This window comes from the organism of the source record quoted next, unplaced genomic scaffold (assembly GCF_019419815.1).
Source record: "Pyrus x bretschneideri cultivar Hongxiangsu unplaced genomic scaffold, Pyrus_bretschneideri_v1 Contig1, whole genome shotgun sequence".
NCBI lineage: Eukaryota > Viridiplantae > Streptophyta > Magnoliopsida > Rosales > Rosaceae > Pyrus > Pyrus x bretschneideri.
This window is the reverse complement of record NW_025999390.1, coordinates 7,225,112-7,347,007: the sequence shown is the minus strand read 5'-3', so window position 1 is coordinate 7,347,007 and position 121,896 is coordinate 7,225,112. Positions and strand designations below refer to the sequence as shown.

The 121,896-nt window shown below is 36.4% G+C and overlaps 7 protein-coding genes, 4 long non-coding RNA genes and 4 pseudogenes across 19 annotated transcripts; 10 read left to right on the top strand and 5 right to left on the bottom strand.

Moving 5' to 3' along the window:
- Positions 1–473: 473 nt before the first annotated feature.
- Positions 474–2,674, bottom strand: LOC108867204 (protein OVEREXPRESSOR OF CATIONIC PEROXIDASE 3). Its single transcript, XM_018647354.2, has 4 exons — positions 2,296–2,674; positions 1,789–2,205; positions 1,016–1,345; positions 474–895 (listed from the first exon to the last, which is right to left on the bottom strand). Exons 1-4 carry the CDS (start codon positions 2,488–2,490, stop codon positions 755–757), a joined length of 1,083 nt encoding a protein of 360 aa, XP_018502870.2. The 5' UTR covers positions 2,491–2,674; the 3' UTR covers positions 474–754.
- Positions 2,675–6,809: 4,135 nt separating this feature from the next.
- Positions 6,810–9,452, top strand: LOC103946679. The gene is made up of 3 exons (XM_009357442.3): positions 6,810–7,082; positions 8,208–8,439; positions 8,957–9,452. Exons 1-3 carry the CDS (start codon positions 6,955–6,957, stop codon positions 9,257–9,259), a joined length of 663 nt encoding a protein of 220 aa, XP_009355717.2. The 5' UTR covers positions 6,810–6,954; the 3' UTR covers positions 9,260–9,452.
- An 11,705-nt stretch (positions 9,453–21,157) lies between these two features.
- On the top strand, positions 21,158–23,241 carry LOC103946801 (UPF0481 protein At3g47200-like; the record flags this gene model as incomplete). Its single annotated transcript, XM_048590776.1, has 1 exon — positions 21,158–23,241. A coding segment is annotated over one exon (939 nt), but the record flags the coding sequence as incomplete, so codon positions are not given.
- Positions 23,242–23,464: 223 nt separating this feature from the next.
- On the top strand, positions 23,465–28,557 carry LOC103944656 (UPF0481 protein At3g47200-like). 3 transcript variants are annotated; one of them, XM_048582809.1, is made up of 3 exons: positions 23,465–24,831; positions 25,340–25,458; positions 26,997–28,557. In XM_048582809.1, exon 3 carries the CDS (start codon positions 27,055–27,057, stop codon positions 28,336–28,338), a length of 1,284 nt encoding a protein of 427 aa, XP_048438766.1. In that variant the 5' UTR covers positions 23,465–24,831; positions 25,340–25,458; positions 26,997–27,054; the 3' UTR covers positions 28,339–28,557. The 3 variants fall into 3 exon arrangements, with proteins under 3 accessions (XP_048438766.1, XP_048438758.1, XP_048438755.1); XM_048582801.1 differs by lacking the exon at positions 25,340–25,458 and having other exon boundaries at positions 23,466–24,831; positions 27,018–28,557; XM_048582798.1 differs by lacking the exon at positions 25,340–25,458 and having other exon boundaries at positions 23,467–24,831.
- Positions 27,144–31,822, bottom strand: LOC108866674. Of its 2 annotated transcripts, XR_007257871.1 has the most exons (6): positions 31,572–31,822; positions 30,558–30,804; positions 29,500–29,544; positions 28,565–29,053; positions 27,533–27,644; positions 27,144–27,285 (listed from the first exon to the last, which is right to left on the bottom strand). It is a non-coding gene; the product is annotated as an uncharacterized LOC108866674 (long non-coding RNA). The 2 variants fall into 2 exon arrangements; XR_007257872.1 differs by lacking the exon at positions 28,565–29,053 and having other exon boundaries at positions 31,572–31,820.
- Positions 31,823–36,555: 4,733 nt separating this feature from the next.
- On the top strand, positions 36,556–38,021 carry LOC103940238 (annotated as a pseudogene).
- Positions 38,022–40,194: 2,173 nt separating this feature from the next.
- On the bottom strand, positions 40,195–41,757 carry LOC103944646. Its single transcript, XR_666856.3, has 2 exons — positions 41,489–41,757; positions 40,195–40,693 (listed from the first exon to the last, which is right to left on the bottom strand). It is a non-coding gene; the product is annotated as an uncharacterized LOC103944646 (long non-coding RNA).
- A 929-nt stretch (positions 41,758–42,686) lies between these two features.
- On the top strand, positions 42,687–48,606 carry LOC108867203 (annotated as a pseudogene).
- A 2,853-nt stretch (positions 48,607–51,459) lies between these two features.
- On the bottom strand, positions 51,460–53,225 carry LOC125476540. Its single transcript, XR_007257860.1, has 3 exons — positions 52,858–53,225; positions 52,609–52,749; positions 51,460–51,708 (listed from the first exon to the last, which is right to left on the bottom strand). It is a non-coding gene; the product is annotated as an uncharacterized LOC125476540 (long non-coding RNA).
- Positions 53,226–66,695: 13,470 nt separating this feature from the next.
- LOC103946677 (UPF0481 protein At3g47200-like) lies at positions 66,696–69,132 on the top strand. Its single transcript, XM_048582746.1, has one exon. It carries the CDS (start codon positions 67,314–67,316, stop codon positions 68,979–68,981), a length of 1,668 nt encoding a protein of 555 aa, XP_048438703.1. The 5' UTR covers positions 66,696–67,313; the 3' UTR covers positions 68,982–69,132.
- Positions 69,133–69,219: 87 nt separating this feature from the next.
- On the bottom strand, positions 69,220–71,227 carry LOC108867055. The gene is made up of 3 exons (XR_007257869.1): positions 70,822–71,227; positions 70,519–70,744; positions 69,220–69,975 (listed from the first exon to the last, which is right to left on the bottom strand). It is a non-coding gene; the product is annotated as an uncharacterized LOC108867055 (long non-coding RNA).
- Positions 71,228–75,105: 3,878 nt separating this feature from the next.
- LOC103946676 (putative UPF0481 protein At3g02645) lies at positions 75,106–80,800 on the top strand. 6 transcript variants are annotated; one of them, XM_048582784.1, is made up of 4 exons: positions 75,106–75,271; positions 77,752–77,841; positions 78,169–78,231; positions 79,245–80,800. In XM_048582784.1, the coding sequence occupies exon 4, from the start codon at positions 79,303–79,305 to the stop codon at positions 80,632–80,634; it is 1,332 nt and encodes a 443-aa protein (XP_048438741.1). In that variant the 5' UTR covers positions 75,106–75,271; positions 77,752–77,841; positions 78,169–78,231; positions 79,245–79,302; the 3' UTR covers positions 80,635–80,800. The 6 variants fall into 6 exon arrangements, with proteins under 6 accessions (XP_048438741.1, XP_048438730.1, XP_048438721.1 ...); XM_048582773.1 differs by having other exon boundaries at positions 78,159–78,231; XM_048582764.1 differs by having other exon boundaries at positions 77,661–77,841; positions 78,159–78,231.
- A 4,329-nt stretch (positions 80,801–85,129) lies between these two features.
- On the top strand, positions 85,130–87,729 carry LOC108867202 (annotated as a pseudogene).
- An 18,913-nt stretch (positions 87,730–106,642) lies between these two features.
- On the top strand, positions 106,643–108,105 carry LOC103927590 (putative UPF0481 protein At3g02645). Its single transcript, XM_009336529.2, has one exon. The coding sequence runs from the start codon at positions 106,658–106,660 to the stop codon at positions 107,990–107,992; it is 1,335 nt and encodes a 444-aa protein (XP_009334804.2). The 5' UTR covers positions 106,643–106,657; the 3' UTR covers positions 107,993–108,105.
- A 4,929-nt stretch (positions 108,106–113,034) lies between these two features.
- LOC103937121 overlaps positions 113,035–121,896 on the top strand; it is a 13,422-nt pseudogene continuing 4,560 nt past the window's right edge.

Genomic DNA, 121,896 nt, shown 5'->3' with positions numbered 1-121,896 from the left:
GCAGCGAGTGCTGCATTTGAATGGCTATAGGCCTCGAGTCCACCGGGTTTGGCACTTGGGCAGGGCCTCAGCTCTCTTGAGTCGGCCCTGCCTTCGTCTCTTTGCAACACTAACTTATCGTCCCAGATCAACCCCGACGATCCTTGTCTCCTAAATGTCGATGCAGACCTTGCTAACGTTGCCATGGCCTTCTCTCGGACAGTCGTGAACTTGTGATGGTATTTGGTTTGTGCAGGAATTGTGGTAATACCAATCTAGATGATTAGGCTATTATATATAAGAGAGGAAGAGAGAAGATTCCAAAGGGAGAAGAAACCGAAAGAGGTCAGGGGATGGCATCTAAACGAATAACACGCTTTGAATCGGTCTAATCTTATGCTTGAAGTTGTTGCTTCTATTAAACTAATGTTGTAAACATATTCTGTTTGTCTTTTAGTGTAAGATCAAAGCTCTCTCTAGGCAAACGAAGAAGATAGAGGTCAAATATTTTTCATTACCAACGTTTTCTGATACCAAATATTATTTCGAACTAAGGGAAGACTTCATTCAGCTAATCTTTTTCTTTTGGGTACATTGGATGTGAATGAAACCATAATCCGAGCTAACATACCCTAATCCAAATTTTGTCCCCACCCGTCATCATCAAGCTAGCCCGAGGCCAACACAGATGTCACAAAAACAAAAATAAGGTGAGACTTAAACCCTATCAGATGTCATTATAACCATTTAAGTACCTGATTTACACATTGGTTCACTAGACAGTATTAGGGGCAGGCCGTTGATAGGGAACCCGAGAATCTGGAACGCCTTCCTCAGAACGTTTGTCTTCAAACCATTTCACAACTCTTTTGCGGGGAAGGTTTGTCACATGCACTATGCTGCTGACCATTGCATTCTGTATCACATATCAAACATACAGAGCATGAGGAAACCGCGAACAAGTTCTTTTAGCTCAAATATCAAATGAAAGTGCATTATATCGTTCAAAATCAATCAGCATAAAACATTCACTTACAGTGGGCCGCTTTGTTTTTCTATAAACGCTTTCAAGGGTTTCAACTTGCGCTTTCTTCAGTCTCTTTTGAGCAAAAAACTTTTGTTGCCTGACATGAACGGGCACCTTCACTGCAGGTTCAAGCTTTACAGAATCTGTAGCCGTTTCCACCACGGTTTCTCGAGTTGCTTCCACAACAGCTTCTACAGACTTTGTTTGGGACACAGATATCACTGTAGCAGGCTCATCAGGTAAAGCAGCACACATCATCAAAAGACTAGGAGGGGGTTCACGAAGCAATTCGAGAACAACAGCCCTGTCAAGACAAAGCTCAGCTGCAAGAGTTTTTATCTGCAACAAAAAGGAAAAGCGAAAATTGAAATTGATTACAGTATCACACTTGCCAGCATAACGAAAAACCCCCAAATAACGGGAAGCAAATTTCCACGAATACTAAACCAGAGTTTACATAACGTGGTTATCTATTTTTGACTACCAAGTAATAGAAAAATATGTTTTTCCTATCTATTTCTCGTTCATCCACACTTCGATTACGAACTTGGGTTTATAATTTTGAGCACTCACGCCTATAATCACCACATTTCCTCGGCCTCCTTAGAACTAGAAAACTTATTTTTGAATCAAAGAATCACTATCTAGCAGGATATGAAGCATCCTTTATCTTCAATGTCGTCTTCAGTACAGTAAATGTTTGAAAATTATCAACAATTACACAACTTTTCACATATTCATCAAACAAAATCTCATATTCAAAGACAAACGGAAACACTTACGCTGGTTTTGCGCCGACCAACTTTCAAAGCCGCCGCCAATCTCCGCAGCTGCCAAGTCTTCAACTTCACCGGACTTTCCTCTTCCTCCTCCTCCTCATCTTCATCATCATCATCTCCTTCTTCTTCTTCTTCTTCTTCGGCATAGCTCTCAACAACAAAGTCGTCGTCGTCATCATCCTCCTCTTCATCATCGTCATCGTCGTCATCAACATCATCGTCACCGTCAATTCCCAGTGCCTCTGCAACTTCCTGTTCGAGCTTCGACAGCTCTTCTTCCGTTAAATCCTCCTCGTCAAACGATGCGTCGTCGTTTTTGAGATCCTCCTCCAGCAGCCTAAACAGCGCATCTATCGCATCCTCATCCACATCCTCCTCCTCCACCTCCGCCTCCTTTACCTCCTTCTTCCCCAAACTTTTCTACATTTAACCACAATTCAAAAGCAGAATTTCAGCTTTTTTCAAAACAGAGAAAGCACTTTACAAAAAAGCTCATTTCTTAGTTCTTACCTTCTTCATCTTCGTTTTGGAGGGCGCGACTTCAGCGCGGTGGTTCCGGCGGCGAGCCAAGGCGAGCGTGGACGAAAACCGAGTCGGAAAGTGACGTGGCAGTACCAGATTGGTGGGTGGCCGTTCTCTGAGGGAAGACGGCAACGGTAGAAAGTGAAGCCCCTTGGGTGTGTTGAGCGCCGAAGCGAAAGCCATTTTGCTGTCAGTGCAAAGAATACGGGATGGGTATGTTTTCGCCGCCAAACGGTACCGTCTTAAAGGTCGTAGAACCGCACCGCTTCCTGCCCGAACGCCGATGAATAAAACCAGCGCCGCCTTTCTGCCTCCGGGTTCAGGATTTATCTACTTCTTTCCCAGTGTCCGTGTAAACTGTCTAAAGCGTATTCAAAACGACCGTACTTTCGCGCGTTTCGTAAGCTTCAGTATGCTATAGGCTTTAGCCCTTAGCTCTAATTACCTTTTACTCCTCTTGGGGAAAATAACGCAATTCTCACACTGCATTTTTACAAAATCGCATCATTTTATGTTTTTCGTCAATAGTCTTTCTATTCTTGGGTTAAATTAGTAAACTAACAGGATATGGAGATCTGGAGATCTGTAAATCGTGTTCATTCATCGTACATCGTACGGTTAGTTTTTGTCAAGTACTGTTTGTATGATTTTTGACCATATGATTCACGAATTTCAAAAATCTTCACAAAGAGGATCCGGATTCATTGATAAATACTAGATTTCTAACTTTTTATGGTCACCACATTATTTATGTCAAATTATGCGATTAGTTGTTATTTCAAGACTCGTTACGAATTAAGAAAGCAGTAAAAATTTATGTTGACTATTTATATAAAAAAACAATCTAACACCTACCCCATTGTACTTAGAACAACTCGATCCCGTGTGGGTAGGCCGGCTCAAAGCCCCCAAAACATACCAACACCCCTCTTTTCTCCTCCAGCCCAGCCTAATAGGCTGGCACTCAGCCCAAGCCAGGCCATAGACCGGCCCAAAATGTGCTGAGCAATCAGTTGCCTTCTGTGACATCACGTTGGCATCAACATGACGTCACAAGCCATCTTCTACAGTAGTTTCTGGTTTCCCGGCGCCACCAGAAGACCCCCTTCGTCGTCTTCTCTGTTGGACTCCGCAACCACAATCCCAACAACACCACCCTTGTTCAAGGCTCATCAAGCTCTTGATGTACATCGACACGCCGTGAAGAATGGAGTTTCCTTTTTCGTCTTCATCACCGCGCTAGATCCGAGCCATATAGTTGATTTCTCACTGTTGAAGAAGTCGATTTCTCATTGCTAAAGAAATCACTGGCTTGTGGTTTTGGTGGTGAAGGGAGAGGGAAGGACAAAGGGGGAAAAGAGGGTGAGGATGAACGGTGGAGAGCTTGGGGACGCAAATGAAGTTCTCTGCTTTTCCATTTTTTTTTCCTTTTTTCTTAAGTTTTAAAATAAAGTCTGAAATTAAAAATAAAATTATTATTATTTTATTATGGCTTTTTCTATTAACACCCCACAAAATGTTGAATGCACCCCACATAAAAATTTAATGTTAAATGACTTATATACCCTATTATGCAATGAAAATTTCGACCTTATTAGGTTTTTTTTTAAAAAAAAAATCTAAACACACCCCAAATCACTTTTAACATATTATTTATCTTCTTCAACTATCAAAACCTCTCACTCTTCATTGTTAAACAAAACTCTAACCAAGCTATCTGCGTTATTTTATTCTCTGATTTTGATTTCAAAGGAGATTAGTACTACATATCTGCTTGTGATTTCCTAGGAAACTATACTACCCAAGCCTATTATTGATTGATTTAAGCTTAATATTTATTTACAATTCCCAGAAAACCCGATTATTTGAAAGCTTCTCTCTTAGGAAATTTTCACCATTTTCAATGGTGAATTACTGCAACATAACTTATTCTATTCAATGCTTAATTACTGCAATATAACTCATTCCGTTCAATTGATGCCTCTCAAGTGAAGGAAAATTTGTGAAAAACATGTTCATTTAAGCAACATCAATAGCATGCAATTAACAATTAAAGGCGGAATCATGCTTGTATGCACTTAAAACAAAACATTTACCCATGAAATTCAAAGCCTAGTAGATAGGTGAACCAAGACTCAACTCAAAACAAAGTGAGTTGAGAAATCAATACCTTTGTAGATTCCTCTTTGCATAAGCAAAGGCTAATCACCCAAAGAGAGGGCCTTCATTCCTTGCATCTTGGATCCATGGATTTGGATGGATGAAAAGGTTTCTCCAAGTTCCCAAAATTGAGAACCTCTAAGTCTCCACACCAAGGTATATTGTAGAAGAAATGAGTGACCTAGAGGAAGTAAGATTGCTAGCTATTCCCTTCTAGATTGGCCGGCCTCTTTGAGAGCAAAGGGAGGTTTTTGTGTTCTCATCTTTACTCCCTAGAAAACCCTAAGGATGAAATGGCTATAAAGATGTCTTTATACCACCTCACAATGGAGTGGCAAACTTGCAATTAAGCCAAGTTCACTACCCTCCTCTAAATGGCCGGCCTAAGGGGATTTTATTGGGCTATTTGGGCCTTTGTGAATCATTATTCATTAAGTTGTCATACAACTTAAGTCAATGGACTTGACGTTCGAAGCCCATTGGGCCTTAAGGTCCAAAACTATCCCGAGGTCTTTTAACGAACTTATTCGTTTGATTAATAATCATATTAATTAATCCTTGCCATAAATAATTAAACCATTTAATTATTCTTACTCATCTCCGTTGAATCTTCAATCTCTACCTTATACGGTGTACGATCCATTAGGTTCCTTTTAGCGAGGCAGTGGGTGATTCAAACTCTTTCAAATCGATTGTGAATTGAAACTTACTTTCAATTCTCCCGTTAGTGATAATACACTTTTAGGGCTTCCACAAACCATGAGTGACACCTAGCAGCATATCATGGTTACCCAAGCTAATCAGAAGAGGTGGAGAACCTATTCAGTTTAGGATTACAAATGCAATACGGTCTTTCTCTAATACAATACTCTTGACCACATTGTTTGGTTTGATAGTTTATTCATGTCTACTATCCAATGTGAATCTTGTACTTACATGATTACCTTGAATGTGATCTGGAACGCATTCCAACATCTCATTCATACTCTGGCCAGAGATTCTAAATCATATCATAGAGTATTCTCCCTCAAACAGTTTGAAGGTTAGAGATCCCTTGTTGCGCATTCACTTGCCTCCATGGCTAAGTGGCTTAACCCCAACGATGCCGTGGACACCTTGATAGAGTGACGTTGACATAATCAAAGATTAAGGACCTAACCACAAGACAACTGTGATGTCTCAGGTCAAAAGACTAATTTGCATTATCCCAACCATGAGTTCTCATGTGACATGAACATGAGAACTCTTCGTTGATCGTGTTCAGTGAACTCATTCTCTATTGAGCACCTACGTACTTGTCTTGATGTCACACACACCAATGACTCGAGACTAGTCACTCTCCCTGAGAGAAGACATAGCACGTACTGATCTTAACGGACTGTCAATGCCCAATTGACAATCCTATGATCAGGAACGTTTAGGATGTGTCAACGAAAGAATGGTCTCATGAATCTAACTTCTTTAGATCGCATTCTTCCAATCACATATTCCTTGGACTTATCGTTTAAGCATATAACATTTATATTAGACGGCTCAAACAATAATCTTTGCCCTTTACATTTAAACTACATTAGTTTGAAATGAACTACATTAGTTTGAAATGTCTGTAAAGTATCATCATATGATTGGTTTTAGGGCACATTTCCAACATCAAGTGACTATTTTCTTCTTTCCACATCAATCACACAGAATGTTAGAGTTTTACTCCAAATTCAATTTAATTTATAAAAATTAAAAATGAGTATTATAAGATTTGAAGAATGTGGGGGTGTGAGGGTAGTTTGAGAAAGTATGTGAGGGTGTCGTAAGATAATTTTTAATTGAAAAAACAAATGTGAGGTGTATTAAGTACGTGAGGTGTTAATATAATAAGTCTTATTATTTTATAATAAAAATCAGTATTTTAATAAAATTGACTAGGTTATTTTTTGTTAGGGGTGGAGATGCATTTGGCCTATTACTGTTCATTGAGATCTATTATTGTTCACTGAATGAATTAAGCAGGCTGGATGTTGGCGCATTTTTTTAGGGGTGGACTTTCTCTTAGTGAAAGATGAGACGATCAAGTTGTCAAAAATACAGGTATGATTACAAATGTTGTATCTCCCTTAGTAATTCAGTTACATACAACATTCAACTATCAATTTTTCAAATCATTTTGTAATAAATGCTGTAAAATAAAAATTTACGAAAACACAAAAATTTGTACTATTTAAAATTTTAACTTAAAAGTGTAACATGAGAAAATAGAAATCCGCCGGTATAGTTTTAAAAATCAACACAGGCTTGAGTTGGTAAAATGTTAGTTTATACTTTAGCCGGCCCCGAAACCGCTTTTTCAAAGACAAACGACGCTGCGTTGGAGCAGAACTCCGTCGTTTTGGTTTTGCCGTCCACAGAAACGCGTACCAATAGTAATTCTACCATACCAAAGTGAGTCTCATAACTCGTTTCTGTCATAGTTTTTGTCTGAACTAAACCGAAAGTATGGCAACGGTTCCATCTCCACCGTCATCCGCATCGTCAAAATCGTCAAAGGGATGGATAAACAGCATCTCAGCAATCGCCTCTCGCGTCTACTTCTTCCTCATCATTCTTCAGATCCCGCTTTTCAGGTACTCCAGTTCTCACTCCATTAATCCCCACACTCTCTGTATCCAAATCTGTGTAATTTTCTTCTAATTTTGATATAATCCCTAGTTGTTCAACTTGCTTGGCTATCTGGGTTTGCTTTATTTTGCTAATTTCCATGTTTTTGCATCCGGGTATTTGGTAGTTTTTCGGTTTATCGAATCTTGGTCGGTAAAAGTTTGAAACCCTCTGTGGGTTTGTCTGGAATTTGGATGCACATTTTGAAGCTATTGGGACCGTATTGTTGATTTGGAGTTAGATTTTACTGAAGGATTAAGTATATTATTTGTTTTAGATTGGTCGATCGAAATTTGTGATACCCGGAGTTTGGCTTTTGGATCTGCAAAAAGGGATTTAGTTTAGCAGTTGAATTGATACACCTCTCACTCAAAACCATTCGGAATCTGGATCAGACAATTTACAGCAGTGGATGAACTGAGATAGGCGTAGTGAGAGTTGACTTGTGCTTAGAGGAAGTGTATATTTACTGAAAGTACTTCTTTAGGGAACTTATTTCTGAGAAGCGGGTAGGATTGCTTTGATTTTCAAGTATCCATATTTATAGGTTCGTGTGGAACCTGTATTGATCTGGAAATGGAGGTTGATTCCCGTGGTAGAAAACTTATTCGGGAATTTTAGGTGTTCCGCAGTGCGTTTATTTGAACTGATATATTGTATTGGTATTGAGCTGTTAAGTTTTAGTATTCATGTAGTACGATATCTATTTTGTTCTTTGAACCTCCATTATTTACTGCAGGATTATAAATCCTTTTTGGCTTTCTTGTTTATTACATACTTCATACACATGCTCATAACTTGTTTTGACTCCGTACTGAATTTATCACCTCCACGCATCTATTCTCTCATTGCATCTGCATGCGTGGTGACTGTTAAGTACCTTTTCGTATCATAATTGAGCACCGTTTTCATCTTAGTTCAAAAGACACTTTGTTCCTCTGGATAGTCTTGATCAGAAGAAGAGCATCAAAATCATTTAAAATCTTTGTTCGTTTAATTTCTGTGCGGATGCATTTAGAAGAAAAAGAAAAATTATAACTCTCTGTGTTCGTCTTGATAATTTTCTGTCTCTTCCTTTTCTATTGTTACAGAGTTCCATGCAGATCTGGCATGTGTACCACACCGTTGCATGTCACATCTTCCCAGCTGATTGCAAGTGAAATCTTTCCTGTTACTGCAGTCAAGGCCCTCCTCTACCCCGGAGCTGTTGCAAATGGACTTGCAAAAAACATGACTGTCCCAAGTTGGAATAACCTATTGGACGTCTATAACTTGACTAGTGCAAAGGAAGCCTCTCCAGTTACTGATCTCCAGCGCTTAGAGGTTCTATTTCTCAACTGACACTTTCCCCTTTCCGTTGTTTAAATGGATATTCAAATTCTATATTGAGGAAGCCTCCAATTTCTTGTTTATTCAGTGTTGCTGTCTTACGAATTATTACTTTTTGGTTCTATTTGTATTCTTTTCCACTCAATTTTCCAACTGTGACTGGGAGTCGTGTCTACTTTAGGAAGGTTAATTTTCTTATCCAGTTGGATTGATAATGATTAATGAGTATGATAGGAAGCTAATTTAGGAAAATCAGACGATCGAGTAATTGTTTTGTACTTTGTTCTATGCTGTCAAGGGATTCTTTTATGCAGATGATTTGCATCGAGGATCCATATTCATCCTAAAGTACCTGGCTGAAATTTCCTCTCCCATGATTTTCCTTGGACGGGCATTAGATATGCCCTGGAGTTCACATAGAGTTCAATATCAGCACTAGCAAACCAATAGGATTTCATGTTTGACAATCTGAAGTAGTAATCTAATATCTGTTTTTCGATAAATTCACCAGGTTCTAGCCGGAAGTTACTTCGCTGTGGCTGGAGCTCTTGTGGGAATTCTAAAACGAGGGAGGATGAGCATGTTCGGGATGCTTCTAGTTCTCTGGGGCCTCATCAAAGAAGGGATTCTCGGAAAGCCCGTGAACACAGACCCTACAAAAGCGGTGTTTGTCTACCCAACCATGCTCATTGCTGTAATCGCTGCTTTCTCGTCTGTAAAGTACAATATGAAGAAGGCTGCCGCAAGAAGTGCACCTGCAGCTAGGCCCATTGCAAAGCCTCTTCAAAGGTCTTCAAAATCTAAGCTGAAATGAGTTCAAGTATGTAATCCATCAAATTTTTGTTCAACCTTTCGGAGTTCGTGAGGAAATTGTATGTTTCAGAACTGCATGTTTTCGTTCCAATATTTTTCGTGTTTCTGAAAAAAAAAGAAAAAATCGTCAGTGTTAAAAATTGCAGTTGTTTCTCCAATCTCTCGTATAAAAATTACAGTTGATTCTCAGATAATGCTTCCTGTTAAAATACATCTACAAAGATTCAATTCCGTACCTATATTTTCGATTGCATGGAATTTGGTCCCGATAATTTGCCCAATGTTCCAATCCGAGCGCATCTGTCAACGTCTTGTTAATTTCTTGTACGAAATCGTCGTGCACATTCTCGTATTGGATATTACTTCTGAGTTATATCAATACTAGGAGAAAAATATGTACAAACCCAGACAACCAAGTCAGAGGTAGACTGTGGAAGGCTAAAAGAAAATACAAAGAAGTAGAAAAAGAAGGATTAGGGGAAGAGGTCTGCAAATAGCGAAGAAGGCAGGTTGCTTTAGAAAATTATAGGGTGTATAGTATCGTTAGCTGAGAGAATCAAACCAGTATTAGGATTGCTTTTTCCATTTAAAATTGCTCGTCTCTTCTTAAAACTCCCCAACCAAACTCATTGTTTCATTAAACAGTCAAAACAAATTCATAACCAGCCTAACGACGTCCTTTACTTCATCTTCTTCCATGAGATTCACACCTCTGCAAATAAAAACTTGGGGTCACTGGTTGGCTTCATCTTCTTCCATGAGATTAATTAATTAATGTGGTCAGAGAATATGATTGTGCTTCGTCGTTTGTTCTTTGAAATATTACATGATATGTATTGTGGTGTATTGTTGAGTATAACGATTTATATGAGGAATGTTCGAGTATAGTGATATGATGAATTATGAATGGCTTGATCCTTGTTTAAGGTACGTAGGCAGTTTAACGATCTTGTATTATACTTTGTACCTATCCTGGAGGCGGGGTCTGTTGGATATACGAATGCTTGGTGATGCCACGTATCAATTCTAGACGGGATCGGGAGCGTGACATATATAGTTGGAATTTTTCATTTTGTCAAGACTGGTAGATGACTACTATTGCATAATTGTAATATGATTGAAAAATGGGACACTTTATTGGTTTGGTTTGGAGTGAGGTGAGAGAGGGGTCCTTAAAGTTTTAGTCAAGTGCCATATCAATTACGGTGTTGAAGCAATTTCAGTGGTGTGGGTCCCAAATCTAGCATATATGATACATCAAGGAGGGAGAAAGGAGTGCATATTTGCTCACCATAATTCTCACCACTCAACTTATTATCATTAAATGAGTTTAAAATTTGAAATTTGTGTCTATCTATTGTACAGATTTTCAAATTTAAATTCATGCAATAATGATAGAGAGAGTAGTGAACATCACCATCACTTAGAACAAGTATAGCAGGGCCTTTAGCCCGATGGACCATGGACAGAACATGACCAAATCGCTAGGGCAATCAAGTATAGCCCATGTGTGCTTTAGCGCCGGAGGGGGCCCAAGCAACAGGCCCAACACGAATCGCTGGCTCGAGAGCCCAAGGCGGAGATGATGCAAGGTTGACGTTAGGGTGACGTCAGCCACGATTTAAAACATGGGTCATCAAACCCCTCGAGGGAGAACACCGGAATATTTGGTAGGGATTCATCCCGATTCCAATCTCGACTTAAAACTCCATTAAAAATTGTAATTTAAGCACAAAAATGATGCTAAAATGAAAAGGAACAAGATTTTACCACTATGAGTAACAACCGTGGTCAAGATTGGTTGGGTTTGGTCACGGAGCTCGCCTAATTTTCTCGCCAGATTCTGGAAAAACAAAACAGAAAGCATGCACAGTGAAAAGAACAAAATTTAACCATTAAGTCTTCACTTGAAATCACAACACCAACAAGAGAATCCCAAAATTCAAAGGAACAAGGAAATCTCACCTGAAACTACAAGCTAGAGCTTGAAGCTCATGGGTCTAGGATCACTACACTTCCCAGTGCACCGATGGTGCATGCAAGGACCCAATTATGTTCCTAAAGTTGCTAGGAGTCCAAATATACAAGTTACAAGTTCACGATGTGAAGAAATGGTAGGGAATTATTGTGATGCTCTCGGTGCTTTATTCGAAATTACAAATAAAATTATTTTGTATTATTTTATTGCATATTGCCAGGGACTATTCAGTTTTAGGGTTGGAGATACAAAAAGCAGTTAATGTTCATTAAGTGGTGAACAAAATATTCCCTGTATCCAAGTGGGAGCATGTATCTTTACTCCAAGTAGAAAGTCAAGATTCAACTTACATGAGTTTGATATACAATATGGCAGGTTTACATTAATATAAAATATCGTTTATATCAACAATAAAAAATGTTTTGATTAGAGACTCACAATTTTTTTTTTTTTTTTTCGGAAAGCATGTCATTACTGTAAGTAAGTACAGGTTACTTACCATCAGTAATCTTGCGGCCTTTGAACAGTTAAGACCCATCCCTAATTTTATTTTATTTAATTCTCCACATGAAATGACCAAATTATCCTTTATAGGTGGAAGTGTTGACCTGACCAATTACTGCAGAACTTGAATACACAAATGGATGACGAATTTGGTACAAAATTATTTTACATGCCTTGGTCCATTATTTTAATATGACACAAAACTAAAGGCAATGATATTTTAAGGTTTATATAGCCGACCATACTTTTCTGGTGAAGCTTGTTGCACATTTTATCAACTTCATGTATATACCAAAATCACCAATGCATTCCCTATGCAATTGTACTTGGATTATTACAAGTTTCACTTTTAGGGCACATTTTATGTAAGATTGGCTTGACTTGGACTATTTATTGGGACGGATTTGGATTGGAATTTGACTTGGGTCGAGTAATGGCCTAAAATAAGCCTACACAATGAAGGTATAGTCTCAATTTATTAAGTTGTTAATTAAACCCATGTTTTGGGCTTAAGTAGAAATTTTATAGGAAATTGGTTAGAATGATGAGAATCAATGCTCAACTGCAAGCTGATCAAAATTAAATATCGATTAAATATTGACAATATAACAATTACAACACTATAAAAACTTATCATTTTGGTAATAAGCCTTAAAAATGATTATTTTGGCCAATTTTCTAACTTTTAAGTCACTTTAACTCTGTGCTCAATAATGAGAGCTTGAAATCCAAAGTCGAGTCCGCTGCCTTTGGGATTTGAGCAATGACAGTTCAATCGTACTTGCGTCATTCGTTAATGATTATATGAACTTTATTTGTTTCTTCTGATCGGAAGAAGTGCACATTTCAAACTGCTTGAAACTCTCACCAAATTGAATACCTCGAGCTGAAGAAAGCTAGCACAAACATTGGCAGATTATGAATGGAAAGTATGTGCGGGTTTGGATCGATACATGGATTCCTTTCGTTCCATTGGGCTGACCATCGCCGATGGGGAACATACGAGTTAGCCGAAATACAAGGGTGAATTCTTTATTAAGTTCGGAGACAGATGGATGGAACATCAAATTTTCACAACTGGTCGTGTTGGCTGAGGATTATGATGCCCTGTTAGAAACTCCGATCGGCGATGCAGAGCTCAGTGACAAATTGGTGTGGCCTTTTGAAAAGAGGGGAATTTTTTCTGTCAAGTCAGGATACCATTGGACGGCCTCGAGGAGACCATCTCGTAGAAGCCAGGGTCCATCGTCCTCTACATCTATTCCCAGCTCTCTCTGGAAGGTTATATGGACCATACATACAACACCAAAGGTTCAATGCTTCATGTGGAAAACCCTTCACTTTGCCATTGCAACAATGACGAACTTATTCAAGAGGAGATCGGCATAATCCCCTATTTGCACATTGTGTTATTTACACGAGGAATCGGTGGAGCACTTATTCCTTCTATGCCCATGGGTTGAATTAATTTGGTTTGGGAGTGCTCTTAATTTAAAAATTAACCGTGCTCTGATCACCAACTGTGCAAAATGGCTAATTGACATTGCTATGATAAATGGGGGTTCTAAGTCAGAGGTTACAACAAGGCTCTCCTATATTGGCTTCCCATGTCGGCAAATCTGGAAGGCCCGTTGCAATGCGTTGTTTAATCATGTTCCGGTTAACCCAAGACAGGTAGTCATCTCAATCGCCAATATGGCTGGCACTTTCAATGAAGCTGATTGCCCAGTGCGCTGCACCTCTCGGCTCAGTTCCCCTGGTGCTGTTGAGGTCCATTGGTCTTCGCCTTGTCCTGAGTTTATCAAAATCAACGTTGATGCCAGTTGGAGGCCAAGTTTGCAGGCTGGCTTTGCAGGTGTGGTTGTGCAGGATATGGAAGGAAACTTTATGGCAGCTTGTTGATACTCCATCAAAGCTTCTAATGCAGCGGTGGCAGAAGCAAAGGCGCTTTTCCATGGATGCGAATTGGGTATCTCCCGGGGATGGAACTCGGTGATCATCAAATCTGATTCGATGGAATCCATTGCCAGCCTCAGGAATACTTCAACTCTTGGCAGTTGGGAAGCCTTCCCCATTCTTATGGAATGTAAAAGATTGGGGGATATTTTCCAAACTTGTCGCTAGTCTTGGGTTCCAAGATCGGCCAATCGTACGGTGGACTTCATTGCGTCGAGACAATGTAGGGAGATGTGTGATGTTATGTGGGTCGATCGACCTCCATTTTCCTTTGTTCATGTTCTTTGTAACGATGGTCTCCCATGCCCTCCCTATACACCCCGGTAGTGTGAGTGGTGACATTTTTAGCATTGAATGCGACGTCATTGCTCCTTGGACCACTCACACTACTTTCTGCTTTTGTTGGTTCTCAGCTATTTGCCTTGTTGTAGGCCCTTTGTATTTCTCTTTGGCCTCTTTGCCCTGGTTCTATGGATTCCAGTTTCCAAAAAAAAAAAAAAAAAAAAAAAAAACCATCGTCCAAAAAATGCTCCAACGCCATCCTTATCATGGAGGAGGAAAATAAAAGAGAGACTAGACCTAGTGACTTCTTCTGCAAATACTGGTTCATTGGTAAACAGGTACGTATATACTCGCCTCCTTAATTTGCTATCTGCAACTTCGCTTTTCATCTTTTATTCTTGCAGCCTACAGGAAAATAGCGCTTTTGTGGCAACATACATTCGTCACATAAATATAAAAATTCAGCACATTTGACGATATGTGACGAAATCCCAATGTCACAATTATTGTCACCTACCTAACGTCACTGATAATTTACATGACAAATATTAGATTCGCCACATATTTTCCTATTATGTCATGTTATTTTTGTCACATATTAGATTTATAAGTGACGAAATAAGTATTACAAAATAAAAAAGTCAATGACCTATGCTTTTCGTCACATATCAAACTTATAACTGATGATTTTATTGCCACCCAATATGATCCCAGAATGATATAATTTACACTAAGTGATGTTGAAATCGTCACATATTCTATTGATACATGGCGCAGCTTATGTCTCGCATATGTTGAAATCAAATACCTATTTAAGAATAATACGTGACAAATTAATTACTTGTTCCTACTTCGTAATCTAGAATTGTAATTCATAACATAAGGTAATACTCCACACTTTCGTTAATCAACAATTAAAACACACACTTAAGTCGAATACATAACCAAGCGTGCGCCCCCAAAATAACATAAACATCCCAAAATCAATCTAATTCATGGTGACCTATCTCAATAATAGCAAATTGTCATGAAGGGCACCAACGTCTATGCATAAACAGCTTGAGGTATTAACAAAAAAAAAAAAAAAAAAAAAAAAAAAGCTAAGACACATTGAGATGCTAACCAAAGAGGTCTACCATGTGCATGCTTCAAGCTCAGCCATGATTCCAAACTCATCATCCAATGACACTTGCATGAAATCTGATGGAGGTGCTTCTTGGAAGCTCCTCCCTAACTTCCTCTTTCTTTTTCTTCATGTTATCCTAATAAAATAGAAACATATCAGTTTTATGTGTTCAAACAGATCAGCTACAATATGATTAAGAAAACACAACTTAACCATTTGTATATGATCCTTAACGGATGTAAAAAGCAAACCACCAGGTATGTATAACCTGTCTTCACATATTATTTTGTAGTTTGTGTTTGAACGTGGGTTAAATTGAACTAGGCACTAAAAGTTTTTCTCAAAAAGTAACAAGAAGCGTCAATAGCATAAGCATTTACTGGTGGGACAAACAAAATGAAGAGAAACATAAACTAATTAAGAACACAATTGTAATTTATTTCATAAAGGCCGACTCCAAACCTTTCAGCTTCTAGCTAGTTATATCAAGTTTTTTTTTCTTCCAAAAGTTCTAGCTAGTCATTTCAAGGGAGTTGCAAGTTAATATCCAACTACAAAAATGATAAGCCGGTGAAGTGAATAACTTAAATATTGTCTCGAGCAACATCATTAATCCACTGGCCGTTCTTGTCTTTGTGGAGAGCCCCCAATTGTCAATCACAGGTAATGGAGCTCCTACTCAGTAATGCAGAAACATACATTAGAATACATAAACTGCATAATGAGTATTATAAGAAATTTAATTTCATTACCTTAAGAGCCTTCCTAGCATGTTGGATGAATAGCCTTGCCCTTCCCTTGTGGTGATACTTTTGTTTCTTCCAATTATCAGCATTTTGCTTTGAAAGCTCCTACCTTAACTGTGGTACACATGACATACAAAAGAAGATTTAGTTAACTAAAAATGTGTAAAATTTGGAAAGTTCCAAAATCCCATACTAGTAATATATAAAGATATATTTCAGTTCTACATATTCATTCAAATTTTCATAAACACTATATAAAATGCTTTCAGCTCTAGTACTGTTGTAGCCATTCTCAAATTTTACCAATTGGAAAAGCATAATTAAAAGCGATGAGAAGCATAACGAATGCAAACAATATATGCATATGGTTATGCCTAATGTTAACAAAATACTTGTAAAGCACCTTTATATTACTGTACGGCAACCTTATATAGATTATTAGAGCTTTATCACAAAATTCTCTCTTAATAAAAAATTGTTGTTCAACTATATAAGAGAATGTTGGTATCTAATTTGGACTTGTACTAGGAAATATTATATAGAATACATACCAAAAAGAGTGTAGTAGTGTAAACATTATCGCATAACTAGTCCCAATGATTCTTTGGTCTCCCATTCCACATTAGATCATTTGGAAGTTTAGCTCGTCCTCTTGCATGCGTTTCACATGACCAGTAGTGCCGATGTAACCGGTGCCTAAACTGATAGTACAACTTCACCATCTTCTTTTCAATGTATTCAATAATCTTTCGGATGGGATAGGTCCACCATAAATAATACCTATTACTGAACATAAATATATGCAAGTGAGTGTTTGAAATTACTATAAATAAATTGAATTAAATTCAGACTCACAAGCAACTTGAAAGGTAAATCTGCATCAGAGCTTGAGCACCTTCAATCCTGAAAATCATGAAAGTATAAGAATTTCATATATGTATATACAAAAGTAAATCTGCATCAAAGCATAATTAAATGGGAGCATAATATAGAAATTTTAAAGCTGACTTGTCAAATTATAGACGTAAAATCAATTTACTAGTTTCAGCTTCCTATCCCCCCAACAAAAGATTTTCCATGTATCAAATCACAGCTTCCTTATTCCCTAATTATTAACCTACTTATTAAAGTACTGGCATAACACATTTCTGCAACAACATTCATCATAACAAGTGCACCACCAAACTGGGAAGCCAAAAATGTTTACTTGTTATAATTCCAAGCCAAAAATATTTTAGTGTTCAACGAAAACCATTATGTGACGATTTCTTAAAAAAGCCTCACTTATTTTACCTAAATGTGATGAATTTTTAGCGCCACAAAAAATTTCATCACCTAATCTATGTTTTCTTGTATTTTCTAGTATATATGTGATGGGTAAACTTTTATTCGAGTGATACTGAGGGGATGGAATCCGAACACAAGACTCGAATACAAGGGTAAGCGCTCTTAACCAATATATGAACCCCTTGCATCGTTGGTTAACTTTATAATCAACGCATTTGAATTTATGTGGTTAATTTGAACTTTGGCCAATACATAAATTGCATTTGTTTCCACCATCACTTTCCTTTTGAACTTTTGGTTTATGATGAAAACAAGTGATTTTGTTTCGTTTTACGATGAGTTCAGTGTGTTTGTATAGTCTCAACCATCAGGAGGGGAGTCGAAGAAAGGAGCATTCATCAACCTCCATATAACAGAGAAAATCCGTAGATCCCATTAGTAACTTCGATGAGAATGCAATTGGATAGCCTGTCTCCCTTATCTTCGTATTGTTGTATGGCTTATTATATTAATACTCCATAAATTGTTGAATAAACCTCATATATTTAAAATACCCTACATTTGTTTTTTCAATTAAAAATTATATTAATACACCCCACATACTTCCCCATAATACCCTCACACCCTAAATTTTCAATATACATCTTACATTTTCTACATGCACCCTATATTTTCTATACACCTCACATTTCTCAAATCTTATAAGGGTTTTAATTTGGACAAAAAATACCGATTGGAATTTTGACAAAAGATGTCACTTGGGATTTAAAGTATATGTGGGTTGTTTTCAAATTCACCATTAAAACTCATGTTGTATGTTTTTAATATTTGGTGGTAATTTTAAGTGTTTAATTCTTCATGTAATTGTTGTGATCCCTAAAAGATGAATACGAACATAGAAGCTTGAATAACGTAGCAAAAGTAAGATTAAATAATTATTGATGTTGTCGAAATCACTAAAACAATAAAAAAAAAAATGAAGTCTTACTTCATGTGAAGCTTCCCAAACATCGATTTCGTGTTTTATTCGTTAAATATAATTTTTCTCAATCAACATGTTTGTAGTTTCATTGGTTAGGGTTTTGTTCAACAATGGAGGGTCGGAGGGGTTTTGATAGTTGAAGAAGATAAATAATACGTTAAAAGTGATTGAGGTGTATTTATAAATTTTTTTTTTAAATTGAATAAGGTCAAAATTGCCATTGCATATTAGGGTAAATAAGTCATTTAATATTAAATTTTAATGTGGGGTGCATTCAACATTTTGTGGGGTGTTAATATAAAAAGTCTTGTTGTATTTATAGAGTTCTCGAGTGACTTGGGCATGTAACTGAAAGGGCTTACACACCATAGGCAGTCTCCATAGGCCCATTTCACCACGGCAAGTGTTAGGACCCGTCCTTAATTTATAGTATTTTGATACTAAAAGTGTGAAATGACCAAAATGCCCTTAGAAGCGAGAATGTTGACTTTTGTTGACCTTTGTGTTGTGAGACGTATGAACCATTATTTTAGTGTCCTTATAGTACTCGACGTCACAAACGCATGGGTGCAAACGGAATTGAATTTGGAGCTACGATGGATATTTTACGGAACTACTAAGCTGAAGGGCAATTAAGTAAATTCACTATTCTAGATATTTTTGTGTATAGATTGAAGCCCTTTGTTCACCTTGTGAATAATTTAGTTTCTTTCTTTGAGGTTTATGTGTAACAAAATTTTTACTTTTTGTATATTGTGGAGGTTGAATTTTGTATGTTGTGAAAGTTGAATCTGTGCAAATCCATTTGTTCTTAATTTTTTGTGCATTTGGAGAATTTTGTTTCCTATTTTTTGTGTTTTTAGGTGGTGGTGCATAAGTTAATCTCTTTTGTTCTAAGTTGTAAATGATTTTCATTCCATGTTATATTGAGTTATGTTATTGCAGCTTTGAAAAGAGATGGAGGGTTTTTGTTTAGTCTGACAGAGGGGAAGATAAAGAGAGAAGTGGATTATGTGCATGAATATGGGGAATGTACTTATTTATTTCTGAGTGTTTGAATTTGAATTTTTATTTTTGTGGTTCACATGTATTCAAGTTGGATTGGTTTTTTGTGGTTTACCTCCACACCCAAAAAGTAAGTTAGCAACTATTCGATGCTCCCGGCCCCTCTACGAATTGAAATATGGTTTAAGATAATTAACCTTCTCGTCATTATATAAGAGTGCCTGACACTATATGATAATATCATACATATATTTCCTTTTACCATAATATAACTGGCAAGCCTCAAATTCTGCCGACATAGGAAGTCTTGCATTTATGGTAAGCTTTTCTTGCACATATTGGTTTATTATTAAGAGAAATGTTGATCAGGGAGTAGCCAACTCTCTACATGAAAAGTCCTTTAACTTTCCAAAGATGTGCTATTATTTAGAGAAAGTTGATCTACTTTTCATTGCACTTAAGTTTGAATAGAAGCTCAATACTTTACATATCTGCTATGAAGTGATTTCTACGTAAGCTTTTTCTTTCCTTACACACTCGTGTAATGTGTTTATTATTTGCAGTCTTTGAACGAATCAAAGGAGAAGAAACAAAACTAAATAGAGGTATGTATTTTTTGTTTATGGAAGATTTTAGTTTTATGTTTGAACGGTATACACATGCCTCTGTTCTACAATTATTGGCCTTATGCCCCAAATTATATTGGCCATTAAATGAAAGTTCGTCTCCCTTCACGTGCCTGATGACATAACCTTGTTGATGTCACTCTGCTATTGTTGTTGTCATCAGCCAAAGTTAAGAAGGATTCATGTTTGAGAAAAGAACGAAATGGTTTCTTGTATGAAATTATGAATATCACATTTCATTAATTCGTGCACAACTTGAGCTAGTGATTTATGCAAACTATTTGACTATTATAGCATGATTAAATTATTCTTTTACATCTTCCGTTAATTTATGTTATTTGGTCTTTTCAATTTATTTGATCATCTTCAATGACGCAACTTTCATTTGAATATCTTTGAGTTGAATAGTTTGGTTGTGTATATATGTTTCAATTTTATAAGTGTCCACTATATATTAAGTACAACCTGCACTAATATTGTCTTTAATTAACCACTTAGGCCTAATATATAGATGGTATCCAGCCCAATGAACCTCAACTATGAAGTCTTATCATCAAAAGACTCTGTGTAATTAGGAATTAACTACTTATATTTAATTTTTAAATTATTAGTGTACATCCCCAATGTGAAATGCCTCTCCACATCTGCTTATCTTGTATGGAGAGCCAACTTTGCACACCACAGTCTATACGGCTCCACTTGAGCAGTCGGTAATGAATTAAAGGGTTAATTCACAATTCCAAGGGGACGGCGCGTCAGCTTGGTTTGTTAAATCAGTTGGTTTTGTTTTTCAGACACTTGCCTGTAGAGACATAAAATATAAAAAATTTGTCTATAGAGACATGTTTCCGAATAATTGTATAGATGGACAATCCATGATTTGTTAGTTTTTTTTTTTAATGTCGAATATTTGTTAGTTTTATTGGGTTGTCTTATTATTAATTTTTTCTTTTTGTTATTGCCAAAATATCAAAATACCCAAAAAAAAAAAAATCCCTCTTTCAGTTGCGTAATGGGAAATGACAACTCTATAAAAATACTACAAGAATACAAGTTTATGACTTATTATTTGCAGATACTATTATTTTGCTCTATATTTTTCTCTCATCCCATGTTGATTAAAACAAAATATAAGAGGGTAGATAGAAGAAATTAATTTAATTTGACTGAACACACTCTTCATAAATATATAAAACAAAATTTAATTTTTTCGGGTGTATATATATATTTGCAATTCTTGGATTAATAATTTTCTCTATTATCTAGAATAGGTTTTATTGTTGTCATGTTTTCTCAATGCTTGGATTAATTTTCTCTACCATCGAAATTTTTTTTTATTGATGTGTCACTGATCATCATTTCGTTGTTAGCAATTACGATTTGGAGTAACAAACACATCAGCATTAAGTGGAAGGAAGCAACGAAGCTCCACAAAACCCTGGCATTCAGTTAGCAACTTCAATGAGTGAAGAGTTGGGTGATTTGACTCCCTTGTCCGCTTCGTGTTGCATCTACAAAGTTCCTGAACGACTACGGTGTGTAAATGAAAAGGCCTACACACCTCAAGTAGTCTCTATAGGTCCGATTCACCATGGCAAGAAAGGCTTAGAAGACATGGAAGAACACAAGAAGAGGTACCTGCAGTATTTTTTAAATCGGACTAAGGTCAGCTTGGAAGTTTATGTAACGAAAATACAGGTCAAGGAACCGGAACTGCGCAGTTGCCATGCGCACAACATTGGGTTGTGCAGTGATGAATTTGTAAGAATCATTCTTGTGGATGCCGCGTTCATCATTGAGCTCTTATTGAGGTACGAGGGGGATAACGAGCCCGATAGCGATGACCGCATCTTTGGCAAACCACGGTTGATAAATATTATAAGACCTGACATGCTTTTGCTTGAAAATCAACTGCCATTTTTCATTCTTGAGGATCTCTTTGCCACTGCGGAGGTGCCCGCTACGATGCCTTCAGTATTTGACCTCTCTTACAAGTTCTGCATGGCATCAAAAAGAGACGATTCGGGATCTTTTTCTAGTTTTAAAGTAGAGCATTTTGTTGATTTGATTAGAACTTTACATCTACCAACGGAGGAAGAGAAGTCAAAAAATCAAAGGGCACTCAAAACTCTACCTGTACCCAGCATGACGAAACTACACCAGGCTGGAGTCAAGTTTAAGGCAAGATCAAGCAATAATCTATTTGATATATGTTTCAAAGGCAGAAGTTTGGAAATTCCAAATCTAATAATACAGGATAACACGGAGCTTGTATGTACTCATGGAAATTCCAAATCTGATAATTTCAAAGGCAGAGTGTGTACTCCGAAACCTTGTTGCCTTTGAGCAATGCCATTGCGATTGCAACTACTTCAGTGATTATATCATCTTCATGGATTATTTGGTGAACACCCCAAATGACGTGGACTCTTAACATAGAGTATGGCTCTAAGTTCTTAAGAAGCACATCCTAAAAATATTGAAAACAAGTATGGACTCCATTGGAGCCGACCTCTGAGTTTCAATTGCCGATTTATGGATCTTCATGTGTGAACCACTAAATAGGGAACATTATCAAGTTGGGAACATTATCAGTGTCGTTATCAAGTTGGGAACATTATGGATCTTCATGTAGATTTCAATTGCCGATTGGACATGTGGTAATTATCAAGTTGGGAACATTATCAGTGTCGTTAGAGTGAGGTCCCGGACTTGTTGATCTAAAATTTCAATAGTCTCGTTTGTTTAGTGAGGGGCCGCATTTACATGCTTTCTTTCCATGCTCCTAACATTTACCTGTCCGAATATGAATCTGCGTTATGGTTTGTTTGCCTAATGAAATCTACATGCTTAAATCCATGTGTCATATGCCATATGAACTTATATCCATTTGTCTGAATTCGAAATTTGCATGCCTACCTGTCCGCTTGTCGGAGCCTACCTAATATTCGTAGTTTCATACCTTTTTTTGTTAGCTAGTTTGGTACCTTGATTTTCAATTGACTTCAAGCTAAAAGAAAAGGAAAAAAAAAAAAAATAGATTTCTGTGTACACTTTTTCTTTCCTTGCATACTCATATTTATTATTTATAGTCTTTGGACGAATAAAAGGAAAATAAACATCATTAAATAGGAGTGTGCATAAGCCAAAAAGAGGTGTTCGAAATTCATTTCTTAGAAAAGAAAAAAAAAAAAAAAGTATTTGCGTATTGGAGTTATGCGCAAAAATTGTTTTCCACGTTCCGATATTGCATTCAACTCATGCATTACTTTTCTGCACCAAATGGTTTATAGACATGGAAAAAATATAAGGGTAGATAGAACAAATTAATTCAATCCGACTAATGCCTGATTTGGTACTGAGATAATTCTGAAAAAAACTAGTATAAAAAAAAGCTGGGAGCTGTTTTTGTGTTTGGTAAACATTCAACTTCAGCTTTTTTTCATAGTTTTGGGTGAAAAAAAGCTAAAAACAAGAAGTTGCAAAACCCAGCTTTGAAAAACTGGTTTTTTTTTCACATCTGTTTTACATAAAAGTTTACCAAACACTATAATACTGCTTTTTTTTTTTCAAAAGCACTTTTACAAAAAAGTTTACCAAATATTCTGCTGCTTTATTTCACAGCTGCTTATTCTCACAGTACAGCAGAAGCAGCTTTTTTTCAAAGCACAAGCAATACCAAACCAGCCCTAAACCCACCCCTCATAAATATATAAAACAAAATCTACTTGTTAATTTTTTTGTTCTTATCTACAAAACCTAAATTTTCTTCCTTGTTTTTGACTTTGGAAACACTTCTTATTTTAACCTTGGGTAGAATTTTGTTCTGTCTTGCATGTTTTGACTGGAAGCTTGAGATCTATGAAGGAACACACTTTCTAGAAAAACATTGTTGAAAAACGAATTAAATTTGAATTTCATTGTATGTAAAAAACTTATTTACATATCCCTATTGCGTACTAAATGTGGAGACAAATGAAGTCTAAAAGAAAAGGTTTCGACGCACGGTGAAGCATTCTTATTTCTTCCTCTTAAAACATTTCAAACTTTCGTACCAGAGCCTTGACCCACAGCTTGAATATGAATCAACTTGATACTGGTGCAATATGCCTCTTTTCTACAATTATGGGCCTCATGGCCCCCAATTATTTATGTCTGTGAAATGAAAGTTCCTTAATTTCCACATGTAGAGATCATTATTGCCAGATGACGTAATATTGGTGATGTCACTCTGTTATTGATCGTTGTCAGCAACTAAGGGTTAAGGAGGATTCATGCAAACTGGTTGATTGTTATAGTTTGATTAAAATAATCTAACAGTACTACGTTAAAAATTATTGGAAAATTTGCTATAATAAAATTAATTTATATAATTTTAATTCATTCAATTCGACGATTAAAAATTGATAAGAGTGTGTAACAGATAAAAAAATGTGTGTAAATAGTACCACTCTTTCATTATTTGGTTGTTGAAATAGAAATAAGGATATGAACGATTGAATGATAGAGACAGATGATTGAAATGCCTAAAGTACCCTAGTTGAATTATATAGTTGTCTTTGCAAGCTAAATTGAGGTTGCTCCTCCATTCCACCACAAACATTGTCCAGGGCAAATTCTTCTGACTGGATTTTCTCTCATCGCTTTCATTCCCAGAGGCCAGTAAGCCCATCTCGCAGCAATTATTATTGCGCTATTGAGAGAATATTCCACAACATTTCTCTCATTAACATCATAAGTTACGAAGGCTAGCACAATATCAAGGCTCTTCCAAAATTGCGTTGTCAGACTGTCAAGTCATTAATTGGAGAACTAGTATCAACCACATGTTTACAGGTGAGGAAAGATAAGGGTAGGTAGCTAACATAACTCACGTCATTAATTTAATTGGTGATTTAAACACGTTCAACAGAAACATATTGAAGAAGAAATGGTTATATATAGCCAGCCTATAATTGTGCTATTGTTAAAAGAAAATTTATATATCATCTACCAGAGGAGCTATGTATTGAGTTTTCTTAGTCATCTACAAGAGGCAAATTCAACGTGCAAACTTGCTTGTTTTCTTGTATACAAAGCAGGTGAGAACTCACTTCATTTTTTTTTTTTCATTTTCAATGTGAAGTACTGTTATTGACACTTCGAAACATTAGCACGCACTCATTCTCAAAACAATAAATTTCACTTCTAAATGTGTTAGATGACTTATTTTTAGTACCTATAGAAACTCACTTCTCAATTTATAATCTTTCATCTGGCTTGTTTCTTCTCCCTGCTATGTTTGCACATATCGATTTTTTTGAAGCTTTTAGTTTCATATTTACCTGTTAAGGGAATGCTGCAGCTTTCTTGTTAATATCTTTTAATTGAATAGTTTGGTTGTGTACATATGTTTCAATTTTGTTTGAGCTGTGGATATATGTTTCACTTTTATAAGTGTCCATTATTAAGTACAATTGTACACTGATATTATATTTAATTAACCACTTAGGTGTAATATATGAATAGTATTCGAGCTTAATGAATTTTAACTGTTGGGTTTTATTACAAAATACTCCTAATATTTAAGACCAAACTTCTTATACTTAGATCTTCTTGTCGATGTACTTCCCCGACGTGGAATTCCTCTTCACATCCTCTTGGCTTGTTTTGATCCAAATTTACACCACCACATGGCTCCACCTGAGCAGTCGAAGATGAATTAAAAGGTTATGTCACAATCCCAAGGGACGTCACGTTGTTAAATCAATTAATTTTTTTTTTTTTAATTTCTTTTTTTTTTTGGGGGGTACAAAAATCTACTTATATGTAAAACGTACATTTTGTTTTTTGTGTTAAATCAATTAATTTTATATTTTTACTTTCTTTTTTTTGGGGGGGAGGGGGTGGCGGGGGAACAAAAATCTACTTATGTGTAAAACCTACATTTTGTTTTTTGTTTTTGCCTTTTCAATTTATGTATTTTTTGTTTTTTGAAGATTTAGCTTTTTACGTTTGAATGGTAGTTGGAAATTGAAATTATATTGTCCGTTAAATGAAAGTTCGTCTATCTTCACGCCTTGTTGATGTCACTCTGCTATTGTTGTTGTCTTCAGCCAAAGTTAAGAAGGATTCATGTTTGAGATAAGAACGAATTGGTTTCTTGTATGAATATCACATTTCATCAATTTGTGCACAACTTGAGCTAGTGATTTATGCAAACTAGTTAACTATTATAGCATGATTAAAATATTCTTCTACATCCTTCGTTAATGTATGTTACTTGATCATTTCAATTTATTTGATCATCTTCAATGATGCAGCTTTCATTTTAATATCTTTGAGTTGAATAGTTTGGCTGTGTATATATGTTTTATTTTTATAAGTAACCACTATTAAGTACAACCTGCACTAATATTATCTTCAATTAACTATTTAAGTCTAATATATAGATGGTGTCTGACTCAATGAACCTCAAATATGGAGTTTTAACATCAAAAGACTCCGTATATTTAGGAGTGAACTACTTATATTTAATTTTTAAATTATTAGTGTACTTCCCCAATGTGAAATGCCTCTCCACATCCTCTGATGTTGTATGGAGCCAACTTTACATACCAACATCTATTTGGCTCCACTTGAGCAGCCGGTGATGAATTAAAGGGTTATGTCACAATCCCACGGGAATGTCACGTCAGCTTGGTTTGTTAAATCAATCAGATTTGTTTTTTAAACACTTGCCTGGGTAGACATAAAATATATATTTTTTTGCGTATAGAGACATGCTTATTGTATAGATAGACAATTCAATGATTTGTTAATTTTAGTTTATTTTTACTGTCGAATATTTGTTAGTTTTATTGGGTAGTCTTTTTTTCTTTGTTGCCTAAATATCAAAATACCAAAAATAAAAAAGAAACTCTTTCAGCTGCAGGTGAGACATGACAACTCTATGAAAATACTACAAGAATACAAGTTTATGACTTATTATTTGCAGATACTACTATTTTGCTCTATATTTTTCTCTCATCTCACATTGATTAAAACCAAATATAACAGGATAGATAGAAGAAATTAATCCAATTTGACTAAACGCGCTCCTCACAAATATATAAAACAAAATTTAATTTTTTTGGGGGTATATATTTGCAATTCTTGGAATAATAATTTTCTCTATTATTTAGATTGGTTTTGATTGTGGTCATGTTTTCTCAATGCTTGAATTAATTTTCTCTGTTAGTGAATAATTTGTTTATTGATGTGTCAGTGATCATTATCTCATTGTCAGCAATTACGATTTGGAACAACAAACACATCAACATTAAATGGAAAGAAGCAACGAAGCTCCACAAAACCCTGGCATTCAGTTAGCAACTTCAATGAGTGAAGAGTTGGGTGATTTGACTCGCTTGTCCGCTTCGTGTTGCATCTACAAAGTTCCTGAACGACTACGGTGTGTAAATGAAAAGGCCTACACACCTCAAGTAGTCTCTATAGGTCCGATTCACCATGGTAAGAAAGGCTTAGAAGACATGGAAGAACACAAGAAGAGGTACCTGCAGCATTTTTTAAATCGGACTAAGGTCAGCTTGGAAGTTTATGTAACGAAAATACAGGTCAAGGAACCGGAACTGCGCAGTTGCTATGCGCACAACATTGGGTTGAGCAGTGATGAATTTGTAAGAATCATTCTTGTGGATGCCGCCTTCATCATTGAGCTCTTATTGAGGTATTGTTCCCCTATCCAGCTGGAGAGCAATGACGGCATCCTTAACAAACCATGGTTGAAAAAGTTTATAATACCTGACATGCTTTTGCTCGAAAATCAGCTGCCATTTTTCATTCTTGAGGATCTCTTTGCCACTGCGGAGGTGCTGGCGATGATGCCTTCAGTATTTGTCCTCTCTTACATTTTCTGCATGGAATCAACGAGTTTACATGTAAAAAGAGACGATTCGGGATCTTTTTCTAGTTTTAAAGTAGAGCATTTTGTTGATTTGATTAGAACTTTACATCTACCAACGGAGGAAGAGAACTCAAAATATCAAAGGCCATTCGAAGCTTCACCTGTACCCAGCATGACGACACTACACCAGGCTGGAGTCAAGTTTAAGGCAAGATCAAGCAATAATCTATTTGATATACGTTTCAAAGACGGAAGTTTGGAAATTCCAAATCTAATGATAGCGTATTCCACGGAGCTTTTACTCCGAAACCTTATTGCCTTTGAGCAATGCCATTGCGATTGCAACTACTTCAGTGATTATATCTTCCTCATGGATAATTTGGTGAACACCCCAAATGATGTGGAATTGCTTGTCAAGAATGGAATTGTTGAAAATCTGCTTGGTGACAAGAATAAGGTATCTACTCTGATTAACAGCCTTGGCAAAGGTGTTGTGTTTGACAAAGCATCATTCTATTATGCTACTCTTACAGCGGACATCAACAAGTACTACAAAAAGCCGTGGAACGAATGGAAGGCAAATCTGAAACAAAAATATTTCAACACAACTTGGGATACTATTTCTGTCATTGGTGCTCCTATAGCGATCATACTCACTTTCGTACAAACGGTGTGTTCTGTTTACCAAAGCGGTCAACGCTAAGTTTCCCATTTAAGTTCTAGTGTGCACAATATCTACTTGTTAATTTGCAGTTGCTTGTCTATGCATGAAATTTAAATAATATGTCTCCTTTGTACTTAAAATAAAATAAAATAAATAAATAATATGTTGAGGAAAAGTGTCATTGTAGCCTTTCATCATGGGAAAGGTCATAGTGAGATTCATGAGTTTCATTTGACTGCTCATCAATTTTTAATGTAGTGCTCACCAATTTCAAATTCAGGCATCCCAAGTGCTGAGCCAGAAAGCGCCAAATCTTAAAGGAACACTCAGAAGCTAGACACTCCTTTGCTTCATGTTGATAAACCCAACCTAAATTATAGACACAAAAAGTAGGAAGGGTCACAAAATTTTGTTCTTTCCTTTAATTTCCCCATTCTTTCCTTTATCGCATTCTCCCCTCAAATATCTCCCTTTATCGCATTCTTTCCTTTAATTTCCCAACCTTAATTTTGGTTCTCAAAAGTTTGTACATTTTTCCCCTTCATATAGACTTCACTAGCAATTTAGCCCGCGCAATGCTGCGGATTTTAAAACTAATTAAATGTGTGAAATATATATCAAAATCTATTACATATGTTCAATAAGGGTAAAAAGATGTTTGTAGAATATATTACATAGAAAAGGTATTTTGGTTACTTTTGACTTTGTTCTCTATTGCCACTAAGTACTTCACTCTTCTTTCTTCTTCGTTTTCCTGTATATGGGGTGTACATTTTTTAATATTACACCTTTCAAGTTCATATTATAAACCAAACAATGAATCAAGCAAAAACCACAACTTGGTGCCATCAACTAACAAACAAAAGGAAACCCAGTTAAACCCATATTGCAATCCAACTAAGCTCCCACATCTTAGGTCAGGATTGTCAAATAATTTATACATCGTCAATTTCATGTAAGACTATGTGCAATCCAAATCAGATTGTGATTTGGAAAATATCTGGATTCTTAAAAAGTTAAAGCAAAATATTTGCATTTTAATTACCAACTAATCAACCATATGACAACAAATCAAAACAAATTACCAATTTTAATCAACTCAAATTTGAATTCCATTAAAAAGATAATCAAAAGTAAATTCAGCAAAAGAAGCTTATTAAAATCGTATGTGAAATAGTTAGAGCAGTAAGCATAACACACCGGTCTGAGTTCTACCAGTATCTTTTGAACCTCGACCACTCTAACCTGCAAGAAAACCAATTAACCAATAAAAATCACCAAAAAAAAAGAATCCAAATTCCACAATAAGCAAAAAGAGTGAGAAAAATAGTGGCTACATTGAAGCCGTGGATTACAAAGTGAGTAGTAAGGATAACTTAAGTCATAGGAAGCTGCAAACTTAAGCAGCAGACTAACTAAATGAAAAGACCAGAGACACCTCCAACATTTCCACTATTTTGCTAATTGAAAAAGGTAGCGAAGGATGGTATGCACTAAGTTATATGGATTAAAATTAGTGTTGAAGGTGACTGTTTGGCTGTACAAATGTTTCTCCCCCTCCAGATATATAATTCTGGCAAATGTTCAACAAAAATATATGAATGTATGATGTACACATAACCCAAACATATCTAGTATCATCATGTGATGAAAGAAAAGAAACAAAAATATATATTATTATTTCATAAGAATTTGGTGTCTTCTGTTCTGCATTACTGGATAATTGTGAAGAATTTCAAAGGTTTGTAACATTCCATAGTCGTAAGGGATTCGTATATGGACAGAAGATGGAAAAAAAAATCAAAATCTTTTATTTTTATATATGCTTGTGAATTGAATTGTACAGCAAAGTTAATAAGATGTAAAGTAAGTGGTTCTTGACATCATAAATTCACCATATATGCAAGGTTGTATTACTGCATATACAGTCAATTTTCTGTCAGTGTCATGGTACAATATTGTATAACTAATTAATACAATTTTTTGCCTCTTAGTTGATCAATTTTTGAATTTTTAGGTATTAAATTATGTTTGAAAGATATGAAAGAGACAAAACATGAGCTCACCCATGTTCCTCCCGGAGGTTAATTATGCAGGATGGTTGTAACAAATCCCAAAACATGGAATTAAAGCACCAAAATAAAAAAATAAAGAAACAAATTAAAGTAAAAGATAAAGATGGACCCTTTTTGTATTACTAACAAACAGTATGCCAAGCTAAGAATAATTAATTGTCGGATTAATATGATTACTCATACCGGCTTTCCTTCGAGCTTGTGTCCACAACCGGGACACTACTTGGATCCTCACATCTAATGCTCTTCAAGCTTTTGTATCAATGAGATCGAACTTTTGATGGACCCAAAATTACTCTTACTCATTGCTCTTTTCAAATGAGATGCTATCTTCTTCTTTTCCTCGAACTCATCAACATATACCGTCTTCTGCGAAATTTTCATCATCCTTGTAAAAACCCCTAGTGCTCATATCCCAGCCGCTTTCTCTCTATACAAAATCATATACAACTTTGATTGAGATCTGCTGATGAATTATATGCACAAAAGGGTACTCTTAATAAAGAGTAATGAAAAACATATTTATGTTGGATTGATTCTGGGAATTTGGTCGAAGATCAAAATACGAACTAAATATCAAGCAAGAAGAACAACTTTATCAACTGCTTTAATATGAGCCAAAAGCGCTTTCTGCTTTCAGCATGATCTGGAAGTTGCAATGCTATCTATGAAGCGTTTGATACTCGTATTCCAGGGTCCAAAATGAATTAACTATTAAAATACAGATCTTTTAGGGATAGTTTTCAGCCATGCTTCCATAGAAATGAAAACTCAGAGCTTCTATTTGAAGCTAGTTAAAGTTAAAGAGATTATCATAATTCATTCAAATCTTTTGGTCCACGATCAAAAGAGCAAACCCTTCATAGATTTTTAGGCAACAATCAATAATAAATAAAATTAAGAGGAAACCAAATAAAAAAAATGGATATTTTAAGAACCAAAAACTCTGCAATCAAACAAAATATAATCTTCACAAAGTGTAGAGAAGAGAAGAGGAGAGTGAGGGGGCTTACTATCCTTCAAGGCAACCATAACCTTCAGATAAAATTCAGACCAAAAAAAGCCACAAATTTAACGAAAATTCGTGCACAACCCAGAAATTTAAAGGAAAAAAATCCACGAAAAATTAACTAAAACCCAATTATATTAACAAAAAATTTGAAGCAGATCTTTGAGTGCAATAGATGCAGAAGGTACCTGAGGTTCTGAAGAATAGTTTGAGACCAACCTCGACGCCGATCATCGCCGGAATCGTCACAAAAACGTCGGAAAACTCTGAGGAGTTTTCGAAAATCCTCGTCGAAACCCTAACGAATCGAGGCATGCGACTGGTGTTTCTTGTTCCTAAGATGAAAGGGAGACGATTGGTGAAACGGTGAGGTCCGATTCGCTGACAGTCGAAAGAAGAAAAGGAAGGGAGAAGGGAGAACGAAGAAAAGAGGATATAAAAAAAAAAAAAAAAAGTATATATAGTATGTAAAAATGATGGCATACCTGTAATAACACAAACTTAACATGGGTAAAAAGAAAATGACGGCATCACGGAGTTACAGCAGGCAGTAGTCAAGTTTAAAGTGGGATCGTCCGAAAACTAGCTTGCTATCATCATATGGATCATTTCGTGAACACTGAAAAGGATGAACAGTTGCTTGTTGAGCATGGAATAAGGAATTGCTGCAAAATACGTCTATTTTGCTACTCTTTGTGAAGACATCGGAATAGAAGATAAAGTTGCATGAGCTTGTTGAATACAACAACAAGAACAAATCCATTTTCGAGTGTATTCCTTAAATTACTTATCACGAAAATGACACTATTCTAGTTCTGTAGTCGATTACAAATCAAAGCAAGTATTTAGGTCATATAAACTTGCGAATGGAATAAACGAATAAAGCTACATGAACTTGTTGAATACAACAACAAGAATAAATCCATTTTCGAGTGTACCCTGTAAATTACTTATCACAAAAAGGACATTATTATAGTTCTGCAATCAACTACATAGTATTTAGGTCATGTAAACTCGAGAACTTACTAACCATAGCTAGTTGGTACTCACATCCTTTACTTTCCTTAGCCAAAATTAGTGTAAAGAATTTGATGAAAACTAATATTACATTTTAAGATTCTGAAATTAAGTACTACAAAAAGAAAAGCCTTTATTTACATCAACACCTCCTGAAATTCAACATTCCTTTTACTTTATCCCATGAAATACAAGAATTCAATTAATCAATAACAATACAAATGGTTTCTATAATTTCTCATTAGTAAATCCAATAAGGTCGGCCTCATTCACATGGTCGTTACATAGACCTTATTAACAATTGATCAGAATCCAAACTATTTCACAAAGAAGACACAAACACTATAATTCAGACGATCTAATTCAACCACAAATTCAGATGCCATAATTATTCAAATTTCAGTTTTGAATCACATACATATATACTTGATATGTTTTACGTTTTGTTTCTATTAGTCTATCTTGTGATTTTATATTATCATTACATCAATAATCTATTTGTAGATGCAACCTTGTTGATCTGTTTCCAACAACCTCCTTCAACGATCCAACTAACGGAGACTGGATTCAATAGACAAACTGATGATGAGCATCTCGTCGCTTCCGTAATTTATTCACTCTCTATATACTTATGGAATCCCTCGTGAGCATTGTGAAAGCATTGAAAATATGCACTTACGGGCTTATTCTACTATGGTCAAACTGTCAAAATGTGAAGGTAAAAGAGATTTACATTGATGAAAGAAGAAACATTGCAAGGGTTTATAAGAAGTTGAGCTACTTTCCATATTGTCAATTGATTTATCGTGGAACCTTAACTTTCTTTATGGTATCAGAGTAGGTTGGCCCACATTTGTGTCCCAACGGCCACATGTCACCAAATTCGTGTTGTCCACGTGTTTGGCTTGAAAAATCATCACATGTGAGCAGACATGTGAGAATGTGAATGTAAAAGAGCCTTACATTGATGAAGGGAGAAAGAAGTTGAGATACTTCCCATATTGTCATTGGTTTTGTGGTAGAACATCGACTTTCTTTACAAACAACCTTATTGGAAGGCAAATCTTTCTTCTTCTTTGTTCGTTTTTATGTTTGGAAAAATAGATGCATCCACTTTTCTGCTTCAATGATACTCATTCAAATTTAAATGCTTTAAAACTGGTTTAAGAATATGCGGATATTGCTTGCTCATATTGCAGAGCACCTCCGCACCCAAAGGTAAGTAACTATTCGATGCCATTATGTACTTTCTTGCCATTATATAAGAGTGACTGCGTCACTATATGACAATATCTAAAATATGGTTTAAGTATATAATTATTAACCTTCTCGCCATTACATATAAGAGTGCCCGTGTCATTATATGATAATACCATATAATATTTATTTTTACAATAATTTATAACCTGCAAGCCTCAAATTCTGCCGACAGAGGAAGTCTTCAAATTCTGGTAAGCTTTTCTTGCACATATGAGTTTATTACGAAGATAAATGTTAAGGAGATTCTCTTAAAAGCGAAAGAAATTTTTTTTCTACACCCGTAATACAAGTAGTACATCACATGTAATTATTTAAGTGGTGAGAAATTTTATTTTTATGTTATTAATTTTGTAACACAAGAATCTAACCACTTGCATAGAGACACGTAATATACCATTCCTTGTACCAGACACATTGAAAAATCATTTCAAAAGTGGGACCCTTCATGGACTCTCTGTCACCTTATGTTTTTGGTTCAATGTTTTATAACGATGGCACAAGAATTGTGCCAAAAATATGAAGTCACAGAGAATCTACCAAAAATTCCATTTTGATAGAATCTCTTTATCATTTTTCTATTATTAAAGTCGATTTGTAGGCCTTTAGACGATGTTATAAGGTACAATTATTTGTTCAGACTATTAAATTCAAAACAAGGAAAGGAATACAATAATTGGATTTCAAATTATTAGTCATTTCAACTACACCTAGTTATCTCAATTCTCAAATACACGTGTCATAATTTGACAAGAAAATATACATGCACTATAACATTTTCTATTTATTGTACTGAATTTGGCTTGGTTGCCAAAGCCACATATTTTCTTTTAAGTTTCTCCCTCCATATTTTCTTTTAAGTTTCTTCAAGGTATCCATGAATAGTTGGAATTTTTCTTAATCAAAATAAACTTTAATCATCCATGATTAATGATTGTAATTAAATAGCAAATAATGCTTGTTCCTCCGGAGAAGCTATTTATCTTCCACTTATAATTAATGTATCTTCAACTTATGAACTTCACAATTAAAACCGTTCACGATCTTTGTCATTATTTAAAAATCATATTTGCAACCAAAAAAAAAAAAAACATTCAATTTAGATATCGTTTTTTTGTCCATACGTGTCAAATCAATTAACGATTTTGAACATTGAATTATATCAACCATATATCTTTGTCATTATTTTATAGATATCGTCTTTTAATTTTACAAGTGTCTACTATTAAGTACAATCTGCATTAATATTATCTTCAATTAACCACTTAAGCCTAATATATAGATAGTATCCAGCTTTATGAACCTCAACTACAAAGTTTTTTATCAGAAGACTCGTGTAATTAAGAATGAACTACTTATATTTAACTTTTAAATTATTAGCGTACTTCTGCAATGTGCAATGGCTGTTCACATCCTCTTATCTTGTATAGAGCCAACTTTACGAGTCCAAATCTTTTGCACCCAAGAATCCATATGACCTCTCTGTGCCTTTTCTAATTTAGTTACATCTGGTTTTAACTTATCTTCAACTATAAACTAAATAATAAATAAAAAAACCTAGCATTGCATTAATCCCCACCCACCCCGACCCTACCTCGCCGGTGGACTTCCTCTCCTCCTCTCCTATCAGTGCCGGCGAGCACCGGTTCGTTGTCTTCTCTCTTTCTCTTTTTCTTCTTTTTTTTAATTTTTTTTTATTTTTAAATTTAGGTATTAATGTAAAAGGACAGCTGTCAACAAAAAAATGGCACAGAGAGGCCGAGGGGTTTTAGGGGCAGAAAATTTGGCGAAGAGATCCTCCCTATCAAAGTCCACTTGGATCAAGTGATTCGGATCTTTGAAATTTGATTAAACGGTTAAAAATAATTTTTTTAAAAAAGTTATAATAATTTTAGCCGTTTGATTAAATTTTAAGAATTCAAATCACTTAATCGTAGGTTTTGATGGAAGAAATCAGAAAATGATCTCTTTTCGAAAATTTGGACTCCAACTTTACACACTAACATTTATTTGCAACGGAAAAAGATCATCTCCGGATCTCTTCCACCTAATCATTCTTATCAAACAATCTGGACATTAAAATTTGATCCAACAACTAAAATTATTAAAATTTTTAAAATGAACCCTTATTTGTATCCGTTAGATCAAATTTCAAGGATCCAAATTATTTGTTGAGTAGGATTATGTGAAAGGGATTAAGAAATAACCCCTTTCCATTTGGCGCCACTTGAGCATTGGGGGATGAATTCAAGGTTTAAGTCACAATCCTAATGGGACGTCACGTCAGCTTGGTTTATTAAATCAATTAGTTTTGCTTTTGTAGACACGTAGGGACATAAAATAAAATAAAAATTGCCTGTGGGTTTCCGAATAATTGTATGGACAATTCAATGATTTGTTAGTGTTTTCATTGTCGAATATTTGTTAGTTTTGGGTTGTCTTTTTATTTTTTTTGGCGAAAATATCAAAATACCAAAAAAAAAAATAAAAAATAATAATTCTCTCTTTCAATTGCGTGGTGGGACATGATAGCTCTAGGAAAATACTACAAGAATACAAGTTTATTACTTTTATTTGCGGATACTAGTATTTTGCTCTATATTTTTCTCTCATTCCAAGTGGATTAAAACAAAATATAAAAGGGTAGATAGAAGAAATTAATTCAATCTGACTAAACGCTCTCCTAATAAATATATAAAACAAAATTTAATTCTTTATATTTGCAATTCCTTGATTAATAATTTTCTTTATTATCTAGATTAATTTTTGTTGTTGTCATGTTTCTCAATGCCTGGATTAATTTTCTCTATAACCGAAGAATTTGTTTATTAATGTGTCAGTAATCATCATCTCGTTGTTAGCAATTACGATTTGGAACAACAAACACATCGGCATTAAATGGAAGGAAACAGCCAAGCTCATGACATCGAAAACCCTTACATTTCCGTTTGCAACTTCAATGAGTCAGGAGTTAGATGGCTTGCCTACCTTGTCCAATTCGTGTTGTATCTACAGAGTTCCTGAACAACTACGGTGTGTAAATGAAAAGGCCTACACACCTCAACTAGTCTCTATAGGTCCGCTTCACCATGGCAAGGAAGGCTTAAAAGACATGGAAGAACAGAAGAAGAGGTATCTGCGGTATTTTTTACGTCGGACTAAGGTCAGCTTGGAAGATTATGTTAAGAAAATCAAGGGCAAGGAAGCGGAATTGCGCAATTGCTATGCGCACACCATTGAGTTGTGCAGTAACAAATTTGTAAGAATCATTCTTGTGGATGCCGCGTTCATCATTGAGTTCTTATTGAGGGTCCAGAAGCATATCGTGCCGGATAGCAATGACCGCATCTTTCACAAACCACGGTTGATAAATTATTTAGTACCTGACATGCTTTTGCTTGAAAATCAGCTGCCATTTTTCATTCTTGAGGATCTCTTTGCCACTGCGGAGGTGCCGAGGACGACAATATTTGACCTCTCTTACACTTTCTGCAAGGTATCAACGAGTTCATATGTGAAAAGAGACGGTTCGGGATCTTCTTCTAGTTCTAAAGTAGAGCATTTTGTTGATTTGATTAGAACCTTAAATCTACCAACGGATCAGGAAGAGAAAGAAAATCGAGGGTCAGTCGAAACTCTAGCTGTACCCTGCATGACGGAACTACACCAAGCTGGCATCAAGTTTAAGGTGAGATCAAGCAAGAATCTATTTGATATGTGTTTTCAAGACGGGATTTTGGAAATTCCAAATCTAAATATATCCGATAGCACGGAGCTTGTACTCCGAAACCTTATTGCCTTTGAGCAATGCCATTGCGTTCCGAATTGCAACTACTTCAGTGATTATATCGTGCTCATGGATAATTTTGTGAACACCCCAAATGATGTGGAATTGCTTGTCAAGAATGGAATTGTTGAAAATCTGCTTGGTAACAACAATGAGGTGTCTACTCTGTTTAACAGCCTTGGCAAAGGTAATTTGGTTAGCAGAAACGGATTCTATTATGCTACTCTTACAAAGGGCCTCAACAAGTACTACAAAAAGCCGTGGAACAAACGGAAGGCAGATCTGAAACAAAAATATTTCAACTCACCTTGGAGAACTGTTTCTGTAATTGCTGCTACTTTGATCATCATACTCACTTTCATACAAACGGTGTGTTCTTTTTTCCAATGCGCTCAACGCTAAGTTTCCCATTTAATTTCTCCCTCTTCTTTCGCATTTAATTTCGAGTGTGCACTATATGTACTTGTTAATTTGCAGTTGCTTATCTATGCATGAAATGTAAATAATATGTCTCCTTTGTACTTAAAATAAAATAAATAAATAATATGTTGAGGAAAAGTCTCATTGTAGCTTTTCACCATGAGAAAGGTCATAGTGAGATTCATGAGTTTCATTTGACTGCTCATCAATTTTTAATGTAGTGCTCAACAATTTCAAATTCAGGCATCCCAAGTTTTGAGCCAGAAAGCACCAAATCTTAAGCGAACACTAAGAAGCTAGACACTCCTTTGCTTCATGTTGAACAACCCAACCTAAATTATATATTAACACAAAAAGTAGGAAAGGACACAAAATTTGTTCTTTCCCTTAATTTCCCCATTATTTCCTTTATCGCAATCTCCCTTCAAATATCTCCCAACCTTAATTTTGGTTCTCAAAAGTTTGTACATTTTTCCCCTTCATATAGACTTAACTAGCAATTTAGCCCATGCAATGCTGCGGGTTTTAAAACTGATTAAATGTGTGAAATATAGTAAATATATCAAAATATATTACATATGTTCAATAAGAAAAAAAAGAGAGTAAATTATAGTAATAGTCCATCAACTTTAATCAAATTGGCGCAATAGTCCATCGACTAAAAATCTATTATCATTAGTCCCTCAACTTATCAAAATGTGTAGCTATAGTCATTTTCATCAATTTGGTCAAAATTTTGTTAAAATAAGTTATCTTGGAATAACCATTTATATAATTAGGGTCCCTCAACTCATCAAAGTGACTAATTATGGTCATTTTCGTTAACAACATCAAAATTTTTGTCAAAACGAGTTATGTTGGAATGACCATTGCTACAATTGGGTTAAAGTAAATGGACCATTTCTCCAGTTGAATTAAAGTTGAAAGACCAATGATAATGAATTTTTAATTGAAGGACCATTACTCTAATTGAATTAAAATTAAGAGTCCATAGCTACAATTTACTAAAAAAAATAGATGTTTGTAGAATATATTACATAGAAAATGTATCTTGGTTACTTTTGACGTTGTTCTCCATTGCCACCAAGTACTTCACTCTTCTTTCTTCTTCGTTTTCCTGTAGATGGGGTGTGCATTTTTTAATATTACAGCTTTCAAGTTCATATTATAAACCACAACTTGGTGCCATCAACAAACGAACAAAAGGAAACCCAATTAAAACCATATTGCAATCCAACTAAGCTCCCACATCTTAGGTCAGGGTTGTCAAATAACTTATAAACTGTCAATTTCATCACCAACATTACTTGTTTGAAATTTCATTTATTACATGTAAGACTATATGCAAGCCAAATCAGATTGTGATTTGGAAAATATCCGGATTCTTAAAAAGTTAATGCAAAATATTTGCATTTAATTACCAACTAATCAACTATATGACAATAAATTACCAATTTTAATCAACTCAAATTTTGAATCCCATAAAAAAGATAATCAAAAGTAAATTCAGCAAACGAAGCTTATTAAAATTGTAAGTGAAACAGTTAGAGCAGTAAGCATAACACACTGGTCTGAGTTCTACCAGTATCTTTTATTGGTTAATTGGTTAAGCGAAAGATAATCAACCAAGCAGGAAGGGGTTCGAACCCCCTTGGCTGTAATGTTTTTTTTTGTTTTTTTTTTTAATAATATTTTGGTTCGGTTTTCGAACCTCAAAAACCGAAAGCGAACCAGCCAGATTTGGTTCGATTCGATTTAACAGTTTTCGGTTTGGTTTTTTTTGGCTTCAGTCTGGTTTTCAGTTCCTTTTTTTTTCGATTTTCGATTTTTTGAACCCCTAAAGGAAGGGTGGTATGCACCAAGTTATATAGATTAAGATTAACTCCCCCTCCAGATATATAATTCTAGCAAATGTTCAACAAAAATATATGAATTTATTGTACTCATAACCCAAACATATCTAATATCATCATGTGATGAAAGAAAAGAAAAAAAAATTATCTTCATAAGAATTTGGTGGCTTCTGTTCTACATTACTGGATAATTGTGAAGAATTTCAAAGGTTTGTAACATTCCATAGTCGTGAGGGATTCGTATATGGACAGAAGATGAAAAAAAAAAAAGCAAAATCTTTTATTTTTTTTATATATGCTTGTGAATTGAATTGTACATCATAAATTCACCATGTATGCAAGGTTGTATTACAGCATATACAGTCATTTTTCTATCAGTGTCATGGTACAATATTGTAAACTAATTAATACAATTTTTTGCCTCTTAGTTGATCAATTTTTGAAATTTTAGGTATTGAATTATGTTTAAAAAATATGAAAGAGACAAACTAAAACATGAGCTCACCCATGTTCCTCCCGGAGTTTAATTATGCAGGATGGTTGTAACAAATCCCATTTAATTACATTTCAACTACAAACATGGAATTAAAGCACCAAAATAAAAAAGTAAACAAACAAATTACAGTAAAAGATAAAGATGGACCCTGTTTATATTAGCATAAAATTCTACTTCATATTCAAAATATTACTACCAAACAGTATGTCAAGCTAAGAATATTATTACTCGTACGGCCTTCCTTCAAGCTTGTGTCCACAACCGGGACACTCCTTGGATCCTCACATCTAATGCTCTTCAAGCTTTTGCATCAATGAGATCGAACTTTTGATGGACCCAAAATTACTCTCACTCATTGCTCTTTTCAAATGAGGTGCTATCTTCTTCTTTTTCTCGAACTCATCAACATATACCGTCTTCGGAGAAATTTTCATCATCGTTGTAAAAACGCCTACTGCTCATATCCCAGCCGCTTTCTTTCTATACAAAATCATATACAACTTTGATTGAGATCTGCTGATGAATTATATGCACAAAAGGGTACTCTTAATAAAGAGTAATGAAAAACATATATATGTTGGATTGATTCTAGGAATTTGGTCGAAGATCAAAATACGAACTAAATATCAAGCAAGAAGAACAACTTTATCAACTGCTTTAATATGAGCCAAAAGCACTTTCTGCTTTCAGCATGATCTGGAAGTTGCAATGCTATCTATGAAGCGTTTGATACTCGTATTCCAGGGTCCAAAATGAATTAACTATTAAAATACAGATCTTTTAGGGATAGTTTTCAGCCATGCTTCCATAGAAATGAAAACTCAGAGCTTCTATTTGAAGCTAGTTAAAGTTAAAAAGATTATCATAATTCATTCAAATCTTTTAGTCCACGATCAAAAGTGCAAACCCTTCATAGATTTTTAGGCAACAATCAATAATAAATAAAATTAAGACGAAACGAAATAAAAAAAAAATGGAGATTTTTAAGAACCAAAAACTCTGCAATCAAACAAAATATAATCTACACAAGTGCAGAGAGAGAGAGAGAGAGAGAGAGAGAGAGAGAGAGAGAGAAGAGTGAGGGGGCTTACCATCCTTCAAGGCAACCATAACCTTCAGATAAAATCACACCAAAAAAAGCCACAAATTTAACGAAAATTTGTGCACAACCCAGAAACTTGAAAGGAAAAAATCCACGAAAAAGTAACTAAAACCCAATTATATTAAATCAAAAATTTGAAGCGGATCATTGAGTGCAAAAGATGCAGAAGGTACCTGAGGTTCTGAGGAATAGCTTGAGACCAACCTCGACGCCGATCTTCGCCGGAATCGTCACAAAAACGTCGGAAAACTCTTGAGGAGTTTTCGAATATCCTCTTCGAAACCCTAACGAATCGATGCATGCGACTGGTGTTTCTTGTTCCTAAGATGAAAGGGAGACGATTGGTGAAACGGTGAGGTCCGACTCGCCGGCTTTCGAACGGAAATAGCTCGCCGTCGTCATTAGCCGAGTGACAGAGATAAGAGCAGTTCCACCCTTAAAGACTTTGCGCCAGCAGCAGCGTATTTATCCAGTCAAGTAAACAGTAAAAGACCAAAGTATCTCCATTTATAAAAAAAATAACCTAGTCTATTTTATTAAAATATTATTATTTTTTATTATAAAATAATAATTTAATTTTAAATTTCTGACTTCTTCTTCTTCTTCTTCCCACTTTTCCCACTTTCTTCCTTGATTTTCCAACTGTGCGGTCAAGCACAGTTTTTCGGCAGATGAGGGCTTAAAGTTGGTGATGGCGTTGCGATCACGGAAGCGCTATGCAACAACGTCGTAGGCCCTGGCGGCCTCGTCCTCTTTGTTGAAGGTACCCAGCCAGACGCGCTGGTGCTTCTCGTAAATCTAGGCACCCCAGCGTCTGTTGGGTTGCAGGACCACGCCTTTACACTTGGAGGAAGGGAGCTTCCGGGACTCGGCCTCGACACCGCTAGTGCCGCCGCTGCTGCTGAGCTCGGGGTCGAGAATCACGCTGCTGGCGCCGCTGCCCTTCTTCTTCTTCTCTCTGGACTCCTTGCTTCTTCTTCTTCTCTTTGGACTCTCTGCTTCTTCTTCTTATCTCTGGACTCTCTGCTTCTTCTTCTTCTCTCTGGACTCCTTGCTTCTTCATCATCTCCTCCCCGGAGCTTGCCAGCCTATCTGCTCGGCTAGAGTGGATTGGCTGGGTGCCTGGCCAATAATTTCGCTGGGTGCCGGCCTAAAGGTTCCCCGGTGGAACTGCTCTAAGAGCGAGAAGGGAGAACGAAGAAAAAAAAAATATCAAAAAAATTAGGAATATATACTTTGTAAAAATGATGGCATACCTGTAATAACTCAAACTTAACATGGGTAAAAAGAAAATGATGGCATCACAGAGTTACACCAGGCGGTAGTCAAGTTTAAAGTGGGATCAGCCAAAAACTAGCTTGTCATCATCATATGGATCATTTCGTGAACACTGAAAAGGATGAACAGTTGCTAGCATGGACTAAGGAATTGCTGCAAAGTACTTCTATTTTGCTACTCTTTCTGAGGCCATCGGAATAGAAGAATAAAGTTGCATGAACTTGTTGAATACAACAACAAGAACAAATCCATTTTCTGAGTGTACTCTTTAAATTACTTATCACGAAAATAACAGTATTCTAGTTCTGCAGTCGACTACATATCAATGTGAGTATTTAGGTCATATAAACTTGAGAAGCTTACTAACCAATAGCTAGTTGGTACTCACGTCCTTTACTTTCTTTAGCCAATCTTTAGTGTAAAGAATTTGATGAAAACTGACATTACTTTTTAAGGTTCTGAAATTAAGTACTACAAAAAGAAAAGCCTTTATTTACATCAACGTCTTCTGAAATTCAACATTCATCTCACTTTACCCCATGAAATACAAGAATTCAATGAATCAATAACAATACAAATAGTTTCTATAATTTTCATTAGGAAATCCAATGAGGCCGGCCGTGTTCACATGGTCGTCACATAAGCCTTATTGACAACTGATCAGAATCCAGACTATTTCACAAAAAAGACACAAACACTATAGTTCAGACGATCTAATTCAACCACAAATTCAGAAGCCATAATTATTCAAATTTCAGTTTTGAATCATGTACATATATACCTGCTATGTTTTACGTTTTGTATCTATTAGTCTATATTGTGATTTTATATTATCATTAGATCAATAATCAATTTATAGATGCAACCTTGTTGATCTGTTTCCAACAACCTCCTTCAACGATCCAACTAATGGAGACTGGATTCACTAGACAAACTGATGATGTGCATCTCGTCGCTCCCATAATTTATTCACTCTGTATATATCTTATGGAGTCCCCCGTGAGTATTGTGAAATCGTTGAAAATATGCACTTACGGGCCTATTCTACTATGGTCAAACTATCAGAATGTGAAGGTAGAAAAGTTTCAGATTGGTGAAAGAAGAAACATTGCAATTGCTTATAAAAAGTTGAGCTACTCCCCGCATTGTCAATTGGTTTTATCGTGAAACCTCAACTTTCTTTATGGTATCAGAGGAGGTTGGCCCACGTGTGTGGCCCGACGGCCACACGTCACCAAATTCATATTGTCTATGTGTTTTTTTTGAAAATTCGTTACATGTGAGCAGACATGTGAGAATGTGAATGTAAAAGAGCCTCATATTGATGAAAGGAGAAAGATATTGTGCTACTCCCCATATAGTCATCGATTTTGTAGTGGAACCTCAACTTTCTTTACAAATAACCTTATTGGAAGGCAAATATTTCTTCTTCTTTGTTCGTTTTTATGTTTGGAAAAATAGATGCATCCACTTTTCTGTTTCAATGATACTCATTCAAATTTAAATGCTTTACAAATGGTTTAAGAATATGCGGAGATTTCTTGCTCGTATTGCAGAGCACCTCCACACCTAAAGGTAAGTAACTATTCGATGCCTTCTCGCCATTATATTAGTGTCTGTGTCACTATATGATAATATCTAAAATATGGTTTAAGAATATTATTAACTTGCTCGCCATTACATAAGAGTGTCTGTATCAGTATATGATAATTTATACTATTATTAAGAAAATTTTATTTGTCAACTTTTTTCCCCTTTCTCGCCATTACATAAGAGTGCTTGTATCACTATATGATAATCTATACTATTATTAAGAAAATCTTCCTTGTCAACTTTTTTCCCCTTTAGTAATTTTGTACATTTCGACAAAATAACAATCATATCCCTATTTTACCTTTTTTTATACTTATTTTTTCAATTTTACCCTCACTTTTGTTACACAATATTTACATAAGGAGGACAAAACAGTAATTATGTAACATTAAAAAAATATGTACTTATTACGAGAAATTGTTCACACACACAACGTATGCGCTCTTTGCTAGTACCATATAATGTTTCCTTTTACAATAATTTATAACCTGCAAGCCTCAAATTCTTTCGACAGAGGAAGTCTTGATTTCTGGTAAGCTTTTCTAGAACATATGGGTTTATTATTAAGAGAAATGTTAAGGAGCCTCTCTTAAAAGTGGAAGAAATTTTTTTTTTCTGTGCTCGTAACATAAGTGGTATATCACGTGTAATTATATAAATGGTGGGAAATTTTATTTTTTATATTATTAATTTTTTAACATATTGAAAAGTCTTTCCAAAAGTGGAACTCTAGTCTCTATGGACTCCTTGTCACCTTACGTTTTTTTATACAATATTTTATAACGATGACACGAGAATTGTATCAAAAATATAAGATGACAGAGAATCCACTGAGAATTCCACTTTGATAAAGTCTTCTTATCATTTCTCTATAATTAAAGTCGATTTTGTAGGACTTTAGACGATATTATAAGGTACAATTATTTGTTTAGACTATTAAATTCATGGGTGTTATAATTTGAACAAGGAAAGGAATACAATCATTAAATTTCGAATTATTAGTCATTTCAACTACATCTAGTTATCTCAATTCTCAAATACATGCGTTATAATTTGACAAAAAAAATATACATGCACTATAACATTTTCTATTTATTGTACTGAATTTGGCTTGGTTGCCAAAGCCACATATTTTCTTTTAAGTTTCTTCAAGTTATCCATGAATAGTAGAAATTTTTCTTAATCAAAATAAACTTTAATCATCCATGATTAATGATCGTAATTAAATAGCAGATAATGCTTGTGTTCCTCCGGAGAACCTATTTTTTTTTCCCACTTATGATTAATGTATCTTCGACTTATGAACTTCACAATTAAAACCGTTCACTATCTTTGTCATTATTCAAAGATCATATTTGCCAAAAAAAAAAATCATTCAATTTAGATATTGTTTTTCTATCCATACGTGTCAAATCAATTAACGATTTTGAATATTGAATTAAATCAACCATATATGTTTATAGTGGAAGAAAAATAAGGGTAGGTAGCTCGAAGAAATTGATTGATCAACCTGTCTACCTTTTGTAATGAAGAAATTATTAAGGTTTTACCCTGATAAAATCAATTTGTAAATCGGGGAGTAGCCAACTCTCTATAAGCACATGAAAAGTCCTCTAATTTTCTGAAGATGTGCTATTATTTGGAAAAAGTTGATATGCTTTTCATTGCACTTAAGTTTGAATAGAAGCTCAATACTTTTCATATCTGCTATGAAGTGATTTCGCGTACATCTTTTCTTTCTTTACACACTCGTGTTTATTATTTCTAGTCTTTGAACAATCAAAGGATAAAAACAAAATAACACAGGGATATGCATTTTTTGTTTCTTGAAGATTTTAGTTTTTATATTTGAATGGTTGTATGCATGCCTCTGTTCTACAATTATTGGCCTCATGCCCCCAATTATATAGTTTGTTAAATGAAAGTCTATCTATCTTCATGTGCCAAATGACGTAACCTTGTTGATGTCACTTTGCTATTGATTGTTGTCATCAGCCGAAGTTAAGAAGGTTAATGTTTGAGATAAGAACGGATTGGTTTCTCATATGAATGTCACATTTCATCAATTTGTGCACAACTTGAGCTAGTGGTTTATGCAAATTGGTTAACTATTATATTTTGATTTGATTATTTTTCTACATTCTAGGTTAATTTATGTTATTTGATATTTTCAATTTGTTTGATCATCTTCAATAATGCAGCTTTCTTTTTAATATCTTTGAGTTGAATAGTTTGGTTGTGTATGTGTGTTTCAACTTTATAAGTGTCCACTATTTAGTACAACATGTACTACTATATATTGTCTTCAGTTAACCACTTAGGCCTGATATATAGATGCCATCCGGCTCAATAAACCTCAACTGCGAAGTGTTATCATCAAAAGACTCCATATAATTAGGAATGAACTACTTATATTTAATTTTTGAATTATTAGTATACTTCCCCAATGTGAAATGCCTCCCCACATCCTCTTATCTTGTATGGAGCCAACTTTACACACCAACATCTATATGGCTCCACTTGAGCTGTCGGTGACGAATTAAAGGGTTACGTCAATGATTTGTTAGTTTTTTTTTTATTGTCGAATTAGTTTTGTTTGTTAACTCAAATATTTTTGTTTTTTAGACATCCGTAGAGAGAAAATATTATTTTTTTGCCTATGGAGACATGTTTTCGAATAATTGTATAAATGGACAATTCAATGATTTGTTAATTTTAGTTTTTTTTTATTGTCGAATATTTGTTAGTTTTTTTTTTTTTTTGGTTGCGAAAAGATCCAAAAAAATTTTTTTTTTGGTGGAACATGGCAACTCTATAAAAATACTACAAGAATACAAGTTTATGACTTATTATTTGCAGATACTACTATTTTGCTCTATATTTTTCTCTCATTCCACGTTGATTTAAAAAAAATATAAGAGGGTTGATAGAAGAAAGTAATTAAATTTGACTAAGCAAGCTCCTCATAAATATATAAAATAAAATTTACTTTTTTCGGGTGTGTATATTTTACAATTCTTGGATTAATTTTCTCTATTATCGAAAAATTTGTTTATTGTTGTGTCAGTTATCATCATCTCGTTGTCAGCAATTACGATTTGAAACAACAAAGATATCAGCATTAAACGGAAGGAATCAACGAAGCTACAAACGACATTGAAAACCCCCACATTCCGTTAGTAACTTCAACGAGTAAGGAGTTGGATGGTTTGCTTCCGTTGTCCGCTTCGTGTTGTATCTATAGAGTTCCTGAAGAACTACGGTGTGCAAATGAAAATGCCTACACACCTCGAGTAGTCTCTATAGGTCCAATTCACCATGGCAAGAAAGGCTTAGAAGACATGGAGGAACACAAGAAGAGGTACCTGCAGTATTTTTTAGATCGGACAAAGGTCCGCTTGGCAGATTATGTAACGAAAATAAAGGGCAAGGAAGCAGAATTGCGCAGTTGCTATGCGCAGACCATTGAGTTGAGCAGTGATAAACTCGTTGGTACCAATAGCAATGACCGCATCTTTTACAAACCATGGTTGAAAAAAATTATAAGACCTGATATGCTTTTGCTTGAAAATCAGCTGCCATTTTTCATTCTTGAGGATCTCTTTGCCACTGCGGAGGTGCCGGTGACGATGCCTTCAGTATTTGACCTCTCTTACACTTTCTGCAAGGTATCAACGAGTTTATATGTGAAAAGAGATGATTCGGGATCTTCTTCTAGTTTTAAAGTAGATCATGTTGTTGATTTGATTAGAACTTTAAATTTACCAACGGATGAGGAAGGGAATGAAAATCAAGATTCAGTCGAAACTCTGTACCCAGCATGAAGAAACTACACCAGGCAGGAGTCAAGTTTGAGGCAAGATCAAACGATAATCTATTTGATATATGTTTCAAAGATGGAATTTTGAAAATTCCAAATCTAAAAATACAGGATCACACAGAGTGTGTACTCCGAAACCTTGTTGCCTTTGAGCAATGCCATTGCGATTGCAACTACTTCAATGATTATATCATCCTCATGGATAATTTGGTGAACACCCCAAATGATGTGGAATTTCTTGTCAAGAATGGAATTGTTGAAAATCTGCTTGGTGACAACAATGAGGTGTCTACTCGGATTAACAGCCTTGGCAAAGGTGTTTTGGTGTTCAGAGATGAATTCTATTATGCTATCGTTGCGAAGGACCTCAACGACTACTACGAAAAGCCGTGGAACAAATGGAAGGCAGATCTGAAACAAAAATATTTCAACACACCTTAGAAAATTATTTCTGTCATTGCTGCTACTTTTCTCATCATACTCACTTTCATACAAACGGTGTGGTCTATTGCTCGCTAAGCATCAACACTAAGTTAGGCACTCCGTAGTTTTCCAATTAACTTCTCCCTGTTATTTCCCATTTAATTTCTAGTGTGCTCTATATATACATACTTGTTAATTTGCAGTAGCTTGTCTATGCGTGAAATTAAATAATATCTCTTTTGTACCTAAAATAAAATAAATAAATAATATGTTGAGAAAAAGTCTCATTGTAGCTTTTCACCATGAGAAAGAAGGTCATAGTGAGATTCATAAGTTTCATTTAATTGGTCTTTTCATTGCGTTCAATTTTTAATGTGATGCTCACCAATTTCGAATCCAGGCATCCCCACTATTGAGCCATAAAAGCACCAAATCTTAAGGAACACTCCTCAAAAGTTAATCCACATAAATTACTCAAAAGCTAGACACTCCTTTGCTTAATGTTGAAAAACCCAACCTAAATTATATATTGACACAACAAGTAGAAAAGGTCACAAAATTTTGTTCTTTCCTTTAATTTCCCCGTTCTTTCCTTTATCTCATTCTCCCTTCAAATATCTCCCCTCCCCCCCCCACCCCCCCTTTATATAGACTTAATTTAGTGACATTGTTATGTTTAAGCCAAAATCAAAAAGACACATGTAATCCTCTCTATTTAGGGATTAATTTTCTATTTAGGATGCATGTTGAATTAGGGATTTACGATTTAGAGTTTTGATTGTTTCTGGATTTGGATTTGGGTATATATACGTTCTATTTTCTGGGAAACTATACAGGTTTTACAGAGAGGGGTTAGAACTTTTGAGAAATAAAATGATTTTGAAAAGCTTTGTTTTTGCCCACTCACACTTTCTGTTTTGCACCCCTCCAAGTTCTAGTTTGGAGCGCTCTTTTGGTGGCTTACGAGGAATTCACGGCATCCCTGACAAATTATCACCAATGTAGGATCACCTTTGGGTGTTGTATAATTAGTATTCGTTCTTCTGGACTTCACTTAGGCTATTTGTGCTCTGATTATGTTTGTCACACTTAGTCTCATACTAGCGTATTACCTTAACTAGTTTATCTAGTGGTTTGGTTTTTATTTATTTGTAATTTTATTATTATTATTGTTTTCGCACTGTGCACACGGCTACGTCACCCTCACGTGACGGCCAGCACGTCTTGATTTTGGTTGGGATGTGTCATCATTCATGTCATCTTTTAATAAATAAATAAAACCTATTTATATATTTTTATATAGATGAATTTTATTATATAAATTTAATTAATTAGTGTGAAAATAATTTATTTATGTAAGGGCAATATAGTAATCAACCGAGTTTTCATTCCGATTGAAGTGAATTAGTAAATAACTTATATAGACTCAACATTATTCCTACTCCGATTCCGGATAGTTTTAGTAAACAACTTCACTTGGAATTCGATTCTGATTCCGCCTCACTTCAATTCCTCATCAATCCAATTTCTTTTCAATTCAATTCCTCTCAATTTAATTACGAATTAGTAAATACGTCCTTAGGCCGAAGAAAAACAGAAAAGTGATTTCTAGCTTGCATACGTATAAGAAGCTCCCTACTGCATTCAACTCATGCATTACTTTTCTGCACCAAACAGAAACAGGTTTGTAGCCATGGAAAATTATAAGGGCTTTAATTCAGTATGACTAAAAGCGCTCCTCGTGTCACTTTTAACTTGGAAAATGCTGGGTGGCTGCCTTCAAATCTTCAATAATAGAGCTCGCTTACAAGTTCTTACAGGAGACTGGCTGAATCCGTATGAGATCCCGAAACCCAAACCGATCTTTTTTTAGATGAATAAATTTTGAATGGTACAATGAGCTTGTTTAGGAGGATTCTCACCCTTAGCTCAGGAGAGGATCCTGATTCATGTTTATTGTTTCTAATCTTTGGACCAATTCAAAATAGAAGAAACAGAATTAAAAGAGGGATGCATATTTTGTTTCTTGAAGATTGTAGTTTTTTACGTTTGAATGGTAGTTTGCACGCCTCATAGGTGAAGGGACCATAGGTCATGGCCTTGGATGTCCTTTCTATCTCCTCATCTTTTGTGTAATCATGGTTAAACTACGTCAATATTTTATATTGATTTTTTTTATAAAAATAATAAGATAAAAATTAACAAAAATATAAAATGTTAACGTGATTTAATAGTGACGATACAAATAAAAAAAAATGAGAATAGCACCAAATCAGGAGGACAGACAACCTACCTTCCAATTATATTCGTCCATTAAATGAAAGGTCCTCCATCTCCACGTGAAGGGACCATTATTGTCAGATGACAATTAAATGAAAGGTCCTTCATCTCCACGCACTAGTAAAAAAAACACTTTGCACGACGTACGTACATTCGTCGCGCAAAGTCAAAAACCGTTGCCTAAGGGTTTGCGCGACGCAACCTTCGTCGCGCGCTAACCGTCGCGCCAAGGTAGTGACGGTAGGGTTTGCGCGACGAAGAAATAACATGCGTCACGCAAAGTGGCTTTGCGCGACGCATGGCCTACGTCGTGCAAAGCCACTTTGCGCGACGCACAGCCTACGTCGTGCAAAGCCATTTTGCTTTGCGCGACGCATGGCCTACGTCGTGCAAGCCACTTTGCGCGACGCACAGCCTACGTCGTGCAAAGCCACTTTGCTTTGCGCGACGCATGGCCTACGTCGTGCAAAGCCACTTTGCGCGACGCACAACCTACGTCGTGCAAAGCCACTTTGCGCGACGTGCGTCCTACGTCGTGCAAAGCCTCTTTGCGCGACGTGCGTGCGTCGCACAAAGTAGCTTAGTGGCTTTGCCCCGCTTTGGGTGACGTAGGGACATGCGTCGCACAAAGCCACTTTGTGCGACGTAGCTTACTTCTTCGTCGCACAAACCCTTTTTTTTTTTTTTGGCAAAAATATTTTTTATTTACTTTTTAATAAATATTGTAATTAAATTCTAAATAATAATTAATAAACCAAGAAAAAGTATTTAATTATAAAATATATGAAAATGTACATACAAGATGTCCGAACAAAAATAGAAAAAACTACAATAACTATCTTCTAGGTTTGATACATCAAGTTACTGGGTATCGGCTGGGCAAAAAGTGGCTAGGAGGTCAAAGATGGAGCAAGATCAAGTGATGGCATCGGGATTTGAAGACTGGACATCGAGATTTTGCTTCATAGTTAGCCTGCTCAGCTCCAAGGCATCAAGTAACTGCAAGAAATTGTGAAGATCAAATATCCTACACAACAATGCTTATTATATGAAAAGAAAGATAACTACTTTTTCCATCAACTCCATGCCTGCATATATTTAGTTTTTCAATGGGACCTCAATATCTATTAAAAAAAAATCTATTAAAAATCTATGCATATATAACACATTTTGGTATCAAATACCAGCAGCACAATTGGGTTTCTTTTTATTTTCTCTTTGTTGGCAGAAGTCTAAAAGCGATATTGACTAGAGCATATAGCAAACACAATTATTATTTTCAAAACTGATTCCTGATGGGGGTGGACCTCCTTAGTGAAATGGAAGCCCCACTCTAATTATACGAAGGCGACCCATTTGCACTAATGATAAGACTAAAGCAAGTTGTAATTAATTTGAAACCCATCCTAAACTCAAACCCTAAGATTATCTAGCAACTGAAATTAAGTGAGATTCAAAGACAGAATCAAATACAGAATTTTTGTAATGTTATTTACAACTTGAACTACAATCCTTTTGTATTTCACGATTTATCCTAATGTGTGCTAGGAAATGCTAACAATCTTAAGATTCCTCTTCCTGTCACATTCAAAAAGGTCATTTCTCCTAACTTTTGTATGTACAAGTATTTCATTGTTACATGTTATACCAAGTCAAATAATTAATTAAACTTAACCAGATGAAAGAAATATCTCTTTTAATCAACAGAGGTGAGAACTCGAATTGAAAAGTTGTTTTCAATTGTAATAGAGATTATTACTAAACCAATACCTAATTAGTTATAATATGAAAAACAAAACATCGGAGCGGGAGAAGAATTAAGAGAAGAATAGAAAGCATGTCGATGTGCAAAAAGCGATTAAAAAATTAGAAAAAGTAAAGAAAGGTGGATGGTTTTACTTTGGTTAGTGCCTTTAGAAAAGCCTATTCTCATTGCTCTGAACCCACATGTTACTGGTGCTTTAGCTCTCAATTTTTTCATGTACCAAATTCCAGCTCCAACTCCAAAGGCTCTTGCAACTGTCACTCCACTAATCGTCCCTGCAACATTAACAAAATACAAATCCAACTTATAGTTAAGCACACAACATCCAAGCTATACTTGAATTTATGAAATTTTATTAGTGCAAAATCTCAGAAGTGAATCACCTGCAAGTACTCCATTCCTCCTATGCTGAGAAAAGCTATGATCTGCATCCTTTAGATGTGTCCTGACACTGAAGGCAACGGGTGGTCACCGGAATATCAAAATCGACGCGAATTCCATATTCGGGGACTTGATCATCCGGTTGGTTTTCACCAGCGTTTCTCCAATACACACTAGTATAAGTAGCACAATACTTCAACATTAACCTCAGAGACTCAGTGGCTTTGGGATAGTAAGAGCAGCAAGAACTTGTCCTCAACGCCGAGGCACACTCAGGCAAGTGCCTGCAATGAAGGGATCGGTGAGAAGAATGTGAGGGTCGAGTTTAGAGGATTCGGAGCATAAGAGGATCTACTGATTATTGGTGTTCACTTTAATGTCTTTTTCTCTTTTTCCCTTTTACTTTATCTGCTTTTATTTATGCTTTGTGACTGGTTTTGCTTGCTTGGTGCTTTTGCTTTATGGGAGTTTATTAAGAGAGAATGTACATTTTGACCAAGCAATTATGATAGAATTAGAATATAATCCTATTTAGGTTTTCTTTTTCTATGGGTATTGTAATAGAGATTATTACTAAACCAATACCTAATTAGTTATAATATGAAAAACAAAACATCGGAGCGGGAGAAATTACAAACGTATCTAACAAAGAAAGAGAAAGATGGAGCCTTCACAAGGGTTGTGTACGTGAGGCTCCACTACGTGGCAACACTCTCGGAGCAAGAGGCATCGGAGCGGGAGGCACAGAAGGCATCGGAACGCTGGATGACCCAGGAAAAAGGTGCCTCTGGAAGAAAGCTGCAAGCCTTTGACGGTCATCAAGCTCATCAAGCTTCCTCTTCATGCCTGTCGAATAATTGTTGGCAAGCACGTGCAAACTTCGGTTCTCGTACTTTAGCTGTTTGATCTCCTGCTTAAGACACTCCACCTCCGCCATCAAGGATTCAACCTGACGGGAGCGAGCAAGAAGGCGTTGGCCCATGTTGGACACAGAGCCAGCGCACTGAACGCTAAGAGCCAAGGACTCTTGAACGGCCAACTCATCGGACCGTCCTGAAAGCAACTGACTATCTTTGGGAGTGAGGAGGTTCCGAGCTACTATCGTAGCCGTTGTTGCATCTGTCATCACAGAGTCCTCATTTGTAAGAGGGCCATGAGAAGATAAGAAAGACGGGCACCATACCTTATCCTGACGCGGCGCAACCGAATCATTGCTTAGACTCAAATTTAAGCAAATGTTCGATGGGTTAGATGAGCTAGCCATTTTTCAAGAAGTTAAAAGAGAAGGGTTGGATGGAGTGAAATCTCGACGGGCCGGAGACGATTTCTGGGCAATTTTCAAGTGTGCATGCTAGAGGTGATCGATCACCTTTATTAAAGGAGAGGCGTTCACCGATTCAGAAATTCAAAAAGCCGGAATTTCCTGCGCAAAGTTCGGCGACGATCTCTCGGCTTTTCAGAAAACGCGTTCACTTTGTCAAAAGATCTCTGACAAAGTGAAAACACGTGGAGGCCATCATCGCAACTACACATCTTTAGCCGACAAACGCAAAGTTCGACGACGCTTTCTCTACTTTTCAGAAAACGCATGCAGCTTTGTCAAAAGAGCCGCATCCGCACTACTACGTGTCGTTCAGAAAGCGAAGGGGCGTCGCTCAGAAATCGAAGGGGTGCCTGCTCAGAAATCGAAGAGGCGTCGTTCAGAAATCGAAGGGGCGCCTGCTCAGAAATCGAAGATGCGTCGTTCAGAAATCGAAGAGGCGTCACTATTGGGAAATCCATATATATGTCGACCTTCATCTTTTATGGCAAGGCAAACCTGAAGAAAATGCCCAACTCTTCCTCACTTTTGAGGGCGCACTCCCAGCAAAGCCTTTCGAAATACTCAATTTTTTCTTCTTCCCCAAAGATGATACCAGATGCCTGGAGTACATATGACCCAGGAGGAAACGGTAGATGGAAGCATGTGCTGATTCATTCACCGCTTCTTCAAAAGCAAAGGTATCTCATATCATCAAGGTCAAAAGCAAAAGTATCTCATATCATGCTCTTTCCCTGTCCTTTTCTTTGTCCTTGTTCTTACTCGCATGGCAAAGTGAAAGAAGCAATCAGCTGGCACTTGGAGTCAGTCTTCCGATCTGGAACCAACTGCCTGGAATCCCTTCCCTGATTGCTTACCTAGCGTTGCTCTCGAGTAGTCATCTTCAACGGTTGATACACTTCCAGAGAAGGGACCACTTCTGCAAAGGGGAGCAAGTAAGGCAAGTGAAAATGATACATTGAAGCATGTGGAGACAAGCTACAACTGCGTATGCTGAGCTATCCTCTAACCCTCTTCAATACGAATTGGAGAGATTGAACAAAGAAACAGAAAAAAGGGAGGAAGCTCAGACCTTCGGGGGAGACCAAAAGAATCCTGCTGCTCAGTTCAAGAGTAGCACAAAGGAAAATCAACGAGTGGAGGAGACCAAAAAGAATTCTCCAGCCCAGTTCAAGATTAAGCCTGTGGAATCACCAAAGATCAACAAAGGAAAATCAACGAGTGGAGGAGACCAAAAAGAATCCTCCAGCCCAGTTCAAGAGTAAGCCTGTGGAATCACCAAAGATCAACCCATCTTCAACGAGTGGAGGAGACCAAAAAGAATCCTCCAACCCAGTTCAAGAGTAAGCCTGTGGAATCACCAAATTCACCAAAGTGCTCAAAACTGCCCAGATTGTGTTTTTAAGGCAGTTTTGAGTGTTTTGGGGCTGTTTTGAGTCCTTTCGTTTGTTTTAGTGTTTTAAATGTTTTGTTTTGCATTCTTTGATAACCTATTTATGTATGTTTATTGAGAGTGCACGCTTAATTTTCAATGAACATGCTTTGTTTTATTTGTACCCGTTTTGCTTATAAGTACAAAATAAATAAATTAAAATCTACTCAGTAAATACATAAATAAATTAAAATCGTCAATTTAAAACATTTACACAAGTGGATACCACAAAAGAAAAAGGCAATGCAAAAACCCCAAAAGAAAAGAAAAAGGCCAAAACCAAAAAAAAAAAAAAAAAGGGACTTTGCGTGACGTAGGTACATTTACGTCGCGCAAACCTGTTTTGCGCGACGCAGTTGTACATACGTCGCGCAAAGTTGGGAAAAAAAGCGGTAAAGAATTCTTTGTTTGGCGCCAAAATCTTGCACGACGCATAAACCGTCGCGCAAACGGCCCTTGCGCGACTAAGCTATGCGTCGCGCAAAGCGGGTTTGCGCGCCAAATCTTGCACGACGTTTGGCACTTTGCGCGACGATCCAACCATCAAACTAATTTCAACGATCCAACCATCAAACTTGTTTGATGATTTTTTAGAGCTACACTCTTTAACCCTATATGAATACAATGAAGTAATTCGATCGTCAATTTAAAACATTTACACAAGTAGATACCACAAAAGAAAAAGCAATACAAGAACCCAAAAGAAAAGCCAAAAAAAAAAAACAAAAAAAATCACTTTGCGCGACGTGGGTACACGTGCGTCGCGCCAAACAAATTTGCGCGACGCAGGTGTACCCATGTCGCGCAAAGTGCTTTTTTTTTTTTTTTTTTTTTTGGCTTTTCTTTTGTCCTTTTGTTTATGAGTACAAGATAAATAAATTAAAATATACTTTCTAAATATATATACCATTGAACTTGATGGGAAACACATTCTATGAAACTAGTTTCAACGATCAAACCGTCAAATGTTTGTATATACTTCGAGATCGCGTACGCCAAAAAATCTCAAAAAACAAACATTCAGAGATCAAGTAACGGGATAAAACTTTTCGACGGTTATAAACAAAAAAGCACGATTCAACGATAGTTTTAACTCTGATTTTGATGATTTTTTAGAGCTAAAGTTGGGGAAAAAAATGGTAAAACATTCTTGGCTTGGCGTCAATATCTTGCGCGACGTAGCCGAAGTCGCGCAAAGTAGCTTTGCGCGACAACACTTTGCGCGACGAAGGAATGCGTCGCGCAAGGATGTTTTGCGCGACGTATGTGCACCTTCATCGCGCAAAATCGCGTTGCGCGACGCATTCCTTCGTCGCGCAAAGTGTTGTCGCGCAAAGATACTTTGCGCGACGTTTTGAATTTAACGTCGCGCAAATGTGCTTTGCGCGACAAAATTTGCTGCGTCGCGCAAACATGTTTTTGTACTAGTGACGTGAAGGGACCATTATTGCCGGATGATGTAATCTTGATGAATATCACGTTCCATCAATTTGTACACAACTTGAGAACTGGTTTGACTGTTTGTAGTTTTATTGAATGAATCTAATGCTAGCAGTACTACGTTAAATTATAGAAAAAATATCAATATACAAATTTATAAAAATATCGATATAACGATATCGGTTGATTTTAATAAAAATTTGCTAAAACTTGCTGTTTAGTACTACGATCTAATAATATTTATCTTTATTGTTAGCTTATTGTGAGGGTCTTAGCTCACTCCCACACTCCCTTAGTGTAGATAATATTGTTTATTAAAAAAAAAAATTTGAAATTTTAGGAAATATCATATGGCAATTATCAATATTTAACTAATATGTCGAAAATATTAACAAAAACTGTCAATTTTATCTTAAATTTAAGGGTTTCCCTAATATCTTTTGAAGTTTAGACTTCACTCCCCCATGTCTTTTTCTGATTTATTTTTTGATATTTTTACAGAAATGTTAACCGTATCAGGGAACTTTCAAACATTGTGAATAATGGAGATGGAGGATACGAAACGCCTCAAGTACCCTTCCTTATATAGCTGTCTTGGCAAGCCAAACTGAAGTTGCTCGTTCATTCCACCACAAATATTGTCCAGGGCAAATCCTGTTGGTTGGATTTGCTCTCATGTCTCTCATCCCGATAAACCACTAAGCCCATCTCGCGGCAATTATTATTGTGCTACAAGTGAAGGAATTTTTTTTTGAGAAATGTTATTGGTATTTTAAAATTTTTATTTTACATTCTTTATAAGTGTTTTTTTTTCTTCTTCTAAATATAAAAAATTATGAATGTAAATGAAAAATTTAGAGTACCAATATCAATTCCTTTTTTTTCCTTTTTTTTTTCTTCTTCTGTAAGTTACGAGGAAGCTAAATTAATGGATCACAACAAGTGAGATAAATCTGGCTCCCACAATATCGAGACTTTTCCAAATTTACGTTTTGTCAAACTGTCACCACATTAATTGGACAATTAGTCTCAAGCACTTTTGTTTTTAGTTAAGGAAAGACAAAGGTTAGGTAGCTATATGATGAATCACGGCGTTAATTTAATATGGCCCATTAAACACGTTCTGCAAAAACATATTGAAGAAGAAATGCTTATATATAGGTAGCATATCATCGTGCTATTTTTATAAGAAAATTTATTTTTTATCTACCAGATGAGCAAGTAATATGTATTGAGTTTTCTAATTCATCTACAAGAGGCAAATCAACCTGCAAACTTGCTTGTTTTCCTGCATACAAAACATGTGCGAATTCGCTTCATTTTTTTTTCTTTTCATTTTATAGGAGAAGTATTGTTACTGATACTTCAACAAATTATCATGCACATATTCTCAAAATAATAATTTCCCTTCAAAAAGAGTTAGACGACATATTTTCAGTATCAACAACAACTCATTTTTCAATTTATAATCTTTCGTCTAGCTTTAATTTCCCTTCAAAAAGAGTTAGACGACATATTTTTAGTATCAACAACAACTCACTTTTCAATTTATAATCTTTCGTCTAGCTTTTTTCTTCTCCATTGCTATGTTTGCACATATCCATCGGTTTGAAACTTTTAGTGTCATATTTACTCCTTAAGGGAATGTTGTAGCTTTCTTCTTAATATAGTTGAGTTGAATAGTTTTCTTGTGTATATATGTTTAAGTTTCGTAAGTATCCACTATGAAGTACAACTATTCACTGATATTATCTTCAATTAACCATTAGGCCTAATATATGGATAGTATCTTCTTATGTTTTTTGCTGAAAATTTTTTTTTTTTCTCTTTAAACCATCTCTAACCCTTGGAGTAAAACCTAAAATTTTTAGCAAAGAAAATTTTGGTTTTAACCCAAAAACAGTTTTTTTGCTAACCCTTCTAGCTTAAAATTTTAGTCATAGATTATTAAAGAATGGATTTAGGCTATTTTTAAAATAAAAAAAAATTATGTAGACTATCCTAAAATAATTTTATGAACATTTTAACCTAAAAATATTTAAATTCTGATACATATTGAAAAATCACTAAATCGACACATGAAACTCATGAAACATTATGGAAGAATATGAAACAAATGATAGAGATTTGTGTGGATGTTTTGGAAATGGGAAGAAGTGGTTTTGGAAGATGGTAGAAATAAAAATTGGAAGAATTGTAGGAGAAAAGTGAGTTTTGTGTTGATGTTTGAACAAATACATAGGTATTTATAGAGTTTTTGGGTGAATTTTGAGTTAAATAATTTTTTTTTAAAATTATTTTAGCCGTTGGATTTAAAGTTGGATTGTTAGATTTCATTATATTTAATCTCAGCCGTTGAATTCAATAAATATATAAATATAAAACTAAAAATTAAATAAATTAAAGTGGACCGTTCGATCTCTAAGATTCATTTGAATTCTGCCCCGTTGGATCACCAAAAATAGTCATTGGGCTCATGTCACAGGGCGACTAGGTGAGTGTGTGTGTGTTGGGCCATGGGTGCGTATGGGCTGAGCGAGTCCAATCCACTCCCTTTGTTCCACTCTCACACGTGAGCTCCACCACTAATTTTGGGCTAAATCTTGGGGGGAATTGAGTGTTCTTTTTTTCTTTTTTTTTTTTTTTTTTTTTTTTAGTTCTAACCCTTAATCCTATTTTAGCACAAGGGTTGGAATGAAATTGGGGGAATAGAAGGGAAAATTTGAGACTTACTCCAAGGGATGAAGTTTGTTTTAAAGTTTAAAATGACCCCACTTTGTTGGCATTTATAACCCCACATCTACCTTTCTGTTCACTTTTTGTCTTTTGAATGATTTTTTTTCTCATATACAAGATAGATGAGCATTTTTAGTTTTTGTTTTTTTAGTAAACTTGATATAAGTTCAATTTTGTGAGCCATAATTTGAAATAGTCCGCTTTAAGTTTTTGTTGAGATAGGTCCTATGGATTACATGTTAGTTTATTTTTATTTTCATAACCCTAATATTTATAAATTGTAGTAAATATGTAAATGCACATAATACCTTAATTATAGGATTAATTGTTTTATAAAATTTACTGTCATTGATTATTAATTTGTAGCTGAACTTTTCTCCTTCTTTTTTGTTCTAAAACTCTTTTTAGTGTTTTTCTCATCAATATCATTGTTTTCTTATGAAAATAATATTCATTCTATGAAATTCGTTGGTGTTTATTTACCTATATCACATTTTTTTTTATGTATCTCTCTATTATTTTTTATATTCTACCTATATCACAAATTAATTGTATTAATTTACCTATACCACAAGTTTATCTGCCTATTCCATAAGTTTTTGTTCATAATTTACCTATAATATAGATTGATTTAATATTTTTCTTAATCTACCTCTATCACATATTAAATGTATTATCTACCTGAATCACAAGTACCTATATCACAATATTTCTTTGTTGTTGATAAAAATGTACTATATATGTTTGCTTATGAGTTTAAATATATATATATATATATATATTAATTTAAACTTAACTCTATCCAATTGCATAGTGACATCAAAACTCCATAAAAATACTACACGACTACGAGTTTTTGACTTATTATTTGTAGATACTACTATTTTTGTCACATCCCGGCCCGGGAAGATCACTTCTCGGGCCCGCTCCACCACCGTAGCACGATATTGTCCGCTTTGGGCTTACCATTCCCTCACGGTTTTGTTTTTGGGAACTCACGAGCAACTTCCCAGAGGGTCACCCATCCTGGGAGTGCTCTAGCCCCCTTCTCGCTTAACTTTGGAGTTCCTACGGAAGCCGAAGCCAGTGAGCTCCCAAAAGGCCTCGTACTAGGTAAGGATGGGAATATACATTTAAGGATCACTTCCCTGGGCGATGTGGGATGTCACAATCCACCCCCCTTAGGGGCCCGACGTCCTCGTCGGCACACACGCAACCAGGGTTAGGCTCTGATACCAATGTCACATCCCGGCCCGGGGAAGATCACTTCCCGGGCCCGCTCCACCACCGTAGTACGATATTGTCCGCTTTGGGCTTACCATTCCCTCACGGTTTTGTTTTTGGGAACTCACGAGCAACTTCCCAGAGGGTCACCCATCCTGGGAGTGCTCTAGCCCCCTTCTCGCTTAACTTCGAAGTTCCTACGGAACCCGAAGCCAGTGAGCTCCCAAAAGGCCTCGTGCTAGGTAAGGATGAGAATATACATTTAAGGATCACTTCCCTGGGCGATGTGGGATGTCACAATTTTGTTCTATTTTTTTTCTTCTCAGCCGTACGTTGGTTAAAAAAAATATGAGAGGGTAGATAGAAAATTAGAATATTTTTGAAAATGATAAAAGAATGTAGAATAGAATATATACACACACACACACAGATATTTGAAGAACCAAAAAGTTAGAATCAAACATGTAGAATGATTTGTAGACAAAATGAGAATAAATGGATTAAAGTTAATGAATTATTTTGTTTTTATTGAAGAAAATAAAAGCAAAGCAGGTGATCATATAACTTGGCTGCAGACACGAAAGTGTTAAAAAAAGATACTCTACACTTAGTATCAGAAGAAAAAATGTTTGGCAAAATTGTTTACCAAAAAATATGAAAGAAAAGACAAATGTTATATATTTTGAGCATAAAATGTTTCAGCATTGCATACGAAAACCTCAAACATAGGGTGGGTCTAACATATTAACAGAGCAAGTATGAAAATTTATACACCATTTGACAAACCAAATCAAGCAGTGCCCAAAGATTAGAAAAATATATTAAAAAGTAGAAATTGTATTTGATATGGATTAAAATAATTGAGTAATTGTGAGCGCCTTACGACAAAATGAGGATGATTGAGGGTGGACATAGCCATGGAAAAATATAAGGGTAGATAGAACAAATTAATTCAATCTGACCGAACCCATTCCTCATAAATATATAAATCAAAATCTACTAGTTAATTTTTGGGAAAATAAAATCTACTTCTCATATATAAAACCTACCTTTTCTTCTTTGTTTTTGTCTTTGGAAACACTTCTTATTTTAACATTGAGTAGAATTTTGTTCTGTTTCTTTCATGTTTTGACTGGAAGCTTGGGATCTAAGAAGGAACAGACTTTCTGGAAAAACATTGTTGAATAACAAATTATATTTGAATTTCGTTCTACGTGGTAAAATTTTTATTTAAATCCAAACGATAAAGTAATTAAATTTTTTTTCTTTTTTATGTTTCATATTTTTTTTTATAGTATTTTACGAGTTTCATGTGTCTGTTAGTGATTTTTTAATATTTGTCAGAATCTATATATTTTTAGGTTAAAATGTTCATAAAATTAAATTATGATATTCTACATAATTTTTTCTTTTAAAAAAGTTACTTTAAGAAAAAAAAATCTAAATTCATTCTTTAATAATCTAGAGCTAAAATTTTAATCTAAAAGGGCCGGATAAAAAAAGTTATTTCTAACTTAAAATCTAAATTTTTTGAAGTAAATATTTTAAATTTTAACTTAAAGATTGGAAATGATCTAAATGCCAGAGACAAATAAAGTCTAAAAGAAGAGGTTTCGACGCACGGTGACGCATTCTTTCTTCCTCTTAAAACATGTCAAACTTTCGTACCGAAGCCTCAGCCCACATATTAATATCCAACAACTTGCTACTGGTGCAGTGTGCCTCTGTCTACAATTATAAGCCTCATGGCCCCAAATATTTATGTCTGTTAAATGAAAATTCTTCCATTTTCGTGTGAAGGGACCATTATTGCCAGATGACGTAATATTGGTGATGTCACTCTTATTGATTGTTGTCCCCAACCAAAGGTTAAGGAGAGACATGGATCATCTCTGGTTCTAATCCATCAAGTTCAATCATCCGGATCGTTGAAATTTGATCTAACGGTTATAAATAGGAGCTTATTTTAAAAGTTATAATAACTTTAAGCGTTAGATTAAATTTCAACGGCCTGAATGATTGGACTTGGTAGATTAGGACCACTAAATCCGGAGAGGATCCACAAGGATTCATGCAAACCGGTTGAATGTTATAGTTTGATTAAAATAATCTAACAGTACCACATTAAAAATTATTGGAAAATTAGCTATAATAAAATCAATTTCTATTTTTTTTAATTATTTTTAGTTCATTCAATCCAACGGTTAAAATTTGAAAAGAGTGTGTATAAGATAAAAACATGTGTGTAGATAGCACCACTCTTTCATTATTTTTTTTCTTTTTAAAAAGTTACTTTGAGAAAAAAAAAAACCTAAATTCATCCTTTAATAATCTGAAACTAAAATTTTAATCTAAAAAGGTTGGAACGAAAAAATATTTCTAAGTTAAAACTTAAATTTTTTGAGCTAAATATTTTAAATTTTAATCCAAAAATTGAAGGTGATCTAAATGTCGACACAAATAAAGTCTAAAAGAAGAGATTTCGACGCATACTTTCTTCCTCTTAAAACATGTCAAACTTTCGTACCAAAGCCTCAGCCCACATATTAATATCCAATAACTTGCTAGTGGTGCAGTGTGCCTCTGTACTACAATCATAAGCCTCATGGCCCCAAATATTTATGTCTGTTAAATGAAAGTTCTTCCATTTTCCCGTGAAGGGACCATTATTGCCAGATGACGTAACATTGGTGATGTCACTCTTATTGATTGTTGTCCCCAGCCAAAGGTTAAAGAGGGACATGGATCGGTTCTTGATCCAGTGGTCCTAATCCACCAAGTTCAATCATCCGGATCGTTGAAATTTGATCTAACGATTATAAATAAAAGTTTACTTTTAAAGTTATAATAATTTTAACTGTTAAATTAAATTTCAACAACCTGTATGATTAGACTTGGTGGATTAGGACCACTAGATCCGGAGATGATCCACAAGGATTCATGCAAACTGGTTGAATGTTATAGTTTGATTAAAATAATCTAACAGTACCACATTAAAAATGATTGGAAAATTAGCTATAATAAAATCAATTTCTATTTTTAATTATTTTTAGTTCATTCAATCCAAGTTATCCAACGATTAAAATTTGAGAAGAGTGTCTATAAGACAAACACATGTGTGTAGATAGCACCACTCTTTCATTATTTGGTTGGTGAAATAGAAATAAAGATATGAACAATTGAATAAGAGAGGCAGATGATAGACAATGCCTAAAGTACCCTAGCTTAATTATATAGTTGTCCTTGCAAGCTAAATTGAGGTTGCTCTTCCATTCCACCACAAACATTGTCCAGGGCAAAGTCTTTTGACTGGGTTTTCTCTCATCGCTTTCATCCACAGAAGCCTGTAAGCCCATGTCGCGGCAATTATTATTGCGCTAAATTATGAGAGAGTATTTCTTTTTCTTGTATACTTTGACTTGTTTAAACATTTCTCTCATTAACACCATAAGTTATGAAGAAGCTAAATTAATCCAGTACTACAAGTGAGATAAATCTGGCTAGCACAAATATCAAGACTTTTCCAAATTCAAGCTGTCAGACTGTCACTACATTAATTGGTGAATTAGCATCAACCACGTATGTTTACAGGGAAGAAAAGACAAGGGTAATAGCTACATAAATCACGACAGTAATTTAATTTGCTGAATTAAATACGTTCTGCAAAAACATATTGAAGAAGAAATGGTTATATATAGCAAGCCTATCATTGCGTTGTTGCTAAAAATATTGTTTTTCATCTACCAGAGTACCAGAGGAGCAAGTAGCTAATTCATCGTACAAACTTGCTTGTTTTCTTGTATACAAAGCAGGTTCGAGTTCACTTCTTTTTTATTTTTCATTTTCAATATAAAGTACTGTTATTGATACTTTGAAACATTATCACGCACTTATTCTCAAAATAATAAATTTCACTTCTAAACGTGTTTAATGACTTATTTTTAGTACCAATAGCAACTCACTTTTCAATTTATGATGTTTCATCTGGCTTTTTTCTTCTCCCTGCTATGTTTGCACATGTCCATTGTTTTGAAGCTTTTAGTTTCATATTTACCGGTTAAGGGGATGCTGCAGCTTTCTTCTTAATATCCTTTAGTTGAATAGTTTGGCTGTGTACATATGTTTCAATTTTATTTTAGCTAAATAGTTTGGCTGTGTGTATATGTTTTTCACTTTTATAAGCATCCACTGTTAAGTACAATCATACATTGATATTATCTTTAATTAACCATTTAGGCCTAATATATGGATGGTATTCGAGCTTAATGAATTTTAACTGTTGAGTTTTATTACCGAAAGACTCCATATATTTTTACCTCAAAAACAAAAAAAAAGGACTCCGTATATTTCAAACTGAACCAGTTATAATTCCCCGAATTCCTCTTCATATCCTCTTGTGGCTTGTTTCGAGCCAAATTTACACCGCCACCACCTATATGGTTACACTTGGGCAGTCGGAGATGAATTAAAAGGTTGGGTTAAATACACTAACACCCCCTGAGGTCTATCGTGTTTTCACAAAACCCCTTTACGTTTGAAACATAACACTAACATCCCTTGAGGTTCTAATTCACTTTCACAAAACCCCTTCAGGACTGACATCACCTTAAAATAATTTCTTAAAGACAAATTTGCCCCATTATTAATTACTTTAAAAAATAAAAAAGGCTTGTTAAAAATACATATAATAATAACCAATATAAAGAAAATAGATTTTTTTTTTGTTGGACTTCAAAATCATACATTAACCATAAAAAATAAATAAATAAACTGATAGAAAGCCAATGCATCTTCGAATCTTTCTCTCAATTTTTTTTCTTTCTGTTCTTGCCCTCAAATCGCCACCTCCAACTCTTCGTCAACCTCCTTCACTCCTTGTTCACCCAAACTAAAACCAATTTCGACGAGAAAACGATATGGAAGAACATGGAGAAGAGTACCTGATTTGGCTTCTGACCACATTCATACTCTGAAACTCCCAAAGGATTTAACAGGAGAAAGATTTGTTCTGCTAGGGTTTTTCTAATTAAGAAAAGAGGATTGGGATATGAATTAACAGCGTAGAGGAAGAAGGTAACAAGATTTCTTCAATTTTCTTTTATTTTCTTTTATTGTTTAATGTAAGATTTTAATTTGAATTTTTATTCTATTTATTTATAAAGGATTTTTCATAAAGTAATTAATAATTAGGGCAAAATTGTCTTTAAGAAATTATTTTAAGGTGATGTTAGCCCTAAAGGGGTTATGTGAAAGTGAATTAGAACCTCAAGGGGTGTTAGTGTTATGTTTCAAATGTGAGGGAGTTTTGTGAAAACACGATAAACCTCAGGAGGTGTTAGTGTAATTAACCCTTAAAAGGTTACGTCACAATCCCAAGTGACGTCACGTCAGCTTGGTTTGTTAAATTAATTAATTTTATTTTTCACTTTCTTTTTTTTAGAGTTTTAACGAAAAGTCCACGGTACTCTTCATTTTAACGAAAAATCATATTTTTACATTAAAAAGTCAATCATGGTACTATTCAATTTACCCTTTATTTGGTCCTTATCATTAACACTAAAAAATTTCAAGTCATTTTCATTAGTTTTCCCCCTTTTTTTTTTTGGGTGGTTGTTTTTGTTTTTGTGGTTGGGGGGGGGGGGGGGGGGGGGGTTGGGGAGGACAACAAAAATCTGCTTATATACAAAGCCTACATTTTCTTATTTATGTATTTTTTGTTTCTTGAAGATTTTAGCCTTTTATGTTTGAATGGTAGTTGGAAATTGGAATTTATCAGGAAAGGTAGACTAGGTGGTTATGGAAAGACGTCTTATTTTAACGTTCAGTAGAATTTTGTTTATCTCTTGCATGTTTTGAGGAACACACATATAGCATTTTTAATTGAAGCATAGAGAGTGACCTGTATGTAGGGGGAGGGCAGCTGGGATTCTCAATCCCTGTGAAAATATTAGGATTGGTATTTTAATTTGGATTAACTTGTATATGCGGGTATATATGTATAGAGTCTCACTGTATATAAAAATGACTTACATAAAATGTGTACGTTAAGGTAGCACCGTCACAAATCTATACGCATCAACATGTGAAGAGGTTAAAATAGGTGGTAACTCGTGATATGTAAGGCATGCCACAATGGCGTACCAAAGGTGTATAAACTTTGCCTACCCAAGTCAGTCATCAATCAAATTGAAAGTATTTCCAGTTTGTGGATTTTTTTAACCTTCAATATTGTTTAAGTTAGTTACTTCCCATGATAGTACTGAGATTGATTTTCATAAATTCCTCCTCATCTATTAAAATCAGAAATGCCGGGGAATAAAGTGGAAGATAGCAGCAATCAAGCTCCAGAGGACATAGAAAGCGCCAACGAAGTGGCTTCGAAGAAAGGGAAAGATAGCAACAATCAAGCTCCAGATGACAAAAAAAGCGACGACATAGTGACTTTGATGAGAAAGAAATTGGATGGCTTGTCACCCCTATCCCCTCACTGTTGTATCTACAGAGTTCCTGAGCGACTACGGTGGGTGAAGAGGCCGCTCTACACACCCCATGTAGTCTCAATAGGCCCACTCCACCATTACAGAGATAAAATAGATAACAAAGATCGCAAAGTCTTGTTATACATGGAAGAACACAAACAGAGGTACCTACAACATTTTCTACGTCGGACTGGGGTAGACTTGGAGGTTTATGTGAAGAAAATAATGGCCCAAGAAGAAAGACTGCGTGGTAGTTATGAAGGAAGAGCCACTGAGTTTGAGGATGATAAATTTGTAAGTATCATTTTGGTTGATGCCGCCTTCATCATTGAGCTTTTATTGAGGAACTTTAAGCGTTTGGAGGATGATAATGACTGGATATTCAAAAAACCATGGATGTTGCAAAATATAGCGCCTGACATGATTTTACTTGAAAATCAGCTGCCATTTTTCATTCTTGAAGTTCTTTTCGCATTTGTCCCTCCTCAAGATCTTGTCGCAAATGATGGGAGGCCGCGTTCAATAATAGAGCTCTCTTGCGAGTTCTTCCAGAAGACGGTGGTGCGTTTAAAGGAGAATGAAGACACTTTGGCGAATAAAATATCTTCTAGTTCGGAAGTAAAACACTTTGTTGATTTGATAAGAACTTTACATCTACCACCTTTGGAGAGCTCAAAAACTGGAGGGCCCACATCTTGTTGTAGTCCTAAGGTTAAACACTTATGCGATCGTATAAGAAGATTTCTACCAACTAAGAAGTCACGAACGGAGAGGCCTCTAAATACACCATGCGCTAAGAAACCTCACCAGGCTGGAGTCAAGTTTCAGGTCAGTGAGAGCTCACAAACTGGAGGGCCCACATCTTGTTGTAGTCCTAAGGTTAAACACTTATGCGATCGTATAAGAAGATTTCTACCAACTAAGAAGTCACGAACGGAGAGGCCTCTAAATACACCATGCGCTAAGAAACTACACCAGGCTGGAGTCAAGTTTCAGGTCAGTGAGAGCAAAAATTTGTTTGATATATCATTCAATATTAATAAGGGTATTCTGGAAATTCCACAACTAGAAATACACGATTACACGGAGCTTACACTCAGAAATCTCCTTGCATTTGAACAATGCCATTGCATGGAGAATCACATTAGTGATTATCTTCGCATCATGGATGGTTTTGTAAACACCCCAATGGATGTACATCTCCTTGTTGAGTCTGGAATTTTTGTGAATACGCTCGGCGACAACAATAAGGTTTCTGATCTGATTAACAAACTTTGCACTGGGGTTTCTTGGAACAACGAAAGCTACTACTTTGCTGCTCGTTCTGAGGACCTAAACAACTACTGCCGACAGGTATGGAACCAATCGAAAGCAAGCTTGAAACGAAAGTATTTCAACACACCCTTGGCAGTGATTTCTGTCATTGCAGCTGGTTTTCTCATCTTATTCACAATCATACAAACAGTGTGTTCTCTTATCTCTGTCATTAACTAAGTATCAATCCTTAATTCGCCAATTTCTCCCTATCCTTTACGTAGTATTTGCTTGTTGTATTTGTTTGTCTAGTTTGTCCGTAGTGAGATTCATCTGTGTTGTAGGCATTTGTAAACCCTGTTGCTAATAAGAGCTGTACGGTTTGTGCTTATTTCTGCTTAATTTCTCATCTATAAAGTATTACGTCAAAAGAGTTGATAGAATTTCACATGCAGGTAGCTTGCAAAAGACAACTATATATAGACAAACTTTCACATCAGTATGTATAATACGAAAGCTTTCTTATGTACCGGACTCATACATCTGACCACATGAAACTTTTTTGGTACAACAATAGTATTAGTCAAGTAGTTGTCAGGGCAAAGGAGAGTCGGTGAAGAAGGACCAATATATGTCCAATCCTACAGATTGGACAGATTTTATGGATGATGATATATAAGGATATGGTCAAAAAGTCAAGTCCTAAAAACTGACTACCATGAAAGAAGGACCAATATATGTTCGAGAGAGTGAGGGGAGGGCGTTCAAATCTTCCAGTGATCAAAGTAACAAACCAGTCATAACCAAATGCTTTAGCCGAAACACGAAATAACCACCAAACATAAGAATTCGAGAAACCAAAAATAAATGCAAACAATTACAATAAAATTAATATTTAGCATAATCAAATTAACAAACAATGCATACAAATTTATTTTCCTTGCTTCTTGCACATCCTCTGTCTGTGGGAAACATATAAATTTTTTTTTTACAAAATCCATTAATCATTTCATGAACTTAACAACATCCATAATTACAGTGGTACTCTGTGGTGCAATTATAAATTGCAGTGTGTATAGTATTATAACTTTTAACCATGTAGATGATGTATAAGTGAATAATTAAAACGAAGAGTAAACATAAGCATACAACAGATTAAAGATGCCGTGCAGAAAACTTACTTGTTGAACCACTCAACCCTATATTTCATCTCCTTCTCTGCCATACCAAAAATCTACACAGTTGTTTAAAACCAAATTCAGGTCTTTCCAAAACTCGCGGAGATTGTTTGAAAAACACGAATTTAGAGCAATAATTCAAAACCAATGAAAACAAAATCCATACTCAAAGAGTAAAAATTAACCATCTTGTTCATTCCTAACTCACAGGAAATACCTAGGTTTCACTTTTACTAATGTCGAAACACCGCCATCATTGATCAATTAGAAAAATAAGACCCAATTTGACTACACCCAAACTCACAGAACACCCAAATTCCCAACACCCATTGAACAATCTAACCATAAATTTCCAAAATCATGGGCGCATTGTTAGGGGCAGATGCCATTAGAATCTTAAAATTCCGAAAGGTAAAATCTTAAAACCTAATGCTGAGGCCCATTACGAAACATAGAGGAATTATAACCGTAACAAATATAATCAAATACGCACCAAATCCCTAGCACGAAGCAATTAAGATGAAAAGCTCTTAAATCAACCACCAAAGTCAAATTAACAATTGTTCCCATAAAAGAAGTGAAATTGGATAAAAAGATACCTGATTTCGTTCAGAAAAGCGAACTGCGAAGCTCGAGTCGCCGAAGCAGCAGGCGCACGCGGACGATTGTGCAAAAAGTGAAATTACCTCCAAGCTCAGGTCCTGATTGGCAAATTACTTGGTTCAGAGTTTGTTTTTACGGCCGTCAAACGAAAAAGAAAACCAAAACAGATCCGGCCAAAATCGGAGAAGAACAGAGGGAAACGAACGCAAAGACCGCGAAGACCTGAAACTTACAACAATTAATTGAAAAAATTTCTTCCTAACCAATCAGAAAATAGATAAACAAATAAACCAACGCACCTAAAATTTCTTCCTAACCAATCAGGAAATCTTGTGGATCCACCACCATTGAGAAATGGCTTTTATTGGACATGAATTGTGGGCAATGACAAACCAGTTACCAACCCAATGCTAAATATAAATGTAAATTTTTTTCGAGACGAAATTAAAAGTTACAAAGAGAAGGCGCAAGGGCATGAAGATCTCGCCTGGGACGGGAGATGTGGCAGAAGCAGGTGTTCTGGAAATCACAAGCATGCTTCTGAATATTAAACATCAACATTACTTGCATTCCAAAATATGTTATAATGCACCCTCTTTTTTTCTCATCTTTCACAACGTAGATTAGTTAATGATGATTTTTTTTTTAAATGTTAATAATTGTTTCTTTCGCATCACACAAAGAAGGATAAACAAAATTGAATATTCTTTAATACAAGTCCATTTTTTGTATGACTTACTAGAAATAGTCCACTTTATTAGAATACGTACGATGATTGTAATTAAACTTTATTTTATTGTTACCTTTTTATCAAATTAATTTTTGATTAAATTAATAAAATAAGTAATGTTATTCCTTGATTGCAGGAATACTCATGTTTATTGTTTCTAATCTTTGGACCGACTCAAAATAGAAGAAACAGAATTAAAGAGGGATGCTCATTTTGTTTCTGGAAGATTTTATTTTTTTATGTTTGAATGGTAGTTGTTTGCATGCCTCTGTTCTACAATTCATGGCCCCATAGGCCATGGCCCTCAATTATACACGTCCATTAAATGAAAGTTCCTCCATCTCCACGTGAAGAGGCCATTATTGCCAAATGACGTAATCTTGATGATGTCACTCTGTTATTGGTTGTTAAAACCCTAAACAAAGATCTTCCAACGTGCATAGTTTTCCAACCACTCGAAAAACTTCACGGATTGGTTACTTGTATGAATACCACGTTCCATCAATTTGTACACAATTTGAGAACTGGTTGACTGTTTGTAGTTTGATTGGATTAATCGAACGCCAGCATTACTACGTTAAATTATAGAAAATATCAATATACAATTTTGTGAAAATATCAATATAATTATATCAGTCGATTTTGATGAAAATTTGCTAAAACTTGCTGCTTAGTAATACGGTTCAGTAGTATTCATATTTACTTATAAGTAAGAGATCTTAGGTTCAATTTTTTTCAAATTCAAATTTGAACTATATTATTGCTAACTCATTATGAGTCTTAACTCACTTCCCCACTTCATTAGTGTAGATAATATTGTTTGTTTAAAAAAAAATTTAAATATTAGGAAATGTCATATAGCAGTCTGTCAATATTTACCAATATGTCGAAAATATCGATGAAAACTATCGATTTTATCCAAAATTTAAGAATTTCTCTAATATCTTTTGAAGTTTACACTTCACTTCCTTCCATATCTTTTATTGATTTTTCCGATAGTTTCACGGAATATTACTGTATCGGAGAAATTCCAAACACTGGGAATAATAGAGGTGGAGGATAGGAAACGCCTAAAGTACCCTTCCTTATGTGGTTGTCTTTGCAAGCCAAACTGAGGCAAATCATGTTGGCTGGATTTGCTCTCATGTGTCTCATCCCAAGACAATTAATGGATCACAATAAGTGAGATAAATTTGGCTACAACAATATCAAGATTTTTCTAAATTTACGTTCTGTCACTGTCACCACATTATTGGACGATTAGTCTCCATCACTTTTGTTTTTTAGTTAAGGACAGACAAAGGATAGGTGGCTATCTGACGAATCACGACATTAATTCAATATGGCCCATTAAACAAGTTCTGCAAAAGGAGGCAGATTCCTGTCCTTTTTTTTTTTTTTTTTGTATTTTTTTATTTGTATGATTATAATTAAATTACGTTAATATTTTATATTATTATTTTCTTAATTAAAATTTTATTTTAGTTGTATTCCAAAATATGTTATAATTCACCCTTCTTTTATCTTATTTTTCACATCGTAGATTAATTAATGATGATTTTTTTTAGAATATTAATAACAATTTCTTTTACATCATATAAAGAATGGTAAACAAAGTTAAATATTCTTTAATATAAGTCCATTTTTTGTATGCCTTATTAGAAATAGTCCACTTTATTAAAACATGTACCATGATTGTAATTCAACTTTATTTTATTGTTACCTTTTTATCAAATTAAATTTTTGATTAAATTAATAAAATAAGTAATGTTATTCCTTGATTGTAGGAATACTCATGTTTATTGTTTCTAGTCTTTGGACCGATTCAAAATAGAAGAAACAGAATTAAAGAGGGATGCTTATTTTGTTTCTAGAAGATTTTAGGATCTGTTTGGTAATGTACTTTAATCCAACCTTTTAAATTTAAAAACAATTTCAAGTTTTAGACCTTAAAAACTTGTTTGGTATGATTATTTTCAAAAAACTGAACTAAAGACTAACTCAAAAATATAATATATTATCTAAAAACATAAAAAGTGAGTTTTTTGAGTTTTTAAACTTAAACTCACTAATTTATTTTTTCTTCCTCCTCTTCTCACTCCATGTGACATCCCACATCGTCCAGGGAAGTGATCCTTAAATGTATATTCTCATCCCTACCTAGCACGAGGCCTTTTGGGAGCTCACTGGCTTCGGGTTCTGTAGGAACTCCGAAGTTAAGCGAGAAGAGGGCTAGAGCACTCCTAGGATGGGTGACCCTCTGGGAAGTTGCTCGTGAGTTCCCAAAAACAAAACCGTGAGGGAATGGTAAGCCCAAAGCGGACAATATCGTGCTACGGTAGTGGAAGCGGGCCCGGGAAGTGATCCGTCCCGGGCCGGGATGTGATACTCCAAATCTATCTCTTTTTTCTTCTTTCTCACTCCTTTTTTTTTTTCTTTTACCTTTTTGGTCTCTTCTCCAATCCGTTCTCTTTATTCGTTAGGTTCTTTTTTCTCACTCATCTTCCACTCTATCTCGTCTAATCATCTCCCTTCTTTCTTTTGCCTTCAATCATCACTTACTTTATTTCCTCATCTCTCCTCTTTCTTCCTCTTTTGCAACCTGCTCTTTTTAGACCTCTTTGTTGTAGTTTAAGGCGTAAGGTTTAAAAATTTTAAATTGTAAATCAATCAAGTTTTTGAACCTTAAAGAAAATTATTTTCAAGAAATATTCTTAAAAAATATTTTGAAAAATGATAAAAAAATTTAAATAAGATACCAAATAAACTCTTAATTTTTTATGTATGAATGGTAGTTTGCATGCCTCTGTTCTATAATTAATGGCCTCATAGGTCATGAGGTACGTCCATTGAATGAAAGTTCCTCCATCTCCACGTGAAGGGACCATTATTGCCAGATGATGTCACTCTGTTATTGGTTGTTAAAACCCTAAACAAAGATCTTCCAACATGCATAGTTTTCCAACCACTCGAAAAACTTCACGGATTGGTTACTTGTATGAATACCACGTTCCATCAATTTGTACACAACTCGAGAACTGGTGGACTGTTTGTAGTTTGATTGGATTAATCGGACGCTAGCATTACTACGTTAAATTATAGAAAAATATCAATATACAAATTTGTGAAAATATTTATATAACTATATTATTTGATTTTGATGAAAAGTTGTTAAAATTTTCTGCTTAGTACTACAGTCCAGTAGTATTCATCTTCATTTATGAGTAAGAGATCTTAGGTTCGATTCTTACCAAATGCAAATTTGAACTATATTATTGCTAGTTTATTGTGAGACTTAACTCACTCCCCCACTCCCTTAATGTAGATAATATCCAAAATTTAAGAGTTTCTCTGATGTCTTTTATATATCCAAAATTTAAGAGTTTATATGATGTCTTTTGAAGTTTACACTTCACTCCCCTTCGTATTATTCCCCTAATTTTTCCGATATTTTTCATGAAAATATTAACTATATCGAATAAATTCTATACACTGGGAATAATAAAGGGAGAGGGTATGAAACGCCTAAAGTACCCTTCCTTATGTAGTTGTCTCTGCAAGCCAAACGGGCGTTGCTCGGTCATTCTACCACAAACTTTGTCCAGGGCAAATCATGTTGGCTGGATTTGCTCTGTCTCTCATCCGGAGACAAATAATGGATCACAATAAGTGAGATAGATCCGGCTACCACAATATTGAGATTTTTCCAAATTTATGTTCTGTCACTGTCACCACATTAATTGGTCTCAATCACTTTTATTTTTGGTTAAGGAAAGACAAACGATAGGTAGCTATATGATGAATCACGACATTAATTTAATATGGCCCATTAAACACGTTCTGCAAAAACCTATAGAAGAAGAAATGCTTATATATAGGCAACCTATCATCGAGCTATTGTTATAAGAAAACCTATTTTTAATCTACCAAATGAACAAGTAATATGTATTGACTTTGCCTATTCATCTACAAGAGGCAAATCAACCTGCAACTTGCTTCTTTTCCTGTATACAAAACAGGTGCGAATTCGCTTTATTTTTTTTTTCTTTTCATTTTAGATGAGAAGTATTGTTGCTGATACTTCAACAAATTATCATGCACACATTCTCAAAATAATAATTTCCCTTCAAAACGAGTTAGACGACATATTTTTAATCTTTCGTCTAGCTTTTTTCTTCTCCAATACTATGTTTGCGCGTATCCATCGGTTTGAAACTTTTAGTGTCGTAGTTACTCCTTAAGGCAATGTTGCAGCTTTCTTCTTAATATCTTTGAGTTGAATAGTTTGGCTGTGTATATATGTTTAAGTTTCATACATATTCACTATTGAGTACAACTATCAACCATGCATTGATATTGTCTTCAATTAATCATTAATCTTCGAATTTCAAAGAACATATTATTCTTACATGAAAATCATATTGATTCTATGAAATTCGTTGATATTTTTAATATATCCCCTTATAATTTTTTATATTCTACCTATATCACAAATAATTGTATTAATTTACCTATATCATAAGTTTATCTGCCTATAATATAGATTGATTTAATATTTTTCTTAATCTACCTCTATCACATATTAAATGTGATTAAACTCTATGACATTGTTCATACTCTTTCATGTAAGAAATATGAATTTCATAGAATCAATATCAACAAAGAAATATTGTGATATAGGTACCTGTGATTAAACTCTATCACATTGTTCGTACTCTTTCCAATTGCATAGTGACGTCACAACTCTATAAAAATACTACACGACTTCAAGTTTGACTTATTATTCGTAGACATATTTGCGTCTTTAGCGGCGTTGATGTTCTATTGTGTAAAAAAGGACATTGATTACTCTCTGTACAAAGAAGGCGAGCGGAGGTGAGCAATTGAATGCACAACTCAGATTTTGGATTTATTATGATTGAGTGTTAGTTAAGTTCCGTAGATTTTTTTCCTTTAAATTTCTGGGTTGTGCTCAAATTTTCGTTAAATTTGTGTTTTTTTTGGTGTCCTTTTATCTGAAAGTTTTGGCTGCCTGAGGATGGTATGTCTCTTCACTCCTCTCTTTCTCTCTCTTTAAACTCTTTTTATAGATTATATTTTGTTTGATTGCAGAGTTTTTTGTTCTTAAAATCTCCAATTTTTTAATTTGGTTTCCTCTTGATTATTCTTGCCTAAAACTCTATGAAGGGTTACTGTTCATCACCAATGTCCGGACGGATTTCCCTCGGTTTTTCTTATGCTGAGACTGTTATTTCGGCTTTTCTTCTTTTCCGCTTTACTTTTGCTTCACCTTCGTTTTTTAATTATTATTTTATTTTTCTCTGTGTGAGACTAAAAGCAGAGCTTTTTGTGAAGTTAGTGTTGAAAGTCCAAATCAAAATAAAGTGACTGAAATTGGTGGAATATAAATACTTTTCTGCTAGATGTCAATATTTTTCAAAAGTGACAGAGAGCAGAGTGACAGCCTTTCCTTTTTCAAAAGTTGAAGACTCTTTGTTCACTTTTTCTTTCTTTCTTTTTACATGTATTTGTCTTCATGCACGTCCGTGAGCACGTGCAGAATATATTTAGAAAAAATAAAAAAATTTGAAAACTTTTAGTTTTAATGGACAAAATGAAAGATAAAGTGAATAATATCAAGATTGATTTTTTAGTGTTAAAATGTGGTTTTTCGTTAAAGTAAACAGTGCCAGGAGCTTTTCGTTAAAGTTTCCAAGATATTTTTTAAATTACAGCATGCTACACGTGACGTACATGTTTTAAATGTATTTATATACGTAAATAGACAAAAGAAAAGTCGAATATTTGATGTAAATGAAAAATTTTAGATCATGTTAGAAGAAATCACAAAATAAATCAATTAAAACAGCTGTATTCAAATAATAAAATCGATCTTTATAGAATTTACATTAACAATAAAGAAAATAATATTTAATAAAAAATTGATTGAATCATATTATTGCTAGTCCATTATGAGACTAAACCTACTTCATTCCCCTTAATGTAGATAATATCATTTGTTAAAAAAAAAAAACAGTCATCTAACAATTAATTTAATCACATTATTATTCGCGTGTAATTTTTTTTTTTATAACCGACATTACATGTCTTTTAAGATATTTCGAACGTATTTAAAAATAAAGAAATTGAATCACATTATTACCAGTTTATTATAAGTTACTAATTTTAAAATAAAAAATAAAAAAACTACACCAAAAAGTTAATTATAAAATTACCCTTGTATTATTTTATGCATTCATTTTGCTGCTTTTGATTTTTTTTGGTTGAAGGACATTTTGGCCATCCATGACCTCAAAGTGGGGCTCTGGCTTTATATATAAAAGAAGATTAGTCTTTGTTTTGCATTGTTTGTTGAAACCACTTAAGTGGTTCTTTTGTTTTTTCAAGTATAGCAAGCCTTCCCGTAAGGCTCTTTTAATCCATTCCAGCAATAAGAAATTGAGTAACCCCTGAATTTTGGGCACTTCTGTAAAAGCAGGCCAATTTCAAAACTGCAATTTCACACGCGGATGCACCTAGCAAAATGGAAGTGAAGTACTAACATTTTACAAGGCAGAACCTTCAAATGGTATTTTCTTAACTTCTCTGTTCACAAATTACAGATTGCATAACAGACCTATTTCTAATATTGGAAACACTATTTGATATTTGAATTGATACTTGAGTTGAATGAACATCAGATAGGTTAATCAATTTAGATATTACATTTCATTTTTGTATTATGTTTCTCAAAATCATATTTTAATCGTCGTTATTGGTGTTAAATGTGATAATGAAGCTTTATAATCAATGCAATGTATTATCTAATATCATGTTGATTTTGTCATCTGAGTTTCTTAGAAAGCTCGCTGCGCGGTTATTTGACTTTTTATTTGTATTTTTTAGGAAATTGCAGAAACCTGGCATTGAGATTTGGTTCTTTCAGCAGTAGGACCTCAGGATTGAAGACTGAGTTATTGTAAGTTTGCTTTCTTTTTCTTTTGTTTTGGCAAGCGAAATCTCAATTATGCTCCACTATTGTTTTATAGTGTTTTTGTTGACGTTGGTACACTCATATTACTGTAAAATGAGCTCTTTATCTTGGTTTGTTTGGCATATGGATAATTTTATCTACTCTAATTGATATGCCCAAGTTACAAATGAGGACTATTAGGTAAAAAAACATTAGTTGTATAATTCCAGGAAAGGTGTAAAAAAACATTAGTTCTTTTTTGTTTAACTCTTCTTAGTGTTTTTCTTATCAATATCATTGTTTTCTTATGAAAATCATATTGATTCTATGAAATTCGTTGATGTTTATTTACCTATATTACATATTTTTTTTAATGTATCTCTCTATTATTTTTTATATTCAACCTATATCATAAGTTTATCTGCATATTCCATAGATTTTTTGTTCATAAGTTACCTATAATATAGATTTATTTAATATTTTTCTTAATCTACCTCTATCACATATTAAATGTATTATCTACCTGAATCACAAGTACCTATATCACAATATTTCTTTGTTGTTGATAAAAATGTATTATATCTGTTTGCTTGTGAGTTTAAATATATATTTTTTAATTTAAACTTAACTCTTTCCAATTGCATAGTGACGTCACAACTCTATAAAAATACTACACGACTACAAGTTTGACTTATTATTTGTAGATACTAATATTTTGTTCTATATTTTTTTTCTCATCCCTACGTTAATTAAAATAAACAGAGGGTAAATAGAAAAAATTAATTCAATTTGACCAAACGCACTCCTCGTCATAAATATATAAAACAAAATTGACCAAATGCGCTCATCGTCATAAATACATAAAACAAAATTTACTTTTTCGGGTGTATTTATTTGCAATGCTTGGATTAATTTTCATTATTATCTAGATTAGTTTTGATTATTGTCATGTTTTCTCAATAGTTAGTTGAAGCATGTTAAAAATATCATTGCGAAGAATTTGCTTATTATTGTGACAGTGATCCTCATCTCATCGTCAACAATTGCGATTTGGAACAACAAACACATTAGCATTAAATGGAAGGAAGGAGCAAAGCTTCATATGACATCGAAAGCCTGTGCACTCCGTTACTAACTTCAATGGGTCAGAGTCAGGAGAATGATTTGCCTCCCTTGTCCGATCCGTGTTGTATCTACAGAGTTCCTGAACCAGTACGGTGTGTAAATGAAAAGGCCTACACACCTCAAATAGTCTCTATAGGTCCGCTTCACCATGGCAAGGAAGGCTTAGAAGAAATGGAAGGACACAAGAGGAGGTATCTGCAGTATTTTTTAGAGCGGACTGGGGTCAGCGAGAAAGATTATGTAACGAAAATAAAGGGCAAGGAAGCGGAATTGCGCAGTTGCTATGCGCACACCATTGAGTTTAGCAGTGAAAAATTTGTAGAAATCATTCTTGTGGATGCCGCGTTCATCATTGAGCTCTTATTGAGGAGGGACGGGGAGCATATCAAGCCCGATAGCAATGACCGCATCTTTTACAAACCAGGGTTCATAAATTTTATAGTACCTGACATGCTTTTGCTCGAAAATCAGCTGCCATTTTTCATTCTTGAGGATCTCTTTTCCTTGACAAAAAAAGAAGAGGATCTCTTTCCCACTGCCGATCAGGTGCCGGCTACGAAGCTTTCAGTACTTGACCTCTCTTACGAGTTCTGCAAGAAATCAACGGGGTTTTATATGGAAAAAGACAATTGGAAATGTCCTACTTCTGTAGTACATCATTTTGTTGATTTGGTTAGAACTTTACATCTACCAACGGCGAAGGGGAACTCAGAAAAGGGAGAGCAACTCGGATTTCGAGGTATACCGCCCTCGACGAAACTACACAGGGCTGGAGTCAAGTTTCGTCCGGTGAGATCAAGCGAGAATTTATTTGATATACGTTTCAATGATCAAGACGGAATTTTGAAAATTCCACATCTAATAATCGATGATGACACAGAGCTTGTACTCCGAAACGTTATTGCCTTTGAGCAATCCCATTGCACTCCGAATTCCTACTTCTTCAGTGATTATATCATCCTCATTGATCATTTGGTGAACACCCCAATTGATGTGGAATTGCTTGTCAAGGAGGAAATTGTTGAAAATCTGCTTGGTGACAACAATGAGGTATCTACTCTGATTAACAGGCTTTGCAAAGGTGTTGTGTTTGACAGAGATGAATTCAGTTATGCTAAGCTTACAAAGGACCTCGACAACTACTGCAAAAATCCGTGGAACATATGGATGGCAGATCTGAAACAAACATATTTCGACACACCTTGGAAAATTATTTCCTTCATTGTTGCTACTTGTGTCATCTTACTCACTATCACACAAATGGCGTGGACTTTTACTCGCTAAGTATCAACATTAAGTTAGGCACTCCGTTTTCCATTTCATTTTTCTTCCTGTTCTTTTCCCAGTTAATTTCTACTCATGGTAGCTTTTCACCATGGAGTACCACAAACTCAAGACCGTTACTAGTTGTATCATTATTTCTATCATTTCTTTAAGGGCTGATTTGGTATTACTGTGCTTTGAAAAAAAATTAGGGATCCCTTCCCTTAAAGGCTCCTCCTAATACATGGATAATGTTGTTCGGTGAACAACTCTCCTCCTCATCTTCTTCATAACTCAAAAATTTCACACTCATTGAATCAAGTAAGCCTTGTTAATACCTTTTTGGAGTTTGATCTACCAGTTCTTTAATAATGCAAACAAAACTACATAATTTTACAGACACAATCATATAACAAAAGTCTAGTGGTACATTACTCTGAAGTGGCTAGAGCTGAATGCAATACATCTTCCAGATGGTTCTCTGCAGCAGCATGTTGCCTTTTCTTGTCCTCAATTGCTAAAACATCCAAAGCTTTATCCTGCACGAATACATATCTCATAGACCTCCCAATCTTTCTAGGACCTAAATAAAATTTGACCAATTAACCAAAGTAGAAAACTACCGGATGCTCATGAGACTTTGTCTTCTCTAATTCCTTTCTGTGTTCGGCCAATTCAACCAGCACCCTGTGGTTAATTTCTGGGGTGTAGTGTATGCAACCAAGTTCTGTACTTCACATTCCAAACCCCCTCCCCCCAACAAACCCAGAACAGTAATGAAAACAAAATTTAATCCTTAAATTCAATTAGACAAAATCATGAAATTTTTTCTAAAGCCTAATTTTATTAAATCACAAATTCGAAACAGATTTTAACATGCAATACAACTATAAGATAAGAATCCTTTTAGACTAACCTCGATGGTGGGGGTCGTAGGAATCGTCGGATTATCCTCGGAAAACTCGAATCCAATGTTGATGTGAAATTCAATATGAAAGGATAAAGAAGAGGAATTTCAACTAGAAAGATTTGGAGCACAGTGGCTGCTTGGTGAGGAGAAGTCGCTCCAGAAGGTTTTCGAATGAAGTTCGATGATGGGGAACTCTGAGTATCACTGGTTTCAGATGATCGGTGAAGGGGAGGAAATTGAGAGCGATGGAGGGCTAGTTTGAAAGGGACAGAAATCCCCAACACTCAAAAGCTAAAAAAACCCAGAAATCCCTAAAAAATCCAGAAATTCAAAACCACAAAAATCCAATCTAAAAGATCCAATTAGCAAGATCGTTTAACATGAATCACGGCCATCCAAACACAAACTGTAGTTCATAACTTTTGTACAGAGTAGAACTCTTACCTGCAGATTTACCGCGTCCTTGCGACTGCCAATACTGATCACTAGGGATGAGCAAAATACACATGGATTTAGGTAACCGTTGTTATCCGTCCATTTAAAGTTCATAGTTACGGTCATGGGTAGCCGTTTAGATGAACAAATGGTTATGGGTAGTGAGATTTACAAACAGTTAAGGGTATAACCGTTTATCCAGGAAATTTAAATTGACGGTTATGGGTATTACCCGCGATTATAATGGATATTCATCGGTTATGGGTATTACCCGCAGTTATAACAGGTATCCATTTACCCATTTAATTTAATATATGTAAAATTTAATAAAAAAAAAAATTAAAACCCTAAATTTTCAATCTCTCTGCTAGACTCAAAGTCTCAAACACCCTGTCCCCCGGTCATCTCTCCCTCATCGTTGCCCTCTCTCTCATTTTCGCTAATCTTTTAGTTACCTGCTATAGTTCCTCAATTTCTGTCACAAAAGCTTAGCCAATCTTTCTTTTTTAGGATTGTCTTCCTGATGTGCTTCGAGTGAACTTGATTCGGCTTTTGTTCTTATTTTTTGGTCGCATATCAACACCATTGGCCGCATATCACAGTTGAAGGAAGCTAGAACCACAGTTGTTACATCTAGACTAGCTGAGGATGCTTGAGACGACAAGTGTGATTCGTCATTTGTAGACATGCTGCTAAGTCGCAAACTTGCCTCTACTCAATTCTGAGACCTCCGTAAGCCCATTGAAAACGTTAGATTGGAATCTACTCAGTTATTACGTCTTCGTTGCCCCATACATATTAACGTGTTTTGTATCCGTTACTTTTCTATGTATCTCATACATATTACATGTTTATTATGTCTAATCGTCTAAAATAGAGAAATGCATGCGAAAATGAACCTATAATAGTGTTTAATTGCCAGAAAATGAAAATTATGACAAAATTATCATTTGTAATTTTCAAGTTGTTAAAAAAAACATGTAGAGGGTGAAAAAAGGGTAAATGGTTAAAAAAAAGTTAAACGGGTTAATGGTTATGGTTAAATGGGTAAACAGTTATGGTTAAATACGTACACTGTTATGGTATGGTTAACCATTTATAAACAGTTATGGGTATGAGTATAATTGTTTATGCAATTACCCAACGGGTAAACAGTTATCCGAATATGAACATAAACGGTTATAGGTAAATAACAATTCTGAACATTGAATTAAATTAACCATATATTCTTATAGTGGAAGAAGAATACGGGTAGGTAGCTCGAAGAAATTGATTGATCAACTTGTCTACCTTTTGTAATGAAGAAATTATTGAGGTTTTACCCTAATAAAAGCAATTGGTAAATCAGAGAGTAGCCAAGTCTCTATAAGCACACATGAGAAGTCCTTTAATTTTCTAAAGATGTGCTAGTATTTGGAAAAAGTTGATATGCTTTTCATTGCACTTAAGTTTGAATAGAAGCTCAATACTTTTTATATATGCTATGAAGTGATTTGTGCATACATCTTTTCTTTCCTTACACACTCGTGTTTATTATTTCTAGTCTATGAACAATCAAAGGATAAAAAACAGAATAAAACAGGGATATGCATTTTTTGTTTCTTGAAGATTTTAGTTTTTATGTTTGAATGGTTGTATGCATGCCTCTGTTCTACAATTATTGGCCTCATGCCCCCAATTATATAGTCTGTTAAATGAAAGTCCGTCTATCTTCATGTGCCAAATGACGTAACCTTGTTGATGTCACTCTGCTATTGATTGTTGTCATCAGCCAAAGTTGAGAAGGATTCATGTTTGAGATAAGAACGGATTGGTTTCTTATATGAATGTCACATTTCATCAATTTGTGCACAACTTGAGCTAGTGATTTATGCAAACTGGTTGACTATTATAGTTTGATTTAATTATTTTTCTACATCCTCCATTAATTTATGTTATTTGATCTTTTCAATTTATTTGATCATCTTCAATAATGCAATTTTCTTTTTAATATCTTTGAGTTGAATAGTTTGGTTGTGTATATGTTTTTCAGTTTATTAAGTATCCAATATTTAGTACAACCTGCACTACTATATTATTTTCGATTAACCACTTAGGCCTAATATATAGATGACATCTGGCTCAATAAACCTCAACTACGAAATTTTATCATAAAAAAATTCCGTACAATTAGAAATGAACTACTTGTATTTAATTTTTAAATTACTAGTGTACTTCCCCAATGTGAAATGCCTCTCCACATCCTGTTGTCTTGTATGGAGCCAACTTTACACACCAACATCTATATGGCTTCACTTGAGCAAAAGGTGATTAATTAAGGATTTGGATCCTCCCTAGATCCCCTCCCTGGGGATCTCAGAAATCAAGGCACAAGGACCGTTTATTAAAGATCGTGCGATCATAATTAAATATTTTTTTACGCAAAACGAGAATGTTTTACTTTTAAAAATATAAAAAATATTTAATTATGCCCGCACGATCTTTGATAAACGGTCCTTGTGCCTTGATCACCGGGATCCCCAAGGAGGGGATCCGAAGAGGATCCAAATCCATGAATTAAAGGGTTATGTCACAATCCCAAGGGGATGTCATGTCAACTTGGTTTGCTATGCCAAATAGGTTCGTTTTTTAGACACTTACCTTTAGAGACATAAAATAAAAAATTTTTGCCTATAGAGACATGTTTTCAAAAAATTGTACAGATGGATAATTCAATGATTTGTTAGGTTTTTTTATTGTCCAATATTTGTTTGTTTTATCGGTTTGTATTATATATTTTTTGTTGTTGCCAAAATATCAAACAACCAAAAAAAAAAACTCTTTCAATTGCATAGTGGGATATGACAACTCTATAAAAAAAATACTAAAGAATACAAGTTTATGACTTATTATTAGCAGATACTACTATTTTGCTTTATATTTTTCTCTCATCTCATTTTGACTAAACGCGCTCCTTATAAATATATAAAACAAAATTTATTTTTTTGGGTGTATATATTTGCAACATTAATAATTTTCTCTATTTTCTAGATTAGTTTTGATTGTTGTCATGTTTTCTCAATGTATGGATTAATTTTCTCTATTAGCAAAGAATTTGTTTATTGATGTGTCACTGATCATCATCTTGTTGTCAGTAGTTACAATTTGAAACAACAAACACATCAACATTAAATGGAAGGATGCAACGAAGCTCCACATGACATCGAAAACCCTTACATTCCGTTAGGCCATCTCCAACCGAAGGCTGGCCAGAGGGCTCGTTTTAGCCCTCTGACCCTCCAAGATTCTCCAAGATATTAATATTTTAATGAACAGTACATGGTCATATTTGCTTCTGTCTCCAAACAAGGGCCAGAGGGCCAGATGACTCGTTTTAGCCCTGTCACAAAAAACCGTTTCCAACGGAGGGCCAAATGGCTATAGGGCCAAACATAATTTATTATTTAAAAACTACAACTTAAATGTTGTTTAAGTTTCATGTTGTTAAATTTTTTTTTTTATGTTGGTTAATGTTATTAATATTGTTTAATGTTGTTTCATGTTACTTAATTTAATTTAATGTTGTATAATGGCTTAGGAGGTTATAGAAAAAAATAGAATTAAAAAAAATATGAAACAAATTTTGTGAAATAGAAGTTATAGGAAAAAAAAATAGAATTTAAAATAAAATGAAACAAATTTTGTGAAATAGAAGTTATAGGAAAAAATGAAATTTTAAAAAAAATATGAAACAAATTTGTAAAATAAAAGTTATAGGAAAAAACTAGAATTTAAAAAAAAATATATGAAAAATAGAAGTTATAGGAAAATTTTTGTAAATAAAAAATAATAATAAAACTGTTAAAAAAAAATTCAAAGAATTCCTGTCGGTTATAACCGACAGGAATTCCAACATAAGCAAAAAAAAAAAAAAAGGCTAGCCCTCTAGCCCTCTCCGATTCCGTGGGGTCCTCTCAGATTCCAGAGCCCTCTGGCCTAACCTTCGGTTGGAAACAGTTTTCGACTATTTTCGGCGCTCTGGCCCTTTGAACCTTTCGGTTGGAGATGGCCTTAGTAACTTCAATGCGTCAGGAGTTGCATGGTTTGCCTCCCTTGTTCCCTTCGTGTTGTATCTACAGAGTTCCTGAACGACTACAGTGTGTAAATAAAAAGGCCTACACACATCAAGTAGTCTCTATAGGTCTGCTTCACCATGGCAAGGAAATCTTAAAAGACATGGAAGAACACAAGAAGAGGTATCTGCGGTATTTTTTACGTCGGACTAAGGTCAGCTTGGAAGAGTATGTAAAGAAAATAAGGGGCAAGGAAGCGGAATTGCGCAGTTGCTATGCGAACACCATTGAGTTGTGCAGTGATGTATTTGTGGGAATCATTCTTGTGGATGCCGCGTTCATCATTGAGCTCTTATTGAGGTATGGGGAGCATATCGTGCCCGATAGCAATGACCGCATCTTTCACAAACCATGGTTGATAAATATTATAAGACCTGACATGCTTATGCTTGAAAATCAGCTGCCATTTTTCATTCTTGAGGATCTCTTTGCCACTGCGGAGGTGCCCGCTACTATGCCTTCAGTATTTGACCTCTCTTACAAGTTCTGTAAGAAATCAACGTGTTTATATGTGAAAAGAGACGATTTGGGATCTTCTTCTAGTTTTAAAGTAGAGCATTTTGTAGATTTGGTTAGAACTTTAAATCTACCAACGGAGGAAGAGAACTCAAAAAATCGAGGGTCAGTCCAAACTCTAGCTGTACCCAGCATGATGAAACTACACCAGGCTGGAGTCAAGTTTAAGGCGAGATCAAGTAAGAATCTATTTGATATATGTTTCACTGATACGGAATTTTGGAAATTCCAAATCTAAATATATCCGATAGCACGGAGCTTGTACTCCGAAACCTTATTGCCTTTGAGCAATGTCATTGCAGGAATACCGTCTTCACTGATTATATCGTCCTCATGGATTATTTTGTGAACACCCCAATTGATGTGGAATTGCTTGTCAAGAATGGAATTGTTGAATTAAAATATGCTTGGTGACAACAATGAGGTGTCTACTCTGTTTAACAGCCTTGGCAAAGGTGTTTTGGTGGACACAGGCGAATTGTCTTATTGTCTTATGCTACTCTTACAAAGGACCTCAACAAGTACTACAAAAAGCCGTGGAACAAATGGAAGGCAAATCTGAAACAAAAATATTTCAACACACCTTGGACAATTATTTCTGTCATTGCTGCTACTTTTCTCATCATACTCACTCTCATACAAACTGTGTGGTCTATTGCTCGCTAAGCATCAACACTAAATTACGCACTCGTAGTTTTCCATTTAATTTCTAGTGTGCGCTAGATATATGTATTTGTTAATTTGCAATAGTTTGTCTATGCGTAAAATTAAATAATATGTCTCCTTTGTATCTAAAATAAATAAATAAATAATATGTTTAGAAAAAGTCTCATTATAGCCTTCCACCATGGGAAAGAAGGTCATAGTGAGATTCATAAGTTTCATTTGACTGGTCTTTTCATTGAGTTCAATTTTATTGTGGAGCTCGCCAATTTCAAATCCAGGCATCCCCGCTGCTGATCCATAAGTTAATTCACATAAATTACTCAAAAGCTAGACACTCCTTTGCTTCATGTTGAAAAACCTAACTAAATTATATATTGACACAAAAAGTAGAAAAGGTCACAAAATTTTGTTCTTTCCTTAATTTCCCCATTCTTTCCTCTATCTCATTCTCCCGTCAAATACATCTCAACCTTGATTTTGGTTCTCAAAAGTTTGTACTTTCACACCACACCCCGACACACACCCCCCCCCCCCCCCCCCCCCCCCCCCCCCAACTCCTTTATATGGAGACTTAATTTAGCGAAATTGTTATGTTTAAGCCAAAATCAAAATGACACATGTTGTGAGAAATAAAAGTTGTACTTTAAGTAATATCTCAACTTTGTTCCTAAAATAAAACAAATAAATAATATGCCGAGAAAATACCTCATTGCATGCACGTACGTAACTAGTTAAAAAAGAGTAATGCTACATTTATTACATTTTCATACTACATTTGTATCATCTCTTCAATAAAGATGCGAGCAATACCTGCGTTGAAGTAGGAAAGGTAAAACCTGTATATGAAGCAGGACAAATCACACTCTCCCGCCAAACCCATCAACACAAAACCCATTTCGCAAATATATACAACAGTCATATCATATGATAAATCCAAGAATCGTTGAAGGGACATGTGAAATATAAAAGGGTAAAAGGTTGTAAAAAATATAGACAACTAAATTCTTTTAGATATATATATATATATATATATTAGACAATATTAATGTCGCTCATAATTTATCTATATAAACAAATTACAATTGTTGTCGGCGATATTTTATGTTATGAAAACGTCGCAAAATAGGCTCATTATCAAGAAAAGCAAAAATATATCTCTCAATGTAAACAACCATGATATCCATCAACCATTAATCTCCCATTTTGTTATATAGCGGTGTTTTCACAATAGTTATAATAAAAAACGCTTTATCCATCGAAGTAGTTGCAACCGGTAACACTAAAGGCATGTAAAAAGTTTATACCTTAACTTACAACTTTCATTGACACACCCCGACCGAGGTAGGAGCGTGCTGGCCGTCACACAAAGGCGACGTAGCCATGTGCACGTGCGGAAGCTAATAGAGTAGTAATAAAAAGTACGAATAATTAAAAACTAGCATTCAAGTACCAGAATAAGTGCTAGTTAGTGCGATACAAATTCAGAGCAGGTCTATAGCAGTCCAAATAAAATAACAACCGTAGTACGCCCGAAGGCGAACCTACAATGTGGAGTGTCTGTCAGAACGCCGAAAAGCTCGCAAGGGAAACCACCGCAACGGCTAAGCTACTAGAACCTGGAGGGGCGCAAAACAAAAGTGTGAGTGGGCAAAAACAAAGCTCTTTGAAAACCATTTAATAAAACACAATCTAACCCCTCGCCGTAAAACCTGTATACTTCCCAGAAAATAACATATGTACGTATGTATAGATATGCTCAAACATGCTCAAGGGTATGCCAATCATGTTCAATATATGCTATGTCAAAATCTCCTAATGATATGCCAGTGCTCAGGTGTGAGTCGTATCAATCGCACAATCCTCTGGCAGCCGGAGTCACCTAACTTGACCTGTACGGCTGTATACAGAGCTCAAATGTCAATCTCAATAACTAAACCTGCCCACGAGTCGGAACCACCTAAAGGGTCTGTACGACAGGCCTGGGTGTAACATGTATATACGCTCTAGTGCTACGATCACGTGAAGGCTGTGCGAATAATCGCGGGTCACCTACGAGTCGGAACCACCTACTGTGGTCTGTACGACAGGCCTATGCACCTAACTTGGATCCAAGCTGAGCGTATGGTGCGGGAGGTGAACAACACGTGAAGGACTGTGCCCTACTCTGGGCGGGAGCACTAACACCGGGGGTGCAGGTTATGAGCTCTCTAATCATCTCTAACCACTATTTAATGCAATCGTTAATTAACGCTTACCTGGCACTCACCTATGCCTCCGCAGCACCCACACATAAATATATATGACATATGCATATGTATATGTATGCCACAAATGATGCATGCAACGATGCATAAACGATAAATAATAAAGTACATGGCATAAGGCAATTAACCCTTTTTAAATCAATTTCTGGGAATATAAATGTATATAGGTATATACGGAAAACAAAAGCCCACTCACTGGTATGTAGAAGGGTCGTAGCCCCCCTGCCTCGAATGTGCACGCTCGTCCTCGGGATACGTGTCACCTATATGCGAATTAACTATAAAAACGTTAACTTTAGAGCACATAACCGTCCGTTCAAAATAACTTCTCATACATTGCTCAAAATGGACAAATGAATATACCAACGTGACCTACACAACCTCACGATCACAACCATATTTTTAAAATAATTTTTGGACCACGCACGCGCCCCCACGCGCCTGGAATGGCACGGGTCCACGCGCCCCCACGCGCGGCCACGTGCACGGCACACCGACGGAATATTCCGTTGACTGACGCCGTTAGTCCTGTAGGAATATTCCGTTAAGTCCAACGGAATATTCCCCTGTCTTCTCCGGCGAGCCGCCGCCGCCTGCGCCGTCGCCGGAAAACTGGAAATTTTTCAAACTTCGTTTTCTCACTCGTTTTTCAACCATTTTTCACGTTCTTTATACCAAAATGAAGCTTAGGACTAGTAGAATCACGTTAGACTACTTTTAAGGCCTAAAAATCAAAGAATCTCACCTGCAACAACGATCCAAGTTCGGCCAACTTTGAAACTAAGCTTTCCCGACATCCAAATTCACCCAACGAAGCATTCCCAAGCTCCTTGAGGCCTCACTAACACATCTACAAGCTTAGAATGTCCAAAAACATACTAGATTAGGTTTGCATGAACAGTGCTCAAAACGGAGCTTACGAGATCGACGTGAAAACGACTGGTTTCTCACCTGAAAATGGCACCACTAGACTCCTCTCGGCCTCACCATCACGATGGTGTACCTGGTTCCCTCGATCTGCAAGGTTTTGGGTGGTTTTGGGTTTGGTCCGTACATATATGGTGAAGAAGAAGGGGAAAGAGAGAGACACGGGAGGGAGAGAGACAGAGGGAAAGGGAAGGGCAGAGAGTGCAGGTGTGTGTGTGTGGCCCAACACATGCCACAACACACAAAACACCCCACTAAGTGACGAAAACACACTAGGGGCAAAATTGTAATTCCACACGTACGTGTTAATAATCCCGGGACGGGATGTCACAACCTACCCACCTTAATAAAATTTCGTCCCGAAATTCAAAACGACCAAATAAAGCCCTTAGTAGCCAAAGAACAATCTAGGATACAAATCCCTCATCCGATCTTCTGTCTCCCACGTCGCTTCCTCAACGGACTGGTTCCTCCACAAAACCTTCACTAATTTCACCGTCTTGTTCCGCAGAACCTTCTCTTTCCAATCGATGATCGTCACCGGTTCCTCGTCATACGTCAAGTCTGGGTTAATTTCCAACGGTTGAGGAGGTATCACATGGGATGGATCAGCAACATAATGTCTGAGCATAGACACGTGAAAAACGTTATGTACTCTGGCTAGCTCCGGAGGTAACTCCAACCTGTAAGCTACCTCACCAACTCGCTCCACGACCATGTATGGTCCGATGTACCGTGGACTTAATTTTCCCTTCTTCCCAAATCTCACTACACCTCTCCACGGCGAAAGCTTCAAAAATACCCAATCTCCGACTTCGTACACCCTGTCTGTAGCATGCCGATCCGCTAAACTCTTTTGTCTGTCCTGTGCCGCTTTCAAATTAGTCTTGATTACCTGGACGTTCTGGGTAGTCTCCTCAACAATCTCCGGACCTACTAAGACCCTTTCTCCGACTTCTGACCAACACAACGGTGTGCGACAAGCTCTACCATACAAAGCCTCAAATGGTGCCATGCCAATACTTGAATGAAAACTATTATTATAGGCAAATTCCATCAAATCCAACCGCTGGTGCCAAGCGTCACCAAACTGCAACACCGAAGCTCGCAGCATATCCTCTAAGGTCTGTATAGTTCTCTCTGACTGCCCGTCGGTCTGTGGATGATACGCCGTACTATAAAGTAATCTCGTGCCCAAGGCTTCCTGGAAAGCTACCCAAAACTTCGATGTGAACCGTGGATCTCGATCCGAAACAATACTCACAGGGACACCGTGGTACTTCACAACCTTCGAGATGAACAACTCCGCTAAACGGCTCAAAGAATACTTCTCTCTCACTGGAATAAAATGAGCCGACTTAGTGAGTCGATCAACGATCACCCAAATGCCGTCAAAGCCATTATGTGTACGCGGCAACTTGTACACAAAATCCATGGTGATATTTTCCCACTTCCACTCGGGAACTGGAAGCGGCTGCAACAACCCAAACGGCTTCTTCCTTTCTGCTTTAACTTGCTGACAAACAGCACAACTGCTCACATACTCGGCTATCTCCCTCTTCATACCTGGCCAATAATAAAATGGTCGAATGGTATGATACATTTTCGTAGCTCCTGGATGCATGGCGTAAGCCGAGATATGTGCTTCATCGAGAATTTCTTTCTTCAACTCCACGCTCTTAGGCACGAACATTCTACCATCTAGCATCAACATGCCATCCGAATCTCGAACTCTGAGGTCTCGCCTCCTTCCTTGCTCACGAGCTTGAATTAGTGCTTGAGTCTCTCGATCAGCTACCTGAGCTTCAAGTACCCGATCAACAAGAATTGGCCTAACTTGGAAATTAGCAAGTAACGCCACTTCTCGATCTTCAGCTTCTAACCTCACTCCCGTGGCACGCAAGTCAGCCAAAAGAGAAACACGACTAGCGTACAACGCATTAATGCGGCCCTGTGACTTCCTACTAAGCGCGTCAGCCACTACGTTCGCACGACCAGGGTGATAATCAATCGTGCAATCGTAATCGCTGAGCAACTCCAACCACCTCCGCTGACGAAGATTAAGTTCCTTCTGAGTAAAGAGATACTGGAGACTCTTGTGATCTGTAAAGATCCTGCACTTTTCTCCGTAAAGATAGTGTCTCCACAACTTCAACGCAAAAATGATAGCAGCCAACTCCAAATCATGTGTAGGGTAATTCATCTCATGAGGTTTCAACTGCCACGAAGCATAAGCAATCACCCTACCCTGCTGCATCAATACACAGCCCAAACCATTCAAGGAAGCATCGCTATAAACCTCGAAATCACCGCTATCGTCTGGGAGTGCCAAAACAGGTGCATGAGTGAGACAATGCTTCAACTGTTGGAAACTCTGTTCACACCTATCATCCCACTCAAATTTAACATCCTTCCTTGTTAACCTCGTCAGTGGTAAGGCAATCACCGAAAAATCCTTAACGAATCTCCGATAATACCCTGCCAATCCAAGGAAACTTCTCACCTCGGTGACGGTTCGCGGTTGCTCCCAATTCTCTACCGCTGCAACTTTCTGAGGGTCAACCAAAATACCCTGAGCAGAAATGACGTGCCCCAAGAACGCAACTTGGTCTAACCAGAACTGGCACTTGCTAAACTTAGCATATAGTTGGTGTTCCCTCAACCTCTTTAACACCAAAGTAAGATGTCGAACATGCTCCGCTTTCGACTTAGAATACACCAGAATATCGTCAATAAAGACAATGACAAATCTATCCAAGTAAGGCTGGAATACTCGGTTCATCAAATCCATGAAGGCAGCTGGTGCATTCGTCAACCCAAATGGCATAACCAGAAACTCGTAATGACCGTAACGAGTCCTGAACGCCGTCTTAGGGACATCATCCCTACTGATCTTCAGCTGATAGTAACCAGACCTCAAGTCTATCTTAGAGAACACGCAAGCACCTCTCAGTTGATCAAACAAATCATCGATACGAGGTAAGGGATAACGGTTTTTAATCGTCACCCGGTTCAATTGCCTGTAATCGATACACAGCCTTAAAGTTCCGTCTTTCTTCCTCACAAACAATACTGGAGCGCCCCAAGGTGAAGTACTAGGCTGAATAAAACCCTTATCCACTAATTCCTGCAGCTGCACCTTTAATTCCCTTAACTCTGCGGGAGCCATACGATAAGGAGTCAAAGAGATAGGATTAGTACCTGGAAGCAATTCAATAGTGAACTCCACATCTCGATCTGGGGGTAAACCAGGTAAATCCTCGGGAAAAACATCAGGGAAATGTCTGACCACTCTCACATCCTCAACTCGGCTAGGAACGGCTTCCTCTAGCACCACATGAGCTAAATACCCCTGACAACCCTTAGTCAACAACTTTTTCGCTCGTAGCGCCGAAATAACACCATGTCTCACCCCACTCTGCTCACCAACAAAGGTAACCACGGGTAGTCCAGGACGACGAAATGTAACTACCTTCCCGTAACAATCAATATTGGCACGATTGGGGTGCAACCAATCCGCGCCCAAAATCACATCAAAATCCACAATATCTAACGGGATAAGATCAGCGGGCATAACCACGCCCTCCACTATCACTGGACAACCTGGGTACACGCGATCCACAATACATCTCTCCCCTCTAGGCATAGCGAACTCTAAATCATACCCTAGGGGTGTGGGGCGAGGTTGCGTCACTTGAGCAAATGTATGAGAAATCACAGAATGTGTAGCTCCACAATCAATTAAGACTCTAGCAAAATAACCAAGAATATTTAACGTACCCATAATCAGATCCGGGTTGTTCTGAGCATCCTGCAAAGAAATGTTGTGTATACGCCCCTGGCCCTGCTGCCGTCCGCCACGACCTCTGCTCGCCTGAGCACCACGACTCTGCGTACCACGCCCCTGACTGGGCTGACCGGTCTGTCTCGAAGACCCTGCACTACTGGTAGCAATCTCTCCTGTCTGAAACTGTCCTCCTTGATACCATTGAGAACCGCCGGTTGAAGCTGGAGGATACGGCATATAGCCGCCCGAATACTGAGGGTAACTACCCTGGGAGTAGGGGTCCTGAGGATACTGATACTGTCCCGAGGCATAGGGTACAGCATCACCCTGGTAGTGGTAGGCACCACCTCGACCTGCCTGTCCGTAACCACTAGGACCCTGGATCTGCTGGAGTGGTGCAGGTGGTGGCATAAAGGTCTGCTGTGGTTTCTGCTGCTGCTGGCCCTGGGGACAATGTGCCGCTCTATGTCCCACCTGTCCACATGTGAAGCAACCATTGCTACCACGTCTACACTCACCGAAATGCCGGTTGTTACACCTACGACAAACTGGGGCTCTGCCTCGCCCACCATCGCCCTGCCTCTGGCCTCTAGTGCCACCAGAAAATCTACCTCCACGACCCTGCCCAGTGGCACTGAAGCCACCACTCGAAGAACTAGAACTAGCTCCACCTCTCTTGAAGTTCTGAGTCTGACGGGGCCCAAGCGATGCTTGACCTTTACCTTTGTCATCTTTCTTCTGGTTGCCGTCCTTTTCTTCATCAGTATCGCTCGACATATTCTCCGAATCCTCGATCCTCAGTAGTATCTCATAGAAGTCCCGATAAGTCTCGCTGTGGATTGCAGACGCCATAGAACGCCACTTCTTCCTGGTGCCCAAACGAAAAAGAGGGAGCATCTCCGCCGGATTACCAGCGACATCAGGGTGGTAACGGGACAAGTCAGTAAACTTACGGTAGTACTCATTCGCTGACATCTTCCGCTGTTTCAGTTCGGAAAACTCCTGTTTCTTACGGTCAATATACTCAGGGGGCACATACCTTCTCCTAAACAACCTCGTAAAAACATTCCACTCGACCCTCTGATCCGGAGTCAACCTACGAAGCTCCTGCTCCCACCAAGCAGCCGACTCCGTATCAAGAAACCAAGCGGTCGTCTCAACCCATCTCTCCATAGGCAAGTTCCCCTGATTATGTAGCACCCGAAAAGTCTTCTCTATGTGTTCTAGCCAGCGCTCTGCGTTCTCGGGTCCCTCACTGCCCTTAAACTTATCCAACTTCAGATTGTACATAGTTTCCAGAGGAGTCCTCTGGGGAGGGCGCATCACTGCCTGAAGGGCTGTAGCAAAAGCTTCCCCCAATTGAGTAATATCGGGGAACATAGGCTCAGAAGAGCGACGGGGTTCCCGACGAGGCGGCATAGTTCTGACAGAAGACACCAAAATTATTAGAATACTCACAAGGACACAGGACTGCCAAACCTAGGCTCTGATACCAAACTGACACACCCCGACCGAGGTAGGAGCGTGCTGGCCGTCACACAAAGGCGACGTAGCCATGTGCACGTGCGGAAGCTAATAGAGTAGTAATAAAAAGTACGAATAATTAAAAACTAGCATTCAAGTACCAGAATAAGTGCTAGTTAGTGCGATACAAATTCAGAGCAGGTCTATAGCAGTCCAAATAAAATAACAACCGTAGTACGCCCGAAGGCGAACCTACAATGTGGAGTGTCTGTCAGAACGCCGAAAAGCTCGCAAGGGAAACCACCGCAACGGCTAAGCTACTAGAACCTGGAGGGGCGCAAAACAAAAGTGTGAGTGGGCAAAAACAAAGCTCTTTGAAAACCATTTAATAAAACACAATCTAACCCCTCGCCGTAAAACCTGTATACTTCCCAGAAAATAACATATGTACGTATGTATAGATATGCTCAAACATGCTCAAGGGTATGCCAATCATGTTCAATATATGCTATGTCAAAATCTCCTAATGATATGCCAGTGCTCAGGTGTGAGTCGTATCAATCGCACAATCCTCTGGCAGCCGGAGTCACCTAACTTGACCTGTACGGCTGTATACAGAGCTCAAATGTCAATCTCAATAACTAAACCTGCCCACGAGTCGGAACCACCTAAAGGGTCTGTACGACAGGCCTGGGTGTAACATGTATATACGCTCTAGTGCTACGATCACGTGAAGGCTGTGCGAATAATCGCGGGTCACCTATGAGTCGGAACCACCTACTGTGGTCTGTACGACAGGCCTATGCACCTAACTTGGATCCAAGCTGAGCGTATGGTGCGGGAGGTGAACAACACGTGAAGGACTGTGCCCTACTCTGGGCGGGAGCACTAACACCGGGGGTGCAGGTTATGAGCTCTCTAATCATCTCTAACCACTATTTAATGCAATCGTTAATTAACGCTTACCTGGCACTCACCTATGCCTCCGCAGCACCCACACATAAATATATATGACATATGCATATGTATATGTATGCCACAAATGATGCATGCAACGATGCATAAACGATAAATAATAAAGTACATGGCATAAGGCAATTAACCCTTTTTAAATCAATTTCTGGGAATATAAATGTATATAGGTATATACGGAAAACAAAAGCCCACTCACTGGTATGTAGAAGGGTCGTAGCCCCCCTGCCTCGAATGTGCACGCTCGTCCTCGGGATACGTGTCACCTATATGCGAATTAACTATAAAAACGTTAACTTTAGAGCACATAACCGTCCGTTCAAAATAACTTCTCATACATTGCTCAAAATGGACAAATGAATATACCAACGTGACCTACACAACCTCACGATCACAACCATATTTTTAAAATAATTTTTGGACCACGCACGCGCCCCCACGCGCCTGGAATGGCACGGGTCCACGCGCCCCCACGCGCGGCCACGTGCACGGCACACCGACGGAATATTCCGTTGACTGACGGAATATTCCGTTGACTGACGCCGTTAGTCCTGTAGGAATATTCCGTTAAGTCCAACGGAATATTCCCCTGTCTTCTCCGGCGAGCCGCCGCCGCCTGCGCCGCCGCCGGCGCCGGCGCCGTCGCCGGAAAACTGGAAATTTTTCAAACTTCGTTTTCTCACTCGTTTTTCAACCATTTTTCACGTTCTTTATACCAAAATGAAGCTTAGGACTAGTAGAATCACGTTAGACTACTTTTAAGGCCTAAAAATCAAAGAATCTCACCTGCAACAACGATCCAAGTTCGGCCAACTTTGAAACTAAGCTTTCCCGACATCCAAATTCACCCAACGAAGCATTCCCAAGCTCCTTGAGGCCTCACTAACACATCTACAAGCTTAGAATGTCCAAAAACATACTAGATTAGGTTTGCATGAACAGTGCTCAAAACGGAGCTTACGAGATCGACGTGAAAACGACTGGTTTCTCACCTGAAAATGGCACCACTAGACTCCTCTCGGCCTCACCATCACGATGGTGTACCTGGTTCCCTCGATCTGCAAGGTTTTGGGTGGTTTTGGGTTTGGTCCGTACATATATGGTGAAGAAGAAGGGGAAAGAGAGAGACACGGGAGGGAGAGAGACAGAGGGAAAGGGAAGGGCAGAGAGTGCAGGTGTGTGTGTGTGTGGCCCAACACATGCCACAACACACAAAACACCCCACTAAGTGACGAAAACACACTAGGGGCAAAATTGTAATTCCACACGTACGTGTTAATAATCCCAGGACGGGATGTCACATTCATACCTCTTGGTATTCATCAATTTCTTTAAAAATCACTAATTTCATCTTCGTAATTGATTTTGAGGGGAAATGATAAAACCAAACTTGTCATGAAATGTAGTTTAGTTACTACTAGTTTAAGGCCTAAAACGAACCAGTTGAGACATTTATGTTACGTTGGTTCAATATATAGTTCAAAAGAAAAATTAATCGAATTAGACTACCCTATGCGAAACAATTTACTGTGTTTCTTCATCCACCAAAATACCCTAGAAAATGTTATTTATGTTTCACTAGACTCCAAATAGATGAGAGTAAAGGGATACACATGGCTGCAATCTAGTTGCACCACATTACAAAGAGGGGTAATTTGGACGAGTGGTCCCCCATATGTCAGTGACTAAAGTCTTATTTTTTGTTTTCAATAAAAGCAAATGACGCCGTTTCACTTAAGGGGTTTTTCATTTTCCCAGGGTTCAAAACGACTGTGTTTTGGCTTAAGTTTTACAAAAAATGAACCACCAAGCGCAGTAGTAGCATAATCTGGGCTTCATTTCTGGTGAGCGGAGGGGCGGCAGCCTCTTCTTGCGTTTATGTAGCTGTATCTGTTTGGGTCCAAAATAATATTATTGGGCCGAGCGTAAGTTTATGGTCGGCCCAAAGTTTTTCCAAATGTACTAAGCCGCTCAGTTAAGGCGTCCGAGTCCTATTACAAGAAGGAGTGATTTGGATAAGAGCGGATGAGATAAGTAAGTCCTAATGTAATGAGGATTCTTGACCGGATGAGGGCGTTTAAGCCTGGAAATGAATGCGGCCTAAAAAGGGGGTTAAGTTCAAAGTCCTAATAGGAGTAGGATTGGTCGAGATAAGGTTGGATCAGAATAAGAAGTCCTAATCCGAGTATGGTTTTAACTCGATTGTAAGGAGGATTTGTTGCTATAAATAGATAGCGGAGTGCACCATTTGAGAGCCCCTCAAATTCAACACACAAATTGCCCTGCACAAACCTCTCAAACATCTTGAGATTTTTTTGTATTTTTTTTTCGTCAATACACCTTCAGTTTGGATAAACAGCACTGTGAATGCAACCGGTGAACATCTTCAATTTGATAAACAGCACTGTTGCCGTAGAATCAGCTGACCGAGAAGCACTTTCAGTTTGGATAAACAGCACTGCGTTGAGGCCGACTGGTTACCTATCCAAGTCTCGGTCGAGAAAGGTTTCCGAATCCTTATGGCAGAGGTCATCTTATTAGCCTTCTCGGCGAAGTAATATGTTACAAGTTACTACATTCGGCACATTGAACACCGAGTGGTTTTATGATTGGATACTCACAAGTGAGTTTCAGAGTTCGACATTCTGACAGGCCGAACTACATTTATCATGAAGACATACATCTCTTTTGAGTACCTGTGTCCGTATAATTTGGAGCCGGTTTGACGTGCTTATAATCTTACAAATATAATCATTGTGACCGAACCCGGCGCCGACGATTTGTGAACTTCGCATAACTAGCAGCCTTGTCTTCAGGCTTGAGAACTCGAAGATCGAGATGTGTTCCTTCCTCGGTTGCAGTTGCAAGATTAAGAAGTCAGTAGCGCGTTCAACGCAACATCAACAAATTTTACTCCTTGGCCAACGAGTTGGCACACCCCGCATCAACCGAAGGATGTAGTTAGCTCATTTGTTACTCGGTCTGCGCGCTACGTAGGCTTCGTAGTTTTTAGGATCAATAGTATCATATGACTCATACGGATTAAATATACATATGTAAATATATATATATATATATATATATATATTTCGTTGTTCATATATTTATATGACATGCCTGTTGGACAAATTTTTCTACGCTTGCATGGGAGGAGAATTCTCTCCCCTCTTAATCTCTTTTCCCTTCCCTCCCCTCATACTTGAACGGTTACTATTAAAATACGTCAATATCTTATAATAATTTTTTTATAGAGACAATAAGACAAACGATGAGAATACGAAGAAAAAGAATCATAATTCGCTTGCATGATGCATACGTACATATGGACAAAAATTCTCGAAGATTCCAACCCCGAACCATTCAGTATGGGATTCGGTCTGCCTTATTAACTGCGGAAACCATATAAATAAAATATACATAATTATTATTAGGATTGATTTAGTCCGTTGGATAACAATTTGATCTCGGCCGTCCGTTGTTATAGGGATTCTGTGAGTCTCCTCACACTCCCTCATTCGAAGCATCCCACTCCCAACAGCTACCCACCCTCTCTGTCTCTCTCTCAAAGCAACTGCTGCAAGCCTGCAACTCTCTCGAACCGACCAACGAAGCCTCCCTCCACCACAAAAATCCGGACAGTCACCACCACACACAGCCAGCCATGAGCCACCATGATCCAGCGATTCTCCGTTTCTCTCTCTCTACTATTTCTACAGCAACGACGAGCTCAGAAGTCCCCGTTTCGCATTCCGATTCTTCATCCGTCATCGCCGCCGTGCTTGATGCTGTGGCCACTTCTTCTTTTCTCTGAAACGGAAGAGACCCCGATGATTGAGATCCCGGACGTCCTGCATGTAACCGAGAAGCCCCGGTAATCGATCGTCTCTATTTAGGGATTAATTTTCTATTTAGGATGCCTGTTGAATTAGGGATTGACGACTTAGAGTTTTGATTGTTTCTGGATTTGGACTTGGATTTGGATTTCTGGATTAATTTTCTGTGGATTTTCATGTTCGACTTGTGCTATTGGATTTGGAATTGGGTTTGATATGTTTTCTACTGGAAGCATCAAATCTAAAGGACGATAGGATCTAATACCTAGATACATCCAGGGAGAGAAATATTATGATGGAGGAGCGTAAGAAGTCATACATTCCAGAACTTAGATGCAGACTTTTAGGCTGAAGAAAAACAGAAAAGTGATTTCTAGTTTGCATACGTATAAGAAGCTCCCTACTGCATTCAACTCATGCATTACTTTTCTGCACCAAATAGAAGTAGGTTTATAGATTTGGAGAAAACTATTTCTTCTAGTTCGCAAGTAGAACATTACATCAACCAAGACTTACCATCTTTGAAGACAACATTGAGGTGTTTACTCTGATTAACAACCTTGGCAAAGCCCAAGAGCCCTGGGGTCCAAACCATATCCTCCTCCTCTCAAGTCACAAACCTTCCCATGCACTGACCGCCTTTGTTGGGCATAGATGTTGAGAAAGCCACCTACCGTGGAGAGTGATTTCACAATGATGGGCTCCCTTTCACTAGGTGTACAGAAACACACAAGCGGGTTATTGTCTTATAGATTCTATGCCTCCCGAAATGCCGCCACATTATTCTTCAGCGCTTTCTGTACCAATGGAGCTCCAATAAATACCGTGGCAGGTGACTTGAAAGTAAGCATTCTTTGTTCAACACGGTCGTCAATGATTATCGAACCATCACTGATATTAACAAGCCTTCCATCAATCAAATCGACATTTTTCAACAATTGGGTTAATTTCGTCAACTTGGGGAATGCCTTCTGATACCACTCTGGCGGCAAAGGCTCTTCACCAAACTCCTCCGATAAATGATACAGCATCGCATTCAAATGCAAAGCTCCGGTTCGCTTAGCCATTAGATGCTTTGCGCCCTAGATAACCTTCTCTTTATGTCTACAGGCCATTGTTCGATAGGAAACATAAAAAACCCTCCAAATTACCCTTCAATTTCGCCCTCCGAAAATAAAATTGCAACAGTAAGAGGACCTGACTTGATTGAGACAATACATCAAACAGACGGCGTGCAAGTTTATTATCTTCACGTAAGACTTGAACAATCAACCATTCGAGGTTGCTTAATCGGGAATAACAAAGGTAAAGAGAATGAAATTGGAACCTTTCCGGTAATCTTTGTTGTTGGGAACAGAATCTTGAGAGAACCATGCCGCTCGTGGACTTTATGGACGGGCTTGGGCAGGAAATCTTGTTGGATCCACCACCATTGAGAAATGGCTTTTATTGGACATGATGAATTGTGGGCAATGACAAACCCACCCAATGCTAAATATAAATGTGAATTTTTTTCGAGACGAAAATAAAAGTTACAAAGAGAAGGCGCAAGGGCAAGAAGATGTGGCAGAAGCAGGTGTTCTGGAAATCACAAGCATGCTTCTGAATATTAAACATCAACGTTACTTGCATTCCAAAATATGTTATAATGCACCCTCTTTTTTCTTATTTTTCACATCCTAGATTAGTTAATGATGATTTTTTTTAGAATGTTAATAACTAGTTTCGTTCGCATCACATAAAGAAGGGTAAACAAAGTTGAATATTCTTTAATATGAGTCCATTTTTTGGATGCCTTATTAGAAATAGTCCACTTTATTAAAACATTACCGTATTGTAATTCAACTTTATTTTATTGTTACCTTTTTATCAAATTAATTTTTTGATTAAATTAATAAAATAAGTAATGTTATTCCTTGTATTGTATGAAGATTTTAGTTTTTTATGTTTGAATGGTAGCATGCATCGCCTCTGTTCTATAATTAATGGCCACATAGGTCATGGCCCTCGTTATATACGTCCATTAAATGAAAGTTCCTCCATCTCTACGTGAAGGGACCATTATTGCCAGATGACGTAATCTTGATGATGTCACTCTGTTATTGGTTATTAAAACCCTAAACAAAGACCTTGCAACGCGCATGGTTTTCCAACCACTCTATGATGTCACTCTGTTATTGGTTGACTGTTTGTAGTTTGATTGGATTAATCTAACGCTAGCATTACTACGTTAAATTATAGAAAATATTAATATACAAATTTGTGAAAATATTAATATAACTATCTCGGTTGATTTTGATGAAAATTTGCTAAAATTGCTGCTTAGTACTACGGTCCAGTCGTATTCATTTTCACTTATAGGTAAGAGATCTTAAGTTCAATTTTTGCCAAATGCAAATTTGAACTATATTATTGCTAGTTTATTGTGAGGCTTAACTCACTCTCCCACTCCTTTAGTGTAGATAATATCGTTTGTTAAAAAAAAAAAAAAAATTGAAACTTTAGGAAATGTTATATGGCAGTCTGTCAATCTTTATTGATATGTCGAAAATATCGACGAAAACTGTCGATTTTATCCAAAATTTAAGAATTTCTCTAATATTTTTTGAAGTCTACACTTCACTCCCCTCCATATCTTTCACTGATTTTTCTGATATTTTCACAGAAATATTAACTGTATCGGAGAAATTCCAAACTGAGGTTGCTCGTTCGTTCTACCACAAACATTGTCCAGGGCAAGTCATGTTGGCTGGATTTGCTCTCATGTATCTCATCCCGAGAGACCACTAAGCCCATCTCGCGGCAATTATTCTTGTGCTGTAAGTGAATGAATTTTTTCTTCTTCTATAAGTTATGAGGAAGCTAAATTAATGGATCACAATAAGTGAGATAAATCTGGCTACCACAATATCGAGATTTTTCCAAATTTACGTTTTATCAAACTGCCACCACATTAATTGGACTACTTTTGTTTTTAGTTAAGGAAAGACAAAGGATGGGTAGCTGTATGATGAATCACAACATTAATTTAATATGGTCCATTAAACACGTTTTGCAAAAACATATTGAAGAAGAAATGTTATATGATTAAAAAAAGAAGAAGAAATGCTTATATATAGGTAGCTTATCATCGTGCTATTGTTATAAGAAAATTTATTTTTTATCTACCAGATGAGCAAGTAATATGTATTGAGTTTTCTTATTCATCTACAAGAGGCAACTCAACCTGCAAACTTGCTTCTTTTCCTGTATACAAAACAGGTGCGAATTCGCTTCATTTTTTTTTCTTTGCATTTTAGATGAGAAGTATTGTTACTGATACTTCAACAAATTATCATGCACACATTCTCAAAATAATAATTTCCCTTCAAAACAAGTTAGACGACATATTTTTAGTACCAATAACAGCTCACTTTTCAATTTATAATCTTTCGTCTGGCTTTTTTCTTCTCCATTGCTATGTTTGCACATATCCATCGGTTTGAAACATTTAGTGTCATATTTACTCCTTAAGGGAATGTTGTAGCTTTCTTCTTAATATCTTTGAATTGAATAGTTTGGATGTGTATATATGTTTAAGTTTCATAAATATTCACTATTAAGTACAACTATGCACTGATATTGTCTTCAATTAATCATTAGGCCTAATATATGGATAGTATCTTCTTTTTTTTTTTAGCTGAATTTTCCTTTTTTTTTTTATATATATATTTTTTTTCTCTCTTTAGACCATCTCCAATGCTTGGATAGCAAAAAAAAAAAAAAATTAGGTTTTAGCCCATAAATAGTTTTTTTTGCTCCAACCCTTATGCCTAAAATTTTAGCCCCAGATTATTAAATAATGAATTTAGGTTTTTTTTTTAAATTAAATTTAAAAAAAAAAATTTATGTAGACTATGAAACACTATTTTTTTTTTTTAAAAAAAATTTAACCTAAAAATATTTATATTCCGATAAATATTGAAAAATCACTAAATTGACACATGACATGAAACACTAAGGAAGAATATGTAACACATAATAGAGATTTGTGTGGTTGTTTTGGAAATGGGAAGAAATGATTTTGGAAGATGGTAGAAAGAAAAATTGGAAGAATTGTACGAGAAAAGTGAGTTTTGTGTGGATCTTTGAACAAATACATAGGTATTTATAGAGTTTTTGGGTGAATTTTGAGTTAAATATATTTTAATTATTTTAGCCGTTGGATTTAAAATTGGACCGTTAAATTTGATTATATTCGATCTCAACCTTTGGATTCAATAAATATAAAACTATAAATTAAATAAATTAAAGTGGATCGTTGGATCTCCAAGATCCATTTGAATTCTACTTGTTGAATCACCAAAAGGAGCCGTTGGGCTCGTGTCACAGGCCGACAGCAGCCTGACATCCCCGCGTGGGTGGGCCAGCAAAGTTGAGGCGGGTTGAGTTAGTGCGCGTGTGCTAGGTTGTGAGCGCGTCTGGGCTGGGCTGGGCGAGTCCGGTCCACTCCTTTTATTCTACTCTCACACGTGGGCACCACACTAAATCTTGGGGGGAATTGAATTTTTTTTTTTTCCAGTTCTAACACTTAATCCTATTTTGGCACAAGGGTTGGAATGAAATGGGAGGAATAGAAGGGAAAATTTGAGACTTACTCCAAGTGTTGGAGTTGGTCTTAAAGTTTAAAATGACCCCACTTTGTTTGCATTTATTACCCCCACCCCCACCATCTTCATTTTTGTTCACTTTTTGTCTTTTGTATTATTATTTTTTTTCTTGTATACAAGATAGATAAGCATTTTTAGTTTTGTTTTTATAGTAAACTTGATATAAGTTCAATTTTGTGAGCCATAATTGTAACATCCCACATCGTCCAGGGAAGTGTAACTTGTAAGCCTTATATGTATATTCCCATCCCTACCTAGCATGAGGCATTTTGGGAGCTCACTGGCTTCGGGTTCTATCGGAACTCCGAAGTTAAGCGAGTAGTACACGAAATAAATCCCATGATGGGTGACCCACTAGGAAGTTCTCATGTGAGTTTTCCAGAAACAAAACTGCGAGGGCGTGGTCGGGGCCTAAAGCGGACAATATCATGCTATGGTGGTGGAGCAGGCCCGGGATGTGGTGGACCCCGGGCTAGGATGTGACAATAATTAGAAATAATCCGCTTTAAGTTTTTGTTCCGATGGATTACATGTTAGTTTATTTTTATTTTCATACCAAATATACCCTAAAATTTATAAATTGTAGTAAATATGTAAATACACATAATACCTTAATTATAGGATTAATTGTTTTATAAAATTTACAGTCATCGATTATTAATTTGTAGCTGAATTTTTCTCCTTCTTTTTTGTTCTAAAACTTTTTTTAGTGTTTTTCTTATCAATATCATTGTTTTCTTATGAAAATCATATTGATTCTATGAAATTCGTTGATGTTTATTTAACTATATAACATATGTTTTTAATGTATCTCTCTATTATTTTTTATATTCTACCTATATCACAAATTAATTGTATTAATTTACCTATATCATAAGTTTATCTGCCTATTCCATAGGTTTTTGTTCATAAGTTACCTATAATATTGATTGATTTAATATTTTTCTTAATCTACCTCTATCACATATTAAATGTATTATCTACCTGAATCACAAGTACCTATATCACAATATTTCTTTGTTGTTGATAAAAATGTATTATATTTGTTTGCTTGTGAGTTTAAATATTTTTTTTTAAATTTAAACTTAACTCTTTCCAATTGCATAGTGACATCACAACTCTATAAAAATACTACACGACGGCAAGTTTGACTTATTATTTGTAGATACTAATATTTTGTTCTATATTTTTTAAGGGTAGATAGAAAAAATTAATTCAATTTGACCAAACGCACTCCTCATCATAAATATATAAGACAGAATTGATCAAATGCGCTCATCATCATAAATATATAAAACAAAATTTAATTTTTTCGGGTGTATTTATTTGCAATGCTTGGATTAATTTTTATTATTATCTAGATTAGTTTTGATTATTGTCATGTTTTCTCAATAATTAGTTGAAGCATGTTAAAAATATCATAGCGAAGAATTTGCTTATTATTGTGACAGTGATCATCATCTCGTCGTCAACAATTACGATTTGGAACAACAAACACATCAGCATTAAATGGAAGGAAGCAGCGAAGATCCATATGACATCGAAAACCTTTTCACTCCGTTACTAATTTCAATGGGTCAGACTCAGGAGAATGATTTGCCTCCCTCGCCCGATCCGTGTTGTATCTACAGAGTTCCTGAACCAGTACGGTGTGTAAATGAAAAGGCCTACACACCTCAACTAGTCTCTATAGGCCCGCTTCACCATGGCAAGGAAGGCTTAGAAGAAATGGAAGGACACAAGAGGAGGTACCTGCAGTATTTTTTAGAGCGGACTGGGGTCAGCGAGAAAGATTATGTAACGAAAATAAAGGGCAAGGAAGCGGAATTGCGCAGTTGCTATGCGCACACCATTGAGTTTAGCAGTGAAAAATTTGTAGAAATCATTCTTGTGGATGCCGCGTTCATCATTGAGCTTTTATTGAGGGGGGACGGGGAGCATATCAAGCCCGATAGCAATGACCGCATCTTTTACAAACCAGGGTTCATAAATTTTATGGTACCTGACATGCTTTTGCTCGAAAATCAGCTGCCATTTTTCATTCTTGAGGATCTCTTTTCCTGGACCCCAAAAAGTGAAGAGGATCTCCTTCCCATTGCGGATCAGGTGCCGGCTACGAAGCTTTCAGTACTTGGCCTCTCTTACGAGTTCTGCAAGAAATCAACGGGTTTTTATATGGAAAAAGACAATTGGGAATGTCCTAGTTCTAAAGTACATCATTTTGTTGATTTGGTTAGAACTTTACATCTACCAACGGCGAAGGGGAACTCAAAAAATGGAGAGCAACTCGAACTTCTAGGTATACCGACCTTGACGAAACTACACAGGGCTGGAGTCAAGTTTCGTCCGGTGAGACCAAGCGAGAATCTATTTGATATACGTTTCACTGATCAAGACGGAATTTTGAAAATTCCACATCTAATAATCGATGATGACACAGAGCTTGTACTCCGAAACCTTATTGCCTTTGAGCAATGCCATTGCACTCCGAATTCCTACTTTTTCAGTGATTATATCATCCTCATTGATCATTTGGTGAACACCCCAAATGATGTGGAATTGCTTGTCAAGGAGGAAATTGTTGAAAATCTGCTTGGTGACAACAATGAGGTATCTACTCTGATTAACAGGCTTTGCAAAGGTGTTGTGTTTGACAGAGATGAATTCAGTTATGCTAAGCTTACAAAGGACCTCGACAACTACTGCAAAAATCCGTGGAACAAATGGATGGCGGATCTGAAACAAACATATTTCGACACACCTTGGAAAATTATTTCCTTCATTGTTGCTACATGTGTCATCGTTCTCACTATCACACAAATGGCGTGGACTTTTACTCACTAAGTTAGGCACTCCGTTTTCCATTTCATTTTTCTTCCTGTTCTTTTCCCACTTAATTTCTATTGTGCACTATAATGTAAATTTGCAATGGCTTGTCTATGCGTGAAGTTAAATAATAATGCTTTGAGAACAAGTGCCACGACTTGTCGCCCTCTCCCACTTCTCCTTCGTAGTGGGGTAGTTATCTAAGCACGTTCCCTTGCATCCGTATATTTCTTGTGGGCTTTTTACCTTGCACAACACTTTCCCCTTGGATGATTGGTAGTGGCCCATGAGTCGAAACCAGATTTTATCCTCCCACAGTGCCCCATTTTTCCCTTTTTTACGCATGTGAAATAGGGGAAAACTGAGTTTTTCGATCTCATGGGGCCTTGAAACTACACTCTTTAAGCCAAGCTAAACTTGAAGCACTTTTTACTAAGGCCAAATTTGTGGAATTTGCTTTTTCTAAGAATAAATTTACTGAAGGTAAATTTACCGAAGCCTTCATTTCTTTACGAATGAGGACTGACATCTTCCCACTATGATTTTCGAACGAGGATTTACGAAACTAACACATTACGAAAGTGGACTGACATCTTACGAACTGACGAAATTTAACTGAGTAGGTTGTCTGACAGGCTATACATATATGTACCTAAGCCTTCGTTTCGTTACGAATAAGATCTTCCTACTATGATTTTCGAATGAGGATTTACGAGTGAGGACTGACACGTTGACATGATTTACGAACGAGGACTGACACGTTACGAAAGTGGACCGACACGTTGACATGATTTACGAACAAGAACTTACGAACAAGGACTAACACGTTACAAAAGTGGACTGACATCTTACGAACTGAAGAATTTAACTGAGTAGGTTGTCTGATAGGCTATACATATATGTACCTAAGCCTTCGTTTCGTTACGAATAAGATCTTCCCACTATGATTTTCGAACGAGGATTTACGAGCGAGGACTGACACGTTGACATGATTTACGAACGAGGACTGACACGTTACGAAAATGGACTGACATCTTACGAACTGACGAAATTTAACTGAGTAGGTTGTCTGACAGGCTATACATATATGTACCTAAGCCTTCGTATGAATAAGATCTTCCCACTATGATTTTTGAACGAGGATTTACGAGCGAGGACTGACACGTTGACATGATTTACGAACGAGAACTTATGAACAATGACTGACATGTTACGAAAGTGAACTAACACCTATATCGTATTTATTATATAGATCTCTATCCCATCTTGTCTGCACACCTACATACACTTTTACCTGATTTACACACACATACACACACATATATACATATATTTATATATATTTACCACGTATGTTTCCTGCTCACACATATAATCCACAATGCTAGGCTGCACACCTAGTTGGCATATCTAATCTGCACACCTATATATACATATATCAATACACACACACACACACACACACACACACACACACACACACCGACATACTTGCTTCTCTCACTCTCTCTCTTTATAAATATATTTATAAAAAATAGAGTTTAGTCGGTACCATTAGCAGCCGTGCATTAGAGAGACCATATTTGTCTTCATCTTTTTTTTTTTTTTTTTTTTTTTTTTACCTATTCGATCTCAAATTTTCGATCTTGGATGGGTCTTTGCCCATTTGATCTTAGGTTTTCTTTATCCACTCGATCTTAGACTTCCGATCTTGGTTGGGTCTTTGCACATCCGATCTTGGGATTTCTTTTCCCACTCGATCTTAGATTCTCGATCTTGATTGGGTCTCTGCCTATCCGATCTTGGGTTTTCTTTTCCCACTCGATCTTAGATTCTCGATCTTGATTGGGTCTTTGCCCATCCGATCTTGGGTTTTTTTTTCCCACTCGATCTTTGATTTCCGATCTTGATTGGGTCTCTGCCCATCCGATCTTGGGTTTTCTTTCCCCACTCGATCTTATGTTTTCGATCTTGATTCGATCCTTATCCCTTCGTTTTAGATTTGAATGAAATGCAACTTTATTTATCAAATAATAAGGAGATGTCAACAGACATCCAAGGATACACCATTCAATATGCAGGGAAGATAAAAAGGGATTTACCCTTCAACATTGCTGGAAACAGAAATTTAAATACAGAAAACATAAACACGAAAAGCTAAATGTGGTACTTTCTCAAATTAATTGCATTCTATGGGCACGACACATACTGACCTGTTTCAACGTGCATGAGTTTATAAGCTCCCTTTCCAAAGGCTTAGGTCACCTCGTATGGTCATTCACATATGCGTCCAAGCTTCCCTGCATTCAAATATTTTGTGTTTTCCATGACCTTTCTCAATACCCATTCTTTTAACCTGAATCTTTTCAACTTGACCCGCTTGTTGAAGTAAGCAGCAACTTGGTTCTGATAGTTCGCAAGTCGTAGTGTGGCGATTTCTCTTTGTTCCTCGACTAAGTCGTGGGTTTCAAGGTAGGCACAGTAGTGCCCGTTGGAGATGCAACAATAGTGGTTGTGGCCTGCTTTGATTGGATAAGTTCTTCTTCCTCTAGTTTGATGATTCCATCAGCCCAAGCCATTATCTCCCTCATGTCTAATGGTGGAATTTCGATTAATGACCTACACATCTTTGTTCCAGGCAACACCCTTCTCAGAATGCCAAAGACGCAGTGTGAGCTGCCCTCCTTATCTTCCTCTTCTGCACGTTTTCTCTTGGTGCCGACCACATTTTCCACTGCTTTTCTTGCTTCAGCCTTCTTCAATGCCTCATTGGCTGTCTTTTTTGTTTCTCGCAATTCCCTCGTTAGCTTTCTAAATTGTTCCAAGGCGAAACTGGGTTCAGTATTTTGGGAATGAGACCTCACATGCACCGATCGAGTCCTTGCATCTCCGAAGGGATTCAGAACTTCTTGTGCGGATCCAGTTATATTTGTAGCTTGATTTTGTTTCTTTTCCCACAGATGGCGCCAACTATTGGAGCGAGATTTCTCACAAGAAGAAATGCCTCCACAGATTCGTTGACCACAATCCTCACGTTCGCCGAATCCTTCGCTAAAGATACCCCTGAATAGTCTTCTTCTATAGCATGCCCGGGTGGTACCTACAAGAGATACTCCGATGCTCAAGTCAGTTGATTGATTTTCTATTCTCTGGATTTTCTCGAGTTCTGATTACGTACCTTGTTCTTTGGCTCATCTCCCTATTTATAGGATTGCATGCTTGAGGATCAAGCACCACGACCAATCCTCCTTTCCCACTTCTTTAGTGGTCATCTGTCATATGACTGCATGCTTTGAGAACAAGTGCCACGACCTGTCGCCCTCTCCCACTTCTCCTCCATAGTGGGGTAGTTATCTAAGCACGTTCCCTTGCGTATGTATATTTCTTGTGGGCTTTTTACCTTGCACAACATTTTCCCCTTGGATGATTGGTAGTGGCCCATGAGTCGAAACCAGATTTTATCCTCCCACACTAATTTTATTAAATCACAAATTTGAAACGGATTTTAACATGCAATACAGCCATAAGATAAGAATCCTTTTAGACTAACCTCGATGGTGGGCGTCGCAGGAATCGTCGGATTATGGTCGGAAAACTCAAATCCAATGTTGATGTGAAATTCAACGTGGAAGGGTGAAGAAGAGGAATTTCAACTGGAAATATCTGGAGCACAATGGCTGCTTGGTGAGGATAAGTCGCTCCAGAAGGTTTCCGAATGGAGTTCGATGATGGGGAACTCTGAGTAACATTGGTTTCAGATGACCGGTGAAAGGGAGGAAATTAAGAACGAGGGAGGGCTAGTTCGAAAGGGACATAAATCCCTAACACTCAAAAGCTATAAAAACCCAGAAATCCCTAAAAAACCCACAAATTCAAAACCACAAAAATCCAATCTAAGAGATCCAATCACCAAGATAGTTTAACATGAATCACTGCCATCCAAACACAACCTGTAGTTCATAACTTTTGTATAGAGTAGAACTCTTACATGCAGATCCATCGCTTCCTTGCAACTGCCAATACTGATCAAACTAAACCACTTCACACCCAACATGTTCTCATGCCTAACAATCACTACAATTATTTTGATTACATTCAAGCCTAGACCAACATTTTCTTACATCAAACAGCTGACTTTAGTCATTCATGGTTTATTACTTTTGACAAAAGTTTTAGATTAAATTTTCGATCTTGGTTTCCCAAATGGTGGTCTACTCACGGACTAACAGCTAGTTTATTGCCGTAAGATCTTATGCAAGTCCTCTTATCTGGTTTCCAGAAAAAAATTTGATAGCAGCCGTTTCGACGACAGAATTTCACTTCTACCGTTGTTTATGGCAAAATACAAAGTCCCTTGGATTATGAAATGAAATTTTGAAATTGAAACAGGTGAAATTTATTGTTCCCGATGGGTTAAATGGTGGGATAAGTTCAACCATCAGAAGATCATCAACCTGGTCCTCTCCGACTTCCCCATTGTTTCTGTCCCAGCGGTTTCTTCACCAACAACAAAGGCACTGCCAGAAATCTCAGAACAAACTCAATCCTTATCATACATTAGTCCTTCATCATCCCTTAAAGGAAAGTCAAAATCCTTTAGTTCAAAGAAAAAAGAGAAATCTTCACAACTCAAAGATTTAGCCCAGAAGCTCATGGCAGAAGCAACTTTGCTGCATGAAGAAGACGTAGAAATAGACTCTGACTCATCCGACGCTTCGTCACAACTTCCCGCCAAGTGGGCGAACTATCAGGATTCCCAAGACCCATTTGAAATTTGAATTCAAAAAGTAATAATTTGTAATCATTTCAGATTTTTACCCATGCAAATCCTACAGTAGAAGCCATGTGATTTTATCACCGAAAGTAGCATCAGCAACAACAACAATCATTCCAACAAAACACTATTCATGAATAGTAAAACCACTTTTACTATTCATCCATCATTTCAGAAGCAGCATCGTGATTGCACAATGAAAAGCATCATCATTCAATAGCTTTTACAGCTTACAACACATGCAAGCGGGATTCCTGGCCTCAAACATCTCATCCAATTCTACAAAACCAAAGCTCAAGCTTTATTCGAAGCAGGCTGAAACTTCTGCGTATTCTCAACAGAACAGAAGATCAACATTCAGACCTCACATATCTCATCAGATCAAAATTATAAACACTTGTATTTTATTATTATCGAGGATGCTTGCGAGCTCCATTGTTTTCCTCATCAATTGTCAGCAGACAAAATTGTAAGCCAACAATCCAGTTTCAATAAAACTATTTTCAAATCTTTATCTGCATCATTAATTTTAATTCATTATTTTCATTATGAAGAATATTTTTATCACAACGGATTTTGATTATCTTATTCCCAGTCAGTTCATTGAGTATCTCAAATTCAAGGTAAATACCGATAAGTCTTTCATTGAATTCTTCCTATGCATTTACAGCCTTTGGTATGATATCTGCAAGCTTAATGATCATAATGACTGTAGTCTTGATTGTTGTCCTCATAATTTCTATCATCATCAATAGATAGATAGCATGACTACAAGTTTGACTTATTATTTGTAGATACTAATATTTTGTTCTATATTTTTTTTCTCATCCCTACGTTGATTAAAACAAAAAGAGGGTAGATAGAAAAAATTAATTCAATTTGACCAAAAGCACTCCTCCTCATAAATATATAAAACAGAATTGACCAAATGAGCTCCTCGTCATAAATATATAAAACAAAATTTACTTTTTTCTGATGTATTAATTTGCAATGCTTGAATTAATTTTCTTTATTATCTAGATTAGTTTTGATTATTGTCATGTTTTCTCAATAGTTAGTTGAAGCATGTTAAAAATATCATAGTGAAGAATTTGCTTATTATTGTGACATTGATCATCATCTCGTCGTCAGCAATTACGATTTGGAACAACAAATACATCAGCTTTAAATGGAAGGAAGCAGCGAACCTCCATATGACATCGAAAACCTTTGCACTCTGTTACTAACTTCAATGGGTCAGACTCAGGAGAATGATTTGCCTCCCTCGTCCGATCCGTGTTGTATCTACAGAGTTCCTGAACCACTACGGTGTGTAAATGAAAAGGCCTACACACCTCAACTAGTCTCTATAGGTCCGCTTCACCATGGCAAGGAAGGCTTAAAAGAAATGGAGGGACACAAGAGGAGGTACCTGCAGTATTTTTTAGAGCGGACTGGGGTCAGCAAGAAAGATTATGTAACGAAAATAAAGGGCAAGGAAGCGGAATTGCGCAGTTGCTATGCGCACACCATTGAGTTTAGCAGTGAAACTATGTAGCTTTTACCTTTTCTGCAACAGCATATTACCTTTTCTTGTCCTCAATTGCTAAAGCATCCTTTTAGACTAACCTCGATCGTGGGCGTCGCAGAAATCATTGGAAAACTCAAATCCAATGTTAATGTGAAATTCTTCACGGAAGGGTGAAGAAGAGGAATTTCAACTGGAAAGCTAGAGCACAGTGGCTGCTTGGTAAGGAGAAGTCGCTCCAGAAGGTTTTCGAATGGAGTTCGATGATGGGGAACTCTGAGTATCATTGGTTTTAGATGATCAGTGAAGGGGAGGAAATTGAGAGAGACGGAGGGCTAGTTCGAAAGGGACAGAAATCTCCAACACTTAAAAGCTAAAAAAACCCAGAAATCCCTAAAAACCCCACAAATTCAAAACCACAAAAATCCAATCTAAAAGATCCAATCACCAAGATCGTTTAACATAATCACAGCCATCCCAACACAAACTGTAGTTCATAACTTTTGTACAAAGTAAAACTCTTACCTGCAGATCCACCGCGTCCTTGCGATTGCCAATACTGATAGGGATGGACAAAATACCATAGATTGGGTAACTGCGGTTACCCATTCATTTAAAGTTCACAGTTACAGTCATGAGTAACCGTTTAAATGAACAAACGGTTATGGGTATAACTGTTTATCCGTGAAATTTAAATGAGCGGTTATGAGTATTACTCGCAGTTATAACAGGGTATCTATTTACCCATTTAATTTAATATATGTAACTTTTAATTAAAAAAATTAAAAACCCTAAATTTTCAATCTCTCTGCTAGACTTAAAGTCTCAAACGCCCCATCCCCTGCTCATCTCTCCCTCATTGCTGCCCTTTCTCTCATCTTCGCCAATCTTTCAACTACCTGCTATAGTTCCTCAATTTCTGTCACAAAAGCTTAGTCAATCTTTCTTTTTCAAGATTGTCTTCTTGATGTGCTTCGAGTGAACTTGATTCGGCTTCTGTTCTTATTTTTTGGTTGCATATCAACAGCATTGGCCGCATATCATAGTTCAAGGAAGCTAGAACCACAGTTGTTACATCCTGACCAGCTGAGGATGCATGAGACAACAAGTGTGATTCGTCATTCGTAGATGTGCTGCTAAGTCGCAAACTTGCCTCTACTCGATCTTGAGACCTCTGTAAGCCCATTGAAAACGTCAGACTAAAATCTACTCAGTTATTACATCTTCATTGCCCCATACATATTAGGTGTTTTGTATCCGATACTTTTCTATGTATCCCATACATATTACATGTTTATTATGTCTAATCGTCTAAAATAGGGAAATACATGCGAAAATGTACCTATAACGATGTTTAATTGCCAGAAAATGACAAATTATGACAAATTTTTCGTTTGTAATTTTCAAGTTGTTAAAAAAAAACATGTAGACTGGAAAAAAAAAGATAAACAAGTAAACGAGTTAATGGTTATGATTAAATGGGTAAACGGTTATGGTTAAATGGGTATACTGTTATGGGTATGGTTAACCGTTTATAAACAGTTATGGGTATGGGTATAACCGTTTATACAAGTACCCAACGGGTATAACTGTTTACACGATTATGCGGATATGAACATAAACGGTTATGAGTAAATAACCGCGGTTACCTGCTCGCCATAACCATTGCACATCCCTACTGATCACTAGCAAATGATCAGATCGGAACTGAAACGAAAGAGATAGAGAGATCAAAAAAGGCAAACACAGATGGAGAGAGAGGAGAAAAGAAAAGGAAAGGGAAAATGAAAGATGCTGAACACGAAAAGTGAAAATGCAAGGTAAAGCAAGCAACCCAGTCGAAAAAGAGAACCCTAAAGATGATCAACGCGTGGATCAAATGGGCAAAACTGACTTTTGACTGTAGAAAAGTGAAAATAGCACGGCAAGCAGAGAAGAAATCAGGGGCATTTCCGTCCTATCACTATTAATGAACATTGCCAGACTCAATTGAGTTTTAGCGTATATAATTTATAAATCATCCTTACAAAAATTTTAACTAATCCAAAATCATTAAGACGTTTCTTTGTAGAGAAGAAAATGGATGAATACGGTTCTACAAAGAAACCCTAAACCCTTAATTCAACGGTCATATGGTTTGAAATTTGGATATTTTTGGTAGACATGATATTTGAAGAAATACCTAAAAGATAGATGATTCGGATAGCTGAAATACAATACAAATTGGACCTCACAAAAACTTATGTCAAAAGTTATGTAAAAAAAAAATGATGTCAAATTACATTTTACACCCTTAAGTTTAGGTGCAATTGCACTTCATACATCATTTTAAAAACATTTTAATTTCATATATTCACTAACATTTTCGGGTGAACTGCCAATTTAGTCATTGAATTATCATTTGAGTGAAAATTATGAGGTCTCTAAACATTTTTTTTTCCCAAAAAAATTAGTTATTGAATTATAAAAATCTGCCAATTACTTCTATAATATTAGATTCCAAGTTACCATATTCATTTTTCCATCAATTTAAATCATGTTACTTGCATGTGATACACATTGAGGGTAGATTGGTAAATTTTCATAAAGAGATAGTGTATGAAGTTAACTTTGGAGGATAAATTAGACGTTAGATTCGCAACCTATATGAAATGTTAAGGGGTTATAGGTAAGAAAATGACGATATTACACTCTAAAGTCTGTTAAGTGACTTTAGTTTTCCAAAAATTAGATAAAATAGCTTTGAATATAATAGTATGAATGAAATTATCAATTTTTAATGAATTTAAGTACTTATTTTATCGCAAAAAATAATTTAGGATCTAATTGACTACACTAGGGCTTGGACCCGAAAAACTCGTCTGCAATGAGTTGTGGATTTGATGGTATTTCAGAGCAAAAAGTGTATTAAAAACCAAGACTAAGATGACGGTATTAAAAGATGACAGTATTTAAGGACTTATATTATAAGTGTATTAAAAAATTAAGATTTTAGAGGATTTCAAAGATGACGGTATTTGGAGACGAGTCTTTTAGGGCTTGGACCCGAAAAGAAGATGAAGCTCTTTGCAAGGCTTATAGATGGGTGTCGGAAGATAGTGTGAGGGGGAATTGTCAAACAGATGACGGTATTTGGACTTGTGTGTCCAAAAAATACTTAGAGTTTTATGAAGGCACCACTCTAATGAGTATTCGAAACCACAAGAGTTGTTCTTCAAGATGGAAGAAACATCTTCAGCCAAGTGGCATCAAGCATTGTTAGCAGTCGCAAGTAAACATGAAAGCGGTGCTAATTACTATGACAAAGTAAGTGTTTTCACAATTTATTTTAAATATTTAATTATATTACATTTAATTTCATAAATTAATTTTTCTTAATTTTTTTCTAGGTACGCCAAGTGGAGGAATTGTATATGGAGAGCATCTCGAAACCCTTTCAGTTTCATAGTTGTTGGGAAATTTGCAAAGGGTGGGTGTTATTTGAAGATCCACCATAGAGAGCTGCTACGCCAGTATTCGGAACTACATCCTCAGTTACAGATATGGATGAAGATGGATCTCCAACCATTCAACAAATAAGGGTAAAAAATCCGTCTTCGGGTGATGGTTCCATACCTAGGGCTATGAGACGAAACAAGGCGCGAAGGTTGAAGGAAAAGGGTAAGGCAGATGATGATTACGTGCTCAACATGAAGTGGCGGCCTCATTGCGATTATTGGCAGAGTAAAATGCCCTTGAGGTGGAAGAAAGGAAGTGTAGGTATGAAGAACGGGCCAAACAAATACAAGAAGAGATGGATAATAAGAATATGGAAATGAACACTTCGAATTACACTCCAATGAGTAAGGCCTATTTTGATAGGAAAAAAAAAAGAAATTATGAGTCGACGGCAGTTGTTTACCTCTAACTATACTCCTACGATGGCAAATGATGAAGATGATGTTGATTATAGATATTAAATTTAAGTTGTAGTTTTTAAATTTAAGTTAATGTTGTTTTCGAATTTAATTTGTCATTTTTAAATTTTAGTTGTAGTTTTTAAATACAAGTTGTAGTTTTTAAATTTAAGTTGTTGTTGTTGTTTTTTTTTAAATTTAAGTTGTTGTAGTTTTTAAATTTAAATAATAAATTATGTTTGGCCCTATGGCCCTTGGTTGGAGACCCTTTTTTGTGACAAGGCTAAGGTTATCTCCAACCGAAAACTAACCAGAGGGCTCGTTTTAGCCCTCTGGCCCTCCAAGAAATTAATATTTTAATGAACAGTATATGGCTATATTTGCCTCCGTCTCCAACCGAAGACCAAAGAGTCATAGGGCTCGTTTTAGCCCTGTCACAAAAAACCGTCTCCAATCGAGGGCCAAATGGCCATATGGCCAAACATAATTTATTATTTAAAAACTATAACTTAAATTCAAATCTAACGGCTAAATGACGTCAGCTAGCCGTTAGTAGCTGACATCATGTTGACGTCAACTAGCCGTTGGATTTGAAATTTTCTTTTGCTATAAATAGGGTGGATATTGGGCTATAATTCACACAACTTTGAATTCAATCTATTTCAATTCAATATTTTTCAATTCAAGTTTGCAATAAATTCCAACTTCGAATCCTCTTCAGATTCCAACTGGGGATCCTCATCCAATTCCAAATTGGAAGCAAAATGGGCTCAAATGAGACGAGAAGATGAGGAGTTTGATGAAGAAGTTTAAGTAAAGCGCAACAAACAAAACAGAGCAGCAGGTTGCGGCCATGGTGTGTCAGCCAATTGAGGAACAACCTCAATGAGGTGGCTCTATTGTTGATCGCTCTTAGAAACTATGAAACAGAGTGATGTCGCATGCCAATCTGATGAACAACTACTTCAACCCCAACTCGATGTACACAAAAAAGGATTTCAGGCGTCACTTCCGGATGAGGCGTCATGTCTTCGAGCATTTACTTTGTGATGTCCAGTAGGTCAATCCATACTTTCGATAGAAGTGGGACAGAGCAGGCCGCCCTGGTTTTTCACCTCATCAGAAGGTTACTGTTGCACTCCGAATGATGGCCTATGGCTCCCCAGCTGATTCATGGATGAAACCTATGGTATGTCTGAGTCTACATGGCTTGATACTCTTGAACAATTTTGTGACACAATTGTTCAAGTTTACAAAGACGAGTACCTCCACGAGCCAATTCAAGAAGATCTAAATCGGCTCCTTTGCAAAGCTGAAGACCGTGGGTTTTCGAGCATGATAGGGTCATTAGACTGCATGCATTGGGATTGGAAGAACTGTCCCACCAGATGGCAATGAGGCTTTTAGCGGAATGTCGAGAAAGCCAACTGTTATGTTGGAGATGGTTGCCTCATATGACACATGGATCTGATATGTTTTCTTTGGAGTCCCTGGATCCCAAAATGACATTATAGTTCTTGGGCGTCACCCCTCTTCAAAAACTTGACGGAAGGTAAACTACCTCAACTTCACTACTACATCAACAACCGTCAATACAATATAGGGTATTACTTGGCAGATAACATCTACCCAAAGTGGGCGACACTTATCCAAGCAATTCCAAACCTTAGGAATGACGTAGAAAAGTTGTTTACCTTACACCAAGAGGCATACAAGAAAGATGTTGAGAAAGCTTTTGGTATTCTACAAGCATGGTGGAAGATCATTAGCGAACTAGCAAGAGGGTGGAGTCGAGAAAATTTGGACTCCATCATGATGTCTTGCATCATATTACACAATGTGATAGTGGAGGATGAGCGAGATGGGTATATTGATGGAGAGTCCGATGACGACCAAGAAGATCTAAATAGGTCAAGAAGGGCTCGTGCAAAAATATATGATTGGCCTAATTTGCCTTTCAATCCAAGAACTGGTAGTATCTCTATAATTGAGTACATGAGATGCTATAGAATGATACGTTCTCGTGCCACAAACAAGTAACTACAACAGGATCTTGTTGCACATCTTTGGGCCAAAAGAAGCATGGAGTAGGCGTTTAAATTTTATGTTGTTAAATGTTTTTAAAAATGTTGTTAAATGTTTTTTTTATGTTGTATATTTTGTATGTTGGTTAATGTTATTTAATATTGTTTCATATTGTTTAATGTTGTTTCATGTTACTTAATTTAATTTAATGTTGTATAATGGCTTAGGAAGTTTTAGGAAAAAACATAATTTAAAAAAAATATGAAACAAATTTTGTGAAATAGAAGTTATAGGATAAAAATAGAATTTAAAATAAATTAAAACAAATTTTGTGAAATAGAAGTTATAGGAAAAAATGAAATTTAAAGAAAAATATGAAAGAAATTTTGTAAAATAAAAGTTATAGGAAAAAATGGAATTTAAAAAAAATATGAAAGAAATTTTGTAAAATAAAAGTTATAGGAAAAAAATAGAATTTAAAAAAAAATATATGAAAAATAGAAGTTATAGGAAAAATTTTGTAAATAAAAAATAATAATAAAACTGTAAAAAAAAAAAATTCAAATGCAACGGCTAGTTGATGTCAGCTAATCGACAGGAAATATGATTTTTCTGGTCAGCCCCAGGCTAGCTGGCTGGCTGCATGCAGCCAACCCTCCAGCCCTTTCCGATTCCATGGGGCCCTCTCAGATTCCACAGCCCTCTGGCCTAACCCTCGGTTGGAGACGATTTTTGGCCATCTGGCCCTCTGGACCTTTCGGTTGGAGATGGCCTAAAACGAGCTCTCTGACCTTTGGGCCCTCGGTTGGAGATCAAAACAAATATGGCCCTGTACTGTTCATTAAAATATTAATATCTTGAAGCACCAGAGGACTAAAACGAGCCCTCTGGCCAGCCCTCAGTTGAAGATGGCCTGAGTACAGAAAACAAACTCAAAAAATTTAGGGCAAGTAAGAGAGAATAAAGGGTTAATTTGGGGAATTTGGGAAAGCGGGTGGCGGTACAACATATGAGGAAGTTAATAGTGGTGCTGTGAAGCTTTTCGTATTGTTGAAGGTTCGGTAGACGTTGTCGAGGTCGCGGTGCATGCAACCTTGTGCTGGAAAAATAGATGACTGGAAGAGGGTGGGGAAGATGGGTTTGAACGAAATAGAAGGAGGACGGCGTTGCTTGGGAAGACGCAGAAGGAGGGTCCTGCAACGGATATGAGAGAGTTGGGTCGTTAAGGGTTGTTGGGAGAAAGTGTGGTGTGGGCCGTGTGGCTGGGTCTAAGTTGGCTGGAGATGAAGAGGTAGGTTCAACCAAAAGGCTACTAAAGAGCTCACCTTCGTTAGCAGTGAGATCAATGTACCTCCGTCTATAATTGGTGTCGAAGAGGAATAAGAGCCCTATTCGGAAATTATTTTAAATATTTTTATTTAAAATTGAATACAAATAATATTGATGAAAATTGATCGCACGATGTACTGATTTATAAATCCTCACAAATAGGATCCAAAGAGGATCTTGATTGGCTGTTGGATTTAAATTTGGGCTATTAGATCTTTTTTGTACCGTTAGATTTGATTATATTCGATCTCAACGATTGGATTCAATAAATATATAAATATAAAACTAAAAATTAAATAAATTAAAGTGGATCGCTGGATCTCCAAGATTCATTTGAATTCTGCATGTCGAATCACCAAAAAGAGCCGTTGGGCTCATGTCACATGGCTAA

Bases quoted from the DNA above. Each gene is read 5' to 3' on its own strand.
- LOC103944656 (XM_048582809.1), top strand. From the start codon at position 27,055: ATGGAAAGAAGCAACGAAGCTCCACAAAACCCTGGCATTCAGTTAGCA.
- LOC103946677 (XM_048582746.1), top strand. From the start codon at position 67,314: ATGCCGGGGAATAAAGTGGAAGATAGCAGCAATCAAGCTCCAGAGGAC.
- LOC103946676 (XM_048582784.1), top strand. From the start codon at position 79,303: ATGGAAGGAAGGAGCAAAGCTTCATATGACATCGAAAGCCTGTGCACT.
- LOC103946679 (XM_009357442.3), top strand. From the start codon at position 6,955: ATGGCAACGGTTCCATCTCCACCGTCATCCGCATCGTCAAAATCGTCA. The intron at 7,083-8,207 runs GTACTCCAGTTC...CTATTGTTACAG, and splicing joins CTTCAGATCCCGCTTTTCAG to AGTTCCATGCAGATCTGGCA. The intron at 8,440-8,956 runs GTTCTATTTCTC...TAAATTCACCAG, and splicing joins CTGATCTCCAGCGCTTAGAG to GTTCTAGCCGGAAGTTACTT.
- LOC103927590 (XM_009336529.2), top strand. From the start codon at position 106,658: ATGGAAGGAAGCAGCGAAGATCCATATGACATCGAAAACCTTTTCACT.
- LOC108867204 (XM_018647354.2), bottom strand. From the start codon at position 2,490: ATGGCTTTCGCTTCGGCGCTCAACACACCCAAGGGGCTTCACTTTCTA. The intron at 2,206-2,295 runs GTAAGAACTAAG...GGTTAAATGTAG, and splicing joins CCAAAACGAAGATGAAGAAG to AAAAGTTTGGGGAAGAAGGA. The intron at 896-1,015 runs GTAAGTGAATGT...TATGTGATACAG, and splicing joins GAAAAACAAAGCGGCCCACT to AATGCAATGGTCAGCAGCAT.